At 32.8% G+C, this 143,478-nt stretch overlaps 1 protein-coding gene and 2 pseudogenes across 1 annotated transcript; 2 read left to right on the top strand and 1 right to left on the bottom strand.

The window, feature by feature from the left end:
• The first annotated feature begins 19,810 nt into the window (after positions 1-19,810).
• On the top strand, positions 19,811-121,646 carry LOC149554944 (wall-associated receptor kinase 3-like; annotated as a pseudogene).
• Positions 26,251-31,561, bottom strand: LOC149554945 (wall-associated receptor kinase 3-like). Its single transcript, XM_089833612.1, has 4 exons — positions 31,305-31,561; positions 28,060-28,286; positions 27,784-27,969; positions 26,251-27,628 (listed from the first exon to the last, which is right to left on the bottom strand). The coding sequence occupies exons 1-4, from the start codon at positions 31,559-31,561 to the stop codon at positions 26,391-26,393; spliced, it is 1,908 nt and encodes a 635-aa protein (XP_089689738.1). The 3' UTR covers positions 26,251-26,390.
• Positions 121,647-125,311: 3,665 nt separating the features above from the next.
• On the top strand, positions 125,312-126,266 carry LOC149554946 (WD repeat-containing protein PCN pseudogene; annotated as a pseudogene).
• Positions 126,267-143,478: the final 17,212 nt, after the last annotated feature.

The raw sequence follows: 143,478 nt of genomic DNA on the forward strand, positions 1-143,478 counted from the left end.
CTTCCTCTGTTGTTATCTTGTCTAATAATATTTTTTATGATGAGATAAGAGTGGACGGGTTCTAAACAATACATTTATTACTGAATACATGTGGCTCTTGGAGTAGATCGAATGCAACACTTTCTGGAGTTAAATACTCTATACAAGACTCTTCACCAATTGTCACCACTTGATCATTCATTGCTTGATGGCTGAACTCAATTTTATGTCAATTTTTTTTAATACAAAATTTAAAAGATCATTGAGAAAAAAGTTTCAACCAATCAAAAAATTAGTAATTTTGTAAGGAAAATTTTATTATATTATAAATTAATCTTGTAATCATAATATAGAGCAAATGTTTTACTCTTTTCACAGAAATCTAGGTAAGAACTATTGAATAAGAGAAAATTGAAAACTATAGCCTCCGCCTATCAGATTAACAACTATTAGTCACTAGATAATACTTGTTCAAATTGCATTTATGAAGACACTATCTAACAAATGAAAACGAGTCCATTGCAATTCCCTCACATCCACACTCACCGTCAACTAATCACTAGAAACCAACTATATAAACTAGTTGTAGTAACGTTAGGCTTACGTCTCTTGTTTCATTCATAAGCATGAATGCCGCCTTTATAATGCTACTTGCAATGTTTTATTCGCTCCATATGTGAAGGCATTCTAATTTGAAATTTTCTCCCTTGACCCTGCTATATTTCGTCAAATCATAGCGATGTGACAAAAGTAGAGATCCCTATCTTTCAGTGGATAGATAGATAGATAGATAAAATTTTAACGTCCACGAGGCCAAAAATAGCCTATGGGACAGCAAGACAACTCAAGCAGACTTAAGTAGCACTGTTTGCCTCTTGTGTAGACTAATGATGAGCCCCCCCAATTGCTCAATGTACTCTTCGTTGAACAGGTTATGCCAAGAACTGTCACATATAGTATCCGCAAACTTATCCCTGCTATCCTTGTAGGCCTCACATTCTAGAATAAAGTGTTGTTCAGTTTCCACTTTCCCAGAATTGCAAAATCTGCAAATTCTCTCTTCCCAAGCCTCCTTTGGCCTCTTCCAACGCCCAGTCTCACAACGAAGTTGGTGAGAGTTGGTTCTCAGCTGAGCAATAAGAATTTTAGCTCTCCAAGGAATGTTGGCTCCTATGTACACTTTTTCGAGTTGATCACAAGTGGGGTTGAACTCATTTATATAATATAGTTTCTTCCTCCCAATCTTGCTTCCCTAATTTCTCTTGTAGAATTTCTCCATAACAAAGACCTTTATTTCTTTATTACTTGTGGGGCACATATTGAAATGAATATTCCATTTACTCATCCACTTGATGTTTTGTTGCATCCATGTCCTTTTTCGCTTACATAGTGTGTCACTAAAGACAACTTTCGGCCATCTATCCTCTTCCATTTTTTTGATTCTTTTTAGATAGCTTAAAAGGCGAACCATAGAAAGTGCCTCAATAGGCGCAGCCCCCATTTCACTTAGCATGATGTCATATGGAACAGTGCTTTTAATTTTAAACTTGCTTGTAATCAAGCGCTTTTGGATTCCTTCGATTTGTTTCCATTGTGCTATAGTAGTGCTGCTGGCCCATAATTCACACCCATAAAGAACAACTGGTAGCACAAGAAGACCAAACAAGGTTTGAATAGTTTTCCAATCCCACAACTCCGCTTCACGGCACCTATTCTGAAGAGCGTAGAAAGCCTTCCATCCACCTAATGTCCTTTTATACCTGCAGCTAGACCAGCTTAGTTTTTTGTTGAAATCGATGCCAAGGTATTTATATTTCGCAACTTCTTCGAGAACACTTCCATTGTAATAAAATTCATGTTGATGCTATTTTTTATTATTAGAGAAAATCATAACCTTGGTTTTGCTGATATTGACTTGCATCCCCACCATTCTACAAAAGCGCTCAAGAGAAGATAGATGGTCTTGCAAACCACAAGCAGATTTGGCAATTAAAATGAGGTCGTCCGCATATAGGAGTAGCTTTATAACAAATTCCCCTAGCTGAATGCCTTCACGCTCTTGCGTGTTTAACCACTCTTCCAGTTTGTCAATATATAAACCAAATAAAGTAGGGGATAAAGGGCAGCCCTGTTTAACCCCGATATCGCTCCTAAAACTTTCTGAAATGCCATCTGAAGTTCTGATTTTGACTTTCACCTCTTCGTACATTCTATGAGCAGTAGCTCTGAGATGCCTAGGAATCCCCAATTCTTCCATCCTCAACCAAAGCTTGTCTCTCGGAATGGTATCAAAAGCCTTTTTGAAGTCAACAAAGCAACAAAAAACCTCTTCTTTTTTCTCCCACTCTTTTTCAATAATGTGTCTCAGAGTGACACAGTGATCCACTATCGAGTGCTTTGGCCTAAAACCAGCTTGCCCTTTAGCACGTTTATGATTTTCTTCTGCCCATTTGCGGATCCTAGTTTCTATCATACTGCCAAAAAGTTTAGCAAAGAGGGGATTGATCATTATAGTCCTGTAGTTGGAGGGATTGTTAACATCACCACTCTTAAAAAGTGGTATTGCAAGGCTGATTGTCCAATCTTTCGGAAACCCTTCCTGGCAGATTTTGTTGAAGATTTCAATGATGTGCGGTGCAAGAGTTTTCATACCCCACTTCAAATATTCAGCTTGAAGCGCAACAAGGTCTTTTGCTTTGCCTCCACCCAACTTCTTAATCCCTGTCTCTATCTCTTGCACAGTAAAAATATTTGTGGTATCATTGACCAAAGGTGGCTGTCCCACTCCACCCTCTTGTTCATAAAGTTTCTTAGCATAATCAAACCATTGGGTGGCAGTAATATTATTTTCAGTTTGCTTCCTCCTTGGTTGGAGTTCTTTCCAAAAACGTTTGGGGTTATTTTTGCCCAAGAAAATTAGCTCCTCTCTCATTGTGGACATAAAATCGATTTTTTTCTTCTTTAGGATCTGTTTGTAGGTCTTAATGTCAAGGTTAGTTTTATTTGACTCCCTTAGATTTCTCCTAGCCCTCTTGCATTCCTTATCAAACCATGCATTGGCTGGAAAACAATTAGTTTCAGATTTTCTACTTTTTGCTCTCTTGCATTTTGAAAGAGCCTTGTGAATCAGATTTGATAAATCATGACTATTAACACCATGCTTATACATAGGGTGTCCCATACAAAGTTCCTCAAGAGCAGCCCTGAAAGTGTTACTATTTTCTGAAGCTAACAAAATTTTGCCCTGAGAAGGTGGGTGTTGAGGGCCTTGGATTTTTGCCCCAATCCGTCTATCCTTTGCCCAATACAAATTTACGTACAGTGGTCTATGATCTGATTTGAGATCCCAAATGTGCTCTCCAATTTCAACTTCTTCAATATTGTTATACAAATGCTGCGAACAAATTACATAGTCTACCACACTTGCCCCGTTGTATGTGTTGCAAGTGAAATTGCCCGACTTAGCCCATCTAGCCAAACCATTACAGATTATTAGATCGAATGTGCCACACAAAGTGATCAATTCTTCCCCAAAATGATTGCAGCCTTTAGCATCTTCGGATATTCTATCCCATGGATGATTTCTCTCTTCTGTGAGCCAAATAGGCTTATCATTTACTTCGGAGCTGAAAATACTTGCTTGCCAATTTGCAGCCCACAGACTTCCTTCGTACGACCAATAAACTTTGGTGATAATTAGGGGTTATGTGGACCTCCACTAGTTCTATCTTTACCTTCAGAGTTCTTGATGTTCAAAGTCTATGTTGGGTCCGACTTTGCTTATGTTCATAATGGTAAGTTGTCCACGTACTTTCTTTCAAGACTATGCATGTTCACGATGCCCATGCATTTAAAGTTGATTATCAAATATTAAGAGAGGCCATGCTGAATATCTCGATGTGTAGTCTAATAAAAAATTAAAAGTATATATAGCTTTATTTTTTATTTAAACAATTCGATCAAATATTAAAATATATTATTTATTATTATAAATCTTTAAAAATGTTTTAAAAAATAAAAATTAAAACGACACGGGTCTAATGTAATGTTAATATAGTTTTGTCTAAAGATTTTTACAAATTTTACTATATGTAAGGTTTTGTCTAATTTCTTTCAAAATGAAAAATCAGGATTGTGATGTACAATTTTGGATATGAAGCAAACATGCCACAATAATCTTATAACTACTTGTGCACCACATTATATAGGAAATTGGGCCTACTAGAAAGCATGCAAAAGATCTCTAGGCATTAAGACCCTAATATTTTTTTTATCAATGAGAGGTTATGGTAGATAGACATCTAAATGTTTTTAATTTGAAACAAGCTTTTAATAAGTTAATTCTCCAAGGATTTTCACATCTAGTATTAACATTTCTTATATATTGTAGAACTATTTTTCTTTTACAAATAAGTTCAAAAGATATTTGAAGTCTATTGTGCTCAAAACCCAGTTTGGTCCATGCCTATATTCTCCAAAAATTTAAAAAAATATGATGTAATATAGTTTAATGAGTGTCATTGACTCCCTATTATTCATGTTTTTAGTTTAATGATTGTAAAACAATGCTTAAGGTTATTAAGGGTTGACATGCCAGTTGATAATAACATAGTCTACCTCCTTCTAGAATAAGTAGACACACAATAAGCTTTATCAAATTCAAACAACCCTCTGGCCATTTTTTTATGTTCCCCAAATGCGAAGGACGTGATATTATCTCATTGATTGGGTTAGTTTGGGCATGCTACCAATTTTGAATTCATAATTTAAAATATTAAACATGAACTAATATAAATTTTGACTATTAATCCTCATGACTAATGTCTCTTAGTTGTGAAATAGGATTCATCCTTGTAACAAATCTCAAATTGTGTCTTTCTTATACTCATATTTAATGAATTATTTTATGTAAGATATTCTTAACTTCCATCTTTCTCTCTGACCAAATGTCTCAATAAGTTTTCCAAGCTCATGTTCAAAACTTCTCTCTATCCATCTATTTGTGGGTGAAATATTGAACTAAACTTAAGATCTGTCTTCATCTTCTTCCAAAGTGTCCTCCAAAAGTAACCAAAACACTTAGTACCTCTATCTAAAAAAAATACTTTTATTTAACCTGTGCAACCTCACAACCTCCTTCAAAAATAGATATGTTAAATATGTAGTGTATCTATTATCTTCATACAACGTATGAAATGAGTCATTTTATAAAATATGTCCACTATCAAAATCAAAAATCATTCATTATTTTTGTCTTAGGCAATCCTAGAATGAAATTCATGATTATGTCTTCCCAAGATCTATTTGGTACTATATTTAATGTTTATACTCTCCAACATTTTAAATACTCCCTTTTGAAACTTGAACTCTATAATTGTGAATATGTTTCTTACATCATTATGAACTTGAGGCAAAATGTAATTATCACTTACCAAATCTACTATCTTTTCACTAGCAAAGTGTCATGTTAATTCTTAGTGGCTCTATTCATTCATATATTTTTATCTCACAAAACATCTAGATACATATAACTAAGTTCCCATGAATGAAATAATCCAAGAATTTTCTTTGGTCCATTACAATATGTTTTGTACAAGTTTTCCAAGGCTCAAAAAATCAAGGTCACACTCATACAAAGTCTTTAATTCATCAAATCTAGCACTTCAACTATCATCTCTATCAAAAAGTTCTTTATCCACCTCAAAGCATCAAAAACCTTATCTAACCTAACACCCATATTATTCAATACAAAATTATAACATTACAAGAATTCAACCCATCTCATGTTACTTTAGTTCAAGTCATGTTGACTATTGAAATATAGAAATTCTTGATGATCAATACACAATAAACCTCCTTAAACAATAAATAATATCTTCACTTATTCAAGGCTTGAACTATGGCATATAAATCTTGATCATACACTTAATATATTATTTTTTCATCATCAAATTTCTCATACTACTCGAATTACATTTCTACTCACATCATAGTGAACTTGAAATACGTTACTGACAAAAAATAAGGACAACACTAATTATTTATTCACAATTTTTTTAAACAATTGAAAACTTCCACGTGGCTTATTTATCCACTTGAAATTGTTCCTATCTCCCTTTATTGTTTTAGTCATAGAGCTCCAAACAGAACTCCTGATAAAGTTTTGTTGGAAACTATCCAATACACAACATATTTTACCTCTCCAACACTTCCATGTTTAGGACATTCAATAAATTCTCTTACTTTATAATGATCCATTTTCAATCCATCTACAAATATCACGACTCCTAACTATACTATCTCTTCTTCATGAAACTACACTCATTAATGTTTATCATCAACTTCTCTTCTCTCAACCTCTATAACACTTGCTTCAAATAAAAACAAAATGATCTCCCTTCACCTTTTTTAAAATTAGAATGTCGTCCTAATACACAATAAAGTACTTACCTAGGAATTTCTTCAATATTATATTTATCAATCTCTTGAAAGTACTTGGATCATTGGTCATCCTAGAAGGCACCACGAACCATTTATGCAATCCTTCAAGAATCTTGAATGAATCCTTCCACTCATCACCTTCTTTGTTCTTGATTTTGTGATATTCATTCTTCAATTCTATATTTGTAAACTATTATGTTCCACTCAAATAATCCATGATGTTATCCATCCTAGGTAAAGGAAATATATACTTCACTATGATTTAGTTTATATCTCTAGAATCAAAAAAATCTCCACTCTATTCTTTGTAGGTGTTAATATTGTAGGTACTACAAATAGTCAAAAACTATTGGACTTGTCTATTCAATTCTTATTCTCTACAAGTGTCATTGAGTGTATTTCTTTATTTGGTAAATTATCTTTTGGAATAAGACCCATGCAATGATTGATACTCCTCACCTCTAGTAATCCATCAGGTACATTGTGTGAGATTATATCCTCATATTCCTATAATAACTCTTTTATCTCCTCTAGTTGTCCTTCTTCTAATATGAAATTACACTACTTACAAAACAAAGCATAAAATGTAGTTTCATTTCTTGAACCATCCATTTCTTTTCCTTCAACCAAAAAAAAGCTAAGACTAGTCTAAATATAAATCTTAGGAGTCTCTTCCAAAGGAAATAATTATTATTTCATCTCATTTGCAATAGCATAGATTTTCTTCTTACCATCATGCAATTCTTGTTTATATTACTATCAAGTAACATGTTAAACCTCAATTCCCCTACGAAATTATTCATAATGATAGAATTGAAAGTATAAGTACTGGGAAGTTGAAATACCACAAAAGATTGTGTATTTTATCGAGAACATTATCATGAAATAAAGTAATCTTTAAAACCAAAAAAATGTCACTTCTAGATTTCAATATGATGAAGTCTTAGGTTTTCTAAACATGGGTTCAATTAAACTAAAACACTACTCAAAATATTTATATAGGACAACTCAAGTTTTCTTGAAACAAATGATTAGATATTTGACGCAAGAAGTCTTGCAGATTTCAGATCTAAAAGTTTTAGATGTCTAGAAAATCAAACATAGCATTGAAGAAGTTTATTATCTTTTTTTTATGTATAGTGATGTGTTGCATATTCCCTATTCGAATAAAAATTGTGTGCACATTTGTGCCATTAATAGTTTCAACCTTATAGTGACATATTTGTTTCGTTTCCAAAAGCTATGAATTACAACTTGACAATTGACTTTTAAAGAATTCAACAAAAATCTTTGCATTTCATAAACTTTAATTCAAAATTCATTAATTATTAGAAACACTTTACACAATTATAATGATAATAAACCACATCAATCATTTTTTTTTTTAAATAATATATTATGATAATAATTTTTTCCTTTCAAATTTTGACTTCATTAAATGAATATGTCTTGGCATGCCCATTGAACGAGTCAAGATATTCATCGTACCATCCCTTAACATTTGATAAGCAACTTTAAATTCACAATAGTCATTAACTTAGTTATTCCTGGATAGCATTCAGAATGGCGAGAAGGGGAGTACATTGACCAGAAATTTGTTCATTTCAGATTCTGAAAATATTAGAAAGGAAGAAGTGTTGATGGTCTACTATTGTGGACGAAACAGTACCGGGTCGGGTCGATCCTTAATTGACCAAAGCAGACTCCGAGGAAAAGAAGAAAACCACTTTTGGAGGTCCACATGTCCTCCATTATCGCAACAGTCATCTTCATTTCCATTCGGATGAGAGAAAAATGGGAAAAGTTTTTGGTGAAAAGTTTATGCCGTGTACGAAGAAAGTTATAGGATGCAATCCACTAAAAGATCCTCACCCTTGGATGCTATCTCTCTTCTTTTATCACATCGTAATCAATTGGCATCCAATGTGAAGAAGAAAATTCAAATAATCAATTGGCATCCAATGTGAAGAAGAAAATTCAAATAATCAATTGGCATCCAATGTGAAGAAGAAAATTCCAATTACACTGCTGAAATAGATTAAGCTATTAAAACGCTTCAACTCTAGCTTGATAAAGTGATGAATAATATTAGTAATTTATTTGAAGATATAATTTTGCTTGAGGGTTTTTATACCATGTATAAGTTCTTTTATTATATCACAGTAAATCTGAATTTAGAACTGGACTTTTTTTTATTGGTACATATATTTCACCAAAATTACATTGTTACAATTCTTTCTTGGGACATGTACTTATTTATAATTAAGGTATTTATAACTATTTAATTTTAGAGTCTTTCAAACTATTTATAAGGCATTTATAACTATTCAATTTTAGAATCTTTTAAACTATTTATAAGTATATTGTTGAAATAATAATTATTTTTAATTATATTTGAGATTTATTTTGATTTGTGTATTTTAATATAAAAGCAATTAATATATAAGTATATTCATTTGTAAATTTAGTTTATGATATCATATATTTTTTCTTCTTATTACCATTCATTCTTATAGATTACTAGTTTAAGCTTTAGATTTAGTATTCATTACATTGGAACAAATTAACTATTGTAGACCTACAATCAACAACATTAAAACTGAACATTGTAGATGGGAGACAACTTACCATCTAGGAGATCTATTCTTGAAGATCTAAATGAAGTTTATGCCTTGGAACATCAGAGGGCTAAATGTCTCTCGTAAACATGATATTTTTGCAGAATGTTGTTCAGGATCACAAACCGGATGTGCTTCTTATTCAAGAATCTAAAATGTCTAAAGAAAAAGTAGGAAAGTTTTCTATCTTAAACAATGGTAGAGTGGTTTCCTATAGCTCTCTAGGGGCCTTGGGATGTGTTGTGGTCTTCTAATGAGCTTTTTGTCCAAGGTGATGTTCTCTTATCTGAGAATGATATGATTTATATTCTCTTCACTCATATTAGACATAAATTTTCCTGGGTCTTGTCCAATATTTATGCTCCTAATTCAAATGCTAGTAGATTAGTATTCTAGGAAAGACTTATTTCTTTTCAATAATCTTTTAATTTAGATCCTTGGTTGGTGATAGGAGATTTTAATTCTCCTCTTACAGTGAGTGATAAAGTAGGTGGTGTGATCTCTTAGGCTTAACTAGATGGTAGGTTTGATTTGATGTATTTTACAAATTCTAAGCTCTTCTTGATGTAGAGCTACAGGGCCTTATGTATAGTTGGTCTAAGCATAGGATGGGTAATGAGTTGATTCAAGTCAAATTAGACAAAGCTTTGATTTTGAGTGATTGGTTAAACCTTTTTAATTGTTCTCTCTGATTTCCAAAATTGGGTAGATTTGTTTTCTGATCTCGTTGGTTGTGGATCTATTGGTGGTAAAAAGGAATATTCCTTTTAGGTTTGAGAGGACGTGGTTGGAACATCTTGATCTTGGAAAGAGAATTGGATAGTGATGGAACATTAGGGTGGAACGCTCTACAATTTTCAAAGTGGCGAAGAAAATTGAGCTTTATTAAGGGTAAAGCTAATGTTTGGGATAAAGTGGTTTTGGGGGATATCTTCCTCCAAAAGAACACTATTAAGTCTAAGCTAGATGAAATCTAAATGACTATTGAATTAAAAGGATATGTCTAGGACTTGAGAGAAAAAGAGGAGTCACTGGTTAAATTTCATGATATTATCGCCAAAGAGGAAATTTACTGTAGGAAAAGATCTAGAGTCATTTGGCTTAAATATGACGACAAAAACTTGGTATTTTTCCATCTTATGGCCTTCAAACATAAAGAGGCTAGTAGGATTTCTTGAATTGCTTCAAGTAATATTGTACAAACCTTAGATCGTGATATACCTAAGGAATTTGTGGGCTTTTACATCTTTGTTGTCAAAAGACAGTACCTTATATGTAGAGGGTGAGTCTAAGCTCCTTGATTCTATCCCTTCCCTGTTGGATGATGATGTGAATCAAATGTTGACAGTCATCCCTTCTAGTGAGGTGATTAAGAGAACTCTTTTTTCTTTTGAAGGAGAGAAATCCCTAACCTAAGATGGGTTTCATATGTTTTTTCTTTCAAATATTTTGGGAGGTGTGGATGGGTGACATATGTGATGCTATGAAGAAATTCTTTGGATCAAGAAAACTATTAAAAGAGGTTAGTTCTAATTTTATTGTTCTCATTTCTAAGAAATTTGGGGTTGATTCGATGAATGATTTTAAACCAATGAGTTTGTGTAATTCTATTTATAAAGTGTTCTCTAAAGTTTTAACGACAAGGTTTCTTTATGATGCATCAACTTCCAAGGGTCATAACTTTTGACTCGGACCTAGGGTTTCTCTCAAATTTTTATAGTGGTTTTCTAAGGGGGATTTTGATGGCCCAAAAATTTAGTATGCTCCATTATGTCCAATTTTTTTTCAGGTCCCATAAAATCTATATAAACCCTAAAAACTCAATTGTCATAATTTTTGTGTGTTTATTAGGATTTTTTTTTTTATGATAACTTCGAATGGACATTTCCAAATTTGAAGATTAGTTGGCAAGTCAAGTTGTCATAGCTTAAGGAAAGTCCAGTTTTATTTTCAGATTTTTAGGAGTTAATTCATAAGGTTACCTAAAATGGCAAAATTGATGATTTGTTAAAGTATGCCAAAAAAGGTAATTTTCAATTTTTTTCAAATTTAGAGAGTTTTTATTTATTTAAGAAGTTGCAAAATGATGTAGAAGGAGGTTGATTGATGGAAGATATGCGCGTTTCAAAATATGTTTATTGCATCTATATTTTTATATATGTTTTCCTTCTGTAGAATGCATTATTGTGAATAGGTACTTAAGTACTACATCACTTTACTTCTTTCCCTCTATTTTATATCGTTAGAAAAATGGGTTTATTCTTGTAAGATAGAGAGTAGATTTGATTATCAAATTCCATTAAGTTATTCATTCTACTTCAAGTTCAAATTTGTAGGGCTTTATGTTGAAGTTGGAATTTTCAAAGGTGGCCATATTGATTGGGCCTTCTTTCTTAAAGTCTTGAGATCCTTTGGTTATGGTAATTGTTTCATCTAGCTATTTGAGCATTTGATCAGTACTTCTTTGATTGTTTTCATTTTTAATGGTTCTTTGTCGAAGTTCTTTAAGGCTTCAAGAGGGTTAAGACAAGGAGACCCTATCTCTCTGGTTCTCTTTTCTATGATGATTTAAGTGTTGGAAATATAAGAGGAGTAACTGAGAGGGGAGGGGTGAATTAGTTACCACAAAAAATAAATCCCAGATTCCTTAGATGTTAATACAAATCAAAGCCATAACTCTATTGAAACTTTATTATTGCTGCAACTCGGTTAGCACTGGAAATTAGTGTCACTCGGAAAATACTAAGAATTATTGTCACTCAGCAAACACTAAGAATTATTGTCACTCAAAAAATAGTAAGAATTATTTTCACTCGTCAAACACTGAAATATTTACTTCTTAAGATGTTTAGTGTTATTAACCATAAATAACTTAGTTGCAAAAACATAAAGAAAATAATATGAACACAAGAGACACCAGGATTTAACATGGAAACCCAATTTGTGAAAACCATCAATTGCAACTAGCTACTATTTTTCACACTTCTGAAGTGATCCCTATTAGGAGACAATTCTATTAAAGGTTACAAAAACCATTGTTTGGTGTGACCCTGTTAAAGGATTTAGTTCACCCTGTTAGGAGTGGCCTTGTTAGAGGTCTTTAGGCACTTCAATCTAGAAATACCACCTTGTTAGAGGATTTTGCAAATAGTTGTTAAGCTAACTCTATTAAGAGATTTGGTTCACTACTACAATTATTAGAGAGTAACAATGAATTGACGTGTAGATTTTAGATCTCTATTCTAGCTCGAATACTTAATCCTCCCTGATCCAAATGTTCAATTCAGCTAGATAAACTCAAGATACTTTGTTATCCTTCCAATTTGCTTCCTTTATTCATCTTCTTCTATTCCACACTTTCTCCCTTCAAAGCTCAACTTGACCTTATACTTATATGATTTTCCTTGTCAAGTTAGATTGAATACACTTTCAAATATTCAATAATCACTCCTTAAGTTGGCTTCACATAACAAATAAATTCATCAAACTAAATATGTTGACTTAAGAAAATCCTTTGTTAGCCAACCCATCTTGGTCAATACTAACTTAGAAAAATTTCTCTTAGACATCCTTTGGTAACTGAGTGAGCTCAGTTAACATTGGTTCCATGCCATCTTCTCTTTGGTGCCTGAGTGAACTCGATCGATATTATCTTCCTACAAAAAAATTTTAGTGCCCAAGTGAACTTGGCAAACACTATCTCTGAACTTGATTATCTCTAGAATGTTGGACAGACACTAGAAACTATCTTCATTGCCTAAGTGAGCTTGATAGACGCTGGCTGGAAAAGACTTGACAATTTGGGTAACATCAAAGACAATATATAATTGAAAAATTGTTTTCAACAATCTCCCTCTTTGGCATTGATGGCAACACAACATCTCATAATACAATGAAATTTTTAGAGAAAAATAAAGGTAAGGACAATATCCTTAGTTTCATTTTGATCCTCATCAATAAGAACTCCCCTATATCAATGTGAACTCCCTCTAACATCAATCTCTCCCTCTAGAATGCTTCTCTAATTATAGTTTCTCCCTCTATCAACAAACTTTCCCTTTTCATCGGACTTGAAAACAAACTCTTTCTTTTCACATCTTATGCCAAAAGCATAAACAATTACAAAATTTATTAATATTGATAGAAAACTCTCCCTCTTTAACATCTCATCCTAAAGACAACATTCAATGTAGTTTCCATGAACCTAATGTACTGATTCATATGCAATCTACCCTTTAAAATACTACATCAACTTGATTGATTTTCAACATGCTTGGTTGATGCATCACTTAAATTTGATTAGCGAGCTTTAGATAAGGGAATAACCCTTAGCTTACCTCTTAGATACAAAAATGCATCCTTAGGTAATGGCTTGGTGAATATGTCTACAACCTATTCTTTTGTATTCACATATTCCAATCTTACTTCCTTATCTTGCACCAATCCTCTCAAGAAATGATATTTTATTGCAGTGTGCTTTGTTTTGGTATGCATCACAAGATTTTTGGAAAAGTTAATTTCACTTCAGAAGTGTGAAATCAAGAAATCAAGGATATTTGTTCCTTCATACCTGTCAATAGTTGTTTTAACCAAAGAATATTTGAACAATTGACTATTGCTGCAACATATTCTGCTTCTAATATAGACTGAGAAATACAATTTTTCTTCTTTCTTGTCCAAGACACTAGCCTCTTTCCAAGAAGGAATGCTCCACCACTAGTGCTCTTTCTATCATCAATACTTCCAGCCCAATCAGCATCACTTAATGATTTCAATTCAAAGTTGAGTCTTTTTTTATACCACAAACCATAATCTTCACTACCCTTTAGATACCTCATGATTCTTTTTATTGTCATTATATGATTCTCTTTTGGATTAGAAAAAAAATCTAGCCACCATACTAAGTGCTAAGGCTATATTAGGTCTTGTATGCAACACATACTGAAGTTTTCCAATCATTCATTTATATGTATTTTGATCTACCTCTTTGGAATCATCATCTTTATAAAGCTTATGTCCAGTAGACGTAGGTGTTCCAACTGAACTAGAATCCTCCATTCCAAACTTCTTTTGTATCTCCTTGATGTACTTTGATTGAGTAATGTAGATACCATCCTTCTTCTATTAAATCTATAGGCCAACAAAGAATTTGATCTCTCCAAACATTGACATTTCAAATTCCTTACTTGTTTCCACATAAAAATATTTGCACAAATCATCATATCTAGTGAACAATATATCATCAACAACAAAAAAATTCTAGCAATATCTTCTTATTTGGTTCTTCCTTGATGTATAGGTTTTTGTTATCATTAGTCCTTTGAAAACCAGTCTTTATAAAATAACTATGTGATATCTCATACCAAGCTTTGGGGGCTTGTTTGAGACTGTACAAAGCTTTGTGTAATCTACAAACCATGTCCCTTTGCTAGGATCAATGAAACCATTGGGTTGCTAAATGTAGACTTCCTCTCCTAAGATTCCATTCAAGAATGTTGATTTCACATCCATCTAATATACTTTGAATCCTTTATGTGTTGCATATGCAAGGAGTATTCTAACACCTTCTAGTCTAGCAATAAGAGAAAAAGTTTCTCCATAGTCAATACCTTCCTCTTGAGCATAACCCTTGCATACTAGCCTTGCCTTATTTCTAAATATCTATTTTGTACCAATTACATTTTTATCCTTGGGTCTAGGAATAAGAGACCAAAGTCTTATTCCTTTCAATCTGATCAATCTCTTCCTTCATTGCTTCAATCCATCTTTCATTTTTTAATGCATCTTTAATAGTTATAGGCTCAAATTCAGTAAGCAAACATGTACCTTTCAGTTTGTTCCTTGTCATTATGCCTTTTGACTGATCTCCAATGATTTGCTCGGGTGCATAATTCCTTCTGACATATCCAGCAAGTCTAGGCTCCTTTTTGAATTCACATCATGATCTTCTGAATCATGCTTGGGTCCCACTGAATATGAATTGGGTCCTTCAAACTATGACTTAGTTTCCTCTTACTGAAACTTGGGTCCTTCTGACTATGACTCAGTTTCCTTGTGGTGAAACTTGGGTTCTTTTTTACTGTGACCCAGGCCCTTCTGATGACTCGAGTTGCACTGGCTACAACTTGGGTTGAACTAGAGATTTTGGGGACTCAGGTGGTGAAGACTATTGATTCCCAATTGCATTAGGTAAAATGCCAGGCCCATAATAAACAAATTTTTTGCAGTTTTCAGGTTCCTTGTTGCTATGTTCTTCACTCTTTTCTAAAAACTCATCAATCTTTACATGTGCACTTTCTATAACTTTGTGAGTAGATAGATTCAAACATTTGTATATTTTTCTCTTATTGGAGTATCCAACAAATATGCCTTCATCACTTTTCACATCAAATTTTCCATTTCTTGACACTTTCAGAATGTAACATTTACTTCCAAATACTTTGAAATAACAAACATTAGGTTTATGGCCATACCATAATTCATAAGGTGTTTTCTTTTAATCTTTCTTCAATTGAACTTGATTCAAGGTATGAACTGCAGTATCGATTGCTTCCTTCCAATATTTGATAACATTCTTCTCTATCATTAGGGTCCTTGCACAATCCATGATTGATTTATTCCTTCTCTCGGCTATGTCATTATGCTTAGGTGTACTAGGTGCAAACACTTGCCTTTTGATTTGTCTTTCATTGCAGAATTCATTGAATTTGTTAGAGATAAATTCACCTCCTCTATTTGATCTTAAACATTTTAGTTTCTTTCCAATTTCTTTCTCCACTCTAGTCAGATACCACTTGAAATTTTGAAAAGCTTTTAATATATCCTTCAAATACATAACTGTCAACATTCTAGAATAATCATCAGCAAATAAAATAAAGTACTTATCTCCATAGTAGCTTTCTGTTCCAATAGGTCCACAAAGGTCTACATGAACTAGCTTGAGTACTTCTTTAGAATTATAATTCTTTCTCTTGACAATTTGATAGTTCTTTTGCATACCCATGTTAGGTTTCTTGAGGCTTGGAATTCCTTTCACCCTTTTGTTTTTTCTTTTTTTAACTAGGTTATCAAAGTTCACATGACACAACCTTTTATGCCATAACCAACTTTCTTATACTTGAGCTAGGAAATATGAACTTTCAATTAGATCTAGGTAGAATGAGTTACCTTTTGTTTGATTTCCAATCCCAACTAGATTTCCTTTCCCATCCAGTAGTTTGGCCTTTCCATTCATGAATTCTACCTTGAATCTAATGTTATTCAATTGTGCCATACTAAGTAGATTATGCTTCAGTCCTTTAACCCAATAAGCATTATCACATCTAAGATCACTGGTTAGTGCAATACAACCTTTTCCCTTTACATAGCATGGTTTGTCATTGCCAAATCTAACACTTCCAACATCATAGTGTACCAAGTTCCCAAATTTAGATTTTTCACCAGTGATGTGGTGAGAACAACCACTATTAATGATCCATGTATAATTCTTACTAACATGTGAGTTAAGGGCCATCTTATCATTCTTATCATCAGATTCATTTTTAATAGCAATATAGACCATTTCATCCTCATCACTACTATCAAAATCTTTAGCAATGTAACATGATTTCTTACCTTTGTCCTTGCAGTCCTTGTAGCTCTTGAAATCCTTTTTTCCTTTGTACTTTTCATGCTTCTTTTCTCCTTTACCTTCTTTGTTTAGACACCTTGCAACAATCTGACCAACTTCTTCACAAGAAAAGTAGATCAAAGAAATATCTTGCCTTTGTACTTTCCTTTTCTTTTGGAAAATCTTCTTGCAAGTAATGCTTCACTAACTTCAAGATCATCATCAGAACCATCTTCATCTTCATTGTCAAATTAACTTCTTTTAGATTTTGTAGCTTTTGTCTTGAGTGATAGATTGGCTTGAAATGCAAACTCAATGTTGCTAGAGTTAGGAACATTGTTGTTATAGTTATCTAACACAAATGTTGTCAATCTTACCGCTAGTGCATCCAAGGTTATATCATTTTTGGGATTGCATCTCATCTCTTGAATTGTTGAAACTCTAATAGCATATGTAGGAAGAAGTGTTCTAAGTACCTTGCTTACTACTATCTCATCTTCTATCTTTCCTCCTGAGGCTCTAATTGCACACACACTGGCTTTGATCCTTTTACTATATTTTGCAAAAAAAATATCTTCTCTCATCTTCATTTGATCAAATTGATCACTGAGACTTTCTATCTTTGCTCTCCTCACATTGTCATCTCCTCTATTGATGGCTTTCAGCATGATCTACATCTCATAAGTAGTACCACGGTCTTTGACTTCATCAAATTCAACATAGTTGAGAGTTGAGGTAATATCAATCATCATAATGTTATGATTCTTCTTTTGTGTAATCTCTTCAACATTTGTAGTTCCAGTAGGTGCCACATACTCAATGTCTAGGTACTTTAGGCCTGAGTCTCCAATGGTTGTCAAATGTAGTCTCATCAATTTCTATTATGCCTTGAAGTTATCTCTATTCAACTGAGGATCTCCCTTTTGTAAGACATCTTGATATTTAACTTAGGTCCTTGAAACCTTCTATGCAAGCACCAAAATCTCTGATACCAATTGTTGGAAATATAAGAGGAGTAACTGAGAGGGGAGGGGTGAATCAGTTACCACAAAAATAAATCCCAAATCCTTTAGATGTCAATACAAATCAAAACCAAAACTATGTTGAAACTTTATTATTGTTGCAACTCAGTTAGTACTAGAAATTACTATCACTCAGCAAACACTAAGAATTATTGTCACTCAGCAAACACTAAAATATTTATTTCTTAATATGTTTAGTGTTAATAACCATAATTAACTTAGTTGCAGAAACATAGAGAAAATAATATGAACAAAAGAGACACCAAGATTTAATGTGAAAATCCAATTGGGGAAACCACCAATTGCAACTAGTTATTGTTTTTCACTCTTCTAAAGTGAGCTCTGTTAGGAGACAACCCTGTTAAAGGTTACAAAACATGTTGTTAGGTGTGACCCTGTTAAAAGATTTAGTTCACCCTATTAGGAGTGGCCTTGTTAGAGGTCTTTAGACACTTCAATCTATAAATGTCGTCTTGTTAGATGGATTTAGAAAATAGTTGTTAAGTTAACTCTCTTAAGAGATTTGATTCACTTCTACAATTATTAGAGAGTAACAATGACTTGACCTGATTGCTAATGAAATTGACTTGTAGATTTCAGATCTCTGTTCTGGCTTGAATACTTGATCCTCCTTGATCAGAATGTTCAATGCAACTTGGTAAACTTGGGATACTCTGCTATCCTTCCAATTTTCTTCCTTTATATTTCTTCTTTTATTCCACGTTTTATCCCTTCAAACCTCAACTTGACCTTATATGATTTTCCTTGTCAAGTCAACTTGAATACACTTTCAAATATTGAATATCAATCCTTAAGTCAGCTTGACTTAACAAATGAATTCATCAAACTAAATATTTTGACTTAAAAAATCCTTCGTTAGCCAACCCAGCTCGATCAATACTAACTCAAAAAAATTTCTCTTGAACATCCTTTGGTAACCAAGTGAGCTCAATTAACATTGGTTCCATGCCATCTTCTCTTTGGTGCCCGAGTGAATTCGGTAGATACTGTCTTCCTGCAAACTTCTTTTGGTGCTTGAGTGAACTCGATGGACACTATCTTCCTTTGAACTTCCTTTGGTGCCCAAGTGATCTTGGCAGACATTGTCTTTGAACTTGATTATCTATGGAATGCTCGGCAGACACTCGAAACTGTCTTCATCGCCCGAGTGAGCTCGATAAACGACTAGCAAAGACTTGATATTTTGTGTTACTTGAAAGACAATATATAATTGAATAATTGTTTTCAACATTAAGCTCTTGATCATCTTTGCATTTTGGGGGTTGTGATTGAGGAGATCAATGGGGATTAAACCTTCTTCAAAGAACTTGGTTTATTTGCATGAGACGTTTGTAGATAACACAACCACAATTCAAGAAGCCAAAGTGTGTAAAAAGTATCTCCCGGTCTATACTAAGGCATCTAGAGAGTTAATCAATTGGGAGATAATTTCTCCCTTCTTTATCAAAACCCTTGCTCCTGTTCAGCTTAAATGGCTAAGATTTTGGATTGTTAGATCAAAAACCTCCTAGAGGCATATTTAGGCCTTCCTCTTGGTGTTAAACATCCTGAATCATTTTGGTATTCTCTCATTAATAGATTTCAATGGGACAGACTAATCTCCAGTCAAACTTTTTTTTTTCCAGATTCATGAAAACGTAGTGATATTTTTCCAAACTTTTTGTTGTTTTTTACTACAAACTATGCAGATCATGAAGATCAAATGCTAAAATTTTCAGAATAAACCATGATGTTTTCAATTTTTCGAAAATTGGTCAACTATACAATTTGTAGGAAGGATAGCCGCGTCCGATTTCAACCTCCTGAAGAGAATTATAAAATGAAGTTTCAAACTATTTTAATGAATCAAATTTTATTTTTGTCTACATTCTAGAAACAAACGTTGAGAATTCCTTTCTATGCAAGATAAATTGCTCAATTTTATTTTTCAAAACCATGGAAAAACCATATCCGTTCATTGCAATTCTCTTGGTCAATTTGGAGTCTTTGCAAAAGATGACTTTATCGTGAGATCATTGTGAAGGCAGTCAGTACAATAAAACCGGCATTGCTAAAGTAAATCAAGATTCTAAACTTCAGATGTTTAGTTGTCCTCAAACATCATCTTGATGACTTGCCAACATTAAGTGGGAGGTAGTTAATCCCCATATTCTCCTATTAATGCCAAGACCACCCATAATCTCCACGCAGCTTTTCATTCGTCAAGATCTTCTTGCTCGACCAGAAAATGTTGTCGCAAATGCAAATGCGCAGGAGAGATGTGCTTCGCTTTTTAATGTGCGTGTCTTTGGTGGGCTTTACTGCTGCCGCCAAATCATCATGCGCTCCTAAAAAGTGTGGTGATTTGGAAGTGAGATACCCTTTCTGGATCAAGGATCCTGATTGTGGGGCAAAGTACTGGAATTATTCAATTACATGTAGGAAGGATGAAAATACTGGGAAGTTGGCTCCATTCCTCGACGGTTTTGGAGACTATGGTGACTATTACAGAGTTAAAGAGATCGATTATGAGGGTCACCTTATAATTGATTCTTCTTCTATCAAGGCCAATTCGTGTAATACTTCAAGCAGCTGTCCAAGAAAATACATTGCGCTATCTGAAGATTCGCCTTTTACTCTTTCCAATTCCAATAGGATGGTTGTTCGCGGTTGCGACACATTTGGTAGCTACAGTTATTGGAATTTGGACTTGAATTCGAGTCGGGGTGAGAAATTGGGGGAGGCGAGATGTTTATCATTATGTGACCATAGTAATAAACCATCTCAAAACCATCCACCATATTGCCCTGATGGCTCCTGTGAACTTAGTGTGAAAAATATCAATTAAAATTTAAATATAAAACTGCAACCCTAACCTTAAAAATTTGCTCGGCACTCACAACTGCCGAGTGCCAATTTTGCTCGGCACGTGAATGTGTCGAGTGGCAGGTTGCTCGGCATAGGAAGGTGCCGAGTGCTAGAAATTACTCGGCACTTACTCGGCACTTGAAGGTGCTGAGTGACAGGCAATAGGTGTCGAGTGAACTCGGCACAAAGAGGAGCTCGGCAGCAAATGCCAAGTATGCCCGGCTCACAAAGGAAATGCTCGGCAACAATAGATGCCGAGTGAGCTCGGCTCCAACAAAGAAATTATAACTTAAGAGATTTCAACGTGAATGATTTCACCATTAAAACCAGAGAGCCAAAGCTTTAAGCTTTCAAACAAATTTCTCAAATGCAACATAGAAGGGAAGATCAATAGATTCAAGTATGCTTGCTTGCTTGCTATTCAATCTTTCACTAAACTATTACAAAATCTGGGAGCATTCGGCTTCAACCAGAAAACTCTAAAATAACCCTAAACTGATAATACTTCAAACTTCAATGAACTTTTAAACCTGCAACTCTAATGGCTACATACAAAGGTGCCTGGAGCAATCACTGCTTCAACAGGACAAAACCAAATAACAACAAACTTATAGAGTGAACAAGGGAAGCACGTGCAACTGCAGACACAAACTTCTTTCCTTCTTCCTTCTCTACTCAACTTTGCAACTTTTCTCTGATCTGCTTGATCTCTTACAATGAATGAATAATGAATAAACATTCTTTTTGTCTTCAGCTAAATGTTTTCCCCCTCTTTTCAGAATTTGAGAAAATCTCACCTACCCGTATTAACTTTTCTGATGTCAGAGTGATAGGTGAGCATTTGGCTCAAGAGGCAAACGTCAACACTGCAATAAGTTTTCCAACACTTAGCCTTCTTGATAATTGGTACAAGATTAACTTCACAACCGGTGTTTTGTCCGATGATAGTAAGATGTGTGCCTCCTCCATCTTAATGGACCCTTCCACCATTCGAGGAGAAGGCAAATATGGCCTCTTCCTTAAGGCACTAACTATGGTGCAACTTATTTGCACCGTGTCGTTTGCATTTCTGTCCGTCTCCAATGCCTCTGACACTTTCGTCCTCCGTCCTTCTATTTCATCGAAAATTGTGCGGTGTTTCCAGAAAATCCGTATTCTCAATTATTTTATTATATATATATTTTTATTGTATGAGTTTAGTTTTGATTTAAGATTATTTTTATTGTATAAGTTTAATGTTTTGATTTAAGATTCAAAGAAAAGTATTGTATTTTAATAAATTATTAATGGGTTTAAAATATTTATATAGTATGTTAATAATATTATTATTTTTATAATGAACTATTGTAATAGATAATTATTATTAGTAAATATTAAATTATTATATTTATTTATGATTTTATTTATTAACTTTTTAATATGTGTTTAATTTAAATAAATTTTTAATAATAGTTATTCATATATCTTAATAATAATATGTATCTAATTTAAATAACTTTTGTATCAGTTGTTGGACCCTAATTGCCTTTAAGGTGGTCTGGAAAATGTTGCATTAGAATTCTATGTTTATAAATATTAATATAGTATAATGTATGAATGTATATAAAGAGTATTGCTAACATTAATAAAGAGTTTAAAATAGAATTAGAAAATAAATCAGACTTAGGATAATCAAATCTTTAGAATTGTTTTTGATAATAAAAGTGACCAAAAGCAAGGGGGTCGGCCCAAATACAATCAAAAAGCTGGTAACCAGCACATTACCAGCTAGAGACACCAGTAGTCAAAAAATTAACTAAGCAAAGATCCAAAAGTCTACAACCACGAACAAAGACCAACAACTAAGCTAAAACCAACAAGGCTACAAACTAACTACTAGATTTCAACACTGTCCAAAAAGGTACCCGAGCCAACCCAAGTCTTAATTATAGCTGATAACCAGCAAAACCAATACTGCCAATAAAGTATTAAAAGTCTTTGGATCCAAAGATCCCAGTAACTGATAAGAACATTAAAAAACTTAGTTTTCCTTTTTCCCTTTCCCATTTGCATGTAGTAGGATCTGGGTCCAGTCATCAGCAAAAAACTTGAAGAGCAACTTATGATCCTCCATGTCCAAGCCCGCGTCCTCCTTTTCCTGTGCCAGCAATTGAAGGGTTGTTGCCGCAGCATGGGTAACTTTAATGCCAAATTTGGAGAAGGTGAAGAACCCCTCCTCCAAAGCTTTGACCCTTCTTTCTAGATGCATATATCGCTCGTCCATCACCTCGGTCCTATCTTTTTTAGGCCCCTCGTCTCCCTTTGCAGCAACCTCCTTCATTTTCTACACCTGTGATTTATCCTGTAAAACCCGTGGGTTAGAGGAAACCTTCAAATTCTCCTTAACAAGGGATGAAATGGTTATGGGGGAATTATCATTCTTGCTGTTCTCTTCACAAAAGGTAATAGGTTTGAGGGAGAAGCTGGCAGACACATGGGTGGTCTCAGTTTTCCTCGCTTTTCCATCAGACACCTGGGTTTGAGTATCATCCACCAAATTGTTCCCAGAGTTAAAACTTTTCTCCCCCTCCTCATTACCATCATCCTTCTTGGAGTTGGGAATATCTTCCTCCTCCCTTCTATCACTGTTGTTGCCAGAGCTATCTTCTTCCACCTCCTCCACTGGGTATCTAAGGGACTTTTGTTTGCACCTAGCCTGGGATTTGGCAAACCTACTAGACCTCCTTCTAGGTTTACCCCCATTATCCTCCCCCAAAACCTCTCCAACAACCTCCACTAATTTTTCAATTTTAATCTTCTTGTTTCCCTTTTGTTCTAAGGCTATGTCAGAATTTTTCTTTTTCTTAGTTTCCTTACTAGGGGATGGCCTAGGGCTATGCATTTTTGTCCCCGTGCTTGAGCTCGAGGGGTAGTTCTGACCATGGCGTGGGTTTTCCACAACCACCTCTCTGGGGGGACACAAGGCAAGGTGAAACTGATAAAGGCAAAAAATTAAGCCTTGATGAATTATGGTAAAATTTAAACCTTTACTCTTTTTTTCCCTAACATCAGCAACCATGTCTTCAAGAGAGTGCAGCAGAAAAAAAGGAATAGAAATGAAGCCCCTATTTCTAAAATGATTCAATAGAGGAAAATGGTAGTAATAGCATGCACCAAACCTGCCCTCCAGTGTCAGATACCTCATAAGGACCAGGCACACATCATCCCAGGGAACGGGTAACTTGTCTCTTTTAAACCCACCTCTGTAGCGAATCGGCTCCTCGCCCTCCACGAAAAAGCTATTCATGCTGGCCTCGTCAGTAATTTTGGTAACTTTCCTCCATTTTTTGCCCTTCATGGATAGGCCGGTCACCATGGCAATTACTTCCTCTGTGACTTGGAAGGTGATACCATTGATGGTAACCTTCTTATCATTCCAGCTATTCACAAGCTGGTGTGCACAATTATCATCATATCCAACCATCGACATCATGTAGGGCAAAAAGCCCCCTTCCTTCAGTAAGAACCAGGTAGCCATTTTGTCCTTAAAGTTCTCAATTTTCATTGGCTCCAACCTATTCAGGTCCCCCCCCCATTTCAATTTCTCCAATTTTTGACCCCCCTTCTTCAGAAATATGCATTTGAAATTTTTCGGCTTCGATCTTTCTGCGACTACTCTCTTTCTTAACTCTTTTGAAAATATGAACATAAAAAGTGCAGACCCGTGTTTGATGAGCTCCAAAATCCCATACCAAGTTATTATGAGATTCGTGGATGTGAACAATCATAATTTTCTCACCCCGACGATTTCTGACATCCTGATTAATAATATCCTTCGTACTTCTTTAGAATTGTTGATTTGTGTAAAAGATAAGAACATTCTTGTCTGAGTTGAACAAATATGACAAATAATTAATCTAATTTCTAAACGATTAACCTATAATTTTTCATAACATAAATAAGAACAAATTAGTTATCTATTAATCATCTAAATTAGTTATTTGTTCTTATTTATGTTATGAAAAATTATAGGTTAATCATTTAGAAATTAGATTAATTATTTGTCATATTTGTTCAACTCAAATAAGAATGTTCTTATCTTTTACACATCAACAATTCTAAAGATTTGATTATCCTAAGCCTAATTTATTTTCTAATTCTATTTAAAACTCTTTATTCATGTTAGCAATACTCTTTATATACATTCATACATTATACTATATTAATATTTATAAATATAGAATTCTAATGCAACATTTTCCACACCACCTTAAAGGCAATTAGGGTCCAACAACTAATACAAAAGTTATTTAAATTAAATACATATTAAAAAGTTAATAAATAAAATCATAAATAAATATAATAATTTAATATTTACTAAGAATAATTATCTATTACAATAGTTCATTATAAAAGTAATAATATTATTAACATACTATATAAATATTTTGAACCCATTAATAATTTATTAAAATACAATACTTTTCTTTCAATCTTAAATCAGAACATTAAACTTATACAATAAAAATAATCTTAAATCAAAACAAAACTCATACAATAAAAATATATATAAAACAACTGAGAATACGGATGTTCTGGAACCAGCGCACAATTTTCGATGAAATAGAAGTACGGAGGACGGAAGTGTCAGAGGCGTTGGAGATGGACGAAAATGCAAACGGCACGGTGCAAATAAGTTGCACCGTAGCCGGTGCCAAATGTATAAAATGAAAAAAGATTTGTACAACTACTAAAACTAATAACTAAATTGTAATAAACTCTTCAATAAATTCCACCTTCATGTAGCTCATCTAGCAAATAAAAGGTTATGTAATGCTCAAGTACAAGTCTTAACTATATTGTACTATATAGTATTCCTCTTGCATGACTTTTAATTTATTTGTTTAAGCTCAACAAAATGATATAAACTGACTAATTTGTAAAGATACACGCTCTTGTTAAAACTAATTAATTTAAGACTCCTTTCAAAAATATTTAGACTAACAAAGATATTTTAGTTTTTGTATCTAACAAATAGAAATATAAACTGTAATTAATTGTATATTCTCTTTAGTTTTCTGGTCTAAACTAAGAAAAATATCTAATTTATGAAACTTTTGAAAGATGCACAATAAAAAATAAGTTTCATGTTATCTTTAGCTCATTCAGTTCATCTTAAGTGAGAAAAACATCTAAACTATAGAACTTTAGAAGGATGCAATTTTTCAAAAAATAATTAGTTGTTGAGAACTTTTGAAACAAATAATATTCTATTATAAATAAAAAATATATTTTATATTGAATATATCATTTATCTATTAAGAATAATAATAAGCAGCAATCCATCTCAAAATAAATTAATAAATAACAATCCATCTTATAGTATTTTATACATATCTAATATAACTTTTATTAAGCTTAATCTTACATCACCAAAATGTAATATACTTCATAATATATAAATATGATCCCAATTTAAAATTGGTTAACTATAATAAATGTACATAAATATGTCTAAATAGATGTATAATAATTTCTTAAAAAGAAAAATAAAATAAATCATATAAAACCTTTCCCCCAAAAAAAAAAAATATTCACATTATATTTGAAATACTATGTCCTTGTAGAGAATCTTTACAAAGAAGAAAATGTTCAGAAAGAAAGTATCATAAAACCTGATGATGAATCATTGAATGCGATTCAAAACGTTGATGCAAAAATATGACACACAATAGAATTCAGAATATACATCTCTCTATCATAAAACCTCTCAAATGAAATTAAAAATAAATATACACTTCTACTATTTTCTAACTAATCAAAATATTATTTCTAATTTAAAGATGAAACCTTGTCAGCCGCTTTCCTCATCAGTCAGCATTGACCTATCATCTCTTTCCCTGAATCACTTGGTGTCAATATCTGAAATGACTCACTGAATTGCCCCTGTGACGTACTCTCAACTGTAGATGGAAATGTGTAACTCCTAAATCCATGAGACGTTTGTGATGCTTCTCTGGAAATTTTCCTCTCCTCAAATATTATATCCTCACACTTCATGCTTGTGCTCTCACAGAATTTTGTCTTTCTTATGCCGCCTCTTATCCAAATAAGCTCCTCCACCACTTCTTTCATTGACGGCCTTATCCTCCTTTGTAAATGAAGGCAATCTCTTGCTATTTTTGCCATGTCTTCCATCTCTTGCAAATTTCCCTTGTCAAGTATCTTGCTATCTAATATTTCTGTGAGGCAATTATGGCTGAGTCTGGAGAGAAAAAAACTAGATAAAACTATCTCGTCACTGCCCCTTTCTGTGGAGAAAGGTTTTTGAGATGTTAGAAGTTCAACCAGGACTACACCAAAACTGTAAACATCACTTTTTTCTGTAAGTTGATATGTTTGGAAATACTCTGGATCTAAGTAACCCGTTGTCCCCATTATATTAGTCGTGACATGTGTACTAGTGGAAGCTGAAATGAGACGAGAAATCCCAAAGTCTGCAAGTTTGGGAGAGAGTCTCTCATTCAGAAGAATATTAGATGATTTAACATCACGGTGGAAAATGGGTTGAGATGCTCCAGAATGCAGATATGCCAAAGCCTCCCCCGTCTCAATTGCAATCTGCAGACGTGACGCCCAAGACAAACTCCCTTCTTTGGAGTGTAAATGTTCAAAAAGTGTTCCATTTGGAATGAATTCAGATACCAACAAAGGAAATTTAGTTTGGATGCAACAGCCTAACAATTTCACTATATTTCTGTGATTTATTTGAGAGAGAATAGCAACTTCATTAAGAAACTCATGATCATCCTCGAGATTTAAAGCTTGCTTGGACTTTTTAATGGCTACAAGAGTACCATCTAACAGAATTCCTTTGAACACAGTTCCAAAGCCACCACTTCCCAACACCATTTCACTTGAATAGTTGTTGGAAGCTCTTGCCATTTCTTTGGCCGAAAAAATTCTCAGGCTTTCCCTCCCCAGCGTAGAAGCTATGTGTTGCTGCAACAGATGATAATACTTGGCCTCCACAAGCTTTAAGTGCCGTTTCTTTAGCCACCAAAAAAAAAGAGATGCTGTGAAACAAAAAGCCACAAACGAAGAGACTGATCCTGTATATTTTACCAGATCAGATGTTAAAATAAAAAATTGTTTTTCTCTAATTATATCTTGAAAGAAAATAAATTACTCTAGATGATATCTTGAAAGAAAAAAATCTAGAACAACACAAATACCCAAATACCCAGTATATTTATTGTTTCCATACCGATAATTGTAGCAAAAAGGAGGCGTTTTGAACTTGTTGACTTGCATCCCGTCCCATTTCTAAAACCATCTCCAACATATCCTTTTGCACATGAACAGTTATAAAAACCTGCCAAATTATGGCATATTCCCCCTCGCTCTGCTCCAAAGCACTTGTTCAAGTTTGGACTACTGCATTCATCTATATCTGAAGATTCATCATCATTGTCGTTAGGATCTTTGAGATTTTAAAGAGCAACGAGTACAAAACAGTTAAAATGAAGGGATGATGTCTTACCTGCACAACCTGTGCCATTGAGATAGCCATTTCCTTGATATCCATGGAGACATTTGCATACGTGCCCAAATCCTGAAGAGGAGTCCTTGCATTGTGCATGGGGTGAACAAGAATAATAGGCCGTTCCTTCAGCCTGTGAACAATTTTGTACTCCGACACCCCAATTAAGGAAGGCACCGGCTACGGTGCAACATATTTGCACCGGCCGGATGCCTTGTACATCATCTCTGACATGTACCGATAGGTGTCAGACGTTTTACATCCTTTTTATTATTACAATGTTTACACTGTTTTGTTGTTTGTAAACGCTTAAGTCTGTAATATTAGAATATATATTATTTTCTATTTTAGATAAGCAAAAAATTATATATATATATATATATATATATATATATATATATATATATATATATATAAATTTTAAATTTGTAAAATATAGAAATAAGATAAATAAGATTGATTTTAAATAAGTAAATTATTTATAACAAAATTTGAATATGTTAATAAGAATGGGAGATTTCAAAAATTCAATAATTTATAAGATTTCTAAAAACTTTTCATTTATTTTATAAAATTTATTTAGTTTATTTTATTTTATAATATATTCTATGTTTTGTGTACTTCTGACTCTTTGAGTTTTTATTTTATATCTTTATACTATAATTGTGCATCATCATGTTAAGATATGAGATCATTGGTAAGATATTAGATCATGACCATTAGCTATGTTAATTTGTTATGTTTTTATTCAATTTTTCTTTAAAAAAAATTATAAATAAATTTATTTAAAATTTTATTTCTATTTTTTAAATTTATTAATCATTAAGATATAAATGAAATGATAAAAAAAAATTGTTATATATATATTAGAGTTAGAGCATTAGAATTACATTAAAAAGGACTTTCATATATTTTCTTGTAACTAAATCCTACTTATTGGATTTTCTATCACAGAACAAATAATATGGACAAATTGATGGATACATAGGGATATATTGATTAGATTGGGTTAGTGATTTTAATAGTAGGAGACATATAAGTATTTATATGTTTACTTTGTTTAGAAGAACTATCAATTTGAGGTGTAAGAGTCAAAATATAGACACCTTATCATATAAAGAGCCAAACTATATGACTACAATATTTGCATGTGAGGAGGCATTGTGATTGTAGAGATTGTGTTCAACTATTAACTTTAAGTGGAAACAGATTGTTGGTAAACAGATTTGTCACAGTAGAATTGGCCCAACGGAGTGTGTGGCAAACCGTTCACAACAATTGGATAGGCCCTTGATATGCGGCCTTCCTCTGCGTTTAGAGGGGCAGCTCCCTCGTATGATATAATTTTTGAAAGGTTTTTTTATTAAAGAATCTAAAACTTCAAAGTTCAAGAGAAAGTCGTGGAAGACGAATGCACCACACGCCCTCACAACCTTCGGTGGTTAACAAGATTGATAACAGAGGTGCTCAAGAACTACGCTTGAAAGCAACCTGTATTATTAAGCACATTCATTATCATCCGTAAACACTCGCATAGCACCATGAGAATGTCCACTACAACGTATAACAATTTGGATTTTAAAATAAGAAACACAAAGCAGATCTCATTTCATTTCCTTGCACCAAGAAAAGCAATAGAGATTTTTCAATTCAGAGATAAAAAGTGTACATACTTTCCAAAATTTATCCCTAGATCAAAATTTTAGCATAGTGTTCCCTTATTTTTCCAAACCAAAAAGTCCCCTTACAAAGCCAAAAGGTGTCCTTATATAGACATAGAGGTTAATAACTACCTCTTTGTGGTTAATAACCACCTCCAAAATACGTAATTTTGGAAGGTTAATTAACCTCAAGAAAATTAACCTATACAAGGAAACTTGTAAAAACAAAACTTTAGCTAGAGTTCTTAAAGATGTTTACATATACAATCATTGATTCTTCTAGCTACTAACTCTATCTACCCAGACACAATTGATCTATTTCGAAAAGCCCTGTAAGCACCTAGGATAATCATCATGGATTCATAGTTTGGAATGAACACGTTTTCCATCCTAAGTTTGGCTGTGAAGTATCTATCTTGAATTTCTTCTGACTCTCGTTGATAGGCTAAAATGTTACAATCTCCCAGCATGACTGCAACCAGGCTAAGCTTCATCATAGTTTCAGCATTTGATACATGGTTCTCTATTTCTGAATGAATCTGAACACTGAAAGAATCAAGGAGAAACCGACAATCAACATGTTGAAGATCACTTACTGGCACCCCACCTGTGACAGTAGAGATTAATTCGTCTGTACTCTTTATTTTCAGTTGCTCCAAAGAAGCTATTAGCTTTTCGAACTCAGTGATCCCTTTGCTGATGTTTATCACCTTCCAACCAACACTTTTACTCCAAACACGTATTTGATTATCACTTGGATCAGTAATAATTTTCTCAAGAAGTAGGGTGCTCGCATCCAGCTTGGCCATTTCTCTTAATTCATTAGCTACCTTTTGCCAATTGGATTTATCTTCTTTGCTATTTTCCAGCTCCTCAGAAATTTCCTATATCTGTGTGATGGCTTTCCCATATATCTCTTTCACTCCAGTTATAAGTTTTGAAGCATCTTCTATCATCCTGTTTATCCAAGCCTCAATCATCATACTATGTGATTTTTGTTGGCCGATTCTTTGAACAACAGTATGATCTAAAATACCATCAAGACCTATTAGAACCGGTGGAGTGACCACGACTTGGGTATTAGAAGGGTTGCTGATTGAATTAATATAAGTTGTCATCACCTGAACTTGTTCTTTGAGTTGCTCTTTGGCTCTTTTCTCTTTCTTCGCCCTTTGCAACATCTGAGTGGCAATCAGTTCAAAATTTTGAAACTCTCTTTCTGCATTAGAAGGACCAAGGTCAACCTTTTCTAGAATGAAATCTGATTCAGATGCTTCATCAACATTCTTTTCAACTATAGGCTTGGCTACTTCCACACACAAATTGCCTGAAGTTTTATCAATAGCTAACCTGGACATCACCTTGGTCTTTTTCGCCTTAGGAGGCTTCTGAAGAATGCTAGAGATCATATCAAATGGAGGTGGAACCATCTGTACAACTTTCTTCCTCTTCTGAAGACTATCCTGGAACCACGAATGTGTAATTTTTGAAGCTTGTACATCACCTGTTACATTTTCAGCAATCATCATTAAGTCTTCTGAATTAGATAATGGGTTATCTAGCTGTGTGATGTCTATTATTGACATATCAGGAGGAGGGAGACCCAAATTAGGAATCACTGTATCCTGAGGGGATGTAACAGGGACATGTGATTTAGCAATCTGAGGAGTTCTTTGATCTTTTTCACTGGATTCATTCCATTCTTGATTCATTCTACCTTTCATTCTTGTCCTTTTTCTTGTGACTGTAAACTTATCTGGTTGATTTAGATCTTCTTCTCGATCTTGAGCACCTGTATCCAGTTGTTGTGTCATCTCACTAGAAGTTGCCTCTATCGCCATTTGAGACAATTCCCCTATATTATTTCTCTTCTCTTTATTTTGAGATTTACCAATTGCTTTTTCGGCTCTGACTTTACTGATCCAGTCTCTTGTTCTTTTAAGAACATAGGAAGACCTCTCCTTCAACTTTTTCAATTCAGGAATTGACCAATCAATAGGAGGGAGCTCTAGCAATTCAATTTTCTCATAATAGTCAGGATCGACCAAAGAAACCTCATTGTCATCTATGCATGTCACATCAATGTCCAACTTGAAGTCTATTACCTGTCGTATTGTAAGCCGCATCCAATCTCTCTTCCTGACTTCGAAGTCATTTTCACAATCCTCCCAAAAGTCTTCTAGAGCCAGGAAGTGACCAAGACTGGAATTTAACTTTAATTCATTCACCGCATAGCCCTTACTGTCATAAGGGAAACGCATTGTGTAAGGATGCAAATTTATTGTGGCAATAGATCTTTCGATGTTCCTGGCATTTGATGCAGTGTCACAACTATAATATCCGATGCCGATAGGAAAAGCTATTTCATCTGTCCTCCTGTTCCTGCAAAGTTTATTGATTTGACTAATTTGCCTGCACATTTCAATTAAGACTAATTTATCATCAACAAATCTAGGTAACATCAGCGGACATCCATCATAGGCAGCTAGCCGATATAAGTAAACTTCAGAAATTGTATAAAAACACTTCCATATTTTTGTACTTTCATCACTACTTCTGGTGAAATCCTGAGTCCAATGTTCCCCTGAATTTCCCTTACAATTAGCATGGTGAACGCATCATTCACTCTTCTGAAATGGTGTAGGCTATTATCATACTAAATTTGAGGAAGATGATTATAAATGATGGTTGTGTCATCATAAATGCCCTGCCGGTTAAGTCCTGGCCAACTTTTGGTACTTGCAATAGCATAGAAAAGGTATGAAGTCATATAAAAGTAGTCATTTTCTTGAAGTCCCATGAGCTGTCTATGCAGTGAGTCGCTGATAATTTCAGCCCAATCAATGTATTGTTTTCCTTCGCAGACCATATTAATGAATAGAAACATCCAACCTTCGAACTCGTGTGAATCCCGAAGACCAACGATCTTGCTCAACAAAGTTACCATATTCGCGACATCTTCTTTCAGTGATGATCTGTGAATGGATTTTCCTAGTTGAGACTTTCGTCTTCTTGGTTGGAAGAACCATAATCTCACCACAGTATTTAAACATTGAGTTTGATTGGCAGTAAAATATTCCTTGGCAGTTCTTAGATTAATGCTGGCATATTGCATCCTAGTTGGCAATCGAAAAATGATAGCAATGGAGGCAGGGTCCAAACAGACAATTGCTTCATTGTTTGGTGAAAGAACTTCTCTAGTGTTGGGATGATAAGCTTTCATGCATTCCAACACTAATTCTGGGCACTGTACAGAAATGGGATGTCCGCCTGCTTGAGCCAAGCCACTTTCCAATATCTTTCTAGCTAATGGAGTCTTTTCTTCATTCACAAGAGATGACCAGAAGTCTTGAAGGCAAACATTTCCTAAAATGGTATCACCGATATCTGGAAGCGTACTTCTTAAAATAGGAGCATAATTCGGCCTCTGATACTTGTACTTCATGGTTTGATTTCCAATCTTTTTCTCAAACATGCCAAGTTACAAAGAACATGAGAATGCTGATTCGAACTTGGGTGACTTAATGAGTAAAGCTTCCAAAGCATCTCAAAGCCGCAGTCCTGTCATGCTTTCCTCCCATTTTGAATTATGAACTGGATAGCCACCTTCCACCAATCAAGCTATGGCACCAACATTATCATTTATTTCGAGCATTATATCAAACAGATTAAGAGCAATCTCAAGTATGTAAAACATTCCGTCATGAAAGCTCTTAAAGAAGCCTTTCCTATCGACATTTTCAAGGTTGAGATCGGGTGATAGAATGAACAGGCGACACAAATACTTCAAGAAACCACAGGCTCAGTTTGCTTTGCTTTAGACTATCTTTGCCCTGCTAATTTAAAGACAATAACGCATTCCTTTGTGCATTCTGCGGTAATATGAAAATCTATTGTGAATGCATTATATGAAGTCACGTTATCAGTGGTGTGCAGCAATCAAAGGAGTGCACAGCGATCAAAGGAGAAGTGGAAAGCGTTTGTATTCACCCAAGGCAATATACGAGAGATCTTTAACAAGATCCTTTATCTTATTTGCGTGGATAAGAACAGAAATCTCTTTGAACAAGTTCGCAGCACTTGAAGAAGAAAATGAACTTTGTCTAGGATAATATATGATAACGGTTATTATGTTATCATGGTCGTAGTTTTCATAGTGAAGCCGAGTTGGTTATGAATTGCCCATTATCCACAACAAATGTCGGCAGCTCCACTTCTTCCAGCTCAGAAAACATTTTCCATCTTGGAGGAAAGCCACAGTTTGAGAATCAGTTACAAATGTGGTATGAGGTGGCACGGGTTTGATTGCTTCTTTAAAAATGTTCTTTTCTTCATAGAACGTGGCTCGTCTTCCTTGATTCTGCCGCATTTAGCATATGAAAATATCAATTTGGAATTAAGACACATGTCTCGATTAAAATCCTTCTCTCTGTGAAATCGCTTGACTTCCACCTGGGTATAATTCATGAACTTCCAGGTCATACCAGCCCAAAGCTACACATTTCATTTGAGCAGTTTGTCGAATACCTGGCCTGTGCCATCCATTCTGTTGCACTTTGAATGCAAATATGTCAATTTGGATGTGATCATGTTGAATGCCTATCTGCCTGCGAATTTGCTTGGTCTCCTCTATCGTGTTCGTGTTATGTGAAATCCAATCGCCAATGCAAATGTTATTTCCATGATGACAAATGGGTTTCATGATTCTGTCAAAAGGAGATTAGCTACATGCATTCTGCCCTCTGAAGCCGCCACATGTAGTAGAGTGAGGCAGAGGCGGTCAACAATGGAATCAGCATTATACTCTCTAATCCGATATAGTAAACTCGGATAGAGATCATCGTGGCCTGCTTTAACTACTTCGAAGAGAGCTATTCACCCATCTCTATCTTTTATTTGTAGAATGTCTTCATTCATGTCGCAAAGCAAATGACAGAGGCTTTCATGTCCTTTCATGGCCGCAACATGGAGAGCAGTTTTACCCATATTATCTTATTTGGCTACCCAAATTTTCTTATTCTTCTTGCTTTTACATTGCTTGCGCAATGATTCAAATAACTTACATGCAAAGTGGTTTGGCCTTGCTCATCACAGGCAACTGGATCTACTCGGCTCTCGAATAGTTCATTCATAATTTTTTGTATTTCCTTGAGAGGTGTTGGTGAACAGATTTCAAAATTTGTTAGAGTGTTTCTTCTTAACCTTCAATATGCCTCCTATCTAGGCTCTTGCCTCGAAGAGGTTAATGAAAACGTGTTTTTGGACGTTATCATTAACCTTTTGAGAGGTTAATGGTTAGGAAAAATGTGTTTTTGGAGGTTATCATTAACCTTTTGAGAGGTTAATGGTTAGGAAAAACATTTTTTTGGATCTCTCCATTAACCTGCAATAACCTGAGGCTCAAAAGTCAGATTTCAAAAATTTCAAGCGCTGTGCAGACCTGAGAACGAGCCAATGACATGAAGATTTAGAAACTCACAAGAATTCAAAAATAACATGGCCATTTTAAAGCTTAAAATCAGGCGAGTTTCAAAAATTAATCATGGCTTACAAAATTGAAGCAAATTTTATACCCGGGCAACACAGATCGAATTGGATATGATAGTTAGAGTGTCATATATTTGGTAAAGAATGTGGTGTATAATGATTGTAGATTATCTCACTAAGGTAATAAACACAAATACAATTAGTTGGTACATAAAGGTATCAAAATAACTATCATGTAAATTTCAAGTGAAAGTGTCAAGATTAGAGGTGGTATTCCCCTAACAGTATCAAGTGTTGATTAATTTTATTTATTTAATATAGATGACACATAATATATAGTATCTAAAGATGTAGTAATGGGAAAACTAAAATGCTCATTTGTGAATTATGACATTATTTATTTAATATTTTTTTTCTAGAATACTTAGGATAGTATGTAAGAAAACATTGAAATTGGAAGTTACATTAAAAAGGGTTAAAAATTGGAATTTATGAAGTATCTTTATTGTTTGTTTTGTGATGATATCAAAAATATTGAATTCCCTCAAGGAACACTAAGATTGTATTTTAATTAATTTAACCATAAAAACATAACTTATAAGACTTAAAGATGCCTAAGAAATATACGAGACATGGTAAAGGAGTTGCATGCCAATATAAGATGATATGAAGTATTGAACTATAATAATAGGAGAATCATTTTTTCCACTACTGATAGCTTTGAATACCACTTAATCACTCTTGGATTTTGACATTTTATATGTTAAAAGCATGTGATATCAGATTGCATGACTCCTTTGTTATTAGTCTTAGGTTGATAGACTATTCTCAAAAGACAATTGAGCTGAATTATTGTACTACACTCTTCAAATAATACAAAAAAATGTCTCTTTAAGTTTGAGTTTTTTCCAACAAAATTATGTCCACACATAGCCAACATTTATAATGATTCTGTATTTTATGAGTTTGTTGCTTTCTAAAACAATTAAGTGGGTTCACCATTTTTTAGAGTTTTAACTTATTTTTGTCCTTTAAGCTTAAAGAGGAGTAGAATAATGAATGGATACGGCTGCATCTTTGATAGTCAAAAAGTCCAAACACAATCCACCTGCAATTTGTTTTATATCGGTGGTAAATTCTGAAAATTTAATAATAAAATGTAAATTCTAACTATAACCATAATAAAATTGAAAATAAATTTATTTATAATTTTTTTTTAAAAAAATTGAATAATAACATAACAAATTAACATAGCTAATGGTTATGATCTAATATCTTAACATGATGATGCACAATTATGATATAAAGATATAAAATAAAAACTCAAAGAGTCAAAGTACACAAAACATAGAATATATAATAAAATAGAATAAATTAATTAAATTTTATAAAATAAATGAAAGGTTTTTAGAAATCTTAAATGTATGTAAAGTATTGTTTTATTTAATAATATATAAATAATAATTAAATTTTATAATATATTGATAATAGTGTGATTATAAATATAAGAAATTATTTTAAAAAATTAATCCCATTCTTATTAACATATTCAATTTTTTTTATAAATAATTTACTTATTTAAAATCAATTTTAATTATCTTATTTCTATATTTTATAAATTTAGAATTTACATTAAAAATATATATATATATATATATATATATAATCTTTTTGCTTATTTAAAATAGAAAATAATATATATTCTAATATTACATACTTAAGCGTTTACAAACAACAAAACAGTGTAAACATTGTAATAATAAAAAGGATGTAAAACGTCTGACACCTATCGGTACATGTCAGAGATGATGTACAAGGCATCCGGCCGGTGCAAATATGTTGCACCGTAGCCGGTGCCCTAGCGAGCTGCTTGTTTAGCTGATAAGTAAGGCTCTGCCACAGAGCTACTACCGTGCGCTGGTTCTCACTCGTGCATACTGCTGGAGAGGCACGCCACAAAGCAGCCTGCATTGAGCCCATCTCCATCATGGAGATGCTCTAAATTACCGCTTTGTACAAATATGTTTTTTCTACATCCATGAATGCCTATGTAATAGAGGAACAACTGAAAGATAAGAATCTGATTAACAATACCAAAGACAAGCTTATAAAGATTCTTGATGCCGCTGAAAACTAGCTTGGGAGCATTTCCAATGGTAGATTGTATGTTGTTTCAATTTTATCTTGTATTGAGCTATTGAATTTGAGTGAGGGGTATATTAGCCCAAGAACGCAACTTTTAAAGTATTGGAGTCATGTGAAGGAATGCCAAAGCTATCGTACTGTTATTGGAAAGTATTTTTCAGATTGTAGAAAATATAAAAATTCTTATGACACCTATAGCTCGGTTTGTTTGAGAAACTTCTTTAGAAGGTACTGAATTTAAGGGTAAAAAAGCTTTGGAGTATACATGACTTTGTGGGTTGTATAGATGGTTGGTATTACAAAAAGATAGGTACCTAATTTGGCAGATCTATGGCGGATTATTTGTATGGATGCTTGTAATTACTGACCTGTTAGCACAATTACACCACTCTGATATTGCACACTTTAATTCTTGATTGAAAAGACACTAAATTTTCTATAATTTGTATATATGATTGTAAAAGAACTCTAAAGATGCTTTTGTAATGCTATAATTTGTATATATTTGATATTTGAGTAGTATGGGTAGTTGAGTCAAATGGGGTTGGAGTTCCTGAGGGGAGCCCTAATTGGGTATTTTCATTCCGAGCACCCAACTTCATCATCTGGGTAAATAATACAAGATTAGAGCTAAAAATCATGTGGACATTCCAGTCAATGCTTGAAACCTTATAAATTAGAGCTAAATGTCATTTTAAAATAGAGATCGTCCTGACTATCATCAAACTAAAAAATCTAGGGCAAATAATGACATATTGCCTCACACAAAACACCTCAGAACTAGAATAGAGTGAAGGTAAAAGAGGCAAAAATGCGCAAAGAAATATTCACACTATACATTAATTTTTCTTACAAGAATAATTTAGTCGTTACGTACAAAAAAATTTAAAGCAATTTGTTTAGACTATGAAAAACTTGTGTACAACCAAATATATTTGCCGGACTGAATTGGTAAACTGCAAACTGTAACATGTTTGCATTTCTAATGATGATGGTAATAAATGGTTTTGAGAAGTGTGAGAAATATTTTTTTGAAGTTATTTGTCTGTGATTTAAGGGGTAATTCATTCACCTTACTTTGTTTTGCAAAATTCAATTATATGATTATTTATATCATGTCAATGGTGTCTATTCTAACCGTAGAGAGTATTCAATGGTTGTGGTGAATTTTAATGACTTTAAATATAGTTAAAAGTTAAATTGATATTTATTAGAATTTATTTACATATATTATTCAATTATATAAATCTGATTTTTCATTAATTTTGTCATGTCATAAATAAGTAAAATGAAAATGGAAAGATGAATTGACAAATGAAAAGATGAATTGACAAAGGTGAAATCATTAATCAATTTAGGAATTCTAAATTTATAATTATATTATATTATTATCATTTATATTTTTTTTATTAGAATAAAATTGTTAAATTATAAATAGCAGTAAATACAAAAGCTTGTGCTAAATGATAGTCTCATAAGCACAAGAATGCTCTAGAAACTAATAGTAAAATCATTAGATCAATCTAAAATTTCAGAATTTAAAATAATAGTCAAAATTTAAAATAATGTCATTTCCTTATCATTTGTATTTTGTTTGGTGATTTATTTGCTTAGAGTCGAGATTTAGAAGTTTATAATTTGAATTTCAAATTTTCTCAATTTCATGTATTTCTTTTTCAATCTTTTACATGTTTAATAATATAATATAAATGATAAAGTTAATATAAATCATAAAATCATAATTATTTTAAAATATTAAATTGTATTTCTTTTTCTCATTTTTTATGAGGTATAATTAAATTCAGTCCCAAAAGTAATAGAATAATGATATGTATGTATTAGGCAAGAGCCTACAACGCATTGGATTTCATGAGGTATGAAAGATTGGTATGGCATAATTAGTATTAAGAGACATTTTTTAAATTAAAAAAAAATTAAGTGCTTTAAAAATTACAATAAGAGGAAAATTTGAAGATTTTTTAGATTATTTAAGGATTCTATAAGTTGGGTGATATGGTTTTTTTCTTAAGAAAGAAAAGTAAGTGATTGTGAGAATTTGTTTGACATTATTGAATAAGCCTATATATAATGAGATTTACTTATTAAGTGTATATGGTGTGACGTACTTTGTACAAAGATGACATTTATTATACATTAAAAATTAAAAATTTCAAAGAAATAAATTAAATTACAAAATATTGAAAGTTATTTTATGTTACTTTGCAGTCAAATAAAAGTAATTTTTCCACTAAGCATATTTTTATCCTATGACAACAAATTAAAAATTGCAAGATAAGAAATCTAAGACCTTAAAAATAAGTTCCATGAAATGGATTAGTACTTACCTTTTAGTTAAATTTTATTATATATTTATAATAATTTTTTAAATATATTAATTTTAATTTGTTATAATTATTTAAATAAATATTAATTATAATGATGATGTTGTAATTTATAATTTCATTGTATATGTTCAATAATGGAACTTAGCACTATACATAAATGTTGGCTACTAGCTTTTATATATATATATATATATATATATATATAAATTTGTTATAATTATTTAAATAAATATTAATTATAATGATGATGTTTTAATTTATAATTTCATTGTATATGTTCAATAATGGAACTTAGCACTATACATAAATGTTGGCTACTAGCTTATATATATATATTACGTCGAGATTAATCGTTCTCGAGGCACCTATTTTCATTTAATCCCAAGGTTATCTTAATCACAGTTGGGATTTATGAAAATGAAAATAGGCTCCTCGAGAACGATTACTCTCGGTGTAATATATATATAGGTATATATAAGCTAGTGGCAATCACAGCGCAACAAGAAAAATATTTTTTAAATTTTTAAATTCTTTTCTTTTTAAATATAGTTGTATAAACTTACTATAAAATTTTAATAGTTTAAACTTACTATAAAATTATTCTTGAACATTTTATTTTTTAATTCTATATATGGTGTTTATTTGCATCACTTTAGTTTAGTTTTATTTTAAGCATATTGTTACATAAAACGTTATACTGAAGAGTAGAGTTATAGTTAGCATTAGGGTTAGGGCTAGGGTTAAAGGTAGGGTTAGGTTTAGAATTAGAGTTAGGGTTAGGTTTATATTTAGAGTTAGGGTTGTATATAGATTTATAGTAGGGTTAAGGTTAGGGTAAGGGTTTGAGTTGGGGTTAAGGTTAGGGTTATAGTTAGGGTTAGGGTTAGGTTAGGGTTAAGGTTAGGGTTAGAGTTTTGAGTCAAGGTTAAGGTTAAGTTTAGGATTAGAGTTAGGCTTAGGGTTAGAGATAGCTGTAGAGAAAGGGTTAGGGTTAGGTTTAATGTTAAAATATGAGTTAGCCTGGTTAGGGTTATAGTTTTAGTTAGGGGTAGATAGAGCATAGGAATTATGGTTAGGATTAGGGTTAGATTTAGGGTTTGAGTTTGAGTCAGGGTTTTAGTTAGGGTTAGGGTTAGAGTTTTGAGTCAGGGTTAAGGTTACCATTAGGGTTACCATTACAATTAGGGTTGAAGTCCAATTATAGTAGGGTAAGATTTAAGGGTACAATTAGAGGTAGGGGTAGTGTTATAGTTATAGTTAGGTTTAGTGTTGGACTTAGAGAAAGGGTTAGGCTTAAGGTTATTGTTAGGGTTACGTTTATATATAGAGTTGGGTATAATATTAAAGTCCAATTATGGTAGAGTTAGATTAACGGTTAGAGTTAGGGGTAGGGTTATATATAGAGCTACATGAGGGTTAAGGTTAGGGTATGAGTTTGAGTCAGGGTTAAGGTTAGAGTTAAAGGTAGTGTTAGGGTTTCAATCAACATTAAATTTAGGGTTGGGACTAGGGTTAGATTCTAATTATGGTAGAGTTAGATTTAGAGTTAGAGTTAGATTTAGGGTTAGAGTTAGGGGTAGGGGTAGGGTTAAGGTTAGGGTTAGTGTTAGGATTAGAGTTAGGGTTAGGTTAGCATTAGAGTTAGGATAAGGGTTAGGGTTAGAGATAGGGGTAAAGAAATGGTTAGGATAAGGGTTAAGGTTAGGGTTAGGGTTAGGGTTAAGGTTAGGATGACGGTTAGGGCTAGGGTTAGAGTCTAATTATGGTAGAGTTAGATTTTGGGTTAGAGTTAGGGGTAGGGGTAGAGTTAAGGTTAGGGTTAGGGTTAGGATTAGAGATAGGGGTAAAGAAATGGTTAGGATGAGGGTTGTAGTTAGGGTTTGGGTTAAGATTAGGATCACAATTAGGGTTAGAGTAAGGGTTAGAGTTAGGGGTAGGGGTAGGGTTAAGGTTAGGGTTAGAGATAGGGGTAAAGAAATGGTTAGGATGAGGGTTACGATTAGGGTTAGGGTTAGGGTTAGGATCAAGGTCAGGGTTCGATTTACTATTAGAATATAAGTTAACATTAGAGTCTAAGTTATAATTAGGGTTATATTTTGAGTTAGGAGTAGAAAAAGCATTAGAATTATGGTTAGGGTTAGGGTTAGGGGATAAAGTAGGACCATGGTTAAGAGTTACATTTAGTGTTCCATGTAGAGTTACATTTAGGAAGGAATCTTGTTCTCATTAGACAGGCCTCTTAGCATAATGGAGCAATATAAGGATTACAATGTTCCTTAAGTAGTTTTATAATTTTATTAGTTAGGTTTATAAATAGACCAATGGGTAATGTTAATTATATTTAGGGTTAGAGTTAAGGGTAGGGGTAGGGTTAAGGTTAAGGTTAGTATTAGGATTATAGTTACGGTTAGGGGAGGATTAGAGTTAGGGTTAGCCTTAAGGTTAGGGTTAGAGATAGGGGTAAATAAAGGGTTAGGACTAGGGGTAGGTTTAGGGTTAGGGTAAGGGTGAGAGTTAGGTTTAGTGTTAGAATATAAGTTAGGTTAGAATTTAAGTTACAAAAAGGGTTATAGTTTGAGTTAGGGGTAAACAAAGCATTAGAATTATAGTTAGGGTTAAGGTTAGGGGACAAAGTAGGACTGTGGTTAAAGTTACAATTAATGTTGTGTTTACAATTATATCTAGGAGGGTAGCTTGTTGTTATTAGGCAAGCCTCTTAGAATTAAAGAGCAATATAAGGATTACAATGTTCCTTAAGTAATTTTATAATTTTATTAGTTACATTTATAAATAGACCATTGGTTAATGTTAATTATGCTTAGCATGAATAGTGTAGCTAGAAACACAAAGGTCAAGGAAAAACATTTCAAATATCTACAAGTATAGTCGAGAAGAATTTGAGCTAAAAAGTTAAATCATTTATTTATTATTCTGATACATAGATGAAAGGAGAACTATATCTCCTAATACAATTATTTACATGAAGTAATAACTGAAAAAATGAAAGACGAGAAATCATCATATGGACCATGTGTAGAGTTCTCCATAATGATGTAAGTACATCACATATTCTTCAGAGATTAAAATTGTATTACAACCTTTGTTCATAATGTGATCATCATAGACCTCTTTCATCATGGGTGGAAATGCATCTACTTTTGCAGAAGTGTTGCGTACATATTTGGAAACATCTTCCATCTCCATTATCTCTATCTCTTGTACATGATCAATTGATAAAGCTGCATTCTCAAGTGCTTTTACCATAGTTGCACAACATTGTTTAATTATAAATGCATGCTTCTGAAACTCTGTCTCAAAAAAATGGTTTGATCCTACAAAAGAAGTTGGGCTCATGTCGAGAATGCTTGACTATCTATCAAAGGTTGCCATGCCTAAAACAAATCATGGAAAACAATTTAGTAAGCATTAGCACCAATAAAAAAGAATAATAAATGCATAGTTAATGAGAGGGACATAAATTTTAAATCAATAATGGTTTTGAAAAAACATAATAGGTCACTTAGTATAAAAACCTAATTGTATTAGAATTGGTAATGAAATTTTGGGTACGAAAACATGGTAATATTATAACCCTTGAAGGATAGTGAAGAATATACAAACATAATTTTCAAATATTAAATAGCAATGTATTGGTTGAAAGTTAGGAAGCATAATCATTTAGATTTATTTCAATCGAAGGCGGTCTTTATAATTTGAATTAATGTTATAGCTACCTTAATTTGAGGACCCAATTGATGATCATAGTTAAAATTACAAATTGGAGAATTAGTAAAATTAAATTTCAGCGTAATTGTACTTGCAACCATTAAAAAGTGCAAATAATAAGGTTATAATGTTGCATTGAGCATATCCAATTATAGTTGTCATTAACTGTGGAATATAAACTATCAATGTAATAATAAGAATAACAACATAATAGTTCACGATGATAATAACATAATGTAGTAGAACAAATAAATCTTTATTATTAAATAGTCTATTTGAAAAAATCAATGATTTTCAAGACTTCTCAATCTACATTCTTCTACTTTTCTCTTTGAAAGTTGTTTCCCACTTTTCATTTTTTCATAGCAGCCGTATGTAAATGGTGGCATTATCCTCAAAGTTTCCAGTGACTTAACACGAGATATGGCCACAAATGTCAATCTTGTTCTTTCTCTTGGACCTATGTCAATTGTGGCTTTTGAAAGAGTTAGCCCTTGAGATTTGTGAATATCAACGCCCATGCCAACCTCAATGGTAGTTGGAAGGTCCTACCCCCTCTGAAATGGAGCTATTGGTATTATGTTTGGATGATCATCATCAAATGGTACTCCAAAATAATTATTGAATTCAATTGTAACATATGATGGTGGCTGAGGTGGAGTAGTTCCTGGTTTGTAGACAATATTTTTGATATATCCCAATGATCCATTCACAAGAGTAGCTTCTATCCATAGATTTGTAGTCAACATTACTCTTGCGTTGTGACTAATCAATAACTCTGTTTCAAGTTCCTCACTTAATAAATCTTTTTTCTATTACCATTTGTTGACTTGGTTGCAAGGCTGCGTGCAACTGGATGTCTTAAAGAATACAACATCCTCATGTTATGGTAATGGAGATTGTCATTTGTAGAGAATAAATGCACTACCTTATCAAACTCATCATTGCTTGCAACATCTAATCTTATAGGTGTTCTTGTCATGAGCAAGTTCCAGTCATCTATTTGTGGATTCGCATCTTTGACATTTGTGAGAAGCTGACAAAATCTTTATTGTTGGATATTTTCTCCATCTTGCCTAAATACTTTATCTAGTGTAACCACTATCTTGAATTCCTGCCATAATAACTTTGCCCGCCTATTGCTATCATATGTTGGTCTATCATTAACGGAGGTAATTTCCCCAAATCACCAACTAAAATAATAGAGACACCTGAAAGATAGTTGCAAAATTTTAATTTATGTACATAAAGTAAAATTGAAAGATATACATTCTATATGACCAATGTTAATAAGAATTGAGAGACATTAATAACACCATGTGTTGTAAGGAAAGGGATACCTCCAAAGCTTATGTCAGCTTTATGTGGGAAGGCTTGTCTAAGTCGACTATCTATATTTTCCAGCATATTCTGGCCAATGAAGCTCATTTCATCAATCAAACTATATTTGATATTTTCCATCTCTTGTTGAAAGCTTGAAAGTCTTGTTCCTTATAATTGGGCAAAATCTGTAATTGGAATCCGCAACTTTGAATGAATGGTAGATGCTCCTATATTGAAAGTTGCAACTCCAATTGGTGCAAGCAATAGAAGTGGAGAAGGATTTGTCATCAAAGCCATCTGAAGAGATTGATTGATGGCACCAATTAGATAAGACTTTCCCATTCACGTTGTTCCTTGAATTATCATAAATAAAGGATTTTGCACTTGATTGCTATGGTAGTGTGTCAGAATAATGTCTACTGCCTTTTGTTGCTTGTGACTGAGAGTTGTAAAGTTGATACACTATGGAATATCGTCATACATAAGACATCCATGCTTTTTCATTTCAGGAATGAAATTTATTGCTCGAATTGTCTCCTCTTCAGTTTGATATTCACTGCACCAATTTGTATTTCTATCAATATCTCTCCTTCCCAACATGTCAATTTCAAAAACTGGCATATGTTGACCACGGTGTAACCCAGATATTATTTCCCACTCATGTTTTGTATTATTTTCCTGAATGGCTCTGTTATCTTCCATATCTGAATCAGGTGAAAGTTCATCATTTTGTGCATGTTCTTGCCTTTAGACATGCCAAGGATTATAGTTGAATGAGTCCCAATTTGCTACTATAGTATCATCATCATGACCAATGTCTCTCTCAACATTACGAAAAAGTTTGTATAGAATCAACTCAGACAAACAAAAGTCAACCCATTTATTAGAATCTCGTGAACGAATAGTAAAATACCTAGGAAAAACTCTAACAATAGCTGGTTTCTTTCTTGGGATCCATTTATTATCTCCTCTTCTTTTCGGATTATATATCCAGGACCTTGTTGCATCAATCAAACTAATACCTTCCATAGAAAGTGGTCTTATTTTATAACCATCAACAAAAGATTTTGTGATTTCTTCCTCATTTCCATCATCATTGATTACCACAGGTTTGAAAACTTCACGTGAGGCGTTTAGATTAACAAACTTTCTGCTGCACTCCACCAATGGAAGTTGTAATAACATATGACATGTTTCTTGAGCTCCAATATCTATTTCTATAACTATCTCAGTTAAAAGCTTTCTATATGCCCATGATGCTAAATCATCAGGATTTTTAAGATTTGAAAGACGCATCAACATTTGTTGATAGGATTCAGAACTTTTCTCTACTTTTGCTACATACTTTGCAATATATTTGATAACTGCATGTCTTGAAAGGACAGGTTGCCAATCAACATTGGCCCTCCATAATTGCAGTATGTACCGATTGTGTGTATTAACTCTATCATCCTTTCTTGCTGGTTCAAATTTTCTCTCAACCGAATCTGGATCTGTGTATAACTTTGACCCATCAAAATTTAATTTCCAAGGAGCATTATACTTGAAACATTGATGAATAAATATCTTGTCAATCCAACTTGTTGAAAAAGGTGAAATAGATAATTTAGATATAAGTTTTTTTGAATTTGATTAACTTGTAAACCATGCATCCTCTTTTTTTACGAAGGCATGCTCCCTCCTTACATACCTTGTGTCTTTCAACACAATTGAGTATTTGTTCATAATCTTGATCTGTATCCATCTCAGCAAGTTGTGTTGTATTCTTTAGGCATGGATGCTGACCAAAATTTTGGAAGACCTAAAAATGATAATTTATATATTATTCTATTGGATAGAGGTGAGAAACATATATTAATATTTAATTGATTTATAATATGAAACTTACATGTATATTTCTTTGATGCGGATCATGTCTAGGATTCCATGCATGAATAATGGACTCAAAATATCTCTTTATACTTTCTCGTTCATCCTCATTTGACCAATTAATAGTGTCCATATTTGGTGCCCCTTCAAGCCATAAGAAGCCATGAACATGAGGTGAACCATGATGTTGCCACTCATATCTACACCAAAAGTCCTTTACTTTCATACATTTTTCAAGTATTTCTTTCCTAAACATTGTATTCCTTAAGTGCATGTAATAAGTGACTATATGTGGATAGTCAATGATATTCTTCCTTCTCCATTTTTGAGCCTCTTGTGGATCATTAGGTGGTGTACCAGGCATTAGTGCATGTAAATCAGGCCATTGCATATTAGCTGCACTTAATGTAAAGAAAATTGTAGGTGTGCCAAGCTAGTCAAGCAAGTCAGTTAATTCTGCTTTATTTTTTGCCCAATATGATCTTGTCCCTCTTAGACGTGTTCCAAACCACATTAGCCTATCTGAGAGATTATTAGATGGCATATTCTTTATATGTTCACGCAATTCATTAATAGTAATTGGCATTTCATTAAAGCTCCTTTTTGCAAAAATAGATGGTGAACTTTGCGCGCGATGTCTCATTACCATGTTCTGTGCAAAATACCTAAACCATGGATGTTTTCCAAAGTGGTGATCCCTATATTTGATCAAATGCTTTACAAATTCATGCAAGTATACTCATTTCATTCTAGGCTCTAACCAATCACAACTTTCATCTAGAAATAATGTTGGGAAAGCCATATCGAACAACCCAGATGTGACATACTCATTGATAGGTGATGCACCTATAGATGGCCACTCAATTAAAGCAGAGGGAATGGCATTAGGATTATTAACCCAAGCATGAATTAATTCCATTTCCCTTTGAGCATTAGGTGGCCTTGAAACCATAGAGTTTGTGTGCTCAGTTATATTACCTTCATCTGTCTCCATGAGAGGACCTAGGAATACAACTTCATTTGCATCTGAATCAAACTCCATGTGCACCATCTTTAATCTATGAAAAATATTCTCATCCGTATTTGTAGGCAGGTCATTAAGAGCACTTTCATCTATCCTAACATCTGCATAGAATTTATCATTTTCAACTTTGTATTTCAATGCTCTATAAACACGATCCTTATTCATAGTAAAGTTATATTGTATACCACGTTGATCCCTTCTTCGAACAATAATAATTGGTAAATGATCAATTGTGTGTGGCAAGACTTTTGATAGTTGTTCGACATGCTGGGGAAAACTAATGGTATGTCCTTTATACTTATACTGACCGCCAGTTGCATGTGTAACTTTCAATATAGGGTTTACACGTGCAATCAACATCTCTTCAACCTGAGTTAATTTGCAAGCTCTGGTGGTTGACATCCAGGATCCATATTATTTGCAGATGAAAACCTATGAATTCCTGTCTCTTGACGACACCTATTGCATATTGGACCCTCACTGGTGCAATATACTTTCATTCCTACATATGACTCTTGTAAAACATAACACATATTTGGTGTTTTCAAACTATTTATCTAATATCTAAACTACATTTGGAATCTTCTAAATTCGGATTGAAGCATACCATTTGGGTTGGGCATGTTTTTTGTATCATTTTGAAGCATACCATTTGGGTTGGTCATGTTTTTTCTATCATTTTGCAACTCTAAATCAATATGTATGTGACTTCCATGTTGTGGTGTTTCTGGTACACGTTCTATGGATGGTGAGTGTCCATTCTCAATATTTAGTTGATTATTTGTATTTGGAGGATGGTCATATATGTGGCTTGGTTCATCTTGAGGATGTTGAACTTGGTAGCTTTGTGAATTTTTAGAAAGGACCCTCCCAGAACTACATCAACGATGGTTTCTGTCTACATTTTGTAGATCTCAATTTTTAGTTTCCAGTTGTTCAACTGTTATTTCTGCACTTCTTCTGGCATATCTTTTCCTGCGCCCTTGATTTTCTATTACTCTTTGTTGTTCTCTTTCAAGTTATGTCTGTTGTTGTTGTTGACGTCTACGATATTCTCTACGATACTCTCTTTGATATTGTCTTTGGTATTCTCTCATTTCCTCCTCTGTCTCAAAATTCAACCTAGGTCTCACCATAGCTAGTAGGAAAAAAACATTAATGAAGAAACATTTATTTATATATACATGACAAATATTTCACCAATAAATATTATTAAATTTGAATTAAATTTTGTAAATAATGTATGTTTGAATGAAGATAAATAACCTTAGAAAAGTAACATATGTTTGTATATAAATGAGAAATACACAACCAATGAACCTTACTATTACAATGTAGAAAATTTTGGAGAATGTTATTGTGCAAGTAGATCGATGAGATGATATAAGCATCAAAAAGTATGCATAGAGTATCCATAAATGGAGATAAACATTGGAGAGAGTTTATTATATTGTGAAAAAATAAACTAATAAAGGGAAAAAAAGAGTATGAAGAATTTTTTTTTTTTAAATAAATTAAAAGATTTATGGAAGTGTATACTTTTATTATGAAATATTCAACATGAAGATAAATAGTCAAAAAGGATTATTACATCAAGGAAATCAATAATCTTATTTATCACATCATTTTATTACAAAATAGATAAGTACATGATGTTGTATTTTACAATACAAAATACCAATACCAAAAATAATAGGAAGTCCACTTTAGAAGATAGTGAACATTTGCTATCTAATAGAGTAGAATAGTTGCCAAAACATATGTGGGTGTCCATAGAAAAAGGAACCAAGAGCATATTCACCACAATTGCCTTAATATCCACCTTCTGTTAACCCAATCATGAGATCAATGCAAGCGAGCTCGAGAATAGGGTTCAAGAGTTTGGGTATGTGAAAAGTAGATTTCAAAAAATTGTTGTTGACTTAGTGCGTACTGAAACTTGTCAACAACCATGCCAGACCACCAACAATCATTCTAAAAAATATCTACAGGAAAATCTAATGGAATGTATGCCGGTAGTGGAACAACTGGTGGTGTAGGTCTAATATGATCAGCAACAATCTCCTTGATAAGAGGTTCTCGAGTCACCTCATCTATAATAAAGTGATCATATTGAACAATAAATGTTGGCCTTTGAGCATTTTGCACTCGACCAATTACGGTGCCAAGGAACCATGCTCCTTGGAAGCCATCATCATCACAACACACTTCGACTTTCATTCCATTGTTAAAATTCATGATGTGCACCTTTAACATAAAAATAGTACATAAAATATTTTCAATTACATGTATTTAATTCAAAATAAGAGTATAAAGGAATAGTTAGTATTGAAAAATGTGTTTAAAAAATTACATTGTAAAATTTATCTATGCATAAAAATTACATTGTAATGTTGGAAAATGGCAGCATTGCCTTCCACATTTCAAACATTAAATTTATTTATGGATAAAAATTACATTCTAATATTCTATGAAAAAATTAGATTCTAATGTTTGAAAATGGCAGCATTGCCTTCCACATTTCAAACATTAAACTAATTTATGCATAAAATATATTTGAATAAAAGAATTAGCAATATAATATAAGAAAAATAGTGGGATTGCCTTCCACTTTTGAAACATTATTTATGGATAAAAATAACATTCTAATATTGTACGAAAAAATTGCATTATAACATTCTAATGTTTGAAAATGGCAGCATTGCCTTCCACATTTCAAATATTAAACTAATTTATGCATAAAATATATTTGAATAAAAGAGTTAAATAGAATTAATATGTAAACAATAATCTAAATGAAAATACTATTGTAAATCTAAATATTATTGAAAATCTAAATAGTACTGAAAACAAATGGACTATTATAAATGAAAATAATACATGCATTAACCGAGTGTTACACAATCTATCATAAATCAATTTTCTTTTTGATTTATGCTTTAGCTCTCTTCTAATCTTGATGATGGATCACAAAATATATGAACTATATTATAGGATGAACACATTAAATATTTTATTCAAATGGAATGTATACAATAAATATTAAAAACACATTAAATAATTTATTCAAATCATGAGATCAATGCAAGCGAGCTCGAGAATAGGGTTCAAGAGTTTGGGTATGTGAAAAGTAGATTTCAAAAAATTGTTGTTGACTTAGTGCATACTTAAACTTGTCAACAACCATGCCAGACCACCAACAATCATTCTAAAAAATATCTACAGGAAAATCTAATGGAATGTATGCCGGTAGTGGAACAACTGGTGGTGTAGGTCTAATATGATCAGCAACAATCTCCTTGATAAGAGGTTCTCGAGTCACCTCATCTATAATAAAGTGATCATATTGAACAATAAATGTTGGCCTTTGAGCATTTTGCACTCGACCAATTACGGTGCCAAGGAACCATGCTCCTTGGAAGCCATCATCATCACAACACACTTCGACTTTCATTCCATTGTTAAAATTCATGATGTGCACCTTTAACATAAAAATAGTACATAAAATATTTTCAATTACATGTATTTAATTCAAAATAAGAGTATAAAGGAATAGTTAGTATTGAAAAATGTGTTTAAAAAATTACATTGTAAAATTTATCTATGCATAAAAATTACATTGTAATGTTGGAAAATGGCAGCATTGCCTTCCACATTTCAAACATTAAATTTATTTATGGATAAAAATTACATTCTAATATTCTATGAAAAAATTAGATTCTAATGTTTGAAAATGGCAGCATTGCCTTCCACATTTCAAACATTAAACTAATTTATGCATAAAATATATTTGAATAAAAGAATTAGCAATATAATATAAGAAAAATAGTGGGATTGCCTTCCACTTTTGAAACATTATTTATGGATAAAAATAACATTCTAATATTGTACGAAAAAATTGCATTATAACATTCTAATGTTTGAAAATGGCAGCATTGCCTTCCACATTTCAAATATTAAACTAATTTATGCATAAAATATATTTGAATAAAAGAGTTAAATAGAATTAATATGTAAACAATAATCTAAATGAAAATACTATTGTAAATCTAAATATTATTGAAAATCTAAATAGTACTGAAAACAAATGGACTATTATAAATGAAAATAATACATGCATTAACCGAGTGTTACACAATCTATCATAAATCAATTTTCTTTTTGATTTATGCTTTAGCTCTCTTCTAATCTTGATGATGGATCACAAAATATATGAACTATATTATAGGATGAACACATTAAATATTTTATTCAAATGGAATGTATACAATAAATATTAAAAACACATTAAATAATTTATTCAAATCATGAGATCAATGCAAGCGAGCTCGAGAATAGGGTTCAAGAGTTTGGGTATGTGAAAAGTAGATTTCAAAAAATTGTTGTTGACTTAGTGCATACTTAAACTTGTCAACAACCATGCCAGACCACCAACAATCATTCTAAAAAATATCTACAGGAAAATCTAATGGAATGTATGCCGGTAGTGGAACAACTGGTGGTGTAGGTCTAATATGATCAGCAACAATCTCCTTGATAAGAGGTTCTCGAGTCACCTCATCTATAATAAAGTGATCATATTGAACAATAAATGTTGGCCTTTGAGCATTTTGCACTCGACCAATTACGGTGCCAAGGAACCATGCTCCTTGGAAGCCATCATCATCACAACACACTTCGACTTTCATTCCATTGTTAAAATTCATGATGTGCACCTTTAACATAAAAATAGTACATAAAATATTTTCAATTACATGTATTTAATTCAAAATAAGAGTATAAAGGAATAGTTAGTATTGAAAAATGTGTTTAAAAAATTACATTGTAAAATTTATCTATGCATAAAAATTACATTGTAATGTTGGAAAATGGCAGCATTGCCTTCCACATTTCAAACATTAAATTTATTTATGGATAAAAATTACATTCTAATATTCTATGAAAAAATTAGATTCTAATGTTTGAAAATGGCAGCATTGCCTTCCACATTTCAAACATTAAACTAATTTATGCATAAAATATATTTGAATAAAAGAATTAGCAATATAATATAAGAAAAATAGTGGGATTGCCTTCCACTTTTGAAACATTATTTATGGATAAAAATAACATTCTAATATTGTACGAAAAAATTGCATTATAACATTCTAATGTTTGAAAATGGCAGCATTGCCTTCCACATTTCAAATATTAAACTAATTTATGCATAAAATATATTTGAATAAAAGAGTTAAATAGAATTAATATGTAAACAATAATCTAAATGAAAATACTATTGTAAATCTAAATATTATTGAAAATCTAAATAGTATTGAAAACAAATGGACTATTATAAATGAAAATAATACATCCATTAACCGAGTGTTACACAATCTATCATAAATCAATTTTCTTTTTGATTTATGCTTTAGCTCTCTTCTAATCTTGATGATGGATCACAAAATATATGAACTATATTATAGGATGAACACATTAAATATTTTATTCAAATGGAATGTATACTATAAATATTAAAAACACATAAAATATTTTATTGAAATGAAATGTATACTATAAATTGATTAAAAACACATTAAATATTTTATTGAAATGGAATGTATACTATATTTATCAAATTATAGAAACTATATTTATCAAATTCTATAAACTATATTGAATAATGTCAACTACCTTTTGATAGGCTAGGCAATAAAATAATGTGCAAATAATCAAGAACATAACTAAAAATGAAGAGTGAAAATGTGCAAATAACATCTTCACTAATACATGGATTAAGTAACATCTGATTTCATGCAACTAGTTAATTTGTGTATTTTGAAGATTGAAGGAGAAGAATGTGGGCGGCTCATGAAGGGAAATGAGTGACCCAAGAAGCGATAAGAAATAACATGACACAGCAACAGAACAACATGAAGACCAACGTTAGCATTTGCAGTCGGAGGAAATGACAGTCGATGCTAACATTTCTGTGTAATAATGCAATTCAAAGAGACATTGATAATAGCATTTGCGTTAGAGATATTTGACAAAAGAAGGCAGTTATTGCAAAATAACAAAAAAGCATAAACTAACTTCTAAGACTACTTTGTTTAACAACACCTCAAAGCATATCCAACGTGTATGTTCACTGGCTAAATACAAGGTGGAGTATGATTTTTCTGTACAACAGTTATAGAAAAAATGCCTAAATCTAAAGATCCATAGACAACTACCTTGAACAAATTCAATAGTTACGACTATACATGAAGAGAAGCCAAAACTTTTAAAATAGCATAATATGATGGTAATTTTTTGTTTTCTAAAAAGTTCTTGAATTTGAGAGGAGACCATGGGTCAAAAGCAGTCATTTGAAACAAGAAGAATGGCTTTTTTATCATCATACATGGAATCAATTTCTAGCAATTGTTTCAGACCTCAAATAACATATTATCGACATTATAATTTGTTGCAATTTCTTCGATTGTTGCAAAGGTATTTATACTGGATGCAATTAACTATCCCTAGTTACGGAGAAAATAACAAAGGAAAAGTGGAAACTTTCTATGGAGCTGGAAATATACATATTGAAAGAGAAGCTTGTGCGAAGAAACATTATTGCAAATATGCAACACAAGGAAACATAATAACATTAACAATGCCAAGATTCAACAATACCTGACTCAATGCTATGTAGTCGAATTGGTTGTATCCTAAACTCTAGACACCTTCTGTAGATCTCAATGAGAAGCAGTGGATTATGGCAAAGCAGAAGTCAGATTTGCAACATATTTAAAGTTTTAGACTGACTTTACAGCTTCCTGTCATTACAAGATTGTAAATTGATTTGAATTCCATCGATTGGAAAAACAAAATGAAAATGCCAATCGAAATGAAACGCAAATGCATGTTTAAAAGTAACCACTTCCATTTCTTTTTTGCTGAAGGAGAATCCATTTCGGCATATTCCTCTGCTAGGATGTGTGTTGTGATTGTATAGAATGCCTCTCGGCATAAAAAAAATTTAGGGCTTCCCAAAAATTTGTGTATAAGACCTCCAATGTTTGTAGCCAATCAGATAGCTCTTAATTAATTTCATTGATTTATAAATTTAATAAATATGCATGTCTGCTATATAAAATATTATTTATATAATATTATTTAAAATCAATTAATTGTGATTGGTAGATACTAGAAATTTTAATCACTAATTAAGAGAAAGTGATTACAATAGTGCTATGCCTATGACACGTACTAAAAAATACAAAGTGTTGAACATAATTATTCTTTGAAAAGCTTAAATTATTGAAATGGAAGAGTGTTACAAAAAAAAATTAAAAATTATCAAATATTAATTAAACAAACTCTACGTTGTCAAACATTCTTTTATTTAAAAAAAAGAGTTTATATACTAATATAACAAAAGAAATAAATATATTAATGTACTAGATTCTATGTTGTCAAATATCCTTTTTATTATTGAAATAGAGTTTACATATCATTTGTATATGTATACCTAATAAAAATTATAAATATATGATGTTAAACTTCTATATTTTCAAATCTTCCTCAACTATTGGATACCAATTCTTACATGTATATTTCATAATCTTAATGAATTATAGTTTTTCTATTTTGTTAGCACCTCAAACTAGTGAACATCTAACTAGCCCCTACTATATTCTTTCCTATCTTCAAAATATTAACCTATTTAAAATAGAATAATTGTCTCATTTTTAATGAAATTTTCATCATCCTTAAGATCTAGTGGTTCTTTTCCAAGTGGCATCTCTTTAATAGATTGTTCTCTAATTTATTGAAGAAACATGTAGTACCTCTCCCATTTGACTTTTGTAAGTCGTCCTAATGGATGCAACCTTGCTGATCTTTTGTTGTGATGGATCATGATTGTGACCCTGAGTGGTCTACACTGTCGAGATGTTTGGATTTATGTTTTTGTATTACTTGCTTTGATTGTGCTTTGGCTGATCTTTGAGATTATGATGTGATTTTTGGTTCACTAAGGTTTGTGCCAGTGGTTACCAAGATCGATGTGGTATCATGAGGTTGTTTCATAATTACCTTAAGATATGTGCAGAGATTGCACTGTGTACTTTTTACCATGCTACATGGGACTAGGTTCCTGTAGCAGTGGTTAGTCATGTTTTTTACTGTGTTTTCTTATGTGTTTTAAGTGACTTATTAAATGCTTAAGTAATTAGAATGGATTGTTCTTGTTGGATTATTTGGTTATGTGTTGCGGACATTTACCTTGTTACATTTCTGATTAGAGAGATATTTGTTACTCATATTATGTTTACATTTGAGAGGACCCGAGGGTCAGATGTTACACTTTGATTCCAGTATCATGGATTTTAGACTACTAAGTTGTTCAGTTAATCATATTGCATGATGATGCCATTTTGAGATGATAGTGTGTTTTATGATGATATCTGGTTATCTGGTATTTGGACATACCTCTGATTTCATTATATGATGGATTTAATGCTATGGTTATTTACTTCATTCTTGCGTTGTTATGCTTTATGCGAACGTGAGTGATGTAAATAGATTATTTTAATATAATTAATTAAATGGTTAAATTAGGTGATTTAATGCATTTATTGCTTCAGCTATGTTATTATATGCAATTGCACTTGATCATGTTGTTTAGTGTGCAGGATTTATATCCCTAGCAGTGGCACATGGAGTTAGTGATTCAACCATTCATATTTTACCAATGTCGTCCTTATATGGTCGACGTATCCTTTATTAAAATGTTTAATTTAAACCTTTTGGTGATTATTAAATCTGAACTCATTTGCATTATGCGATTAGACCAGTAAGCATGTCTGTGCATTTAGAGATTCGCATTGTCGCGAAAGTTATTAAGGAGATTTATGTGTTTTTGGGTTTTCGGGCTTTTTAATTGATTTATTTTAATTTCTGGCAGCTTTTCCATAGATGAATTCCTATTTATAAGAATAGCCTATTTTTGTTTGGGTCGATTCGGAGTTTAACTAGATTGGCTGGTTAGATGCCCTAATCAATTATTCACCCGAAAAGTGAATAAGTATCCAAAGAGGAATTTAATTCCTCACTTCTCACTTTCAAATTGGAAAGTTAGAGAGTAAAAACCCAAAATCCTCTTCATGAGCATTTACTGTTTTGTTCGTTGTGGGAGCTATGGGGGTGGGATCGTCGCGAGGTTGGGCTCGTTGGATCCAGCTCAGGGAAACCTTGGATTGCCGCGATTTTCAGCCACTTCTGCAGGCGTTTTATTTTCTGGTTCAGTTTTCTATTTTGCCCTTTTGGCTATGAGGTAGGGCTTTCCCGTTTTATTGTTTCGGCTGTGTTTTTGCTTTTATTTTTTGTAGCCATTTATTTAGAGGCTGAGAACTAGTGTTCCCCTCCGTTTTTGTATGCTAGTTCTACCCGGTTGGGTGGGTATGAACATTTCCCTATTTTTCGGAATGAGGGTTTGGGATTTTACGCCGTTATGCTAGCCGTTTTTGCATACGGTGTCTGATTCCATTTATTTTTGGATTTTTGAAGTTTTTGAACCCAATGGCCAAATGGGTTTTAATTTTAAAATTTTTCTAAAATTTGGGGTTCTTACCTCATTTTCTGTGCCACCCTATTTTCTCGAGTTTTCTTAGCACAATGTGGGTAATGGACCTGGATGATCCATTTGGATATCAGTCAGACCACTATTGCACTTTTATGTTGCATTGGGATGCGTGTTGCATCCATACTCCCAGCATTGTGTTCGGTTGAGTGATTTTATAGCTATTGTTTTTGTGTCTTTTAGACCTTTGCTTTTGTTTTGTGAATGCTAGGATTCGTGTAGAATCCATACTCTCGGATTGAGGCCGGTTGAGTAGGTTTATGATGTTTGGTCTTGTTACATCATTGGGATTCGTGTAGAATCCATACTCTCGGATTGAGGTCGATTGAGTGATTTCATGATGTATGATTTTATTGGCTTTGGGATTCATGTAGAATCTGTCCTTCTTGTGTTGCTTTCAGTTGGGTGTTTTCTTTGCATTATGTTCTCATTCATGTCCTTGTGTTATGATCTTCGTGATGGTGGTGTGCCACACACGAGTACGTGTGTGTACATTTGTTGGGTGACTTGCGAGGCTCGATCTTATGTGGATTTGCCAAAAGTTATGATCATTGGGGTTGGGATGGGAGTATGCATGCCCACGGGCACTTGTTATAGGATGAGCATGGGTAGGGTAGGGTAGCATCTGGAGGGGGCTTCTATCTCGCAGCTCGGCATTCATGGCGTCGGAGGTTGACGGAGGATAAGAAGTTTTAAGCAAGTGATAACTAAATAAAATGTGTGATTGTTATTAAAACTTAAGATAAGTGAAATGTGTGAGCACTCGATTAAGTTCGAGGACACAATGTGTGAGCACCCGTTTAAGTTTGAGGACACACGATCCAAGCTTGAGCTTTTCAATGCCAAGCGACTCTCCAGGACGTCAACCCCTACTTAGCAGCCTTTTGAGTGTCTGACCAAGACCTGTACTCCTTGCATTGTCTAAGGTTCTTGGTTGCAGCCATCATACTGTCTGGCATGAGTGTTAGCCATGGATGTTGTGTTTTATGTGTGTTTGTGGTTGGATCATTATCTCCATCAGCACGGCGGGTGTGGACCTACCAGTGCCACGTGGTTGGGAGGCATAGCTACCTTCACCACTGCTAGGGATCGGTGTACAGAGACGATCTTTTGTCCTAGTGCAACCATTGCTGGATGTTTTCATTTGGTACTTCAAGTTCTGGAGTATGCTTTCTCGTAATTTATGCTTTCATTGGAATGCTTGGATATCATGTTTAGATGATGTTAGTTTACTTGACGCATTCCCTTATCATGATGTTTAGCATATGATTAGATGATGTTATTTGCTTTAGTAGTATATCTATTGCTTACTGCTATTTAGCATGTGATAGGTGATGTTATCTACTGTAGGATTATCTTATGCGTTATCACTAGCATGTTAGATCTCCTTATGCTTGTATTGTTGCATGTTTTTAGTAGTGACATCCCTATTACGACAGTACCGACGATCTAGTCGATGGCTTGGGATGTTATGCGTGGGGGATGGCTAGGATCCACGATGGTCTTATGATGCTATTGATGGTTGGGAGGATCCACGTACTTAGTTTGGTTTATCAGTGCTCTGCGATGTTTATTTCAGTGTGTTCTTTGCTGTTGTAGTTTAGTTGGATAGATGTTCTTCATTCTGTGTTGTTCTTGCACTCAAGTGTTCATTCCTCGATTCACATGGATCCGATAGTCCCTAGTGTGGAGGTTCTTTGCTCTATTTTGGTCCTTTTTGCTTCTAGGAGTGTTTTTGTTTTCCATGGACGGCATTTGTTCAGCATGGTACGACACTTTAAAAAGTATCGCACGCTTTCTTGAGAAATTTCGTCCGACACTGGAAGAGTGTCGCACGCCTTCTTAAGAAATGTCGTACAATGCAAAAAAAAGTGTCGCATGCCTTCTTGAGAAATGTCGTACGACATTGGAAGAGTGTCGCACGCCTTAAGGAGAAGTGTCGCCCTCCCTTAGTAAAAAGTGTCGCACAGTTTTTGTGAAAAACTTGTGCATGCCGGAAGCGGGCACTTTTCTTCGTGATTCAAACTTTTTGAGAGTGGTTTTGGATACCCTTTTGGGCGTTCTTCGACCCTATGCTGTTGCATTTTGAATTCTGTTGGTTTCTCTTGAAATTGAGTTTTCATGTTTCTGTTTTAGTCTCTTGGGGTTTAAAATATATCATTTAAGTATAAGTTGACTTAAGATATATTTTAATATATGCGACAAATCATTTGAGATAGGTTTCAGACCTCTCAAAGATAAGTTATGGATTCTAGGAAATTTCAGGGATTCAGAAATTTAGACTTAGACAATTTTCAGGGCTTCAAGATTTAAGGCTTCGCCAAATTTTAGGTTTCTGCATTTTACCCTAGCTTGGTGTTTTGTTGATGAGTGGTTTTTTCTTGTGCCCTCATCATGTGTGTTGTCATTGTTGGCTTTGTTTGTGTGTGTCAGTTTGGTAGTGGTGTTTGGAGATTCGTTGATTGCCAGGATGGTGGTGAAGTCTTCCATTGCAATCGTTGTGATCCCTGTATGATGTTGTCATGTGCATTCATACTTGTAAAAAAAAAATTTCTTGGCTTGATTTGAATCCTTGTTTCCAAGGATCTCCAGGCAGGGCATTACAAAACACAAATGGATTTCTTAAGCATATACAAAAAAACATTAATAGGAACATTACTCTAATACCATATTCAATATAGGGCTTCTATACTAAGAGATCAAAGAAAACACATATAAAACAAAATTAGGATTATTGATCATTGAAGAATACAAATATATAGTCATTTCACTTCAACATGATGAGCTATAATTATGTTGATATAAATGACATCAAACTCTAGATATGATTGATTGCTAACAAAAACAAATTGACACCTTACTAGGAGATTATTGGTAAGTAACTACAATAGATCTATGAATCCCTTTTGATTCTTATTCTAACTCTTTAATTGTTGGATTATAATCTTCAACATATTTATGTACAGTTATGATATTGCTATTAGGATTTAACTATGTATTTTTCAATCAAACTCATTGACAGATGTATCATGAGTAATGAATCAACATGAATCCATCTCTCATGAGAATAAATGGAACACTTAGAACTCATTGGATCTAGGTGATGCTCACAGAGGTGAAGCATTGAGAATTCCCGGGAGGTCACCCATCCCAATACTATTCTACCTTGAGCATGCTTAACTACAGAGTTTTCTCCATGGTTAAACTCACTCTACTTGCAATCCCATTTGCAAAACCTTTACCAAGAGTTGTGCCTTATGAACCATTCATTAGAAATCCCCTTAAGCTCATCAATTGATAAGTAGGAGATAATTTCCATAGCAAATTAAATTATGATATTTCTATTAAGATTTAACTATATAGTTTTTGAGTCAAAATCATTAACCCATGTATCATGAGTAGTGATTCAACATAAATCCATCTCTCATGAGAACAAACAGAACACTTAGCACTCCTTGGATCTAGGTGATGCTAACATAGGTGAAGCACCATAATTTCCCAAGAGGTCACCCATCCTAGTACACAATTAAATCATGATAGCATTATCATAATTTGACTTTCTATGGAAATGATCTATTACTTATAAATCTTTATGTACAGTTAAGTTTATTCATCCCCATAATAAGCTAGAGACCTATGCATTCAATTGGTACTTTAGGAAGTCAGTATGTCATTGAGATAGATTGTTATTATAATGTTTTTGTTCAATAATTTTTAATATTGAGACTAGTTATCACATGTGTAAATTATTCTTATTTTGTTAAAATGATTAATACATAGAAAATCATATTTATTTGGTTACCAACACAGTAATGCTATCTTGAAGAAAACTAATTTCAATGATGATTTCCTTTATTATAGATCACAAGCAAGAGAGTTTGTCAAATGTAATTAGTCATTGTTAGTACCTAAATGCCTTTAAATAGTAGAATCTAAAAATTGGGGGGAAATAGGACACATAGAAATAAACAAAGATTTAACACGAGCACAAGTAATCTTATTTAAATTCATATTACAAATCTATTACCATTTCTTAGACCTTATATACTATGGTCAAATACAATGGGTGTGATTTTTCATAAAGAATATATTTTCTAATAATAGAAAGTAAATAGAGGGGTTTTTTTCTTCATTTGTTTGCAATACAAAATTAGCTCATGCATCTATTACCTATCAATTTAAACTAAATATGGTGAACATGTGGAACTACGAAAGGATCTTCCAATTATATGAAAAAGGTAAAGTGAACTAGTGTGCATGCCAATCAAATTGAAAGATGAAATCAAATTTGAATATTATATTCTTTATTTTATCGAAGATTTAGTTTTTACAATGATCCCCCTTGATGCTGAGACTCACAAAAATATCTTGTCAGACTCAACCTAATCCTTAAAACTCACAATGCAACTTTATTTTATACTTCTAATGGTCTAAGTAAACTATCCATTGATGTATTTTTCTCTTTCATGAAATATCACAAGGCTCAGTTGCCCCCCTCCTTTCTCTAATATAGAAAAGACTCCTAACACTTCCATGTGCCAATCAGACCAAGTAGTCATCAACTACTCTCAAATGTCTCAACCTTGATCTATCCCTATCACTTTAGACATACAAACTTTAAATTGTCTATAACTATTACATCTTCATTTACATCTTTTTCAAACACCATCCATCAATCCATCAATTATTAACATGTGTAAAACTTTGTGTAGATTGTCCAATGCAATCTTTATTCCAACATGACTTCTCACAATAATCCATCAATCCACAAATTTTACTAGGATAAAAATTCTAACAGTTATCTTATAAACCTATGACGGTGAAAACATTTAAATCTTTTAGCTAAATTCTCTAAACTTTTGATACTCACAACATCAGATCTATCTATCTTACTAAATCTTAGGCCTTCATAATTTTGCCTCCAAATGTGTTGAATGAGCTCTTCTATGTCTTGCCCATTTTCCCCCTAGTCCTCTTCCTTTAAATTCCATTTTTAGCCTAATCTTCAAAGCAATATTATATTTATGAAATCCTTTGTTACCATCATACAAATTGCATCCATACCTATAGACACATTATTACCTTCATCTTTAATCCTTTTAGTTGTAGAAATTTTGGCTATATCATCAATATTGAATGTGCATAAATTACTTGTAATACATGCCACATTTTAAAACTGATTTCTTTGGTTTCAAATTTTAATTTAATTTTTTCATAACTTTGAAGCTATTTTCCAATTCTTCATTTCTCCTTTTAGCATCATGAAACAAATTGGAATATTTTTTAATTTTCATGTTCATTTTTAACTTCCTCTGATTCTTTCTCAAGGTTCTCAATTTGATAGAACTCTTCATATCTCTCATTTCCAAACTTTTTCAAAATGTGTACCAAAACTAAATCACACTTCTCTAATTTTATCATTTCATCATTCAAAATATTTTTCTCACAAATCAAATTCAATTTTTCCTTTTTTAAATTTTTTTCCCTATTTCCTATTGAAAAGTAAATAGTTTTACATCATAACATGGCTAGTATACTTTTACTATGATATTTGTTCACTTTAATCTACCTTGCCTTTACTACAATTCTCTTTGAATCTACAATAATAATCTTTCCTCAACTTCATTTTAACAAGCTAACCAAGTTCAACCTCCTCAAGAGCTCTTCCCTATTTAAAATTTTATTTTATACAAACCCTCAACCTTTGACCTAGTAGATTCTTTCTATAGAAAGCTACTATTACACAAAATTTATATCCAAAAGAAACTCTTAAAAACTACAAATAACTTTTGTCTCAACCTCCTTTGGCTTTTCTTGTTAGAAACATTAATTTCTACTCCAATCCATCATTAAATGTTTCTAGAAGTTTAGGTTTAGGTTTAGGTTGTGTCAGCTATAGCAGTGTCCAAAATCTTGTAGATAATTGTCTTGCCGGCAAATGTTAGAGATTTCTAGAGATTGTAAACTTGCCTATAAAAGGGAGTGCTATGTATCCATTTTAATCAATCAATAAAAAGACAATCAAATATTGTGCCGCAGCACATTCATTGCATTTCATATTTTATTTTATTGTTCCTTTGCCCACCCAACAGAGTGGTATCAGAGCCAAGTTCAGAAGAGAAGTTTGAAGGATTGTGCATAAGAGGATTGCAATAGGGAAAGGAGATATAAAGTTATTTTGAGATCTGTAAGTTTTTTTTTTATTGCCCTATTTAGGGTTTGTCATATCTATGAATTTTTTTTATAAGTTTCTATCAGGCATGGCTTCAGAAAGTTTTTCGGCTTCAATTCCTATGTTCTCTAGAAATAATTATAATGATTGGGCTTTTAGAATGAAGCTTATATTTGATTCCTATGAGTTATTAGATATAATCTTAACTGGTTATGTTGAACCTGTAGATGAGTCTACTTTAAATGCTAATCAAAAGAAAAATCTTGATGAAAATAGGTAGAAGAGTAAATAAGCTTTGCAAATTATTGGACAAGCTCTAGATGACTTAGTTCTTGGAAAAGTAAAGCTAGCTGTTATAGCCAAGCAAGCTTGGAACATTCTTGAGACTTCATATCAAGGTACAAGTAAGGTAAATATTGTTAAATTACAAGCACTTAGAAGAGAACTTGACAATTTACAAATGAAGGATTCTAACTCTGTAGAGCAATTTTCAAATCGTGTTATGAATGTGGTTAATCAAGTAAGGATGAATGGTGATGAGCTTTCTAACTAGAAAGTTGTAGAAAATATTTTAAGAAGTTTGCCTCCTAAATTTGATAATGTTGTGGCTGCAATTGAAGAATCTAAGGATTTAACAACATTGTCTATAGGTGAACTGTTTGGATCCTTGTATAATCATGAAGATAGGTTGAACAAGCATAATGGTAATTCACTAGAGAATGCATTCAAAACACAAATGACATTTGGCAAAGGAAAAGGAAGAGGAAATGCTAGATTTAGAGGAAGAGGAAGAGGTAGAAATAATTTTCAAAAAGAAGAAATGAGTCTAGATTTAGGAGGAAGAAGAAATCAATACTCCTGTTCAAGTGGAAACTATAACAACCAAACATCACAAAGGTATGATAAATCAAATATTCAATGTTATTACTACAAGAAGTTTGGACATTTTTCAAATGAGTGTAAAAAGAAACAAGCTGATATGAATAAAAAAAATGCAAATGTTTTCTGAGAGTAGTTTTGAGACGTTGTTCAATACTTGCAATGTAGCTCAAGAGAGCACAAATAATTTTTGGTTTTTAGATAGTGGTTGTAGCAATCATATGACAAGCAATGAAGAGTTTTTTGAAAGTTTGGATAGATCAATTAAATCTGAAGTAAAGTTGGGAAATAATGAGATAGTGGAAGTGAGTGGAAAAGGCACAATCAATGTTATAACAAAGCATGGTAAGAAAACTATTTCTGATGTATGCTTTGTACCTGATTTAAAACATAATCTTATAAGTGTGGGGCAGCTTAGCCAAAAAGGTTATAGAGTTATTTTTGAGAAAAAAATTGTGCACTATATTTGATATGCCTCCTAGTAACATGGCGATTGCAAGGGTAGAAATGACAAATAATACAATGTTTCCACTTCGGATGAAGAGCAATATGACTGATGAAGTTGCAGCAAGTTTCAAGGTAGCAATTCAAGATCAAACATGGATATGGCACTTGAGGGATGGTCATCTAAATCTCAAAGGGTTATGTTTATTGCAAATAAAGGAAATTGTAAGATGCTTAACCCCAATTGAAGCATCATTAAGTCCATGTGAAAGTTGTATTTTGGCCAAACATCATAGAGAGAGTTTTCCAAAAGGGATGTCATATAGAGCAAGAGTACCTTTAGAAATTGTGCATTCAGATATATGTGGTCCAATGAAAACACCATCATTAGGGGGGAGCATTTATTTCTTAACATTTATTGATGAATTTACTAGAAAGGCATGGGTTTACTTTCTTAAATACAAATCTAAAACTTTTGGCAAATTTAAAGAATTTAAGGCTTTTGTTCAGAAACAAAGTGGTTTACCTATCAAGGTATTGAAATCTGATAGAGGAGGAGAGTATAATTCAAATGAGTTTTTAGATTATTGCAGAGATCATGGAATCAAAAAGGAATTTACTACCAGTTACACACCATAACAAAATGGTGTTGCAAAGGAAAAAAAAAAGGACAATAGTGGAGATGGCAAGGAGCATGTTGAAAGGTAAAAATCTTCCTAATGAGTATTGGGCTAAGGTAGTTTCTTGTGTTGTTTATATTTTGAATAGGAGTCCAACAAAGATTGTGATGGACATGGTTCCACAGCAAGCATGGAGTGGTAAGATTCATAGTGTTTCTCATCTCAAAGTATTTGGTTGTATTGCATATGCACATGTTCCTAAAGAAACTAGAAGTAAGTTAGATGATAAGAGTGAGAAATGCATTTTTGTTGGCTATGATGAGCAATCTAAGGCATATAGGTTGTTTAATCCTATCACCAGAAAAGTCATTGTGAGTAGGGATTTTGTATTTAAAGAGGATGAATCTTGGGCTGGAAATATAGATACAAATGTTACAGGTGCTGCAACAATACCATATGATGAGAATGATAAAAGGGATCATGACGATCAAAAGGATCAACCAAGTGACCAGGAAGGAACTCCACCACGAAGTCCACAAGGAGATCACTTAGAAAATAAAGTTGAGCATGGAGAATCTTCGAATTCACAAGTAAGTAATAATTCAAACCCTATACTTGCACAATTGAGATCAAGCAAGAAAACTAGAAGGTTAAGTGAGATTTATGATCAAGGAAGTAAATTAGATTTGCAATCAAATTTTTCTTTATTTACTCAAGATCCTATATATTTTGAAGATGCAATTAAGGAAGAACATTGGATTAATGCAATGAATGATGAAATAGAATCAATTGAGAGAAATTATACATGGAAATTAGTTGATTTTCCTAAGAGCAAAGATTTCATTGGTGTAAAATGGGTTTATAAGACTAAGTTTAAAGCTAATGGATATGTAGACAAATATAAGGCAAGGTTAGTTGCTAAGGGATTTTCACAAGAATATGGGGTTGACTATAATGAGATATTTGCACCTGTAGCAAGACTTGATACTGTTAGAATAGTATTAGCTATTGCAGCTCAAAACAAATGGATGGTTCACCAAATGGATGTCAAATCAGCATTTTTGAATGGATATTTGGATGAAGAAGTCTATTTATAGCATCCACCAAGATATGAAATAAGAGGACATGAAGACAAAGTTTATAAGTTGAAGAGGGCACTCTATGGATTGAAGCAAGCTCCAAGAGCCTAGTACAACAGAATAGATTCATACATGATGAAGAATGGATTCAAGAGAAGAACACGTGAACCTACACTATATACCAAGATCAATGAACAAGGTCAAATTTTCATTGTTTGTTTATATGTTGATAATTTGATCTTCACAGATAATTTATCTATTGACATGTTTAAATTAGCAATGAAAAGGGAATTTGAAATGACAGATCTAGGATTGATGAAATATTTTCTTGGCATTGAAGTTACTCAAAATGATAAAGGAATTTTTATTTTCCAAAGTAAATATGCAAAAGATATTTTGAAAAGATTTAGATTGATAAATTGCAGTCCAGTTTCTACACCTATGGTAGTAGGCCCCAAATTAAACAAAGCAAATACTGAGAAAGATTTTGATTCAAATATATTCAGAAGATTGGTTGGTAGTTTGATGTATCTCACTACTACTAGACTAGATATTATGTATGGAGTGAGTTTAATCTCTAGATTCATGGATTCACCAAAGACCTCACATTGGCAGGTAGGAAAAAGGATTTTGAGATATATTGTAGGAACTATGAATCATGGCATTTTCTATTCTACTTCAGATAATTTTTAGTGAGTTGGATATACAAATAGTGATTTTTTAGGGAATATTGAGGATAGAAGGAGCACATCTAGATATGCATTTCATCTTGGGACAAGTGTTGTAGCTTGGGCATAAAAGAAGCAACCTATAGTAACTCTCTCATCAATTGAAGTAGAGTATGTAGAGAAAACAACAACAACATGTCAAGCAGTATGGATGTGAAGGATTTTGAAAAACTTAATGCAAGCTCAAGATGGACCAACTACAATCTATTGTGATAACAAGTCTGCTATTGCACTTTCAAAGAACCATGTGATTCACAAGAGGAAAAAGCACATTGACACAAGGTATCACTTTATCAAAGAGCTAGTTAATAGCAAAGAAATTAATCTACAACATTGTAGATCAGAGGAGCAACTTACAGATATCTTCACCAAAGCTTTACCACAAGTACAATTTGAAATTTTGAAGGAGGCTTTGAGAGTTGTAAATATTAAAGAAGCTTTGTAATAGTTGATAGTAGAAATTAGGGCAAAGTGTTAGAAATATTAATTTCTACTCCAATCCATCATTAAATATTTCTAGAAGTTTAGGTTTAGGCTTAGGTTGTGTTGGCTATAGCAGTTTCCAGAATCCTATAGATAATCAGAGATTTCTAGAGATTGTAAACTTGCCTATAAAAGGGAGTGCTATGTATCCATTTTAGTCAATCAATAAAATGAGAATCAAATATTATGCCATAGCACATTCATTGTGTTTCATATTTTATTTTATTATGCCTCTGCCCACCCTACATTTTTGAATTTCCTCTTTCATAGATTGGCTTCTCTCTTAAACAACAAAACTTTCTTGTAACTTTTTTTCGAGGGTTCAGCTTTATGACGAGGTTTTCAGCTTTATGACTAAGGTCTCCTCCCTTTCAATAACTTCTACAATCCTCAATATTCCTAAAAACACTTATGTCTTTAGACCAAATGGCAACTGTACATTACTTTAAGATAGAAAATACTTTTTTAATGTATGCGACATACGAACCTCAACCCTCTCTTTCTTTCAGAAGTGATGGATTCATTTTGAATTGGAAACACAACATTTACTATTTTCATCATTCTCCTCTCTAATGTTAGGTTTATTACATTAATTAGGTTAGTTTTTGTGTTTAGATTAGATAAATAAAATTAGTTCAGTATATAGTTAAGTTTAGGATTAGAGTTAGGCTTAATTTTAGAGATAGTTGTAGAGAAAGGGTTAGGGTTAGGTTTAATGTTAAAATATGAGTTAGCCTGGTTAGGATTATAGTTTGAGTTAGGGGTAGACAGAGCATAGGAATTATGGTTAGGATTAGGGTTAGATTTAGGGTTTGAGTTTGAGTCAGGGTTTTAGTTAGGGTTAGGGTTAGAGTTTTGAGTTAGGGTTAAGGTTAGCATTAGGGTTACCATTACAATTAGGGTTGAAGTCGAATTATAGTAGGGTAAGATTTAAGGGTACAATTAGAGGTAGGGGTAGTGTTATAGTTATAGTTAGGTTTAGTGTTGGACTTAGAGAAAGGGTTAGGCTTAAGGTTATTGTTAGGGTTACGTTTATATATAGAGTTGGGTATACTATTAAAGTCCAATTATGATAGAGTTAGATTAATGGTTAGAGTTAGGGGTAGGGTTATATATAGTGCTACATGAGGGTTAAGGTTAGGGTATGAGTTTGAGTCAGGGTTAAGGTTAGAGTTAAAGGTAGTGTTAGGGTTATAATCAACATTAAATTTAGGGTTGGGGCTAGGGTTAGAGTCTAATTATGGTAGAGTTAGATTTAGAGTTAGAGTTAGATTTAGGGTTAGAGTTAGGGGTAGGGGTAGGGTTAAGGTTAGGGTTAGTGTTAGGATTAGAGTTAGGGTTAGGTTAGCATTAGAGTTAGGATAAGGGTTAGGGTTAGAGATAGGGGTAAAGAAATGGTTAGGATAAGGGTTAAGCTTAGGGTTAAGGTTAGGGTTAAGGTTAGGATGATGGTTAGGGCTAGGGTTAGAGTCTAATTATGGTAGAATTAGAATTTGGGTTAGAGTTCAAGGTAGGGGTAGAGTTAAGGTTAGGGGTAGGGTTAGGATTAGAGATAGGGGTAAAGAAATGGTTAGGATGAGGGTTACAGTATGGGTTTGGGTTAATATTAGGATCACAATTAGGGTTAGAGTAAGGGTTAGAGTTAGGGGTAGGGGTAGGGTTAAGGTTAGGGTTAGAGATAGGGGTAAAGAAATGGTTAGGATGAGGGTTACGATTAAGGTTAGGGTTAGGGTTAGGGTCAAAGTCAGGGTTCGATTTACTATTAGAATATAAGTTAACATTAGAGACTAAGTTATAATTAGGGTTATAGTTTGAGTTAGGAGTAGACAAAGCATTAGAATTATGGTTAGGGTTAGGGGATAAAGTAGGACCATGGTTAAGAGTTACATTTAGTGTTCCATGTAGAGTTACATTTAGGAAGGAATCTTGTTCTCATTAGACAGGCCTCTTAGCATAATGGAGCAATATAAGGATTACAATGTTCCTTAAGTAGTTTTATAATTTTATCAGTTAGGTTTATAAATAGATTAATGGGTAATGTTAATTATATTTAGGGTTAGAGTTAGGGGTAGGGGTAGTGTTAAGGTTAAGGTTAGTATTAGGATTATAGTTACAGTTAGGGGAGGATTAGAGTTAGGGTTAGCCTTAAGGTTAGGGTTAGAGATAGGGGTAAATAAAGGGTTAGGATTAGGGGTAGGTTTAGGGTTAGGGTAAGGGTGAGAGTTAGGTTTAGTGTTAGAATATAAGTTAGGTTAGAATTTAAGTTACAAAAAGGGTTATATTTTGAGTTAGGGGTAGACAAAGAATTAGAATTATGGTTAGGATTAAAGTTAGGGGACAAAGTAGGATTGTGGTTAGAGTTACAATTAATGTTGCATTTACAATTATATCTAGGAGGGTAGCTTGTTGTCGTTAGATGTGCCTCTTAGAACTAAAGAGAAATATAAGGATTACAATGTTCCTTAAGTAATTTTATAATTTTATTAGTTACATTTATAAATAGACCATTTGTTAATGTTAAGTATGCTTAGCATGAATAGTGTAGCTAGAAACACAAAGGTTAAGGAAAAACATTTCAAATATCTACAAGTATAGTCGAGAAGAATTTGAGCTAAAAAGTTAAATCATTTATTTATTATTCTGATACATAGATGAAAGGAGAACTATATCTACTAGTACAATTATTTACATGAAGTAATAACTGAAAAAATGAAAGATGAGAAATCATCATATGGACCATGTGTAGAGTTCTCCATAATGATGTAAGTACATCACATATTCTTCAGAGATTAAAATTGTATTACAACCTTTGTTCGTAATGTGATCATCATAGACCTCTTTCATCATGGGTGGAAATGCATCTACTTTTGCAGAAGTGTTGCGTACATATTTGGCAACATCTTCCATCTCCATTATCTCTATCTCTTGTACATGATCAATTGATAAAGCTTCATTCTCAAGTGCTTTTACCATAGTTGCACAACATTGTTTAATTATTCGTGCACACTTCTGAAACTCTGTCTCAAAAAAATGATTTGATCCTACAGAAGAAGTTGGGCTCATGTTGAGAATGCTTTACTAGCTATCAGAGGCTGCCATGCCTAAAACAAATCATGGAAAACAATTTAGTAAGCATTAGCACCAATAAAAAAGAATAATAAATGCATAGTTAATGAGAGGGACATAAATTTTAAATCAATAATGGTTTTGAAAAAACATAATAGGTCACTTAGTATAAAAACCTAATTGTATTAGAATTGGTAATGAAATTTTGGGTACGAAAACATGGTAATATTATAACCTTTGAAGGATAGTGAAGAATATACAAACATAATTTTCAAATATTAAATAGCAATGTATTGGTTGAAAGTTAGGAAGCATAATCATTTAGATTTATTTCAATCGAAGGTGGTCTTTATAATTTGAATTAATGTTATAGGTACCTTAATTTGAGGAACCAATTGATGATCATAGTTAAAATTACAAATTGGAGAATTAGTAAAATGAAATTTCAGAGTAATTGTACTTGCAACCATTAAAAAGTGAAAATAATAAGGTTATAATGTTGCATTGAGCATATCCAATTATAGTTGTCATTAACTGTGGAATATAAACTATCAATGTAATAATAAGAATAACAACATAATAGTTCATGATGATAATAACATAATGTAGTAGAACAAATAAATCTTTATTATTAAATTGTCTATTTGAAAACATCAATGATTTTCAAGACTTCTCAATCTACATTCTTCTACTTTTCTCTTTGAAAGTTGTTTCCCACTTTTCATTTTCTCATAGCGATCGTATGTAAATGGTGGCATTATCCTCAAAGCTTCCAGTGACATAACACGAGATATGGCCACAAATGTCAATCCTGCTCTTTCTCTTGGACCTATGTCAATTGTGGCTTTTGAAAGAGTTAGCCCTTGAGATTTGTGAATAGTCAATGCCCATGCCAACCTCAATGGTAGTTGGAAGGTCCTACCCCTCTAAAATGGAGCTATTGGTATTATGTTTGGATGATGATCATCAAATGGTACTCCAAAATAATTATCGAATTCAACTGTAACATATGCTGGTGGCTGAGGTGGAGCAGTTCCTAGTTTATAGACAATATTTTTGATATATCCCAATGATCCATTCACAAGAGCAGCTTCTATCCATAGATCTGTAGTCAACATTACTCTTGCATTGTGACTAATCAATAACTCTATTTCAAGTTCCTCGCCTGATAAATCTTCATTTCTATTACCATTTGTTGACTTGGTTGCAAGGCTGCGTGCAACTGGATGTCTTAAAGAATACAACATCCTCATGTTATAGTTATGGACATTGTCATTTGTAGAGAATAAATGCACTGCCTTATCAAGCTCATCATTGCTTGCAACATCTAATCTTATAGGTGTTCTTGTCATGAGCAAGTTCCAATCATCTATTTGTGGATTCACATCTTTGACATTTGTGAGAAGTTGATGAAATCTTTGTTGTTGGATATTTTCTCCATCTTGCTTAAATAATTTATCTAGTGTAACCACTATCTTGAATTCCTGCCATAATAACTTTGCCCGCCTGTTGCTATCATATGTTGGTTTATCATTAATAGAGGTAATTGCCCCAAATCACCAACTAAAATAATAGAGACACCTGAAAGATAGTTTCAAAATTTTAATTTATATACATAAAGTAAAATCAAAATATATACATTCTATATGACCAATGTTAATAAGAATTGAGAGACATTAATAACACCATGTGTTGTAAGGAAAGGGATACCTCCAAAGCTTATGTCAGCTTTATGTGGGAAGGCTTGTCTAAGTCGACTATCTATATTTTCCAGCATATTCTGGCCAATGAAGCTCATTTCATCAATCAAAATATATTTGATATTTTCCATCTCTTGTTGAAAGCTTAAAAGTCTTGTTCCTTGTAATTGGGCAAAATCTGTAATTGGAATCCGCAACTTTGAATGAATGGTAGATGCTCTTATATTGAAAGTTGCAACTCCAGTTGGTGCAAGCAATAGAAGTGGAGAAGGATTTGTCATCAAAGCCATCTGATGAGATTGATTGATGGCACCAATTAGATAAGACTTCCCCATTCCTATTGTTCCTTGAATTATCATAAATAAAGGATTTTGCACTTGATTGCTATGTTAGTGTGTCAGAATAATGTCTACTACATTTTGTTGCTTGTGACTGAGAGTTATAAAGTTGATGCACTATGGAATGTCATCATACATAAGATATCTATGCTTTTTCATTTCAGGAATGAAATTTATTGCTTGGATTGTCTCCTCTTCAGTTTGATATCCACTGCACCAATTTTTATTTCTATCAATATCTCTCCTTCCCAAAATGTCAATTTCAGAAACTGGCATATGTTGACCACGGTGTAACCCAGATATTATTTCCCACTCATGTTTTGTAGTATTTTCCTAAATGGCTCTGTTATCTTCCATCTCTGAATCAGTTGAAGGTTCATCATTTTGTGCATGTTCTTGCCTTTAGACATGCCAAGGATTATAGTTGAATGAGTCCAAATTTTCTACTATAGTATCATCATCATGACCAATGTCTCTCTCAACATTACGAAAAGGTTTGTATAGTATCAACTCAGACAAACAAAAGTCCACCCATTTATTAGAATCTCATGAAGGAATAGTAAAATACCTAGGAAAAACTCTAACAATAGCTGGTTTCTTTCTTGGGCTCCATTTATTATCTCCTCTTCTTTTCAGATTATATATCCAGGACCTTGCTGCATCAATCAAACTAATACCTTCCATAGAAATTGGTCTTATTTAATAACCATCAACAAAAGATTTTGTGATTTCTTCCTCATTTCCATCATCATTGATTACCACGGGTTTGAAAACTTCATGTGAGATGTTTAGATTAACAAACTTTCTGCTGCACTCCACCAATGGAAGTTATAATAACATATGACATGTTTCTTGAGCTCCAATATCTCTTTCTATAACTGTCTTAGTTAAAAGCTTTCTATATGCCTATGATGCTAAATCATCGGGATTTGAAAGATTTGAAAGACGCATCAACATTTGTTGATATGTTTCAGAACTTTTCTCTGTTTTTGCTGCATACTTTGCAATATATTTGATAACTGCATGTCTTGAAAGGATAGGTTGCCAATCAACATTGGCCCTCCACAATTTTAGTATGTACCGATTGTGTGTATTAACTCTATCATCATTTCTTGCTGGTTCAAATTTTCTCTCACCCGAATCTGGATCTATGTATAACTTTGACCCATCGAAATTTAATTTCCAAGAGGCATTATACCTGAAACATTGATGAATAGATATCTTGTCAATCCAACTTGTTGAAAAAGGTGAAATAGATAATTTAGATATAAGTTTTTTTGAATTTGATTAACCTGTAAACCATGCGTCCTCTTCTTTTATGAAGGCATGCTCCCTCCTTACATACCTTGTGTCTTTCAACACAATTGAGTATTTGTTCATAATCTTGATCTATATCCATCTCAGCAAGTTGTGTTGTATTCTTCAGGCATGGATGCTGACCAAAATTTTGGAAGACCTAAAAATGATAATTTATATATTATTCTATTGGATAGAGGTGAGAAACATATATTAATATTTAATTGATTTATAATATGAAACTTACATGTATATTTCTTTGATGCGGATCATGTCTAGGATTCCATGCATGAATAATGGAGTCAAAATATCTCTCTGTACTTTTTCATTCATCCTCATTTGACCAATTACTAGTGTCCATATTTGGTGCCCCTTCAAGCCATAAGAAGCCGTGAACATGAGGTGAACCATGATGTTGCCACTCATATCTACACCAAAAGTCCTTTACTTTCATACATTTTTCAAGTATTTCTTTCCTAAACATTGTATTCCTTAAGTGCATGTAATAAGTGACTATATGTGGATAGTCAATGATATTCTTCCTTCTCCATTTTTTAGCCTCTCGTGGATTAGTAGGTGGTGTACCAGGCATTAGTGCATGTAAATCAGGCCATTGCATATCGGCTGCACTTAATGTAAAGAAAATTGTAGGTGTGCCAAGCTAGTCAAGCAAGTCATTTAATTCTGCTTTATTTTTTGCCCAATATGATCTTGTCCCTCTTAGACATGTTCCAAACCGCATTACCCTATCTGTGAGATTATTAGATGGCATATTCTTTATATGTTCACATAATTCATTAATAGTAATTGGCATTTCATGAAAGCTCCTTTTTGCAAAAACAAATGCTGAACTTTGCGCACGATGTCTCATTACCATGTTCTGTGCAAAATACCTAAACTGTGGATGTTTTCCAAAGTGGTGATCCCTATATTTGATCAAATGCTTTACAAATTCATGCAAGTATACTCATTTCATTCTAGGCTCTAACCAATCACAACTTCCATCTAGAAATAATGTTGGGAAAGCCATATCCAACAACCCAGATGTGACATACTCATTGATAGGTGATGCACCTATAGATGGCCGCTCAATTAAAGCAGAGGGAATGGCATCAGGATTATTAACCCAAGCATGAATTAATTCCATTTCCCTTTAAGCATTAGGTGGCCTTGAAACCATAGATTTTGTGTGCTCAATTATATTACCTTTATCTGTCTCCATGAGAGGACCTAGGAATACAACTTCATTTGCATCTGAATCAAACTCCATGTGCACTGTCTTTAATCTATGAAAAATATTCTCATCTGTATTTGTAGGCAGGTCATTAAGAGCACTTTCATCTATCCTGACATCTACATAGAATTTATCATTTTCAACTTTGTATTTCAATGCTCTATAAACACGATCCTTATTCACAGTAAAGTTATTTGTGTACCACATTGATCCCTTCTTCAAACAATAATGATTGGTAAATGACCAATTATGTGTGGCAAGACTTTTGATAGCTGTTCGACATGCTGGGGAAAACTAATGGTATGTCCTTTATACTTATACTGACTACCAGTTGCATGTGTAACTTGCAATATAGGGTTTACACGTGCAATCAACATCTCTTCAACTTGAGTTAAACTTGGAAGCTCTGGTGGTTGACATCCAGGATCCATATTATTTGTAGATGAAAACCTGTGAATTCCTATCTCTTGACGACACCTATTGCATATTGGACCCTCACTGGTGTATTATAATTTCATTCCTACATATGACTACTAACAAACATAACACATATTTGGTTTTTTCAAACTATCTATCTGATATCTAAACTGCATTTGGAATCTTCTAAATTCAGACTGAAGCATACCATTTGGGTTGGGCATGTTTTTTGTATCATTTTGAAGCATACCATTTGGTTTGGTCATGTTTTCTCTATCATTTTGCAAGTCTAAATCAACATGTATGTGACTTTCATGTTATGGTGTTTCTGGTACATGTTCTATGGATGGTGAGTGTCCATTCTCAATATTTAGTTGATTATTTGTATTTGGAGGATGGTCATATATGTGGCTTGGTTTTGCTTGAGGATGTTGAACTTGGTAGCTTTGTGAATTTTTAGGAAGGACCCTCTCAGAAGTACATCGACGATGGTTTCTATCTACATTTTGCAGATCTCAATTTTCAGTTTCCAGTTGTTCAACCGTTATTTCTGCACTTCTTCTGGCATATCTTTGCCTGGACCCTTGATTTTCTATTACTCTTTGTTGTTCTCTTTCAAGTTCTGTCTGTTGTTGTTGTTGATGTCTACGATATTCTCTACAATACTCTCTTTGATATTGTCTTTGGTATTCTCTCCTTTCCTCCTCCGTCTCAAAATTCAACCTAGGTCTCACCATAGCTAGTAGGAAAAAAACATTAATGAAGTAACATTTATTTATATATACATGACAAATATTTCACCAATAAATATTATTAAATGTGAATTAAATTTTGTAAATAATGTATGTATAAATGAAGATAAATAACCTTAGAAAAGTAACATATGTTTGTATATAAATGAGAAATACACAACCAATGAACCTTACTATTACAATGTAGAACAAATTTGGACAAAGTTATTGTGCAAGTAGATCGATGAGATGATATAAGCATCAAAAAGTATGCATAGAGTATCCATAAATGGAGATAAACATTGGAGAGAGTTTATTATATTGTGAAAAAATAAATTAATAAAGGAAAAAAAAGAGTATGAAGAATTTTTTTTTTTTAAATAAATTAAAAGATTTATGGAAGTGTATACTTTTATCATGAAATATTCAACATGAAGATAGATAGTCAAAAAAGATTATTACATCAATGAAATCAATAATCTTATTTATTACATCATTTTATTACAAAATAGATAACTACATGATGTTGTATTTTACAACACAAAATACCAATACCAAAAATAATAGGAAGTCCACTTTAGAAGATAGTGAACATTTGCTATCTAATAGAGTAGAATAGTTGCCAAAACATATGTGGGTGTCCATAGAAAAAGGAACCAAGAGCATATTCACCACCATTGCCTTAATATCCACCTTCTGTTAACCCAATCATGAGATCGATGCAAGCGAGCTCAAGAATAGGGTTCAAGAGTTTGGGTATGTGGAAAGTAGATTTCAAAAAATTGTTGTTGACTTAGTGGGGACTGAAACTTGTCGACAACCATGCCAAACCACCAATAATCATTCTGAAAGACATCTACAGGAAAATCTAATGGAATGTATGCTGGTAGTGGAACAACTGGTGGTGTAGGTCTAATATGATCAGCAACAATCTCCTCGATAAGAGGTTCTTGAGTCACCTCATCTATAATAAAGTTATTGTATTGAATAATAAATGTTGGCCTTTGAGCATTTTGCACTCGACCAATTATGGTGCCAGGGAACCATGCTCCTTGGAAGCCATCATCATCACAACACACTTCGACTTTCATTCCATAGTTAAAATTCATGATGTGCACCTTTAACATGAAAATAGTACATAAAATATTTTCAATTACATGTATTTAATTCAAAATAAGAGTATAAAGGAATAGTTAGTATTGAAAAATGTGTTTAAAAAATTACATTGTAAAATTTATCTATGCATAAAAATTACATTGTAATGTTGGAAAATGGCAGCATTGCCTTCCACATTTCAAACATTAAATTTACTTATGGATAAAAATTACATTCTAATATTCTATGAAAAAATTAGATTCTAATGTTTGAAAATGGCGGCATTGCCTTCCACATTTCAAACATTAAACTAATTTATGCATAAAATATATTTGAATAAAAGAATTAGCAATATAATATAAGAAAAATAGTGGGATTGCCTTCCACTTTTGAAACATTATTTATGGATAAAAATAACATTCTAATATTGTACAAAAAAATTGCATTATAACATTCTAATGTTTGAAAATGGCAGCATTGCCTTCCACATTTCAAACATTAAACTAATTTATGCATAAAATATATTTGAATAAAAGAGTTAAATAGAATTAATATGTAAACAGTAATCTAAATGAAAATACTATTGTAAATCTAAATATTATTGAAAATCTAAATAGTATTGTAAACAAAAGGACTATTATAAATGAAAATAATACATCCATTAACCGAGTGTTACACAATCTGTCATAAATCAATTTTCTTGTTGATTTATGCTTTAGCTCTCTTCTAATCTTGATGATGGATCACAAAATATATGAACTATATTATAGGATGAACACATTAAATATTTTATTCAAATGGAATGTATACTATAAATATTAAAAACACATTAAATAATTTATTCAAATGCAATGTATACTATAAATATTAAAAACACATAAAATATTTTGTTGAAATGAAATGTATACTATAAATTGATTAAAAACACATTAAATATTTTATTGAAATGGAATGTATACTATATTTATCAAATTGTAGAAACTATATTTATCAAATTCTATAAACTATATTGAATAATGTCAACTACCTTTTGATAGGCTAGGCCATAAAATAATGTGCAAATAATCAAGAACATAACTAAAAATGAAGAATGAAAATGTGCAAATAACGTCTTCACTAATACATGCATTAACTAACGTTTGATTTCATGCAACCATTTAATTTGTGTATTTTGAAGATTGAAGGAGAAGAATGTGGGTGGCTCATGAAGGGAAATGAGTGACCCAGCCAGCGATAAGAGATAACATGACACAGCAGTAAAACAGCATGAAGACTGCATTTGCAGTCGGAGGAAATGACAGTCGATGCTAACGTTTCTGTGTAACAACGCAATTCAAAGAGATGTTGATAATAGCATTTGCATTAGAGATATTTGACAAAAGAAGGCAGTTATTGCAGAATAACAAAAAAACATAAACTAACTTCTAAGACTACTTTGTTTAACAACACCTCAAAGCATATCCAACATGTATGTTCACTGACTAAATACAGGGTGGAGTATGATTTTTCTGTACAACAATTATAGAAAAAATGCCTAAATCTAAAGATCCATAGACAACTACCTTGAACAAATTCAATAGTTACAACTATACATGAAGAGAAGCCAAAACTTTTAAAATAGCATAATATGATGGTAATTTTTTGTTTTCTAAAAAGTACTTAAATTCGAAAGGAGACCGTGGGTCAAAAGCAGTCATTTTAAACAAGTAGAATGGATTTTTTATCATCATACATGGAATCAATTTCTAGTAGTTGTTTCAGACCTTGAATAACATATTATCGACATCATAATTTGTTGCAATTTCTTCGATTGTTGCAGAGGTATTTATACTGGATGCAATTAACTATCCCTAGTTACGGAGAAAATAACAAAGGAAAAGTGGAAACTTTCTATGGAGCTGGAAATATACAGATTGAAAGAGAAGTTTGTGCCAAGAAACATTATCGCAAATATGAAACACAAGGAAATATAATAACATTAACAATGCCAAGATTCGACAATACCTGACTCAATGCTATGCAGTCGAATTGGCTATATCCTAAACTCTAGACACCTTCTGTAGATCTCCACACGAAGCAGCGGATTATGGCAAAGTAGAAGTCGGATCTGCAACATATTTAAATTTTTGGACTGACTTTACGGCTTCCTACCATTACAAGATTGTAAATCAATGTGAATTCCATCGGTTGGAAAAACAAAATGAAAATGCCAATCGAAATGAAACGCAAATGCATGTTTAAAAGTAACCGCTTCCATTTCTTTTTTGTTGATGGAGAATCCATTTCAGCATATTCCTCTGCTAGGATGTGTGTTGTGATTGTATAGAATACCTCTCGGCGTAAAAAAAAATTTAGGGCTTCCCAAAAATTTGTGTATAAGACCTCCAATGTTTGTAGCCAATCAGATAGCTCTTAATTAATTTCATTGATTTATAAATTTAATAAATATGCATGTCTACTATATAAAATATTATTTATATAATATTATTTAAAATCAATTAATTGTGATTGGTAGATACTAGAAATTTTAATCACTAATTAAGAGAAAGTGATTACAATACTGCTATGCCTATGACAAGTACTAAAAAATACAAAGTGTTGAACATAATTATTCTTTGAAAATCTTAAATTATTGAAATGGAAGAGTGTTACAAAAAAAAAAAAAAAATTATCAAATATTAATTAAACAAACTCTACTTTGTCAAACATTATTTTATTAAAAAAAAGAGTTTATATACTAATATAACAAAAGAAATAAATATATTAATGTACTAGATTCTATGTTGTCAAACATCCTTTTTATTATTGAAATAGAGTTTACATATCATTTGTATATGTATACCTAATAAAAATTATAAATATATGATGTTAAACTTCTATATTTTCAAATCTTCCTCAACTATTGGATACCAATTCTTACATGTATATTTCATAATCTTAATGAATTATAGTTTTTCTATTTTGTTAGCACCTTAGACTAGTGAACATCTAACTAGCTCCTACTACATTCTTTCCTATCTTCAAAATATTAACCTATTTAAAATAGAATAATTGTCTCATTTTTAATGAAATTGTCATCATCCTTAAGATCTAGTGGTTCTTTTCCAAGTGGCATCTCTTTAGTAGATTGTTCTCTAATTTATTCAAGAAACATGTAGTGCCTCTCCCATTTGACTTTTGTAAGTCATCTTGATGGATGCAACCTTGTTGATCTTTTGTTGTAATGGATCATGATTGTGACCATGAGTGGTCTACACCGTCAAGGTGTTTGGATTTATATTTCTTTATTAGTTGCTTTGATTGTGCTTTGACTGATCTTTGAGATTATGATGTGATTTTTGGTTCACTGAGGTTTGTGCCAGTGGTTACCAGGATCGATGTGGTATCATGAAGTTGTTTCATGATTACCTTGAGATGTGTGTAGAGATTGCACTGTGTACTTTTTACCATGCTACATGGGACTAGGTTCCTGTAGCAGTGGTTAGTCATGTTTTTTATTGTGTTCACTTATTTGTTTTAAGTGACTTATTAAATGCTTAAGTAATTAGAATGGATTATTCTTGTTGGATTATTTGGTTATGTGATGCAGACATTTACCTTGTTACATTTCTGATTAGAGAGATATTTGTTACTCATGTTATGTTTACATTTGAGAGGACCCAAGGGTCAGATGTTACACTTTGATTCCAGTATCATGGATTTTAGACTACTAAGTTGTTCAGTTAATCATATTGCATGATGATGCCATTTTGAGATGATAGTGTGTTTTATGATGATATCTGGTTATCTGGTTATCTGGTATTTGAACATACCTCTGATTTCGTTATATGATGGATTTAATGCTATGGTTATTTACTTCATTCTTGCGTTGTTATGCTTTATGTGAATGTGAGTGATGTAAATAGATTATTTTAATATAATTAATTAAATGGTTAAATTAGGAGATTTAATACATTTATTGCTTTGGCTATGTTATTATATGCAATTGCACTTGATCGTATTGTTTAGTGTGCAGGATTTATATCCCTGGCAGTGGCACATGTAGTTAGTGATTCAGCCATTCATATTTTACCAATGTCGTCCTTATATGGTCAACATATCCTTTATTAAAATGTTTCAATTATACCTTTCGGTGATTATTAAATCCGAACTCATTTGCATTATGTGATTAGACCAGTAAGCGTGTCTGTGCATTTAGAGGTTCGCATTGTCGCGAAAGTTATTAAGGAGATTTATGTGTTTTTGGGTTTTCGGGCTTTTTAATTGATTTATTTTAATTTCTGGCAGCTTTTCCATAGATGAATTCCTATTTATAGGAATAGCTTGTTTTCGTTTGGGTCGATTTGAAGTTTAACTAGATTGGCTGGTTAAATGCCCTAATCAATTATTCACCCGAAAAGTGAATAAGTATCCAAAGAGGAATTTAATTCCTCACTTCTCACTTTCAAATTGGAAAGTTGGAGAGTAAAATCTAAAATCCTCTTCATGAGGATTTATTGTTTTGTTCGTTGTGGGAGCTACGGGAGTGGAATCATCGCGAGGTTGGGCTCGTTGGATCCAGCTCGGGGAAACCTTAGATTGCCACGATTTTCAACCACTTCTGCAAGCGTTTTATTTTTTGGTTCAGTTTTTCGTTTTGCCCTTTTGGCTGAGGTAGGGCTTTCCCGTTTTATTGTTTTGGCTTTGTTTATGCTTCTATTTTTGGTAGCCATTTATTTGGAGGCTAAGAACTAGTGTTCCCCTCCATTTCTATATGCTAGTTTTACCCGATTGGGCGGGTATGAACATTTTCTTATTTTTTGGAATGAGGGTTTGAAATTTTACGCTGTTATGCTAGCCGTTTTTGCATACGGTGTTCGATTCCATTTATTTTTTGATTTTTGAGGTTTTTGAATCCAAAGGCCAAATGGGTTTTAATTTTAAAAATTTTCTAAAATTTGGGGTTCTTACCTCGTTTTGTGTGCCACCCTATTTTCTCGAATTTTCTTGGCACAATGTGGGTCGTGGACCTGGATGATCCATTTGGATATCAGTCAAACCACTATTGCACTTTTATGTTGCATTAGGATGTGTGTTGCATCCGTACTCCTGACGTTGTGTTTGATTGAGTGATTTTATACCTGTTGTTTTTGTGTCTTTTAGACCTTTGCTTTTGTTTCATGAACGCTAGGATTCGTGTAGAATCCATACTCTCAGATTGAGGCCAGTTGAGTAGGTTCTAGATGTTTGGTCTTGTTACATCATTGGGATTCGTGTAAAATCCATACTCTTGGATTGAGGCTGATTGAGTGATTTCATGATGTATGATTTTATTGGCTTTGGGATTTGTGTAGAATCTGTCCTTCCCATGTTGCTTTCAGTTGGATGTTTTCTTTGCATTGTGTTCTCATTCCTATCCTTGTGTTATGATCTTCATGATGGTGGTGCACCACACACAAGTACGTGCGCATACATTTGTTGGGTGACTTGCGAGGCCCGATCTTTCGTGGATTTGCTGGAAGTTATGATCATTGGGGTTGGGATGGGAGTATGCATTCCCATGGGCACTTGTTGTAGGATGAGAATGGGTAGGGTAGGGTAGCATCTGAAGGGGGCTTCTGTCTTGTAGCTCGACATTCATGGCGCTGGAGGTTGACGGAGGATAAGAAGTTTTAAGCAAGTGATAACTAAATAAAATGTGTGATTGTTAACAAAACTTAAGATAAGTAAAATGTGTGAGCACCCGATTAAGTTCGAGGACACAATGTGTGAGCACCCGTTTAAGTTTGAGGACACACAATCTGAGCTTGGGCTTTTCAATGCCAAGCGACTCTCCAGGATGTCAACCCCTACTTAGCAGCCTTTTGAGTGTCTGAGTAGGACCTGTACTCCTTGCATTGTCTTAGGTTCTTGGTTGCAGCCATCATACTGTCTGGCGTGAGTGTTAGCCATGGATGTTGTGTTTTATGTGTGTTTTTGGTTGGATCATTATCTTCATCAGCATGACAGGTGTGGACCTACAGGTGCCACGTGGTTGGGAGGCATAGCTACCTTCACCACTGCTAGGGATCGGTGTACAGAGACGATCTTTTGTCCTAGTGCAACCGTTGCTGGATGTTTTCATTTGGTACTTTGAGTTTCGGAGGATGCTTTCTTGTGATTTATGCTTTCATTAGAATGCTTGGATATCATGTTTAGATGATGTTAGTTTACTTGACGCATTCCCTTATCATGATGTTTAGCATATAATTAGATGATGTTATTTGCTTTAGTAGTATATCTGTTGCTTACTATTGTTTAGCATGTGATAGGTGATGTTATCTACTGTAAGATTATCTTATGCGTTATCACTAGCATGTTAGATTTCCTTATGCTTATATTGTTGCATGTTTTTAGTAGTGACATCCCTATTATGATAGTACCGATGATCTGGTCGGTGGCTTGGGATGTTACGCGCGGGGGATGGCTAGGATCCACGATGGTCTTATGATGCTATCGATGGTTGGGAGGATCCACGTACTTAGTTTGGTTGTTCAGTGCTCTGTGATGTTTATTTCAGTGTGTTCTTTGCTGCTGTAGTTTAGTTGGATAGATGTTCTTCATTCTGTATTGTTCTTGCACTCGAGTGTTCCTTCCTCGATTCGCATAGATCCGGTACTCCCTAGTGTGGAGGTTCTTTGCTCTATTTTGGTCCCTTTTTCTTCTAGGAGTGTTTTTTTTTCTATGGGCGACATTTGTTTAGCATGGTGCGACACTTTAAAAAGTATCGCACACCCATGCAAACTATGTCGTACAACACTATAAAGTATTGCACACTTTCTTGAGAAATGTTGTACGACACTAGAAGAGTGTCATACGCCTTCTTGAGAAATGTCGTATGATGTTGAAAAGCGTCGCGTGCCTTCTTGAGAAATGTCCTATGACACTGGAAGAGTGTCGCACACCTTAAGGAGAAGTGTTGCCCTCCCTTAGTAGAAAGTGTCGCACAATTTTTGTGAAAAACTTGCGTGTGCCAGCAGTGGGCACTTTTCTTCATGATTCAAATTTTTTGAGAGTGGTTTTGGATACCCTTTTGGGTGTTCTTTGACCCTATGCTGTTGCATTTTGAATTCTATCAGTTTCTCTTGAAATCGAGTTTTCGTGTTTCTGTTTTAGTCTCTTGGGGTTTAAAATATTAAGTATAGGTTGATGTATATTTAATTTCTTATACTTAAGATATATTTTAATATATGCGAAAAAATTTTTGAGATAGGTTTCATACCTCTCAAAGATAAGTTATGGATTCTAGAAAATTTCAGGGCTTCAGAAATCCAGACTTAGCCAATTTTCAGGGCTTCAAGATTTTAGGCTTAGCCAAATTTTAGGTTTCTGCATTTTACCCCAGCTTGGTGTTTTTTTGATGAGTGGTTGTTTCTTATGCCCTCATCATGTGCGTTGTCATTGTTGGCTTTTTTTGTGTGTGTCAGTTTGGTAGTGGCGTTTGGAGATTCATTAGTTTTCGGGATGGTGGTGAAGTCTTCTGTTGCGATCGTTGTGATCCCTGTATGATGTTGTCATATGCATTCATACTTGTAAAAAAAAATTCTTGGCTTGATTTGAATCCTTGTTTCCAAGGATCTTCGGGCGGGGCATTACAAAATACAAATAGATTTCTTAAGCATATACAAAAAAACATTAATAGGAACATTACTCTAATACCATATTCAATATAGGGCTTCTATACTAAGAGAACAAAGAAAACACATATAAAACAAAAATTAGGATTATTGATCATTGAAGAATACAAATATATAGTCATTTCACTTCAACATGATGAGCTATAATTATGTTGATATAAATGACATCAAACTCTAGATATGATTGATTGCTAACAAAAACAAATTGACACCTTACTAGGAGATTATTGGTAAGTAACTACAATAGATCTATGAATCCCTTTTGATTCTTATTCTACCTCTTTAATTGTTGGATTATAATCTTCAACATATTTATGTACAGTTATGATATTGCTATTAGGATTTAACTATATATTTTTTAGTCAAACTCATTGACAGATGTATCATGAGTAATGAATTAGCATGAATCCATCTCTCATGAGAATAAATGGAACACTTAGCACTCATTGGATCTAGGTGATGCTCACAAAGGTGAAGCATTGAGAATTCCCAGGAGGTCACCCATCCCAATACTATTCTACCTTGAGCATGCTTAACTACGGAGTTTTCTCCATGGTTAAACTCACTCTACTTGCAATCCCATTTGCAAAACCTTTACCAAGTGTTGTGCCTTATGAACCATTCATTAGAAATCCCCTTAAGCTCATCAATTGATAAGTAGGAGATAATTTCCATAGCAAGTTAAATTATGATATTGCTATTAATATTTAACTATATAATTTTTGAGTCAAAACCATTAACCCATGTATCATGAGTAGTGATTCAACATAAATCCATCTCTCATGAGAACAAACAGAACACTTAGCACTCCTTGGATCTAGATGATGCTAACATAGCTGAAGCACCATAATTTCCCAAGAGGTCACCCATCCTAGTACACAATTAAATCATGATAGCAATATCATAATTTGACTTTCTATGGAAATGATCTCCTACTTATCAATCTTTATGTACAGTTAAGTTTATTCATCCCCACAATAAGCTAGAGGCCTATGCATTCAATTGGTACTTTAGAAAGTCAGTATTTCATTGAGATAGATTGTTATTATAATGTTTTTGTTCAATAATTTTTAATATTGAGACTAGTTATTACATGTGTAAATTATTCTTATTTTGTTAAAATGATTGATACATAGAAAATCAATTTTTTTTTGTTACCAACACAATAATGATATCTTGAAGAAAACTAATTTCAATGATGATTTCCTTTATTATAGATCACAAGCAAGAGAGTTTGTCAAATTTAATTAGTCATTGTTAGTACCTAAATGCCTTTAAATAGTAGAATCTAAAAATTGGGGGGAAATAGGACACATAGAAATAAACAAAGATTTAACACGAACACAAGTAATCTTATTTAAATTCATATTACAAATCTATTACCATTTCTTAGACCTTATATACTATGGTCAAATACAATGGGTGTGATTTTTCATAAAGAATATATTTTTTAATAATAGAAAGTAAATAGAGGGGTTTTTTTCTTCATTTGTTTGCAATACAAAATTAGCTCATGCATCTATTACCTATCAATATAAACTAAATATGGTGAACATGTGGAACTAAGAAAGGATCTTCCAATTATATGAAAAAGGTAAAGTGAACTAGTGTGCATGCCAATGGAATTGAAAGATGAAATCAAATTTGAATATTATATTCTTTATTTTATCGAAGATTTAGTTTTTACAATGATCCCCCTTGATGCTAAGACTCACAAAAATATCTTGTCTGACTCAACCTAATCCTTAAAACTCACAATGCAACTTTATTTTATACTTCTAATGGTCTAATTAAACTATCCATTGATGTATTTTTCTCTTTAATGACATACCACAAGGCTCAGTCGCCCCCCTCCTTTCTCTAATATAGAAAAGACTCCTAACACTTCCATGTGCCAATCAGACCAAGTAGTCATCAACTACTCTCAAATGTCTCAACCTTGATCCATCCCTATCACTTTAGACATACAAACTTTAAATTGTCTATAACTATTACATCTTCATTTACATCTTTTTCAAACACCATCCATCAATCCATCAATTATTAACATGTGTAAAACTTTGTGTAGATTGTCCAATGCAATCTTTATTCCAACATGACTTCTCACAATAATCCATCAATCCACAAATTTTACTAGGATAAAAATTCTAACAGTTATCTTCTAAACCTATGACGATGAAAACATTTAAATCTTTTAGCTAAATTCTCTAAACTTTTGATACTCACAACATCAGATCTATCTATCTTACTAAATCTTAGGCCTTCATAATTTTGCCTCCAAATGTGTTGAATGAGCTCTTCTATGTCTTGCCCATTTTCCCCCTAGTCCTCTTCCTTTAAATTCCATTTTTAGCCTAATCTTCAAAGCAATATTATATTTATGAAATCCTTTGTTACCATCATACAAATTGCATCCATACCTATAGACACATTATTACCTTCATCTTCAATCCTTTTAGTTGTAGAAATTTTGGCTATATCATCAATATTGAATGTGCATAAATTACTTGTAATACATGCCACATTTTAAAACTGATTTCTTTGGTTTCAAATTTTAATTTAATTTTTTCATAACTTTGAAGCTATTTTCCAATTCTTCATTTCTCCTTTTAGCATCATGAAACAAATTGGAATATTTTTTAATTTTCATGTTCATTTTTAACTTCCGCCGATTCTTTCTCAAGGTTCTCAATTTGATACAAATCTTCATATCTCTCATTTCCAAACTTTTTCAAAATGTGTACCAAAACTAAATCACACTTTTCTAATTTTATCATTTCATCATTCAAAATATTTTTCTCACAAATCAAATTCATTTTTTCCTTTTTTAAAATTTTTTCCCTATTTCCTATTGAAAAGTAAATAGTTTTACATCATAACATGGCTAGTATACTTTGACTATGATATTTGTTCACTTTAATCTACCTTGCCTTTACTACAATTCTCTTTGAATCTACAATAATAATCTTTCCTCAACTTCATTTTAACAAGCTAACCAAGTTCAACCTCCTCAAGAGCTCTTCCCTATTTAAAATTTTATTTTATACAAACCCTCAACCTTTGACCTAGTAGATTCTTTCTATAGAAAGCTACTATTACAAAAAAATTATATCCAAAAGAAACTCTTAAAAACTACAAATAACTTTTGTCTCAATCTCCTTTGGCTTTTCTTGTTAGAAAAATTAATTTCTACTCCAATCCATCATTAAACGTTTCTAGAAGTTTAGGTTTAGGTTTAGGTTGTGTCAACTATAGCAGTGTCCGAAATCCTGTAGATAATTGTCTTGTCAGTAAATGTTAGAGATTTCTAGAGATTGTAAACTTGCCTATAAAAGGGAGTGCTATGTATCCATTTTAATCAATCAATAAAAAGATAATCAAATATTGTGTTGCAGCACATTCATTGCATTTCATATTTTATTTTATTGTGCCTCTGCCCACCCAACAGAGTGGTATTAGAGCCAAGTTCAGAAGAGGAGTTTGAAGGATTGTGCATAAGGAGGATTGTAATAGGGAAAGGAGATATAAAGTTATTGTGAGATCTGTAAGTTTTTTTATTGCCCTATTTAGGGTTTGTCATATCTATGAATTTTGTTTATAAGTTTCTATCAGGCATGGCTTCAGGGAGATTTTAGGCTTCAATTCCTATGTTCTCTAGAAATAATTATGATTATTGGGCTTTTAGAATGAAGCTTATATTTGATTCCTATGAGTTATTAGATATAATCTTAACTGGTTATGTTGAACCTATAGATGAGTCTACTTTAAATGCTAATCAAAAGAAAAATCTTGATGAAAATAGGTAGAAGAGTAAATAAGCTTTGCAAATTATTGGACAAGCTCTAGATGACTCAATTCTTGGAAAAATAAAGCTAGTTGTTATAGCCAAGCAAGCTTGGAACATTCTTGAGACTTCATATCAAGGTACAAGTAAGGTAAAGATTGTTAAATTACAAGCACTTAGAAGAGAACTTGAGAATTTACAAATGAAGGACAACTTGAGAATTTACAAATGAAGGATTCTAACTCTATAGAGCAATTTTCAAATCGTGTTATGAATGTGGTTAATCAAGTAAGGATGAATGGTGATGAGCTTTCTAACTAGAAAGTTGTAGAAAAGATTTTAAGAAGTTTTCCTCCTAAATTTGATAATGTTGTGGTTGCAATTGAAGAATCTAAGGATTTAACAACATTGTCTATAGGTGAACTATTTGGATCCTTGTATAATCATGAAGATAGGTTGAACAAGCATAATGGTAATTCACTAGAGAATGCATTCAAAACACAAATGACATTTGGCAAAGGCAAAGGAAGAGGAAATGCTAGATTTTGCGAAAGAGGAAGAGGTAGAAATAATTTTCAAAAAGAATAAATGAGTCCAGATTTAGGAGGAAGAAGAAATCAATACTCCTGTTCAAGTGGAAACTATAACAACCAAACATCACAAAGGTATGATAAATCAAATATTCAATGTTATTACTACAAGAAGTTTGGACATTTTTCAAATGAGTGTAAAAAGAAACAAGCTGATATGAATTAAAAAAATGCAAATTTTTTCTGAGAGTAGTTTTGAGACGTTGTTCATTACTTGCAATGTAGCTCAAGAGAGCACAAATAATTTTTGGTTTTTAGATAGTGGTTGTAGCAATCATATGACAAGCAATGAAGAGTTTTTTGAAAGTTTGGATAGATCAATTAAATCCGAAGTAAAGTTGGGAAATAATGAGATAGTGGAAGTGAGTGGAAAAGGCACAATCAATGTTATAACAAAGCATGGTAAGAAAAGTATTTCTAATGTATACTTTGTACCTAATTTAAAACACAATCTTATAAGTGTGGGGTAGCTTAGCTAAAAAGGTTATAGAGTTATTTTTGAGAAAAAATTATGCACTATATTTGATATGCCTCCTAGTAACATGGTGATTGCAAGGGTAGAAATGACAAATAATAGAATATTTCCACTTCGGATGAAGAGAAATATGACTGATGAAGTTGTAGAAAGTTTCAAGGCAGCAAGTCAAGATCAAACATGGATATGGCACTTGAGGGATGGTCATCTAAATCTCAAAGGGTTATCTTTATTGCAAAGAACGGAAATGGTAAGAGGCTTAACCCCAATTGAAGCATCATTAAGTCCATGTGAAAGTTTTATTTTGGCCAAACATCATAGAGAGAGTTTTCCAAAAGGGATGTCATATAGAGCAAGAGTACCTTTAGAAATTGTTCATTCAAATATATGTGGTCCAATGAAAACACCATCATTAGGGGGGAGCATTTATTTCTTAACATTTATTGATGACTTTACTAGAAAGGCATGGGTTTACTTTCTTAAATACAAATCTAAAACTTTTGGCAAATTTAAAGAATTTAGGGCTTTTGTTGAGAAACAAAGTGGTTTACCTATCAAGGTATTGAGATCTAATAGAGGAGGATAGTATAATTCAAATGAATTTTTAGATTATTGCAGAGATCATGGAATCAAAAAGGAATTTACTACCAGTTACACACCATAGAAAAATTGTGTTGCAAAGAAAAAAAATAGGACAATAGTGGAGATGGCAAGGAGCATGTTGAAAGGTAAAAATATTCCTAATGAGTATTGGGCTAAGGTAGTTTCTTGTGTTGTTTATATTTTGAATAGGAGTCCAACAAAGATTGTGATGGACATGGTTCCACAGCAAGCATGGAGTGGTAAGATTCATAGTGTTTCTCATCTCAAAGTATTTGGTTGTATTGCATATGCACATGTTCCTAAAGAAACTTGAAGTAAGTTAGATGATAAGAGTGAGAAATGCATTTTTGTTGGCTATGATGAGCAATCTAAGGCATATAGGTTGTTTAATCCTATCACCAGAAAAGTCATTGTGAGTAGGGATGTTGTATTTAAAGAGGATGGATCTTGGGCTGGAAATATAGATACAAATGTTACAAGTGCTGCAACAATACCATATGATGAGAATGATAAAAGGGATCATGACGATCAAAAGGATCAACCAAGAGACCAGGAAGGAACTCCACCATGAAGTCCACAAGGAGATCACTTAGAAAATGAAGTTGAGCATGGAGAATCTTTGAATTCACAAGTAAGTAATAATTCAAACCCTATACTTGCACAATTGAGGTCAAGCAAGAAAATTAGAAAGTTGAGTGAGATTTATGATCAAGGAAGTAAATTAGATTTGCAATCAAATTTTTCTTTATTTACTCAAGATCCTATATATTTTGAAGATGCAATTAAGGAAGAACATTGGATTAATGCAATGAATGATGAAATAGAATCAATTGAGAGAAAGTATACATGGGAATTAGTTGATTTTCCTAAGAACAAAGATTGCATTGGATTAAAATGGGTTTATAAGACTAAGTTTAAAGCTAATGGAGATGTAGACAAATATAAGGCAAGGTTAGTTGCTAAGGGATTTTCACAAGAATATGGGGTTGACTATAATGAGACATTTGCACCTATAGCAAGACTTGATACTGTTAGAACAGTATTAGCTATTGCAGCTCAAAAGAAATGGATGGTTCACCAAATGGACGTCAAATCAGCATTTTTGAATGGATATTTGGATGAAGAAGTCTATGTATAGTAATCACCAGGATATGAAATAAGAGGACATGAAGATAAAGTTTATAAGTTGAAGAGGGAACTCTATGGATTGAAGCAAGCTCCAAGAGCCTAGTACAACAGAATAGATTCATACATGATGAAGAATGGATTCAAGAGAAGCACCCGTGAACCTACATTATATACCAAGATCAATGAACAAGGTCAAATTTTGATTGTGTTTTTATATGTCGATAATTTGATCTTCACAGATAATTTATCTATTGACATGTTTAAATCAGCAATGAAAAGGGAATTTGAAATGACAGATCTAGGATTGATGAAATATTTTCTTGGCATTGAAGTTACTCAAAATGATAAAGGAATTTTTATTTTCTACAGTAAATATGAAAAAGATATTTTGAAAAGATTTAGATTGATAAATTGCAGTCCAGTTTCTACACCTGTGGTAGTAGGCCCCAAATTAAACAGAGTAGATAATGAGAAAGATTTTGATTCAAATATATTCAAAAGGTTGGTTGGTAGTTTGATGTATCTCACTAATACTAGACCAAATATTATGTATGGAGTGAGTTTAATCTCTAGATTCATGGATTCACCAAAGACCTCACATTGGCAGGTAGGAAAAAGGATTTTGAGATATAATGCAGGAACTATGAATCATGGCATTTTGTATTCTACTTCAGATAATTTTTAGTGAGTTGGATATACAGATAGTGATTTTGCAGGGAATACTGAGGATAGAAGGAGCACATCTAGATATGCATTTCATCTTGGGACAAGTGTTGTAGCTTGGGCATCAAAGAAGCAACCTATAGTAACTCTCTCATCAGTTGAAGTAGAGTATGTAGCAGAAACAACAACAACATTATAGATCAGAGGAGCAACTTACAGATATCTTCACCAAGGCTTTACCACAAGTACAATTTGAAATTTTGAAGGAGGCTTTGAGAGTTTTAAATATTAAAGAAGCTTTGTAATAGTTGATAGTAGAAATTAGGGCAGAGTGTTAGAAATATTAATTTCTACTCCAATCCATCATTAAACATTTCTAGAAGTTTAGGTTTAGGCTTAGGTTGTGTTGGCTATAGCAATTTCCAGAATCCTATAGATAATCAGAGATTTCTAGAGATTGTAAACTTGCCTATAAAAGGGAGTGCTATGTATCCATTTTAGTCAATCAATAAAAAAACAATCAAATATTATGCCATAGCACATTCATTGTGTTTCATATTTTATTTTATTGTGCCTCTACCCACCCAACATTTCTGAATTTCCTCTTTCATAGATTGGCTTCTCTCTTAAACAACAAAACTTTCTTGTAACTTTTTTTAGAAAGTTTAGTTTTATGATGAGGTTTTCAGCTTTATGACTAAGGTCTCCTCCCTTTCAATAACTTCTATAGTCCTCAATATTCCTAAAAACACTGATGTCTTTAGACCAAATGGCAACTGTACATTACTTTAAGACAGAAAATACGTTTTTAATATATGCGTCATAAGAACCTCAACCCTCTCTTTCTTTCAGAAGTGATGGATTCATTTTGAATTGGAAACACAACATTTACTAATTTCATCATTCTCCTCTCTAACGTTAGGTTTATTACATTAATTAGGTTAGTTTTTGTGTTTAGATAAGATAAATAAAATTAGTTTAGTATATAGTTGTGGAAGTTATTCCCATAAGTAGTTGTTGTAAGGGAAAATAAAACTATATAAAGATGCCCAAACATCAATGTAATGATTAATTATTATTCATATCATTATTCATATCGTTTCAATATCATAGTAAGTTTCAATTATGTATGTTTCCAAATGTATTTGAAAATCTAAATCAATAGTTTCTCTTTCATTTTATATTTCCAGTGTCACATTCTTTGGGCATGTTACAGTGGTATCAAAGTGGGTTGATAAATGGAGAGAAGAGTTCTTTTAAAGGATTTTGGATGACCAGAACCTATTTTTTGTGAATAAAATAGGAGGCTAGAGGCAATGGAGGTTGGAGGATTTTTATCATCTCAAGCTAGCTTCTCACTTAGAGATGATTACTGCATGAGAAGCCACTATTTGTGTTCCTGTAAAGTTGGGGCTTGGCCAATTCCTCCCTAAAGATAAGAAGGGAATTGACAGATTTGTGTCCCTAAAGAAAAGAGGGCCTTGGCTATGTGATTGTCCTTCTATTGAGTGAAGGGGGGCAGGATTTCAAGAATGGCATTTGCGACAGTCAAAGGAGATGTCGACTTTCAGAGGAAAGACATCCATATGTTAGTGGTGATTGTTTCTACGAAACTTGAGGAGGCGTTAGACACACTCGACGGAGATGTGGACTTTCGGAGGAAAGGCGTCTCATGTGCAGCACCAAAGGAGGCATCAGGCATACTCCATGGAGATGTGAAATTTGGAGAAACTATGTCTCATTGTGTAAAAGAGGTGGAAACAATGTTTTTATGAGGCCAACTTTAGGATTTGCAATCTGAAGTTGGGATATGAGGGAAACTTCAGGATTAAGATTTGAAATCTGAAGTTGCAAGACTATTTTCAAAGATTGGTGAAAGAGTTCAACTTTAGGATTAGGATTTGCAATCTGAAGTTGCAGACTACTTTCAAAGATTGGTGAAGGAGTTCAACTTCAAGATTAGGATTTGCAATCTAAAGTTGGAGACTACTTTCAAAGATTGGTGAAGGAGCTCAACTTCAAGATTAGGATTTGCAATCTGAAGTTGCAAAATACTTTCAAAGTTTGGTGAAGGAGCTTCATCAAGGTTTATAATATTGGTGAAGGTTTTTCAATTTTATTGGATTAATGTAATAAGGGAGGAATGTTGGACTTATTACATTAATCAGGTTAGGAATGTTGGACTTATTACATTAATTATGTTAGTTTCTAATAAGTGAGAATAATTGTTGAATTAATGTAATAAGGGGGGAATGTTAGGTTTATTACATTAATTAGGTTAGTTTTTGTGTTTAGATTAGATAAATAAAATTAGTTCAGTATATAGTTGTGGAAGTTATTCCCATAAGTAGTTGCTATAAGGGAAGTAGTTGTTGTAAGGGAAAATAAAACTATATAAAGATGCCAAGACATCAATGTAATGATTAATTATTATTCATATCATTATTCATATCATTCTGGGTATGTGTAGGATCATGGTCAACCAAACTATGCTCTTAAGTGGCAATAAAAAATTAGAAAATTAGGGTTATGTCAACTTGACGTGCAATTTTCTACTTGTTATTAGCTTTATATCAAAACGTTAAGAGAAATGAATCTCTAGGAAATTGAATCAAGTTTCTAAACTACTAGGACTTATCTCAAAAAAATTAAAATTGATTGGTCAAAATTTTGAATTTTAATGCAATATTAAAAAAAATTAGAAGAAAAATAAGAAGTAGACATATGTCTGACCACCTTAATCAAAATCAAATGATAATATTTTTTTAATAATATTCTAGATATAAGTAGTAGACTCATGCCTAGATGTGACACGTATTTTTGGGTATTTTTATTCTAAATAAATATTTAAAAATTAATTTTTGATTTTAGTATTTTTGGAATATAAAAACTCTCATGTCTGACCACCTTAACTAATTCAAAACTCTGTAAAATTTAATTTTTCATTTTTTTTCCTTATAGTGGAAGAAACATAGAATGTGATGCATCTTTTGGATTTAAAAAATGTCTTACCATTTGAAAGCTATAGTTGTTTTTCAAGTAGTGTGTCAGTCAGCACTTTATATGTAAGTCCATTAAAAAATAATTAATAATTACATACTAAACTCATAATTTGACAAACCTTACATTTATAGAAAGATAAGAACATTCTTAAGAAACCCTTTCCATTTCATCAAATTTTGACAAAACAAAAAGTTTTTAGCTACATGTTTGAAGTAAAAATCACATAAAAATAGGACAAAAACACATTTTTAGCATGTTTTTAAAGTTGACCATATAGGGTTGTATCAAAAGATATAGTAGACCTTATAAAGATATTAGTTGTTTTCATTTAGTACCAGGGTGGGTGGGAAAAAATTTGGAATAAATTTTGAAATGGTTTGAAGCATTTTAGAACTACATATTTTTTAGATCGCCACTTTTTGGCACACCATGATCTTGCACATAATCTTCTAGTATAATATTCATATCATTTCAATATCATTGTCAATTTCAATTATGTATGTTTCCAAATGTATCTTAAAAATCTAAATCAATAGTCTCTTTCATTTTATATTTTCAGTGTCACATTCTTGTTGCTGTAAGGGAAGTAGTTGTTGTAAGGAAAAATAAAACTATATAAAGATTCCTAGACATCAATGTAATGATTAATTATTATTCATATCATTCCAATATCATATTCATATCATTTCAATATCATTGTTAGTTTCAATTATGTATGTTTCCAAACGTATCTTGAAAATCTAAATCAATAGTTTCTCTTTCATTTTATATTTTCAGTGTCACATTCTTTGGGCCTATTACATCTAATGACTCTAGAAAATACAAAGATGAATATCTCTCCTTGGGATCTTATTGCTCCTCTTTGATATCAGTTGTAGAACTATAAAATACAAGAAATAAAGGGTGCACAAAATTAAACAAAGATTTTAACACATTTAAATAATCTTGTTTATTCATATGCTAGATCTATTACATTGTTTCAGGCCTTAAAGACTATGCTCAAATACAATAGATATAGTTCTTCATTTTCTAATAACAGCCACTAAACAGAGGTATTTTTCTTCATGTGTTTGGCATACAAAATCAGCACATGGATCTATTATCTATAAATTCAAACTAACCATGTGCCACTAAGCAAGAATCTTCCAATGCTACGATAAAAGTAAAGCGAATTGGTTTGCATGTTGGTAGAATTGAAAGATTGAATCGAAGTTGCAAGGTTTTCTTTCTTTTATTGAAGCATCAGTTTTCTCAACATACATTTCAATTTCTCCATTGTGTATCATTTTATATGAAATTGGGCATCCATGGGGGACAACTTTAGTTCTTATTACTACCGTCATTAAATATTTCACTCATGTATCTTTCATAGAAAGAGATGCATGATATAGTTTTTACCCTTTTCATCAATGGGAAGTTCTCTAACTGCATACAACTACAAAAGAGAAGACAAATATAAAATGCAAGGATACAATTGTAAAGTAAAATTGTACACACTCTAAATGAAAGCATAGGGTTGTAAGAAGTATTACCTTTAACTATAGTTCACCAATGATTTTCTACCCTTTAGACATTTTTTCATAACAAAACACTAAACGATGAAATGATCAAATTTTAACCATCACTCTTTCTTGTACCAAAATATAGAGACTATAACTTTTGACTAAGAAAAATAAATTCTAGGATAATGAGAGCATTATCGAGGGATCTATGTTGGCAAATTTTTGAAGAAAAACATCTCAAGGAATGGTACTTCTATTGATAGGAATATGTATTCTAATTTTGACCTAAAAATGAGCATTTGCAATCCCATCTAAATAGGTGGAATTGAAATACGTATTCCTATTCCTATTTTATTTATTTTAGAAAACATAAAATTTTCAATCTGTGAATTCCCCATTGAATGCTAGCTGAACCAAAGAGAGAATAGGAATATGTATCACTATTTCCTATTGTAGAATAACAATTCCTATTCCTATATTTCTATTCCCGCAACCAAATGAGAGTTTGAATAGCTGAGACCCTAACCTATAACATAAGTAATAGATAAACAAAGTTTAGAAAAGAAAGAAGAAAATTTCATGAACCCTATCCACCTACTGTGTTGAAACAAATATTTCTTCTAACAGTTAGAAAATACCATCTTCGTAGTATTATCATATTCAAATATTGGCAAATTTATTTGTAGAGACTATATCCTATAGCTTATGTTACTATGAAGACACATCACATTCTATTAACAGTCTCTGTGGAATGAATTGATGCATTGTTGTAGAAACAAAAGCTTCATAGCCATACATGTCATTAACACTATACTGTCCATGCTTTATGGAAGTTCTTGCCCATTAAAGGAGCACTATTAAAAAAATCAAGTCATAAATAAGGATTTATTAAAAAATCATTCCATGTCATTAGGGTGGACTTGGCAAGCCATACTTGATGGAAGTTCTTGCCCATTAAAGGAGCACTATGGTATTTAAAGGGGAGAAAAATGTTGCAACTATGAGCATTCATTTTTAGAAACATTGATAAACCAATTAAAAAGAAACTTGCATGATGCCTTACAAATGAAGTTTCACAAGTAAATCTGAATCTTGTAGGAACCGCTTGAACCAAGAAAAAATTAAATAAATAGATTGGATAATTCAAATAAAATGGCATATAAAATGGAAAAAGGTAAATTGTGTTTTAACTAGGCATCTTACTATAGATACATGCACTAAAGTAAATTTAAGGGAGTATTGGATGAGATGGGTACTATCCAATTGAAGACAAAAAACTCATTTCCAAGGTTGAACAAGGTCATAGACTAACTCAATTACAAGTAAATCTAGAAGTATTAACCATTTACAAGTAAATCCAGAAGTGCTCACCATTTGAAAATTGATATTTCATTGTTTTAGTTTCCTTTTCATGTGATTTCTGATGCCTCATCTAATCATTGAAATTCGATTTGCTCAAAAAAATGTTGAATGCATATAGATATCTGATATGAATATACTTAAGTTGAATCTTACTAAATAATTTCACTTAGCACTATCAAATTGACAACTGGGAGAGAATCTCCATTGTACTCACTTTTGCTATTCCTAAACCCATGGTTATGATGCTGAAATGTTGAGTACAAAAATAATTTGATCTATAAATAAAGAATGTTTGAAATAAAAAATTAAACAGCTAGAAAAGTTGAAAAAAGATGAAGCACAGAGATAGTGAAAACTAGAAAAGTAAATATAGATAGGAAGGCTTAATATAAAAATCTTAAAATTTGATCTAATATTCATTGAATGGTGGGAAACAATAAGGGGGAAAATTCTTGAATAGAGAGGCATAGAATTCAAATTTAAATTTTCTTTTCTCTATTTCTACCCTTCAAAAAAGTTAATCTACAACTGCAAAAAAAATTAGTAAAGAATTTTATCGCCAAACATTAAAGAATTTGAGATGGCTCTACTTTCATCTATTGAAAAATATATGTCAGTTTCCCTTCATTACTATCAGATTTCTTTCCTTATGACAAATGATAGGAAATTCTTAGATAGTCCAAACTTATTTTAGCACAGAGGCTAGACTTTTCATCAAAGTAAGTGTACAAAGCTATCGTTTAATATGTTATGATAATGAAAATATTGTAACTATAGCTTTAATAATGGCACCAGTAACTCCTAAACATAAATACCACCATTACAGATTAAAAAAACTATATTGAAAGGATGAATATACAATAACTACCAGCACTTTTGAATGCCTAGGATTACAAAGGAATGAAAATTTATTTTAAGTGCTAGATTCCTTGTACCAGATTTGAGAATGACATCTGCATTTGAATTTCTACTAGAAAGCATCACAATAACCCTAAAAAAGTCATAGAAAGTTCAGTTTAAAAAGATAACCTTGGCTTAATAGGACATAATTCAATCATTCAAGTGTTGGAGAAAGTCTTTAAAAAAATATTTTTAGGTTTCAGGGGCCTGAATAACTACATCTACACCTAATATAAGGAAACAAATAATGCCAATTGTACAAATAGTAAAAGTAGAATACCTTTACCAAAGCATAATAAGGAAGAAGGTTTCCCCAGCCCAATTAGAAGATTATTCTAGGAATTCATTAGAAGACATTGTATATTCCTTGTATATTAGGAATTAGAATTTATTAGAAATTAGAAGATGGTGTACTCAATGAAGATAAATAATAACTGAGATTCTACCTTTTACATCCTTTGATAGTACATAGCGTTCTTTGAAATTTTATAAATGTTGAGTGCAACTAATAGCAATAGATCCCCAAGAAGAACATATGTACTAGTGGTATGAAGCTTTTAATGTAATCAATTTTTTAAATTGCAATTGAATAATTCTTGCTAGGATTTGAACTATACATAACTGAAGGCCACAATGGGTGAGATTTTATCTAAAACAATTAATCATTCTAATAGGCTTTGGCTTTGGTTATTCAAAGATGTAAAATAATTTAGAGTATTTACTAGAGCATGACTGGAGAGTCACTTCTTTATGAGCATCCTGATTTTCTTTTAACATAAATTCAATTGCATTTCTCATGTAAGGCTTCATATTAAATGATGCTAACAAAAGCAAATAATAAGTAAACCCAGACTGTGTGCTTTTAAATTTTCAAAATTTATTTTGTAAAGAAAATCTAAAATGGGATAAATACTATGGTTAGATGTCAATTCTAACTATAGTAAAGTATGCCAAGAATATAGCACATGGAATTGCAAAGAAACTTGGAGCTATTGATGGCAATATGAACTTTTCTTCGAAGTTTTAGCCCGTCACCACCACCAACCCATTTGTGGCTATTGACATTGACAACAACATGGCTAGGATACAACACAAGAGGCTTTCCTCCATTAACTGTAAATTTCCCTATCTGAACAAATCCTTTTGGAACCACTACAACTAAAACACTTGAACTATGTTGTGCAATCTAGAAATAAAGTACACATATCAGACATGAAAATAATAATAAAAATTAGAGTATCACTTTAGAATTTTGTTACAGTGCATATCTAAAAATAAAGAATACATGTATTAGATATGAAAATAAAAATATCAGAAGCTAATTAATATCATCTTGGGAACCCATGCACACCTTCGCCATGGATCTAAAACTCTGAGGGCCTATGGAATGGGAAGTAGTTTTCCCTATAGAGATAGATGAGGGTTGTGGTACCTCAAATGAATGCATTGGCCCTTTCTAATCCAACCATAAATCTCGCAAGATAAAAACACACACCACACATCAATAGTTTTCCTATGAATCCACATGCCATTGCTAAAAATATAACCCCTAAAAGTGCTAAAAAACATGAGTAAAAATTTGGGGTTTCATTTGTCAAACATGACAACAAAAGAAAGTACTTAAAATAGGAAAATAGAATGGATGGAAAGCTTCATGAATTATAGGAATATCAACTAACACCTAACATTATGTTGACAACTAATATGTCCAAGATGTTAGGTATCAAGGAAGATTATTATAACTAGCACTTGCACCTTTTAAGGGTGCAAGGGTTAAGCCAATAGTCTTGTATACTTTTGATGATGTTCTTGAGTAGTTTGTACCATATTTCTGGTTATAATTTTAAGTTTTGCGGTTCTTGTAACTTATTTGATAGAACATTTCCACTTTTACTACTTTATGTTGTTAGAATAAATACATTTTGTTTGAAGTGCAATAAGATTTAGGAGAAATTCCTCTTCTTTTGTATAACTATATATGGATTACTTTGCAATTCTTATCTTACCTCCATCCCCCTCCTCTCTCTCTCTCTCTCTCTCTCTCTCTCTCTCTCTCTCTCTCTCTCTCTCTCTCTCTCTCTCTCTCTCTCTCTCTCTCCACCACTCTACCTCTCTTCCCTCATTCTATTATCCATTTTAGTCACTCTCCCCTACCTCTCTCTACCTCTGACTTCTTATCCTTCCCTATATCTCCCTATCTCTATCATTTCCTATATGAAATGAACAACATATCCTTTTAAAAAGATATTCAAAATTGACTTTGTCTTATCATCTCTATCTTTTCCACTCTATATTCCTCCATATTTGTACATCAGATTATATCCCTCTAATATCTATATCTTTTTATCCCTTCTCCTCCATATCTCCATTTATATATCCATATCTCTTTTTCTTTATCTCTCCTATAATCTTAAAGAATCCTTGAAAAAAATCTTGACTTGAAAAATACAGTAAGTGAACAAATGAGTCATTTAATTTTGTTTGGCTTAAAACAATAAATATTTGATTCAAATTAAATTAATATGCATTATAATAAAAACCTACTAAATATTAATCTATTTATTTGAATAATTTCAATATTTACTTTCTTGATTGGTGTGAATATGTTTTCATTTAAGTTGGTTAATAGAGTGAGAAGTGGTAGTCTACCCACTCTCTATAGGCATATTCCTCAAACATAATTAATGGTAATACACCAATCTCTATAATGGATGAAGTTATCAACAATGATTGATCAATTTTTCATGAGATAATTACAAAAAGTTCAACATCGAAATTACTTGTGAAAAAACTTTATTGTGATGTGAATATCAGGATTTAACTGTGTGATTTTGAGTCAAACTCGATGACCCATGTTTCATGAGTAGTGATTCAACATGAATCCATCTCTCATGAGAATAAATGAAAGACTTAGCACTCATTGGATCTAGGTGAGCATCACCTAGATCCAATGAGTGCTAAGTCTTTCATTTATTCTCATGAGAGATGGATTCATGTTGAATCACTACTCATGAAACATGGGTCATCGAGTTTGACTCAAAATCACACAGTTAAATCCTGATATTCACATCACAATTTGACTAGCTGTGGAAATCATGTCCTACTTATCAAAAAACTTTATGTTTCAATGTCAAAATAATAGTATAATTTATTAGGAAGAGTAAAGATGGATCAAAATCCATATGAACAAAGTTAGTTAAATATGTTCTTATTCTAATTTCATGTAAGTTTACCAAAATCAATTTCATTGAAAATTTTTATAGAAGTCATCATATTTTATTTTATATTTAAGAACTTTTTGAACCATCTCTATATTAACTATAAGTTATAATTTTTTACACATTTACCTTATTATTTTTATGATCCAAAGTGGTTAGGATCACACATAAACACTTCAACAAAGAGAGGAGATATATTTAGGACGACAACAATGTGAAATTAAGTATATGTATGATGCAAATAATATTGCAACTTAAGAAATATTAAATGATGTAACTAAAAGCACTTTAAATAGGTGAGAACAAATTTACTCCAATGCCCTCCTTAATTACAACATATGGAGAAAATTTATTATAGAAAATGTCAAATTTATTTAACCTATGAATGTACTTGAGAATTTCTTAGTCAACATGTCATAAATGTTGGATTAAATGTTACATCTCTTGAAATTGATGAAGAAAATAAAAATAACAATATGATAATATTTGTTTTGACAGTGTAAATTTTATTGATATCCAATTTTATGATCTAGTTTGCTTTCATATTCTATGATATACTATGAAGTTTAATTTGAAATATTGACAATAATAAGTCTACTAGTTCTTTGGGTTGTTTTACTTTTTATTTTAAGTTTAGACTCTTGTCTTGGGAGGCATGTTATGTTTTCTAATTTTAATTTATAGTTGGTTTTCTGTACTATTATGTTGGTTTATTTGATCGATGGTTTTGATAATATGTGGTTGCTTAATACCTTTTGAAAACTTTTTTTTGATAGAGGAAGGTGTGTGGATCTAGAATTCTATGCTCTATTAATGTGCTTCTAAGAGTGTTGTCATTGTATCACAAGTCAACCCACTCTTATTACTGCTTATTGCAAAAATATTGACAATAATAAAAATCTATATAATCAAATTGAAAAGATGTAAAAATTTCATGATATTAATACGACCATAATTAGATAAATTTTATCAATTTAAAAAGTTAATGAAAATAATCTCATAGATTGTAAAATAAATTTTATAACTAAATTAAAAAATAGTAAATTTATATTGGATCAACTTTGTTAAAGTATAAAAAGGTAAATTAAATTTATATACAATTATAACATAGTATACAAATACATATATAAAACACTTCATCTAAAGTTGTTAAATTACTACAATTTTTGTTTAATTAATCTTAAATTCAATTGTAATTTTATTCTAAGTTTTCAAAAGTCATTTTTTTACCAACATATTAATTTAAAAAATCATTAAAAGATTTAACCATTCCTAAAATCTCGTTGAAAGAAGAAGAACACAAGCCTCTTATTCTTTAGATTTTCATTAAAAGGATCACACTCAAGACCATAGATCACTTAATATAATCTGTCAAAATTAAAATATTTAAAGATTGTTCTCATTGACAATATGATAAGCTAAAAGTTAAACAAACTGAGAACTATGTCTCTTTCCAATTCACCAATTTTATTTAATGGTGAACAACATAAAATCAAGATATGAATAATCTGATAAAGTTGTTTTCTAAAATTATCTTTTTTTTTAGTGATAATCAAAGCTCACACTGTCAAATACTAATGCGATTAAATCAACGAAGGAATATAGTATCTTTAATTTAATGAAAATTAATGTCCAACAAAAAATAAAATTGATCTGACAAGGAAAGAGATCTGATTGAAATGAATTGAAAGCAGTTTCGTTGTACAATGCAGAGCTCACCAAAACGGACGAAGTTTTCAATGGAGTTTGTGTCAATTGACAGTAACTTTTATCTTATGCTAACATGTGAAATGTTAGTCTATTCTAAATGATAATGTGATATCATTATTATTAGATTAACATCTGCTCAAACAATATTATCTCTCATTAGATGTATCTATATTTTGATTTTTTTTGTACGATATGTTCATCATTGCCTACAGTTTTGATGTATATAGCTAATTTGACAGGAAATGACAGATTTTATGAATTGCTCAAGTTTCTCGAATTCACGTTGGGATCTGTACCCATTGTTCATACTGATGATACTTGCAATAACCAAATATTCCTCCTGGAACATCCCAATGTTGAACATCGCTATGTTTGTGCATTTGATTCTCCGAGCCTCAAGTCTATCAAGGATTTCGTTGCTAAACATTCTGAATAGCTCAAGAATTCTCTCAAGTAAGATGGACACTTTTGTTTCGAATCTTGCAGGTTATGTAGCTAGTCTAGAGATCCTTCGCTTGCAATTTTTAATTCTCTTTGATACAGGTTGGAAGAAGTTGATGGAACTAAGAGATATCTGCTTGCTTCTTCAAAGAAATTGTTGAAACTTGCAACCATCGTAAAAGTCAGAAATTTTGTTGGATTTGTCATTTTACGGGTCCTACACCACCAGAGTGTCATAACATTTCGGTGGAAAATCTCGCAGTAATAATGTGAAGAGTCATAGTTGGTGACCAAAGCACAAAAATTTGATAGAAAAGATACACACCCTAAAAGGCCAATGAAGGGAGCATAATGAAAATCTCCTTCGATCGTTCCATATCAGTCACTCTATGAAAATTTGTATGCATGAACTTCTGTCACAAATTACAACTCAGAATGGACATGCTAACCTTTGTAAAGAGTCATGAAATTGAAGTTTGGTAAAGGCAAAGTATATTAAAAAGACGAATACCTACATACAGACACACAACTATTAAAGATATTAGTACGATATCACAAATTGATATTGGAACATAACTTGGCTCCCTGAAGCTTTTCCATGTAGAGTACTACGCTACACCTGTGAAGACATGAAAAAAATGAGGTATTGCGGAGCTCCGTGTCCTACATGATTTTTCCAACTTCGTAGTCACCCTCTCTATCTCATTTTTTCAGCCTTTGTGTATTCTTATCTTGTGGGCTTGTATTCTGATAATATGTGGGTCGTAGACTGCACATTACACTGTGCTTTCAAGGAAAAATGGAAAGATAACGCTTTTCCCTTTAGTATTTCTATTTTTTTCTAACTACGATTATCTGCCCTAGAATAAACTTCAGACCCATAATTGTTGTGCCTCCCTGGAGATTTCTCTATAGAGATACTATTTCCTGGGTGATTTCCACCCTATGATATATTTGTCCTGGCATTTCCAGTAGCTCATAACGGTTAAGATACCAGCTAAGGCAGACGAAGTCGACCATTCCTTGGTTAGGACCACATGAGAGGTTCTGCTCAACTGCAGGCTATACAAGAGGTACAGCCCCTCGAAACGGTAACGTGTCAAACATGACAGACATTTCACATATTGGAGCAAGATCGACATTATAGAACCGAATCCTTTGTTTTCTTTTGGATAACTGAATTTTTTTTTATATAGTCAATCCTCTATTATTCTGCATACAAGGTTCTCCAGAATAGCAGGTCTCTAAAAAATAGGGACCTGCTTAAAATAAAGCCTAAAACCAATAATCTGTGGAGTGAAATTATTAGCATTAACAGAAAATTGAAAGAGAAAAAGAAGGGGGGTGATGATGAGGTGGAGTATCATTCAGCTAAGAATGGGTTCCAATGGTCATGGGAAATGAGCCATTTAAATAGCCAGAGCAAGAGTAGTGCAGTCATAGTTGTCGAGCCTCCACTGCCTCCTCCCAAACAACAACTCACCATATTGCGGCCTTTCACTTGGGAAGAAGTGGCCCTCCAAATGATTATCATTCAGAGATGGAGGCACAGGGGCCCTTTTATGCTACTTCCTTGAGCAAAACAAAACAAATATAGATATTACTCGCATTGCCTCGCCCATCTATAAGGTTGTGTTATTTCCTTCCATCAACAACTTAAATGTTGATAGTTTTAAAGCACAAATTGGTTTCTGAATTTGTTTCTAATTAAATTTATGATTCTCTTTCTCATTCGAATGTTTTAAATGTGTTTTGTAATGTTGGATAACTGGATTTTTTTGGATAACGAACTTGTCATAACTGTGTTTCCAAAGTCTGTTAATGGGCGGCAGAGTTGAGGTCTGTGGCACAACTGTATAACCCTCATCTTTTCTTTGTGGTGGGATTCATGTCCATATTTTTTCCCTCACAGGGAAAAGAAAACTTCAAGTCAGAACAAATTGTGATTTATGAGAGGATGGCAAAAGGCACTCTCAACCATCTCTTATGCTCTTCTAATGCCCTAAAATATATTCTGGGTTGGCCTTTCATGCTCAACATTGCCCTCGCTGCTTGAGGCCTTTCCTTCCTCCATGATTTGTCTCCTATTGAGGTTTGAATCAGTATTGCTCTTCAATTCATTCCCAAGTTCTATGAATATGTAGTCATGCACTGCCATTAACATAAATTGATTACCTGCCAACGTAAGAAAATTGATTAGATCGGGTTTATTTACCGTCGCATGCAAGTCACAGGTTTGTTGATCGTGATCTTGCTAATATGGATAGTTGGCAATTAAGGTTTGATTCTATATTTAAAATGCAAAATGCATACTTTAGATTTTTCATTGTAGACTTCTCATTCTTGATAAATGTCTATCAAAACTAAATTGCTAAAAATCAAGGTTGCACGGTACGTGGGTACGGGAACGGGGATGGGTACGGGAACGGGTACGGGTACGCATATTTTTCAAAATAGGGGACGGGGGTACGTGTGTATGCCTATTTTTTCTATATTATTAATATTTTATAGAAAATATAAAAATCAAAATATACGTCATGAGTCATGACATTGAGCATTCAAAACAAGAAATTTGAAATATATATATATATATATGCTATTGCTGAATGTTTAATGTTTAAAGTATTTTTCATAATAGGGGACGGAGGTACTTGGGAATGTCAAACTTATTTAAAAATTATACCTTTATATTTATAAAAAATCTGAAATTATGAGTCATGACAATAGTTTTTCAAAACAAGAACAGTGATAAAGTTTGCAAATGTAATATATTGTTTTCAGTTTCAGATTTGCTATATGTTTGAAATAATAATACATGATAAATGCTTAGATGCATAACAAAGAAGGCAGACTTTAAACATGAACAAGAGGATCCTAAATCATATAACAATGACATATTGCAAATGATAAACTTATGACTTGAACAGTGATAAAGTTTATTGTTAATGAGTACCAAAGTTTCAAATTGATTTGTTATTGAATTAAGTTTGATAAACAAGCTAATACAAAAATAAAAAACCAAAATCAAAATCTTAATCAAGGTCCTTAGCTATGATGCTCTCCACCGAGTACCCGGTACGTGGGATACGTGTACCCGATACTTGGGTACGTGGGTACTCGATGGGTACGAGTACCAGGGGTGTGGGTACGAGTACCCATGCAACCTTGCTAAAAATAGACCATTTCAAATGCTAAGTGTATTTCATATTCATATATATATATATATATATATATAATATTTAGATATCGGTTTGCCTAAGTTCATGTAGCCTTATATCAAGCCACTAATGTGCACTGAATTTGACCAGAGTTTTCTTTGAGTGTTTGATTGAAATCTGCAATCATATTTTCTATATCCTTATTTTCCATTGTTGAAGGTTGCAGTGCCTACTATTTGTGCATTTGTTTAAACTCCCTTTTTTTAATATTGTTTGAAAAATAGTTTCTATCCATCTCGATACCTTATTTCGGAAGCTATTATTGTTGGTTGATGGGACAACCAACCTGGCTGGAAAAATTAAATAAAATTTATTCTAATCTTCTCTACCCCTCCATGGCTTTCTCAACTACCTTCATTTTAAAATGGCTTTTTGTGTAGCTTGCATAGCAAGCAAGTTCTTTCCAAAAAAATTTATGCTTATTTTATTCCAGCTTATTCTGGAAGCTTTTGTGTGTAAAAAGCTATATTTTGTAAAGTTTTTTGCGACTCATTATGCAAGAAGAAAGTGTATTGTATGCAGCTGTAGGTTAAAAAAAACATGGGCAGCAAACAGAGGTTTTTGTTGTGTATGAAAAACAAAGCATTTCTAGACAGCTCTTTTGGCAATGTTAATGCAAATCTTATTTCTTGTTTAATGGCAAATGTGTGGATTACAATTTGAGTTTTAATTGATGTTGTTTTATTTCATTTCCTTCCATTCTCTCTTGTGTCTACTTCAAACATTGTAGCAGAGCTATCTTCTCTTCTTTTAACATGATATCAAAGCAGGTTGTGAAATTTGAAGAGTGAAGTTCAACTTGAAGACCTTGGAGTTGAAGATTGAAGAGCAAGTTGAAGTTTTTGACAAGTTTGGAGCAAAGAAGGAAAAGGGTATTTGTTGAAAGACAATTTTAGGCTGAAGAATTATGAAAGGAACAAGTGGAAGCATTTCATAGCTCCAGATTCCAATTTTTAATGGTAAAAATTATGACTATTGGAGCATCAAGATGAAAACTATGTTTTGTTCTCAAGGCATTTGGAATCTTGTTGAAAATGGGTTCACAGAACCAGCAAATCAAACAGCATTTCAAGCACTTTCACAAGCAGATAAATATTTATTAGAAGAAAATAAAAAGAAAGATGCTAAGGCACTCTTCTTCATTCAACAAGAAATGGAAGAATCCATCTTTCCAAAGCTTGTAGTTGCCACGAGATCAAAACAAGCATGGGATAGTCTACAAACAGCATACCAAGGCACAAGCAAGGTAAAAATGGCAAAATTATAAATTCTTAGAAGGGATTTTGAAAATTTACAAATGAAGGACTCAGATTCAATAGATTTTTTTTTCACTCATGCAATGTCAATAGTAAATCAGCTAAGGTCTTATGGAGACACTATTAAAGACCAAAAGGTTGTGGAGAAAATACTTAGAAGTTTACCCATGAAATTTGACCCAGTTGTAGTGGCCATTAAGGAGTCCAAAGATCTTACCCAGTTGTTTCTAGATGAATTAATGGGATCACTCTTGACACATGAGCAAAGACTAAACCATTCTAGGTCATCATCATTGGAAAATACATTCAAAACTTTGTTATCATTTGGTAGAACAAGAGGGAGATCAAACTACAGTAGAGGCAAAGGACATTTCTCACCAAGGGGAGGAAGAGACAATGCACAATATGAAAGTAGAAGACCAACATCAAGCCCACAACCCCATTTTACATCAACAAGAGGAAGGGGGAGCAGTCATTCTCATAGCCATCATCAAGGAGAAAGGTATGATAAATCAAACATCCAATGTCATTATTGCAGCGAATTTGGGTATTTTGCATCAGAATGTAGGAAAAAACAATATTGTTTGAACAAACAAAAGGCACATTTTACAAATGAAAACAAGCCCAACACTAGTGAGCAAGACACTATATTAATAACATGTAATGCAGCACAAGAGAGTTCCAAAGAAGTGTGGTTTTTAGATAGTGGTTGTAGTAATCACATGAGCAGTAATAAGGAGATGTTTTCAACAATAGATGATTCAATAAAATCAGAAGTAAACCTAGGAAACAATCAAAGAGTTTCAATCATGGGCAAAGGATCAATTGGCATAAAAACTAAGCAAGGTGAGACAAAACAAATCTCTGATGTATATTATGTCCCTAGATTACAACATAATCTCATTAGTATTGGACAATTAGTGCAAAAAGGGTATAGAGTTTATTTTGAAAATGGTGAATGTGTTATTTTAGACAAGAAACCAAGCAATAGGCTAATTGCAAAAGTTGAAATGATAAAAAATACAATGTTTCCATTGAAGATTCAAAGTGAAGTATTTTTAGAGTCACAAGGATTGCAAAAGCTTGATGAAGTAGCTTTTAAAGCATCATATAAAAATGAAACTTGGTTATGGCATTTAAGGCTTGGGCATTTAAACTTCAAAGGATTGCAACTACTATACAACAAGAAAATGGTTTGTGGACTGCCACCAATAGAGCCTGTTAAGACCACATGTGAGAGTTGCATTTTGGCAAAGCAACATAGGAAATTATTTTTAGTAGGAGAGTCCTATAGAGCCAAACAACCACTCGAAATAGTGCATTCTGACATTTGTGGACCTATGCAAACACCATCCATTAGTGGAAAGCTTTATTTCATAACATTTATAGATGACTTTAGTAGAAAAGCATGGGTTTATTTTTTGAAATACAAATCAGATGCATTTACTGTTTTAAGGAATTCAAGGCAAAAGTTGAAAAAGAGAGTGTTTATTTTATAAAAACATTGAGAACCAATCAAGGTGGAGAGTATTTGTCAAATGATTTTTATAATTTTTACAAACAAAATGGCATACACAAATAATTTACAGCAAGGTATACTCCTCAACAAAATGGAGTAGTTGAGAGGAAGAATAGAACAATCATGGAAATGGAAAAAAGTATGATAAAAGAAAAACATCTACCAAATGAGTATTGGGTTGAAGCTGTTGCATGCTCAACATACATTTTGAATAGGTGTCCAACAAAGGCAGTGATAAATAAAACACCCAATGAAGCTTGGAGCAAAAGGAAGCATAACATTTCACATTTGAGAGTTTTTGGATGTGTGGCATACTCCTTAGTTCCTCGAGAGTTAAGACAAAAATTAGATGACAAAGGAGAGAAATGTATTTTTGTTGGTTATAGTGAGCATTTCAAAGCATATAAGCTATACAATCCCATTACAAAGAAGTTGATAATCAGCTGTGATGTTGAGTTTATTGAAGAAGAAGCATGAGATGGCAGCATACATAAAACAACAACAAGAGCAGCTAGTTTTCAACAAGAGGATGAAGAGGATGAGACTCAAAGGTTGAATCCACTTACACAAGTAAATGTACCTACACAAGCTAATGCACCAACAACACCTTTAAGGGCAGCAAGCATAGCAAACACTACATCAGCAAGTAATAACAGCAATGGGTCTTCTAATCCAACATTTGCATCATTGAGATCAAGACCAATTAACACATCAAAGAAGACAAGAAGTCTAAGGTAGATTTATGATGAATTAGATGAGGCTGAAAATGATGATTTATGCACTAATTTTGCATTCTTAGCACATGTTGATCCAATTTATTTTGAAGAAGTAGTAGAAGATGATAAATGGATTGCAGCCATGGATGAAGAAATTCAGTCAATAGAAAAGAATGAAACTTGAGATCTAGTTGATCCTCCTAAAGGCAAGGATGTAATTGGAGTTAAATGGGTTTACAAAACAAAGTATAATGCTGATGGAAAAGTAGAAAAACACAAGGCAAGACTAGTAGCTAAAGGCTTTGCACAACAACTCGGTATAGACTACAATGAAACTTTTGCACCCATGGAAAAATTGGATACAATAAGGATGGTCTTATCTATTGCAGCTCAAAACAATTGGAAGGTTTACCAAATGGATGCCAAATCAGCATTCCTAAATGGCATTTTGGAAGAAGTGTATGTAAATCAGCCACCTAGTTATGAAATTTTAGGGCAAGAACATAAGGTATACAAATTGAAAAAGGCACTATATGGTTTAAAGCAAGCTCCTAGAGTGTGGTATAGCAGAATAGATTCTTATTTTGTGATTAATGGCTTTGGCAAGTGTGGCAATGAACCAACCTTATATGTCAAAGTGAATGAACAAAATGAAATGTTGATTGTTTGCTTGTATGTAGATGACTTGATATTTACAGGTGATATGGAAATTAATTTATTTAAGGAAGCCATGAAAAAAGAATTTGAAATGACTGATTTAGGCATTATGAAATACTTTCTTGGCATGGAGGTAAGTCAAACTAATCAAGGTATTTTCATTTGTCAAAGCAAGTATACAAATGATGTGTTGAAGAGGTTTAAGATGGAAAAAGTTAATCCAGCACCAACACCCGTTGCATTGGGTTTAAAACTTAGTAAGAATGATCAAGGCTCTACTCTTGATGCAACTTTATTTAAAAGATTAGTTGGTAGCCTCATGTATTTAATAGCTACAAGACCGGACATCATGTTTGGTGTTAGTCTCATTTCAAGATTTATGGGAAAACCAAAAGAGTCACATTGGAAAGCTAGAAAAAGAATTTTACGATACATAGTTGGAACAAAGAATTTTGGAATTTTGTACACATTTTCAAATGATTGTAAGTTGATTGGATACACAGATAGTGATTATGGAGGTAGCATGGATGATAGAAAAAGTGCTTTCGGATATGTTTTTCATCTTGGCACCGGTGCTATCTCTTGGAGATCAAAGAAGCAACCTATTGTCACCCTCTCATCAACTGAAGCAAAGTACATTGCAGCCACATCAGCAGCTTGTCAAGCAATTTGGATGAGGAGAGTACTTTCAGAGTTGGGGCATCAAGAAGATGGAACAACAAAGATCTATTGTAACAACAATTCAGCAATTGCCTTGTCCAAAAACCATGTTTTCCATAAAAGAACTAAGCACATAGATACTAGATATCATTTCATTAGAGAATTGGTAAACAATGGTAATATTTATTTTTAGTTTTGTAGGTCTAAAGAACAACTGGCAAATATTTTCACAAAGCCACTTGCAAAGAAAGATTTTGTGTACATTCGAGATGGAATTGGAGTCACAGACATGAATGGTAGTGAAGATTAAGGGGGAGTGATGGTTGACGGGACAGCCAGCCTGGCTAGAAAAATTAAATAAAATTTATTCTAATCTTCTCTACCCCTCCGTAGCTTTCTCAACTACCTTTATTTTTAAATGGTTTTTTGTTTAGCTTGCATAGCAAGCAAGTCAAGCAAGTTCTTTCGAGAACTTTTTATGCTTATTTTATTCCAGCTTATTCTGGAAGCTTTTGTGTGTAAAAAGCTATCTTTTGTAAAGTTTTTTGCAACTCATTATGCAAGAAGAAAGTGTATTGTATGCAGCTGTAGGTAAAAAAAAAATTAGGGGCAGCAAACAGAGCTTTTTGTTGTGTATGAAAAACAGAGCATTTTTGGACAGCTCTTTTGGCAATGTTAATGCAAATCTTATTTCTTGTTTAATGGAAAATGTGTGGTTTATAGTTTGAGTTTTAATTGCTGCTGTTTTATTTCATTTCCTTCCTTTCTCTCTTGTGTCTACTTCAAACATTGTAGCAGAGTTGTCTTCTCTTCTTTTAACAATATTTAATACCACCATTTTTTCTCCATATGAGAATATTGTTTTAAGACTGCACTTTGCAAATATTTGTAACTTTGTTGCCGAGTTCTTTCAAAAGAAAATGATTTTAGGTTAGTTTTTCTATTGGTTCCATGTTGGGTTTAATGTGATCTTCATGTAAATTAGTCCTTAGCTTTGCAATCATTATTTTCTTTTTCATGTTGTTTACATTAGCCTTTGTTTTTTTTAACATATTGATCAAATCTTACAAAATAAATATAATATTCCTTTGAAATTAAGAAACAAAAAATGGTGGAAATTGACTTTTCCATAAATTTATCAACTCAATTGTTTTTGAAAACACAAATTGTTGCTACAGGAGGCTCTTTAATTTTTATGTCGACCCCATTTTTTCCAAATTTCTTCTCTTTATTTTCTTTTAACACTCCTCCTCAACTTCTCCATAACATGACATTTTAGTTTGTGTTAACAAATATTGATTACTGTGGAATGTTTCACTTTATCATGTTTCCTACTCCATAATTGGCATAATTCTAACTTGATGTCTAATGCCATTTATACTTTTACCCTATTCTTTTCTCAGAACAACCATGTGCAGGTTTTAGGTCAATGATACCCACCATGCTCATTTACTAAATTTTTATGACTTCTAGAGACCATTTTATAGATATGTAAATTCTAATTTTTTGTGGTTTTACAAGACCGAAATTTAAGGCTTTTGAAAATTTCACTTTTGAATTTATTATCTCCTATATTTAAAAGCAAACATCACCTCAATAATGTTGGAGGTTAATGTTACAAGGCTATTCAATACTTTACAGTTTCAAATTCAAACTGTCATACTGTATTTTAAAAATCAGAGAGATGATTGTTATATCATTATGATAATTTTGTCACATGAATATTAATATATGCTTTCATGCACACTTAACTATTTACATTCAATGAAATAGAGAAATTGCTCAAGAGCAATACATGCTAGCTTGACTCTAATCTACATTATCTCATCTCTAATTTCATACATAGGCATGAGCTTTTTAGAAAATGGAATTTATGATCATTAAATCCCCACCAATTGGGTGCTCCTTCTTGAGTTTTTTTTTAACTTTGAAAGGTTGTCCCCATTATTCTATTAATGTGAACATGACATGTCATCTTGTTATTATTTTAATTTTGTAAATGTTGTAGATTAGGGGCTAGTTAAAGCTCACACTTTTTGTTGATAGTAGTCTAAATTTGTTTAACAAATTAAGATGAAATTTGGTATGGTTAAGACCATTTTGCTGGGGGAAATTGTAAAGGCATAATAGATGTTTCTAGAGTATTAGGTTTAGGTCTAGGTTATATCAGCTAAAGTATTTTCCAGAAGTTTGAGTAAGCTATAGTATTTTTCAAAAATTTGTAGATATTTTGTCCTGTCAGCTAATGCTAGATTTCTCTAGAATATTGTACACTTGCCTATAAAAAGGCACCATGTATTCATTTGAAATCACTGTGAATGAAACATAATATATTTTTATTGTGTCACAGCACATTGTGTTTGGTGTTTTGCATTTTGATGTGCCTCTACCCATTCATCAAATTGGTATCAAAGCCTAGTTGGATAGAAGGTTGGACAGAATTTCAAATTGTGATAAAAGAGCAAGTGGTGTGTTGGTGCTGCTAAATGGTGGAGGATTTTTTGTGTTACAGGAAGAGAAAAAAAGAGGAAAAGTTGGCAAAAAAGGTATGGTGTGAATTCTTATAATTATTTAATTACATTTGAGAAATTATAATAGTAGAAGAATATTGTGAGGAGTCTATCCGTCTAAAGGTTTGTTTCAAGCTATTTGAAGATTTAATTCTGGAAGCAAAAAGGTATTTAGAATTTTCTAAAAGATAGAGTAAAGTGTGTCAAATTGTTGATTTCAATGGGAAAATCCGGTAGAGTTCAAAAAGAGAAGGCAAATAAGTTAGAAGAAGAATTAGTGATTGTGAAGGAAGAAAATGCAAGATTATTGTGTGAAAAATATTTTTTTTGAAAGGAATTAGGAAAAGTAAGAAATGAAATGGGAGAAGAAAAGTCTAAATTGTTAAATGAAATTAGTCTCCATATAGAGGCAATTGAAGAGCTAGAGAATAGGCTAAAATTTGTGAAAGAAGTACATAATTGGTAGGTGAAGGAAACATGTAAGCTTAGAGAGAAAAATTAAGAATTAGAAGAAAAGTATTTTTTTGATGATGCTAAGAAAAAGAACAAAGTTTTAGAAGAAAATGTGAAGAAATTGGAAGAGAAAAATAATGTGTTAAAGAAGGAAATGTCTGCTATGAAAAAAGAGAAAGAATGTTTGGATGTGAAACCATTTTTATGTGATGTATCTTGTGACACAAATGATTTGAGTGATTATGAGATTGAGAAATGTGATTTTGCTAAAGTCGTTTGCAAAAAGGAGTGTAATGATGAACATGAAAATTGTATTGACAAAACTTCTAGCTATTATAATGACAATATTAGTTTGAAGATTATGAAAATAATGGGTTTCAAAGGTAAAGTTTTAGGAAAGGATGAACAGGGATTAAGGAATCCGATTGAGACTACAATCAAGCCAAAATATGCAGGTCTTGGATATGATCTAGGTAGTGGAAAGATGAATAAAGGGTTGAGAGAGTCAATTGAAGGGTTAAAGATTGTGCAATGTTCACATTTTAATAGGAAAGGGCATAGAAAGGATAGGTGTTGGGATTTAAATTCGTGTAATATTTGTGGCTTGAAAAATCATTGTGATAAGACATGTTGGAATAAAGAGTGCAATGAAGATTTTATGGTAGGTTGCATCAAAATGGATTGTGGATGGAACTATGGATCAAATTGGCAAAGAATTGCAAGAATGATTAGAGGTTTATTTAGGTACAAATGTTCAAGTATAAGAAGGAATGTAGCAACATTGGGAAATAGATTAGAGCAAGGCATCAAAGAGGCAAAAGGTTATCAAGATGTGTGACAAATGAGGCAAGATTATCAATGGATCTAGTGAAAAGAGGAAACCGTTGGCAGCCAATTGCTTAGAAAATGTTTGTAGAAATTAACGGTTGCAGCCTTGGGAGACACTATTAATGAAGACATTAACAATTATGAAGATTATCAAAAAATGGCATTTTGGCATCAGGCAAAAGAAAGGATTTGGAATTTGTATGCAACAGCATTTTAGGTTGAAATTAGGGGGGAGTGTTGGAATGTGTAATTTCCCCTCAAATGAAATGTAAAGGCATAATAGATGTTTCTAGAGTATTAGGTTTAGGTCTAGGTTATGTGGCTGAAGTATTTTCTAGAAGTTTTTTAGCTATAGTATTTTTCAAAAATTTGTAGATATTTTGTCTTCTCAGCTAATGCTAAATTTCTCTAGAATATTGTACACTTTCCTATAAAAAGGCACTATGTATTCATTTGAAATCGCCATGAATTAAATATAATATATTTTTATTGTGTTGTAGCACATTGTGTTTGGTGTTTTTTATTTTCCTATGCCTCTGCCCATACATCACATTTGACCATAATAATATTCTAATTTGTTAGTAACACTAGTGAGAAAATATGACAAGGGCATCTATAGGGATCACTTAGAGTGACAAGGTGACACACTTTCTTTCTTTTTTTCTTGTAGTGTTGGTGGTATTTCATAGTTATAGATGGAGTTTTTTCCCTCTTGGTGTGTGTTTCATAGTTATATGTGGAGTTTTTTCCTCTTGGTGTGTGTACTAATGAGAGAGTATATGTCCAGTTTTTTTCTCTTAGTCTGTACTAATGAGAAAGAGTGGTTGACCTTTAAATTTTCAATAAATTTCTTCAACATGATGGCATTTGCAAGGCATATAATTCAGTCTATTGGTAATGTTTGAAAAGTAATTGAACAAGTTGATAAATCCAAACAATGGATGAGCATATAAGCTTTACTAAACCAAAAATATTGTGGTGTCTTGAGCTTAGCTCTTCACAAACTATCAACAATATTCTATACAAATTAACCTTTTCAAATGTGTAGAGGTCTATCAATAGCGACCTAGTTGTGTTTTTAGTTTTTCTCTTCAATTCTTGTAGTAGTTCATAGTCACATTTTTTTTTCTATGTTAGCTCTAATATTTGCCTACATCTTTAAAAATTAAGGGAGATACTTCTTGGTGTCCATAACATTTCAAAGTATTATAAAAATTGACCTTGCATAACATTATAGCACTAGCCACGTCAAAAGTAGTGGAGTAGTCTATTTAAAATGATATAATGTTAGGAGCACAAAATAGATTGTTTGGGAAATTATATACATGTTCCATGATGAAATTGCGAGTAGGTGCTTAGAAATTGTTATGTAATGGAATTATCAATTGTTTCTAAAATTTTGAAAGTAAATCGATAGCCAAGTAGTTTCTAAGGATCGTGTTATTACTTATTATTATTTTTTTTTATAATAAAAAATTCCCCACATTTTAAGAATTAAACATTTGGTTCACCTACATAGTTATGCTAACCTTTGTCACATTTTTCCTATCCTGGCAACTAGGTTAATGGACACCATCTACTATTGTGTAACAAAGTATCATAAAAGATGTCTATATATGCATGACGTGGAATTTTTTGACGAAAATAGAGCGATAATATGAGGCAATTAAGGGGATCATCACAAATCCCTCTGGCTAATCTGCCATATCTAGTCATGCTTGGTAAAAATGAAATATATTTTTGTAGTTTGTGTTATAAACAACATGGATAAACTTTGTGACTAGAAATAAATTAAATTAATCTAAAATCTATGGCAATGGGTACTATGCTACATTTGAGATAATATTTACAAATAAAATGAAAATTTGTTCCTCATTAAATGAGTGGCAAATATGAGGTGTCATAAAAGAGTCATGAGGAGATTTGAAGTATAATTAGAATTGACAAATAGCAAGTAAAACTAATGAATGTAATAATTCACAAACAATAAATTGAGCACTAGTAGACTGAACTGACTCATTTGAAAGATTGTATTTAAAGATTGCATTTGTGAAATAGTCTCCAATCAGCCTTCCCAAAGTTTGTACCTAATTATCAATTAAGATTCAAGACTCATTTTCATAACCCATCTGTAATAAGAATCAACAAAAAAATTTAATTGCAAATATGGATGAAATAGTCATCATATTTGTAGGAGAAATAATATTACTGCCATAATTATACAATATCACATTCTCATGCACATTGCCATAATTATACAATATTACATTCTTATGCACATTTCCATGTTCAATAGCATTTAGAGTACTAAATTAAAAATTCATTTACGTTTAATTAATTCAATATTTTTATGTCAATGAGATCTATTGGCATTTACTGCATTTATCATTTCTATACCTCTATTAAGATTAACAAAAATTATTATAAAAATTTCAATCACGTTCTATTATTTAAAATGAATTTGTCAAATTGAAGAGAATGTACTTCGGCATACCTATCGGGACATTCGGCTAAAAACGCAAAACGCTTTGAGTGTAATTGTCATTGCAATTCCTAGATGTTCCCGAGCTACGTTTGTTTTGTCTACGTTGGAAGAGTGTCTATCTACAATAACATTTAACACTCTTAGTTTGGTTTGAGGCGTTTCCGGCTTTGTTGATAAACTTTTTCAGTTTAGCATTATTATAGGCAATATTAGTTTGATGTCTAGTAAGACTTTTATTATGTTATTTTGTATGTTGTTTTTGAATTGACAGCAGTGGAGATTAATTTTGTGTAGAGGTAATCTGCTGGTAGTTACCAGTTTGTTTGTGAGGGCCAACCCTCTTATTTGACTGCTTTTTAATTCAAAAACATTTAACGTTCTTATTATATTTTTAGCCACGTGTCCAAGCGAGACCTCCTATCATCCGCATGGCCAAATCCGTCGCAACAATGAAAAGTTTCGTAGCTTATTACATTTTCAGCAGCTTATTAGGAATTATTCATGTGGATCCTATAAGTGAGTGCAGCGAGAAAGAAATTGAATTTGATTAACAAGGTTTTTAACAATCAGAGTTGAGGAACTTCACATTTTATATCACGTTTTCTGCTAAAGTAAAGATTGTGTTGCAGACGCAAATGCTTTGGAGAGTTGTTTTTCACTTTGTTATTTGTGTCTATTTGGTGGGCTTTACTGCTGCCAGATGTGTTCCTAAAAAGTGCGGTTCAATGATCGACAATTCCCATTGTGGACACCCTGATTTTCAGATCTCATGCAGAAAAGATGGATTTACTGAGCTGCTCTCTCCACACTTTTCTGCCTATAGAATTAATTTTACTCTTAATGGATTTAATTCTCGATTTTTTTTATTTTCAAGGTAACTCTTCGAAGGTTATGAATATCGATTATGAGGGTCATCTCATCATAAGTTCTTATTTTATGTATGCCTCTTCCTGTGATCCAAAGATTGGTGCGAGAAACTACTTTGAGCTATCTTCCCGGGGGCCTTTCACTATTTCAGATTTCAATAGGTTAGTGGTTGTCGGCAACCAAACATTTGGTACCTACAGTTTTGGGGATTTGGGAGAGGCCAGATGTGTGACAATCGACCTTCAAAGTGATCAACCATATTGTCGCTACGGCTGCTGCAAAATTAACCTCCCTGATAATTTACCATTTGTAAATATCACAGGTGGTGGTATGTTTCATTTGCACAATGATAACCATACTAAATGCGGCTTCTCCACCATAATGGACCCCTCCACCTTCACCATTGCCGATAATGAAACAGACATCTTTTGGAGAGAAAGGAGGGGCGCGGATTATGGCCTCCGCCTTAACTGGGGTATCGGGGAACAGGATTGTTCCGAGGCCAAAGCAACGCCTGATTATTCATGTTCCATCTATGCACAATGTTTTCACGCGCCTTCAGGAAAAGGATACGTTTGCAAATGCCCACCTGGGTATGAAGGAAACGGATACTCCAATGGCACTGATTGCACAGGTACACCTCATCTTTTTCTGACTTAGATAGCCCTGTTTAATGCATTTTTCATATTACTCTTTCAAATCTTAATTATAACCCTTTCAACAATGATGGTAAATCTTCAGATATAAACGAATGTACCAGTCACACAAACCGGAGTATGTGTGTTGGAGCAAAGCAAGGGGGAATATGCCACAATTTGGCAGGATCATATAATTGTTTATGTGCAAAAGGATTTGTGGGTGATGGCTTTACAAATGGGACAGGATGCAAGTCTGCCAATTTAAATAGCCTTGTCTTTCCTGCAATTATGGGTAACCAAATATTCAATACATTGTTTGTGTTTGAGTTATTCAAATTGTTTGGTTGCAAGATAATTGAAAAATACTTTACTTTTATCATAAAGTTTGATCTTTGAGATGTGGTGACATATACAGGATCGTTCTCTTCGTTTGTGGTTGTTTGTTTAGCAGCGTCTCTTTTGGTTTGCTGGCTAAAGAAACACTCCTTGAAACTTGTGGAAGCCAAATATTATCAATTGTTGCAACAACAAAAATTTTCTACAGTGGGTTAAGAAAGCCTCGAAATATTTTCTGCCAAAGAACTTGCAAGAGCTTATAATAATTATTCACAGGAAATGGTGTTGGGAAGCGGTGGTTGTGGAATTGTGTTCACAGCCGTTCTATTAAATGGTATTCTTGTAGACATTAAAAAGTCCAAGCAAGCTTTAAAACTAGAGGATGATTATGAGTTTCTAAATGAAGTCACTATTCTCTCTCAAATAAATCATAGAAACATAGTGAAAATGTTAGGTTGTTGTATCCAAACTGAATTTCCATAGTTGGTATCAGAATTTGTTTCAAACGGAACACTCTATGAACATTTACACTCTAAAGATGGGTCTTTGTCTTGGCCTTCACATCTACAAATTGCAATTGAGACAGGGGAGGCTTTGACTTATTTGCATTCTGGAGCATCTCAACCCATTTTCCATCGGGATGTAAAATCATCTTTCCCAAAGTTGCAGACTTTGGGATATCTTATCTGATCTCAGCTTCCAATAACACACATGTTACTACGTATAATATGAAGGGCACAAGGGGTTACCTAGATCCCGAGTACTTCAAAATATTTCAATTTACTAAAAAAAGTGATGTATATAGTTTTAGTGTAGTCTTGGTTGAGCTTTTAGCTGCTTTGAAACCGATCTTTGAAGAAAGGGACAGTGAGGAGATGAGTTTATCTAGTCTTTCTTTTTTTATCAAGGCTCGACCACAGTCGTCTCAAAGAAATCTTAGATAAAAAAGTATTCAAGCCTGAAAAAGCAACAAATGCAAGATATGACATGGATAGCAAGAGAATGCTTTCACTTAGAAAGGAGGAAGAGACCATCAATGAAAGAGATGGTGGATGACCTATTTTGGGTCAGAGGCAACACAAGAAGGATAAAATTCCTTGGTGCTGACAAATGTGAGGACTCAATGTTTAACAATAGAAGCATTTCAAGAGAAGCATCACCAATGCCATACAAATTGAGGAGTTATTTTTTGCAACTCTAGCTGGGAGTACAACAGTGGTTCCAATGTCGATCATGAGTGAATGATTGAGAAAAGGAAATAATAAGGCTTCGTCTTCATGTCAATATTGTCTATTCATTTAGTATATTTTAATAATAAAAAAGTGAAGAGTTCCTACAATGCTTTCTTTTGAGAAATGTTTTACTACTAGTTGAGGAAATATAGAACTTTGATAAGCTTTAATACAAAGTTGTACATACTACAATATATGACTAGCGTGATTAGATGTATCTTACACATTGTAAGTCTTAATAATTGATTTATTTATATTTATTCATTATTAATTCTTTAAAGAGAAATGGGAAATGAAATTTTAAGGTTGTATTTTTTGCCAAATGTCATCAGCTATCTTAAAATGTTGAAAACATTGTCAAAGCAATGAACTTTACCATGACATCAAATAATATTTGTGATACTTGAAGTTGCGGAAATTATTTTAGATAAATTATGTTAGAAATGGAAAAAGAAATCTATAAATAAGCAATACCAAAAAAGAATCTAAGTGAGTAAATGCATGAAAAGATATTACCATGAAATAGGAGATAGAAAGCTTCAAGCTCCAACACCATGAGACAAGATATTTGGAAAGGGGAAAGCAAAGAAAACCCCTTGTGACATTATGAATGAGGCATGAAAAGCCTAAGAAGAAAGAGAGAAAGAGCAAGAGAGCAATTGCTCATATAATAATTGAGAAGAGGAAGAAACCTCATTGTTGTTAAATGAGAGAGGAGGGCCATCTCTTAAATAGAGATGAGAGAGAGGAGTTGGAATGTAACTCCCATGTCTATGAATGCCACCATTCATAAGTGTGTGAGGCCAAGTGTGAGATTCCTCTTAAGGAGGAATAATCTAAAATTAGAAATTACAATATATATTTGTCCTCACATATTCCACTAGATGACAAAATAAGATGTAGTGGAAAAAGGACAAAAAAGAAATATATTAGGATACCTTGGCTTATATCCTAATATATTACAACAATAAAGAAAGGAGTTCTAACCTTGGTTTATAAACACACCAAGGAAAGATTACAACTACTAACACCCCCCTTTAATCTTTACTTGGGGAAATTACATCAAAGGGTATTAAACCCATAATTTACAAAAATCTGCAACTTAATCTTCAAGATGAAGTAATTTGATTGTCTTCAAGCCATATGGTACATTTGTAGATCCAAGAGAAGTACAAGAATCCTTTGAATGTGATCAAGTGGAAGCATAGGCAGATCTTCATATGTGGAAAACCAAGAAGGTTCCTTGATGGATCACCTGAAAAAAAGAATAACAAGACAAATATCCACAAGTAGAATGCCATCATATATGCAAATTCGAAATCCTTTTGAATAAGGATAATAAAACTCTCATAGAGAAACAATGAGTAAAACATGTTACCACAAAACAATGGAGATAACCTGATATCAAGATAAAGTATATGCTCAAAAATTATCAACAAGGACAAATTGAGTAAAAAGCTTGATCAATGCTCTCATGAAAAGTATATTATACTAATGCACAAATGACCACAGACAAGGCCAACTAATGAAATGTGCATCAACATTGCATCAATCATGTGGATATAGACAGTCCACTTAATGAATCATCCCACTGCAAGTTAATGGGTGATCAATCCATAACATGCATGACTCGTGATCTAAGCAATAAAGTATGCAGATCATTATCACATTAATATATGAAAATAAAGTAAAAGAGAGACATGCTGATCAAATTAGAATTATCATGATTTGTTAGGATAATCAAAAGAATGGATTATGAGGATATAACAACATATTGCCTTCAAATTGGATCAAATCATCTGAATTTGGAGAGAAAACTCCAATAATAACATCCTCTTCATGGAGGAACAAAAATGGAACAACATGGAGGGAAACTCCATAAAAATATTATCCTATCAAAATGGAACAAATAGGATCAAATGGAGGGAAACTCCATATAAAATGAGTGCACACCAATATAGGATGGAGGGATACTCCATGGGCCAGATACGGAAACTATGTATCAGTTATATTGAGGGGACCTACATAGTTATCCTTGAAAAAAAATTGGCTCCCTATGCAACTCAAACCAAAATATCATATAAATCATGTATATCAATGGTATAAAACCATAAAGTGCCAACATGGGCATAGATCAATGCTATAAAGCATAAAAGTGCAGCTATGGGCACATCAAAAAATCAAAATGAAGGCAAATGTGTAAGATTACTCATAATCCAATCAAAATTAAGTAAAATGATTTAAGGAAGATCAACTAAATATAGATATCAGGTATAAAACTCCATTAAGGGTAAACATGGGTATGAAAAATTATTTTGAGAAGGTATATATTAATTTCTGAAATATTATAGTCATAAATTATATATTTATCTGGGCATATATGTGGGCCCCCATATATACTCAAATAAATATACGAAAATAGATTGGTTAAAGAAAATAATCACCTTTCCATACTTAATATTTTGGAAAGTCACAATATTTACCTTGGTTCAAAAATATAACCTCAAGGTAAAAAGAACATAAAGTCATGGGGCACGAAAAGATCTCCCCATTTTTCTCATACTATGCCTTCAAGATTGGAAGTGATTCAAAAAGAATTTTTTTGAAATAAAACATTAAGAAAGATATAACTAAAAAAAACTTAGTAATTAATGATAGAGTTCAGATCTGGCAGATAAGAATATACTAAAAAGAGTTAAGAAACTTTTCTAAAAAAAGTTTGAATAAAAGCTTGTCATGAGTAAGAGAGATTTAAAATAGAATATTGCACTTGAGTTGGAGCTGTCTGACAATGAATGATAAAATGTGAGAAATAGATTGACAAAAGGCAATGATAAAGACAATGAATGATTTCATGCCAAAAATAGGTTGACAAAAGGCAAGGATAAAAGCAAAAGATGCCTCTGTCAAGAACTAAAAAAAGAAAAAGAATCTTGCATGAAAAGACAAGAAAAGTTACCTCTGAATCTAAATATAGAGAGATTATACACAACCTCCTCTTTTTTCCCGGACAATACGCTGTCGCAGCTATCCTAGGGCTAGATAAGTCCGGCACGAATTCTCTTATTGCAGATTAGGGAGGAGAGTAGAAATCATCCATACCTAATAGTATTTTCTTCCCCTTGAACTCCTCCCTCAGCTACCCTACTCTCGAAGTAGTCTCAGATAGGGTTAAAACAGATTCTAACCCAATCGGAGTTTATAGCTAAGGTTGTGAGGATTACAGCTAGAACATCGTTGTAATTTCGTTCAGAACCTTGAATGCCCTGAAGACGCTATGGCCGCCATCTCAGCAAAAGCATTCATCGCCAATCTTTAAAACTCTTGTTGTTCTGAAATTAATCATCTGTATCTATTGGTATCTCCATACAATCTCAAAAGTTTTCCTCAAAATATCCTTTCATATCCTACGCTAAAACTGGAAATTCGTCATTCCAGAACCATTTAGGAACTGTTGGTTTTTGAGAAGCTCAAGCGCCTACTGGTATTGGAGTCATACTGAAGGAGACCGCAACACTTCAATCTTTTAATAAGATAAAACCTTAGGATTTAGGGGTTTGCCGTGACAAGGTTTTACCTGGGGTTTTGGCGAAGACGGGAGACTTTATATCTCCTCACTTCAAGTCAGGGCACTTCTTTGTGGGGTAGTTTGGTTCTACACAATGGAGGTGCACAGGGTAAGGTCTATCGAGTGGAAGCCATCAGCGGTGGTTGCACTTGCAACAAGTGTGGAGGAAACATTGGTCGCAGTAGCACGTGAAGATGCCTCGATTGAAATCTGGAGTGTTGCTCCTGGCTCCGTTGGATGGCACTGCCTGCTGACTCTTCGAGGAAGACAAGACTGTGTAATTTCATCTCTTGTTTGGTGTCGTTCAAGCTTGGAGACCCGTGCACCTGGCCGATTATTTTTAGCTTCTTTAGATGGAACCATTTCTGAATGGGATCTTTGTTCCTGTGAGCAAAGGACGGTTATAGAATCCCTGGGAGGATCAATCTGGAAAATGGTAGCTGAGCCTTTGTTGACACAAAGATCTTCTTCTATCAAGCACAATGAAGATGAAGAAGATGATGATGATAAAAAATCAATAACTAGTAATGCTACTGAATCAGACTGTGAAAACAAGAGAGATGATCTTGGAGAGCAACAAGTAGCTCTTGCATGTGATGATGGTTGTGTTCGCATTTATGTTGTTCGTGACACAGAGGAAAATACAACATATTATAAATCATTTCCAAGAGTTAAAGGTCGTATTTTGTGTGTTGCATGGAGCTCACATTCAAAAACGAATATTTGCTGGAGGCTCTGATGGTTGTATCAGATGTTGGGACTAGAGAAAAAAAAATATTAAAAAAAAAATCAGATTTTTTGTATCCCTCTGCTATTATATTTGGAGAAGAGAAAAAAAATATTAAAAAAATTCAGATTTTTTTTCAACGATCACCATTTCTTGCAATGCAAGGAATCATTTCTCTCATTTTTCAGTCACAATTTGCACAATTTGCAAATTTCTATAATGTTAAAAACAAAACATAATAATGCAAAACAAAACATAACCATGTTAAAAAAAAATTGATATCTAGATAGGAAAACCCTCTGGCAGCAAGCCTTCCAAAGGGGGTTAGATGAAAACTAATAGAAAATAAAAAGTAATCTGCACAAATTAGAGCAAACAGAAGTTAATCAGGTTTAGCGGTAAACCAACCAAACTCAAAAAAAAATTCAATTTCTTCCATCTTAAGAAGATTAAAGAAGAAATTAGTGAAATCTCTCTCAAGAGTCTCCTTCGAATCGTACCTTCATGCAAACACTCAAAACAAAGATTAAACTGCTCCGATACCATGTTAGAAATGGAAAAAGAAATCTGTAAATAAGCAATACCAGAAAAGAATCTAAGTGAGTAAATGCATGAAAAGATATTACCATAAAATAGGAGAGAGAAAGCTTCAAGCTCCAACACCATGAGACAAGATATTTGGAAAGGGGAAAGCAAAGAAAACCCCTTGTGACATTATGAATGAGGCATGAAAAGCCTAAGAAGAAAGAGAGAAAGAGCAAGAGAGCAATTGCTCATACAATAATTGAGAAGAGGAAGAAACCTCATTGTTGTTGAATGAGAGAGGAGGGTCATCTCTTAAATAGAGATGAGAGAGAGGAGTTGGAATGTAACTCCCATGTCTATGAATGCCACCATTCATAAGTGTGTGAGGCCAAGTGTGAGATTCCTCTTAAGGAGGAATAATCTAAAATTAGAAATTACAATATATATTTGTCCTCACATATTCCACTAGATGACAAAATAAGATGTAGTGGAAAAAGGACAAAAAAGAAATATATTAGGATACCTTGGCTTATATCCTAATATATTACAACAATAAATAAAGGAGTTCTAACCTTGGTTTATAAACACACCAAGGAAAGATTACAACTACTAACAAATTACATGGTTTATGAAAGAGAAATACTATACCTGGAGTTGCATAGTAGATTCAGAATCGTGATCAAGTTTATTATAGTCTAAAATATATTTATCACAAAAATAATTTGTATGAAATAATCTAAATGTCAAAATTGAGTACTCAATTTGGATGATAAGTTATGACAAATGTGAGAGACATCTCCTAGCGTTACATGAGACCTATAATGAGATTTAGTTATTAGAATGCAACAAGAGAAATTAGATTTCATACTTAGAGCAATTAGTACATGGATACAAAAAATACTTTTGTGGTTTTCTTTTATACCCTCACACATATAATAGGTTCTTGGATTGAGTTTATTAGATATTGACCTTGTATTATAGAGGTTTTGAATTTTCTCAATGGGAGAAATATCATTATCATTGCGTTAATTAAACCATTACTTGCTAGATATTATACCATTATCAAAAAAAAAAAAAAAAAAAATTGATACTTGAGAGGTTAAGTTATTTTTTATTTAAAAGAAGGTTTTTCAACTTGAGGCCTAATATTAAGAACACAAAATTGTATATATTGGATTATAGCACACAAAACCTTAAATGGTAGGTTATAGAGTTCATTTTATTTTTTCAATGGGTATCATTAGCTTCCTAATATTTGAGTTTTGGAACCCTTTTGAGTCTTTCAATGTTTAAAAGAGCACCATGTTAATTTAGAAGTTTTGGTATCTTAGATTTGGACCTATATCACATTATAATTATAAAAATATCCTGTAAAGAACTTATTATATAGATACACACACACACACACACACACATGATGGGTTCAAAATGAAGTATCTAAGTTTTTGAGTGTATTATGATAGATGTTTAAGAATATATTAATTGTAGCATGTAAATTCAAAATAGAGATTGGATATTTAATTTCTAACTATGGATCTAGACACCACGTTTTGGTCATTTCTTTAAACAGTTTATTTTTTATAATTTTATAATTTTATTATTTCATACATGTATTTGTCCTCTTTATTAGGAGCTTTACATTTGTTTCTAAGAGGTCCCAAACTCTAAAATAAAAAAAGGTTCCCAAGAGATAAGAAAAATAATAAAGGAGCAAGAAAAGTATATATACATAGTATGAAGACATTAATCTAGAAAGAAAAACCCTAAAACCAAAAAGGATAGAATTTAAGAAAAAGTACAACTATTACAAAGAAATCAAAATATAATCACCCAAAAAAATGTACTAAGGTCCAAGCTTGAACCCTATTTAGACAACATCACACCCAAAGGAAGCACTTCAAAAGGGGATACATGCATAGGAAGACTTTTCTTTTTATGTTTCTACTACAATACAAGAATAACCATCATCTAGTACTTAGAACATAAGAGTAGAGGATGAGGCACCATTAAATTGAATTAAAGAAACTCCACTTAAACAAGAGTTAGGGGAGGAAGAAAAGACCTCTGTTAGTTGAGATTGAGTATTAGGAATGAAAAATGAAAGAGGAGAATCACTAGGTCCAAGAGTAACCTCAAAAATAATAGAAGATGAAACCTTGTAGAATTAAAAATCAATAAAAGATAAAGGAGATCAAAGTAATGTATCAATGAAATATATATTTTAACTATCAATAAAGGAATAAATAAGCACTATTGAATGGTTACAGAGATCTTTCTTCCAAACAATTGATGAAGATATTTTATGAGAGCTATAGAAGTAAGTAAAGGTTGAATTCCCAATAGCCAAGTAAGATTGGCAACAAAAGTGATGCATTTGTAATTAATCACTTGAGACTAAAGGAACTCATTCATTTAATGTATAATATCATCAAGTAAATTATTTAACATATTAATATCCAAAATACTACATGAATAGAAACTACGATAAAAATTAATGGTATCAAAGTCCACCTTTACGAAATGTCCTAAGGAGTTTCCAATAGCCTCATTAATGTGTTGCAAGGAGACCTAAAGGGTTGCAAAGAGTCCTAGGATTCCTTTTCATATAATATTATATGGTAAGGGATTATAAGGGGTCATAAGGGATCTTAAGGGGTCCTATAGCTGTTAAGGGGGAAATGAGAATCAAGGAAATAAATCCTCAGATGTTCATCACATAAAGACACTTAAACAAATCAAAGAGGGAGTCGAGGAAATTGATCCTTTCAATCCCAATTCTAAAATACTAGATCGAAAAAGATTAGTATTAGCCAAGTGATAAAGGAGTAGTAACGCAAAGCTACAATTTAGTGAGTAGAATAAGGGAAACCATGCAAAGTCTGTGAGATCCCTACCTAAAATAAAAACTATCAATATGAAATGTATCTATATGATCAGAAGAAATATGTTGAAGTAACAAAGGGGATTAGAGGACTCACCTTTGGATCTAACTTTTTTGTTGATGTGCCTCTCAAAATAGACAAACAATACCAAATCTCGACCTGACACTACTGAATCTACAAAACCCAAAAATTATTCAACTATCTAGCAAGGTCAACTTCTGTGTGATATCAACTTTCTTCTAAAGTAGGGCATAAATATGTCCTAATTGTGTTTGATCCCAAAATTTTTGCAATTCTCACAAATACTGAAAAGGGTATCTAAATTTGTAATTTGTTTGCCAATCCAATATTTCAAAAAACCTGCAATAAAAAAATCTTTTGTTTGTTGATGAGGGGTTTAGCTCGATGAAATCCTAATTTAGGAATGAACCTTGAATTAAAATAACTAAATTGTAATAATCTAAAGAAAATATATGAATTCATCTTACAATAGTAGGTTATCTCAAATCGAACACAATGAGCTCTCTTTACCAATAGGATTGGTTCAAGAATCTAGATGAATGGATGTAGAAGATACAAAAAAGGGCCTTGAATGAATTGAGGGGAATCTTGAAGATAAACTCCTTCAATTGCTTAAATTCTTGAATCCTTGATATTCTATGGAGGAATTTTCTTGACAAATGCTTAAAGACTTGAATGCTTAAATAGTAGAGCCCAAGAATGCTTGTATGTGTAATATGAACACATTATATATGTATGTGTAGGGATAAAATGGGATCAATCACCCGAACACATTTAGAAGGGGGAAGACCAAAGTCCACCCCTGATATTAGGTTAGATCAATACAAAAGGAAGTACCAATACAAAACCTAACTCAAAAGGGATGAATTACTTGTTTTTAATTCCTTCTCACCTCCACCTTAAGATGGTTAAGAAAGAAGATATGAAATATATCTAGCTAAGATATAAAGATATGATAAATGGATAAAGTATATAGAAATAAAATACCTTGTGAGATATAAACCTAAAAATGAGTCATCAAACAACCTTTAAAAGTGTTTATCACTAGTCTTGGTTTGAAAATTGTGCTCCAGACAAAACCCAGAAACTATTTGGTGAGTAATCAAGGGTGACCTCCTCAATCAAGGTCAAAATGGAGAATTAGGGGTGTAGTGCACCCCTAATGAAAGTTGTGTGATGGTGATTCTGATTTTATAAATCTAAAGAAAGCCAAAAAAGATATCCAAAACTACACTTTGTTTGTTGATCCGATATCTGAATACTGCAAAATAAAGGATTGTTTGTTTATTTTTGGAGTGCTTGCCTCAGTCAAACCCCAATTCAGGAATTAATCTAGAATTAAAATAATTGAAATAAAATGCTTACAAGTAGTAGTGATAGATCTAACATAAAGCAATGTAAATCTATGAATATGCTATAGAATTTGGAATGTAATCAAGTATGTAGATGTAATAGCTTTGATTCAACTTCAAAACCCAAGAAAGGAAATCAAAGTGAAACCAAAATCTTCATGTACAAATATGCTTAAAATATGCCATAAGAATGCATGTAGATGACCAACGGGCATGTGGGTTGACCAACGGGCAAAAATATGCCATAAGAATGCATGTAGATAGTATTGAAATAGTCTAATGGGCATTGGGTTGTCAACATGTTGGTCAACCCACCAAAGTTTCATCCATAGATCAACATCCATCATATCACCATGGCATGGTCATGAGTAAAATATGTGTTACTTGTGTATGGAACTTAGCATATTGAGTTGGAATGTGTTACCTATCTTGGGACTTAGCAAGTTGTTAAGTGTTACCCAAATATAAGATTTAGCATATATGTATTTGGATGCATTACCCATGAATGAGATTTAACAAAAAAAATTGTGTTACCCATTATGATATTTAGCATATGTGTTTGTGTGTTCAAAAGAGGGATGAGGTAACAATGCATAGATTCAAGAATGATTTAGAAAGAATACCAAGAATCTAGGGCTAAAGTACTCTAAACCACACTCACAAATCTGTATTTTCTACCCCATAAGAGAATCAAAAAATGTACAAGGAGGGTGTACATATTCCCCCTCCTCATCGTATTGATGTCAAATAGGCATGAGAAGGAAGAGAAAAAAAATACCTACCTACACAACAAGGAGATATCATTTTAGAAATAATGCAAACTATATTCATAGCAAAGATTCGAAAGTCTTACAATCTAATAATATAGGAAATTATGACAAAGATATATCGCTTATGGAAAGAGGATCCTCAAAAGGGAAAAAACTTAATAACAAGATGTATGCTTAAGAGGAGTTCTTTATTAAGATAACATGTATGAGAAGAATGAAAGAAGAAAAAGAATGCAACTATTCAACCCCCTATACATACATACACACACACACACACACACACACACACACACACACACACACACACACACACACACACACACACATAGAGAGAGAGAGGGAGAGGGAGAGATGGAATAGGGATCCTTGGATGAAGGATAATAATCTTTGAGCAAGGGATAATGTATATAATGGACATAGTTTGACTTGACAAAGAAGAGGTAATGACTTAAGACATACACCTCTTAAAAAAAAGAGTATTGATAGCCAAGACACAATTCTTCATAAAGAAAGAATAATTTATCATAAGGAACAAGTTCTATTCTGCTAAAAGAATGTAGATCCTTAAATAAAGAGATAAATCTAATATACAAAGCTTCTTTCTTCCCAAGTGTGAGATAAATAGGAGATCTATGGTGGATTATATAACAAAATCTTGCAATATATAAGGATGATTCATAAGAAAAAACCAACAACCATGCACAAAACACAAATACCTAATATCCAACAAGAAAGCTATAATGATACACCATAGAGGGGATAAAAGAAATAGCTTGGCATAATAAATTTTAAACAATGTAAGATGCTAAAAAATAATATCACACATGAAGTAAACTATAGATGATCATTAAATAAGAAGCATTAAAATCTAAAGTATCAAAAGATACTTGTTAGGAGAAAATAGTAGGCATGCGCATAACAAAGTTGTGCATAACATAGATAAGAATTTTCCATAAAATAATACAAATATATAGAGAAATGAAATCAATTTATGCCTACTTAGTTATCATGAAAGAAATAACCAAGGTATAAAGGATCTTAGAGAGAAAAAAGATGGAAAATCCAATGTAAGCCCTAGTAGGATGCAAATTCATAAAGGATATTGGATGCAATAAGAAGGGAATAAAGACACATTATGTCTCCCTAAGTGTAAAACAAGTCAACAAAGGGAGATAATGGATTGAATGATAGAAAGAGAAAAATATGTTTCTTGCCCCCCAAGTGAAGAGATAAGGGAAATGACTATTATGTTACTCACATAGTAGGACAATGAGCCCCAAAAGATAGGCAAACAATGTCACAAACCAAGGAGAAACATAATAGGATGTAAATATATCAAGTAAAATTATCATGAAAAAGAAACCATTCATCATTACAATTCACATGAAACGTGATATAGATTGTGACTTGAAAATAAGAATAAAACATAAAATACTTCCTAGATGTAATTAGATAAAAAGAGAAGCAATCAATATGCCTATGCTTAATAAATAAATGTGTTTTATATACAAATTCAAGAATGAAAGATGTAGGTGTGAAATCTAAAGCTTCCCAATTTTGAAGAGTAGAGAAACCACGTAGAGGGTAAATATGAATAGGATCATTAGGATCTAAGATTGGAGTGGTGAAAAGGTCATAGTAACTATCATGTTCTGATGCAATGCAAGGTAGGAGAATCCCCAAAGGAGATTTCCTAGCCCCCAGCTATACAACCACATAGTGGAAACACAACAGCTAGAAGCAACAATGCAAGATTCGATACCAAATTACAATACTTGATTTATAAAATATAACTGATTACATGCAATATGCCTGATTGTAAGGCCTTCCAGGTTAGGGCCAATTAAAAATAGAAAATTACAAAATCAGTTCTACAAGATCCAACATGATCCAATTACAACCAATCTCAGCTAGTCTAGATACACAACTAAATAAGAACACCAAGAAGAATCCACACTTGTACCCATAGGTCCACCAAGAGATCCTCTAATTCCTAAGTCGTAGCTCTAGCTCTTCAAATTTGCATCTATCCTTCCAAATCCAAACTCCACAATGACTAAAACACTCACTAAGAACCCTACATATACTAATCTAAGAGAAAAGTTGGCCCATAACACAAATTAAATACAAATACATAAATTAAATGCCACAAGTTAGCCTGCAACAACAATTATATGCCCAGATGTTGATATCCAAGTAAAATCATGATATCTCCTAGCTTCAATTAAATGAGAGCTCATGCTTCAAACCATAGGTAGAAATCTAGGTCCTTTATAACCTCTTAAATTTGCAAAGGTTTATTCCTTACGAAAAAGTGTGCATCCATCCAAAAATTCACCCACAGCAAACTATCGTGTGAAATTGACAGAAATTGATACTGTAGGAGAATTGCCATATCTCCCAATCTATAAAGAGTTAGAACTTGCACACTTGATACAAGAAATTACTCTAGGATCTCTTTAATCCTTGTAATAGGAACCCTCATTCATTAAGGAAAATTAGTTACATGCCTTGCACCAGGCACCCAGAAACTAGAAAAACACAGTTTCAGCAGCAAGGTTTAAATAGTTCAAACTTCAACTCAATCCATCCAATCTCTATGCAATCATGAGGAAAGGTTCCTCCCTAGCAATGAAAATATAACTCCACCAAAATTCAAGCTTGATGCTCCTCAACACTTAACCAAAATCCCTCCAAACATGCAAGATTGCAGGAAAGCCTAGAATGCTCCTTCATCAGACACCCCAAGTTCAAAAAGATGTTCTAGTAACTGGAAGAACATCTTCTAGGATTCAGTACATAAATCCCAAATTGGTTCTTCATATACATGTCCTCCAAGTCTTCAACTTACACACTCTTTCCCTTGTTTTTCTTCTTCTTCTTCACATCCACCATAGGTGTTTCATAAGTCTACTTTCCATGCTAATCTCCAACCTTCTTAGAATCTACCAACTCAACTCAAATGCCAATACTCAGGTTCCTCCTAGTGAGCTCTTCATTTTGTAAAGGAATTAGGGAAAACTTCCTACCACCTTTCTCAACAGTAAACACATTCCTAACACAATCATGCACAATTGTGCAATCATACTACCAAGTAACACATGAAAATTGTTCATGTCCACAATATCACACAACACTTGATCCTTATACTACCTAATCTAGAAATCAACAAGGCATTGCTCCCTCACTTCCAAAGCATGCTCACCTCTCAACCAGCCAATCCTATAAGGATAAGGATGTCTCATTCTCTTCAAACCAAGTTTTTGAACCATCTCTTTAGCAATAAGGTTATCAATACTACCACCATCCACAATCACTTTACAAACTTTACCACCAGACTTACAACAAGTCTTGAAAAAACTAGTCCTCTGACAAGAATCCAATGTCTTCTTGCCAATTAGTACTCGTCGAGCCAGCAAACTATCTCCTTTCTCTAACTAACTACCTTGGACTTCAACCTCATTCACAATAGCAACTATCCTACCAATCAGACATTCAAAAGATCTATGGCCTTCTTGACCACACTTGAAACAATTACCTCTAAACCTACCTCCACCTATCCTCTTTTTTTGATCAACAGGTTTTTGTTCACCTCCTTCTTTTGGTTTAGCTTGTGCTAAACTATCTTGCTTCTCCTTCCCTCGAGAACTACCTTGATTCTTCCTATTTAGCTTCTCCTCTACTCTCAAAGCATACTGATAAGCATCCTCAATTGAAGAAATATTCAGCATACTAACCTCATCCTAAATATTGAATCTCAAACCATTAATGTATTGAGCTACCTTCTCTTTTGAAAATTCTCTATGCCTAGACTAAATAGTCAACTTATAGAACTCCTCTGTATAATCTTTCACAATCATATCCTTCTACTTTAAATTTTGCAACCTTTTAAACAACTCAAGTTCATAATCAGTAGGAATGAACTTAGCCTTCAATTTAGTCACCATTAAATTTCATCTAGTGATCTTCATTTCACCTTCCTCTTCTCTATCTCTTTGCAGTTTGTTCCACCAAAGAGCAACATGTCCCTTCAACTTAGTTTGTGCCAACCTTACTCTAAGTGGATCCTCAATATCCTCAATCTCAAATTATTCTTCCAATTCACCAATCCAATCAATCAGGTTTTCAGGATTCAAAGTACCAAAAAAATTAGAAACCTCCATCTTATGCTTCAACTTCAACTGAGATCCAAGTCTAGCAAACTAACCAGCCCTATTTCCCATAGGTCTCTTTGTATGATTAGTTCTACCCTCACCACTTGATTTAGTGAATTTAAAGTCTTTATTATCTTCCTCATAACCATCTTCAATACCCACATGTCTAGGTACACCACCTAAAGCACTTACAAATTTAGCAATCATGTCAATCTTCATCGATGCAATCTCAGATCTGAATTATGCTCTCATCTTCTCTAAGATCTGTTCTTCTACAGTATCACTAAGATTAGAAATTTCCCTAGGGTCCAATCTTCTTGGAGGAATCTTCCAAAATTTAGCAAAACCTAAGAAATAAATCCACCAATCCAAAAGATCAATCAGCCACAAGATCAACCTTCTTCAACCCAAGTCCTGGTGCAAACTACCTCAACTTTAGCAAACTATCACACCCTCAGGAACAACCTTCGCTCTAATACCACCTAACATAGTGCAAGGTAGGAGAATCCCCAAAAGGATATGTCCTAGTCCCTAGCCATACAACCACATAGTGACAACACAATAGCAAGAAGCAAAAATGCAAGATCTTATACCAAATTACAATATTTGATTTATAAAATATAACTAATTACATGCAATATGCTCAACTGAAAGGCCTTTTGAGTTAGGGCCAATTACAAATATAAAATTACAAAATCAGTTCTACAAGATCTAACATGATCCAACTTATAGCCAATCCTAGCTAGTCCAGATACACAATTGGATAAGAACACCAAGAAGAATCCACGCTTGTTCCCATAGGTCCACCAAGAGATCCTCTAGTTCTTAAGTTGTAGCTCTAGCTCTTCAAATTCACATCTATCCTTCCAAATCCAAACTCCATAATGACTAAAAGACTCCCTAAGACCCCTTATTATACTAATATAAACCACAACTTGACCCATAACAAAAATTAAATACAAATACATAAATTAAATGCCACAAGTCGAATTGCAACAACAATTAAATGCCTAGAAATTGATATCTGAGTAAAATCATGATATCTCCTAGTTCTGACTGAATCAGAACTCATGCTTTAAACCATAGGTAGAAATATAGGTCCTCTAGAACCAATTAAATTCACAAAGGCTGAATCCTCAAGGAAAAGTGTGCATCCATCTTGAAAGTCATCCACAACAGACTGTCATGCGAAATTGTTAGAAATCAATACAGTAGGAGAATTGCCATATCTCCCAACCTATAAAGAGTTATAACTTGTGCACTTGAACACAAGAAATTAATCTAGGCCCTCTTAAATCCCTAAATTTTATATCTTCTCATTAATTAAGAAAAATTAGTTACATGCCTTCAACAAGCACCCAAAAACCAAAAAAACACAGTTTTAGCAACAAGGTTCAAACAGTTCAAACTTCAACTCAATCCATCCAATCTATATGAAATCATGAGGAAAGGTTCCCCAATTTGTCTCCAACACATCCCTAACCATGAAAACATAACTCCACCAAAATCCAAGCTCAATGATCCTCAACACTTAACCAAAATCCCTCCAAACATCCAGGATTGCAAGAAAGCCTAGGATGCTCCTGCATCATGTTCAACAAGACCTAAATTAATTTCAGATTTATGTTTGAAAGGAACAATAAGAATAATGAGGGTGTGGACTTATATGGTTAAGGAACTTGTAGGAGAAGGAAAAACAAAACTCTTTAAGGCCTTATCTATAAAAGGAATTTCAATGAAATTCATAGAAAGAGGTTGATCAATAGGAGCAATAATCATTAAATCATCCAAAGGTGCCTCACAAGGAAGAGATTAATCCATGTTTTTATCTAGGGGTTCATACCAAATAGTAGAATCATCCAAAGAGGTAAGAAAATACACATTAGAGGAGGAAAAATCATGACTGAAAGAAGTTTCAAGGAGAGAGTTTAATTGATATTCCCATCCAAGGGCTCATCCCAAATAGTATCACTATCAAAAGTAGGAATATCATGAATCACTAAAGGTTGATCAAAAATATATTTGAAAAGAATAACATTAAAGGAGAGTGACAATCAATGAAAGGAAAAACTAAGTTTTCATCATATGCATGAAATGGACCATCTTGAAAATCATGAATGAAACTTGAAAAGAAAGATAGCAACCCCATTGAAATGAGATGCAATCTAAGAATGAACTAGATGCAAAAAAAATGTATATTTGAAATGCAAATATATGAAATGCAATTTATATGTAAAAAATGTAAAAGGAGATCTAAATACCACCAAAGCAAACAATAACATACAAAGTAGTTCTAGATACACCAAAATGGAATACAATATTCTAACTCCAATATCAAAGAATAAATGTAAGAAGGTAGGGTTCACCAAAAAGAGGTAAACACATAATGAAATGCAATAATCTACCTCCAAAATCAAACAAGAGATGCAAGTAAATTGGGTTCACCAAAATGTGTAGGGGTAAAATGGGATCAATCACCATAACACACTAATACATTAGGGGTGGATTTGCGACGATGAGTAGATGTAATGTGTATTTGGCATTTTTTTTCAATTATAACCCAACAACGTTGCAATTGTGACGTTAATTTTTTATAACATCGCAATTGTGACGTTGTCGGGTTATAAGAAAAAAAAAAAGGCACGTTGGTCACAATGTTTAAGCTTATATGCATAATGTTTAAGAGTAGCTGAAGAAAAATTATGAACCAGATCTCCTAGGGCCGGGGTATTATCTGTATTTCCAAATAGACACGCACAATTGCACTCAACTAAATCTCAAAGGCTCCTAGGCCTACATAAAGGGAATCCAAATAATTGAATTCACTCTGGAGTAAAGCTAAATTTGCAAAAGATTTCATTGTAGCTCATTTGGATACAGGTAAGAGAATTATCGTAAGAGCATTGAAAGTAGGATATTTATCAACTTACCAATTATTTTATCAAATAATTAATTAATTAGAGCTGAAATGATTTGGTCTCTATCAGGTGTCTAGCCAGAATCTGCAAGCTTCCATGACGAAGGGTTTGGCCCTATCCCATCCCGATGGAAGGGTTTCTGTCAAAGTGGCATGAACTTCATCATAGCTTCCTACAACAAGTATCTACATCAACACCGACATTTTAGAAATTCACCATTAATGTGCTTGAAATTTTTGCTTATCTACGTTTTAAGAATGCCCTTGCATAGAAATGTTTTGGTATTGTTGCTTCTCTTTTTGCGGCACATGTATTTTGATAACTATTATTGTGGACCAGGAAATTAATTGGTGCCAGATACTTCTATGTGGGACATGAGGTTGGAGATGGGCATTTTGAAAATGGAGATCTTGCTACACCATGAGACATAGAAGGGCACGAATCTCACACTCTGTCCACGTCATCTAAGAATTTTGTGAAACATGCAATTTTGTATGGATATGTTGAAGGGGTTGCAAAGGGAGGAGCTCCTCATGCAAGAGTTGTAGCCTACAAAGTTTGTTGGAGCGAGGGTTGCGCTACTACAGATATTCTTGCAGCATTTGAGGTAGGCATTGATGAAGGAGTAGATGTATTCTCTCTTTCTCTTGGCTTAGGTCCCCCTCAATCTATGGTAATTTGGGTAATTTGTATTTTCAAAATCCATTGACTCTGCGATCTATGGTGAAACCAAGGCATTTGGTAATGGACTACGATTATGTTCCTATTTGAGTATATAAATGAGATGAATTGGAAAGCTTTTGTATTGGTAATTAATTTTTTTTTTCTTGCATGACTCTCAGGATGACCAATCATAGTTGACTTCTCTCCTGTTACAGAATTTTGTGAAGCTAAGGAGAATGGTTTCAGCTTGTTTCATTTTGAAAATGTTCTGGTTTACTATAGTTTCCTAATATTTTCCCTGCACACGCTGCCCATTATTTCTCATCGGCATCGTTGATAGCACATCACAACATGTGCAAAATCTTGAGGTACCTCAATTGCCATGGTTTCGCTAAGTTTTTTTGGAATCTGCACACATCTAGATTAGCTTCTTATGTTTTAACAAATTCTAGGATATTTATGTTATTATTTGTTAAGGTATTGGTTGTATGGTGATATCTATGGTTGTTTTCATTTGTGATAATGTTGTAATATTTAGTATTAGATTCCTTATTTGAATTTTGAAATGACTTTTTTCTTCTTTTCTCATTAATGAGATTGTTTTATTTAAAGTGATAAAAAAAATTATATTGTAGAAGATAAACCCTAAGTAATCATAGTTCAGGTTAGTGGCCATCTACCAGTATGGCAAACCAAAAACCACCATTTGGGGACCATTTCGTCAAGTATAATAGTTATACACAAGAAATTTAACATTCTCCATGTCATCCTAGTAGCTCAAAATAGACATTCCCAGCCTAGCTATAGAAAAAAATGAAAAAAAATGCCAAATACACATTACATCTGCCTGTCGTCGCAAATTGACATCACAAATTCACCCCTAATGTATTAGTGAAAGTACATAGGTGGTGGTTAAACATTAGCTTGAAACTTGTACACTTGAATTCTGAAGTTTCTACCTTTGTGGCATGAGAGAAATGATTAAAGTGTATGTTATCTTCTCATCCCATATTGTAATTCTAGATTCATACTACTTTTAGAAAAATAGAGGTTGGGTGATTGAAAATGTGTTAATTATTGGTGCCCATGCCATACTTAATTGATTGAATTGGGTCTTGCAATTATGTGGCCTTCTCAATACTTCTAAAGGATTTAAATCTCATGTCTTGGAATCTCATTTCACACAGACCAAGTCTTCATCATAATACCAGAGCTCCTCTTCTTGCAAACTTTAAGCCTAGATAGGGATTTTCTTGAAAGTCAAGTGGTTCAACAACAAAAAAGGACACCAATGAAGTCTAATACTCTGGTGGATGTTGATGATCACCTCTTAATTCATTGCCAAATCCTATCTTGAGATAGTAAGTAGAGAAAGGTGGTAATGGAAGCTATTGCAAGTGGTTATGTTGTGATGGTCATTTTTTAGTAGGGTGTGGAGCATGGTTTGATTCATTTTGGTAGGGCTTTTGATAGTGTGAGTGGGGTTCCACTAACTAACCCATTTTCTAGTGTGGACATGTACATCTCTCTCATTCCATCTTGGGAAATTCCTTATTGATGACCATGTCATCATCAACTTCACCAAGGAGGAGATAAAGCATTAGTTCATGTAATGATGTTTGGGGCTATTGTCTCTTTCTTTATCTTTTCTATGCCATAGTTGTCCTATTTTGATCACTCGATGATCTTTTTTCCTTATGACATGTAAAGGGTAGAATCTTCAAGGATAGGTGGTTGTCACTATGGGGATCTTACTTATCAGATGATGGGACTATCTTGGTATCCCAATTTTGTACTTCTTTTTTAATGTTTAATATAAATATATACCATTACCAACCAAAAAATAAAATAAAAAGAGAGCATGAGTTTGAATAATAAATTTACATTTCCCAAACCTTTACATTATTTTAATCAAGCTATCTATAACAATGATATTGATTTTACTAATAGAGGATAGAAAATATTTAAGAATAATTATTTTCTACATAAATAATAATCATGGACTAAATCTACTCTTCACAAATAAAAGCCTAATCTACACTAAAGTAATTATTGATCCTTACAAAAATAAGGATTTCCACACTTTGAAAGTTAGTCTATAGATGCAAATCAATACATGATGGATATGTAGTCGTTAGAACCAAGTCTCCATGGTAATTAGTTGATTATGTTTGAATCTCAAATGTAGGATAACTCAAGTGGATGAGTTGGAACATTAAGGAATATTTTTTATAAGGGAAAAACTAGTCTTTTAAGGGGATCCAAAACCCTTTACAATAAAATTTTTAAGGGGATGTGGTACCCCACTAAAATAAATAGCTACAATAGAAAAAGTATTACAAGACAATAACCCAAAACAAAAAAACAATTGACAACTAAAATAAAGTTAAAAAAAGATCCACTTGCCCAAAAGTTAGCACAAGGTTAAAGCCACACATAACATAATGATTCTATCTATCAAGGAGACCCATGGGGTTTAGAAAGGCCCTCATCATTGGGTTTTGACTTGGCTCCCATAGCCACTACTATGGGTTTTAACATGGCTCTCAAAAAATCATCACCCACAACCTTAGAAGATCAATCATCAAAAATCCAACTAAAACTTTGAGGTTTTGGAATGCTCCCAAATTTTGAATTGGATTGCACAATTATTTTGATAGGATTCCCAAGTCTTTTAAAAATCACATACCTCATAGAAATGATCATTAGAAATTTATTTGAAACTCTAGGGTTTAAGAAGACTCCCCAAACCTCCATGGGATTTATTTTGGATCCCACAACCATAATGGGATTTTTAGAGGATCCCCAAAAGAACACAATTTTTTTTAAAGGATCCCCAACCCTTCAAAATGGGATTAAACTTGGCTCCCATAACCAAAATGTCACCAGCAAAAAAGAGACCCCACCAATCATCCATAGTTGTAATGTGTATTTGGCATTTTTTCTCAATAAATTTCCTATGTGAGCAAAATCATGACTGATTTATCATATCTCTGTTTTATGCAATCTGAGACAACTTTTCATGGTTTTGTTTGATCAAATACACATGGATTCTTTTCCATGGGTTCTTACAAAGAAGAGGGAATATAATACACCTTTTTCCCCACCATATATTTGAATTTGGGGTCTTGGTCCACATTTTATATTACAAATTTATTTGTACAAAGTTATAGATTACCCTAGTAAGGGTTTGGACAGCTTACACAAAAATTTGAATATCTTTTCATCCACATAATTAAATTGAGTGCTTCACAAACCAAAATAAATTAGATTTGACCCTCTATCATCTACAACAAATGGATCATCATATGGGTACCAATATTGCCAAAAAAGGACACAGAAATCATACTTCTTTTTTACTGATCAAAGTAAGGATTATGCAGGAAACCTTGTTTGTATTGATTGCCAAACTTCATGTATCATTTTGGGTCCCTTTGTTTTCTCATTACAATATTATTTAAACTTTGGCTTAAAAATATTGTTTTCCATTACATCATTGGTCTAAATTATCGATGTAATTTATTATACTTATTATGTCGTGCTAGGAACTTAATTAGTTTTGGCCTTTAATCTAAGCTTGAGGTGTTCTTGCATGATACTCTTGAAGAGAAGAAGTCTAAAGTCCTCTTAGAGAAAAATTGATCCAAATCAATACATTTCTTCCTAATTTCTTCCTCTAGCATCCATGTGGCTTCCAATTTTATAGTCTGATCCATTATCAATTATTTTTTCCCATTACACCTAGTGCCTTGTCATTTTGGATTCTCTATTATCCACAATAGCTTTAATCTATGTTTCCTTTGTCAATGGTAATTTAGACACCTAGTCTTCGTCATTTAGAGTTGAATATGTTTGTTTAACGCCTTCATCCATAAAATATTTGAACATAGTCAAATCTTAGATATTGAATATAGGAGAAAGACCTATATAAGGTGGTTACAAAAACTTGTAAAAAAATTCTCCA

Source organism: Cupressus sempervirens, chromosome 5 (assembly GCF_028749045.1).
Source record: "Cupressus sempervirens isolate cs-2001-9-10 chromosome 5, ASM2874904v1, whole genome shotgun sequence".
Lineage (NCBI taxonomy): Eukaryota > Viridiplantae > Streptophyta > Pinopsida > Cupressales > Cupressaceae > Cupressus > Cupressus sempervirens.

Excerpts from the sequence above, each read along its gene's own strand:
- LOC149554945 (XM_089833612.1), bottom strand. The coding sequence starts at position 31,561 with ATGGCGATAGAGGCAACTTCTAGTGAGATGACACAACAACTGGATACA. Across the intron at positions 27,970-28,059 it reads CAATGGCACAGGTTGTGCAG|ATATAGATGAATGCAGTAGT; the intron begins GTAAGACATCAT and ends ATGAATCTTCAG. Across the intron at positions 27,629-27,783 it reads CCTTTTTGCTACAATTATCG|GATCAGTCTCTTCGTTTGTG; the intron begins GTATGGAAACAA and ends TAAAATATACAG.